This window comes from Zingiber officinale, chromosome 8A (assembly GCF_018446385.1).
Source record: "Zingiber officinale cultivar Zhangliang chromosome 8A, Zo_v1.1, whole genome shotgun sequence".
NCBI lineage: Eukaryota > Viridiplantae > Streptophyta > Magnoliopsida > Zingiberales > Zingiberaceae > Zingiber > Zingiber officinale.
Window position 1 is genome coordinate 28,117,953 of NC_056000.1, and position 144,179 is coordinate 28,262,131.

The 144,179-nt window shown below is 38.7% G+C and overlaps 8 protein-coding genes across 10 annotated transcripts; 2 read left to right on the forward strand and 6 right to left on the reverse strand.

Annotated features, from left to right (window-relative positions):
* The first annotated feature begins 33,174 nt into the window (after window positions 1-33,174).
* LOC122011435 (serine/threonine-protein kinase RIPK-like) lies at window positions 33,175-34,961 on the forward strand. Of its 2 annotated transcripts, none has more exons than XM_042567825.1 (5): window positions 33,175-33,593; window positions 33,702-33,837; window positions 33,923-34,059; window positions 34,161-34,284; window positions 34,369-34,961. In XM_042567825.1, the coding sequence occupies exons 1-5, from the start codon at window positions 33,228-33,230 to the stop codon at window positions 34,944-34,946; spliced, it is 1,341 nt and encodes a 446-aa protein (XP_042423759.1). In that variant the 5' UTR covers window positions 33,175-33,227; the 3' UTR covers window positions 34,947-34,961. The 2 variants fall into 2 exon arrangements, with proteins under 2 accessions (XP_042423759.1, XP_042423760.1); XM_042567826.1 differs by having other exon boundaries at window positions 34,176-34,284.
* A 7,276-nt stretch (window positions 34,962-42,237) lies between these two features.
* Window positions 42,238-46,913, forward strand: LOC122008189 (phosphatidylinositol 4-phosphate 5-kinase 2-like). Of its 2 annotated transcripts, none has more exons than XM_042563820.1 (8): window positions 42,238-43,757; window positions 43,851-44,018; window positions 44,130-44,295; window positions 44,558-44,668; window positions 44,799-44,992; window positions 45,075-45,184; window positions 45,269-45,368; window positions 46,171-46,394. In XM_042563820.1, the coding sequence occupies exons 1-8, from the start codon at window positions 42,619-42,621 to the stop codon at window positions 46,247-46,249; spliced, it is 2,067 nt and encodes a 688-aa protein (XP_042419754.1). In that variant the 5' UTR covers window positions 42,238-42,618; the 3' UTR covers window positions 46,250-46,394. The 2 variants fall into 2 exon arrangements, with proteins under 2 accessions (XP_042419754.1, XP_042419753.1); XM_042563819.1 differs by having other exon boundaries at window positions 42,239-43,757; window positions 46,167-46,913.
* Window positions 46,914-58,276: 11,363 nt separating this feature from the next.
* LOC122010641 lies at window positions 58,277-59,533 on the reverse strand. The gene has a single exon (XM_042567154.1). It carries the CDS (start codon window positions 59,531-59,533, stop codon window positions 58,277-58,279), a length of 1,257 nt encoding a protein of 418 aa, XP_042423088.1.
* A 69-nt stretch (window positions 59,534-59,602) lies between these two features.
* LOC122010642 (zinc finger MYM-type protein 1-like) lies at window positions 59,603-60,649 on the reverse strand. The gene has a single exon (XM_042567155.1). The coding sequence runs from the start codon at window positions 60,647-60,649 to the stop codon at window positions 59,603-59,605; it is 1,047 nt and encodes a 348-aa protein (XP_042423089.1).
* Window positions 60,650-69,951: 9,302 nt separating this feature from the next.
* On the reverse strand, window positions 69,952-75,203 carry LOC122008190 (uncharacterized membrane protein At4g09580-like). Its single transcript, XM_042563821.1, has 4 exons — window positions 74,743-75,203; window positions 70,831-71,101; window positions 70,547-70,717; window positions 69,952-70,364 (listed from the first exon to the last, which is right to left on the reverse strand). The coding sequence occupies exons 1-4, from the start codon at window positions 74,985-74,987 to the stop codon at window positions 70,233-70,235; spliced, it is 819 nt and encodes a 272-aa protein (XP_042419755.1). The 5' UTR covers window positions 74,988-75,203; the 3' UTR covers window positions 69,952-70,232.
* Window positions 75,204-78,334: 3,131 nt separating this feature from the next.
* LOC122008191 (F-box protein FBX14-like) lies at window positions 78,335-81,026 on the reverse strand. The gene is made up of 4 exons (XM_042563822.1): window positions 80,383-81,026; window positions 79,697-80,252; window positions 78,741-79,617; window positions 78,335-78,637 (listed from the first exon to the last, which is right to left on the reverse strand). The coding sequence occupies exons 1-3, from the start codon at window positions 80,925-80,927 to the stop codon at window positions 78,859-78,861; spliced, it is 1,860 nt and encodes a 619-aa protein (XP_042419756.1). The 5' UTR covers window positions 80,928-81,026; the 3' UTR covers window positions 78,335-78,637; window positions 78,741-78,858.
* Window positions 81,027-96,790: 15,764 nt separating this feature from the next.
* Window positions 96,791-99,769, reverse strand: LOC122011583 (adenine/guanine permease AZG1-like). Its single transcript, XM_042567966.1, has 2 exons — window positions 99,086-99,769; window positions 96,791-97,649 (listed from the first exon to the last, which is right to left on the reverse strand). The coding sequence occupies exons 1-2, from the start codon at window positions 99,315-99,317 to the stop codon at window positions 97,645-97,647; spliced, it is 237 nt and encodes a 78-aa protein (XP_042423900.1). The 5' UTR covers window positions 99,318-99,769; the 3' UTR covers window positions 96,791-97,644.
* A 26,832-nt stretch (window positions 99,770-126,601) lies between these two features.
* LOC122008193 (F-box protein FBX14-like) lies at window positions 126,602-129,531 on the reverse strand. Its single transcript, XM_042563823.1, has 3 exons — window positions 128,614-129,531; window positions 127,979-128,483; window positions 126,602-127,908 (listed from the first exon to the last, which is right to left on the reverse strand). The coding sequence occupies exons 1-3, from the start codon at window positions 129,240-129,242 to the stop codon at window positions 127,150-127,152; spliced, it is 1,893 nt and encodes a 630-aa protein (XP_042419757.1). The 5' UTR covers window positions 129,243-129,531; the 3' UTR covers window positions 126,602-127,149.
* Between the last annotated feature and the right edge of the window lie 14,648 nt (window positions 129,532-144,179).

Sequence of the window (144,179 nt, forward strand, 5' to 3'; positions counted from 1 at the left end):
GATTGGGAACATTCGAATCGATCGGGATCCGACCGTTGGCGTCGTTTATAACTGCAGGCGTTCGATGGCTGCGGAAAGAACTTCTTCGATTCACTCCAGAGCTCTCGCCGACTCCTCCACAGCGCTCTCAAAGATCAGATCGCCAGTTCTTGAAGGATCTTGGAAGCTTTCCAAGTCAAGAGGCGGATCAAAGGCAAGAAGAGAAGCTAGGGTTAGGGTTTTGTACTCATTGTAAGCTTGTAAGCTTGTATTTTGTTTCCCTTTCCTTTCTTCTTGTACTGAGAGTCTTGTAGGGCTTCTCCGCCCTCGGTAGTTACCGAAAAGGAGTGTTTTCATAGTGGAGGGTGCGTGCGTGGTGTGGATCCTTGGACTAGTCACCTCTTGTGAGGTGGATACCAAGTAAACCAACCGTGTTAGCGTTGTTGCATTTGTTTCTGTATTTTCCGCTGCATATTCTTGAAGAAACAAGCAACGCCAAGCAACGCCGAGCATCGAGAGAACGCGACGAGCTATTCCCCCCCCCCCCCCCCTCTAGCTACTTTTGGTCCTAACAAGTGGTATCAGAGCGAGGCCGCTCTTCACCGGAATCATCGCCGGAACGGTCAAGCATATCAAGAAAAGCTAGAGGGTGAAGAAGTTGGAGCAAATTCTTCAAGTTCAAGACTTTATCAAGCTCAACTTCAAGATGCAATTCCAAGATGGACTTGGATTTGATACAAGGGTGGCTCCACCATACACTTCTACGAGTTTCGATTCTTGGAAATCAAGAATCGAAAATTTTCTTATGATGGAGATAGAGCAATGGTTTGCTCTAATGGAAGGCTTCAAAGCTCCAACAAACTCCAAGGGCAAGCTTCTAAAGAAAAGCAGATGGAGCTCAGAGCAAATTCAAAGGGGCGAGGCAAATGACAAAGTGACCAAGCTTCTGGTCAACTTATTGCCTAGCCACATCTTGGCTCGAGTTGGAGAATTCGAAGATGCCAAGGAGCTTTGGAGCAAATTGGCCAAGCTTCATGAAGAGATCCCCTCCACTGTACAAGATCATGAAGAATCCAAAGAGGGTGACTCTTTGGAGCAAGACCAAGAGGAGGACCCCGAGGTTGAGAGATACTCAACCTCCGAAGAAGAGGAAATCCAAGAAGCTTCATCCTCAAGGGAATGCACCGAAGGGAACAAGGAGGGAGCATACTCCTTGTTTCACATTCAAGATGATGAAGCCTCCACCTCTAGGATTGAGGGGGAGCAATCCTTGGTGACGCCGGATCAAGAAGAAGGAGAAGCTTCTACATCCGGGTCAAGTGAAGAAGAAGAAGATGGTGCCACCTCCGAAATTCAAGAAATAGCAAATGGAGGAGCAAGTGTCATCCCTACACAAGAAGGTATAAATGTTTCAATTAAAAATAAAAATCATATAATATGTTTTGAGTGTAGGGAAAGTGGGCACTACAAGAGCAAGTGTCCTAACTTGGCCAAGAAGAAGGGTCAAGTGACGAAAAAGGGCAAGGAGAAGCCCAAGGAGACCACCCCCGGGACAAAGAAGAGCAAGGAGCACATTGTGTGCTTCTTGTGTCAACAAAAAGGGCATTACCGAAGTCAATGCCCCAAGGGAAAGAAGATGGTCAAGGCTCATGGAGGAAGCTCTAGTCAAGGGGGAGCCTCTAAGGTAAAGAAGAAGGTAACATTTATTGAGCCTACTCCTCTACATTATGGTAAAAAGCATGATAGTTCAAATTTATATCATTTTAATGCTATTTACCATGAAAATAGAAAGCATGATAGTGTTAAAGAAAAACACATAGCTTTTCATGCTAAAACTACTACACCTAAGGCTAGGATTGTAGGTAAAAATCTAGGCGTAAACTCTAAGGATTTTAGATACAAGCCTAGAAACAAAAATGCTCATGGGTCAAATACTAAGGACTTAGTGAGAGAAAATCAAGTCTTGAGGTCAAGACTTGATAAAATGGAAAAGACCCTAAAAAGGATGGAAAATATCCTATTAGGGCAAAATGAGCATAACCTAGGTCTAGGAGCACAAAGGTCATCTAATGGCCATAGAGGTTTGGGATACAAACCAAAGGTTAAGAAGGATGTGCCCTCTTACCATAGAGTTCCATATAGTTATGGAACAAACCCTAGGTCTAGTGGTCAAGCCAAAAATACTAGGGAAGTCATCCCTAAGAGTATTTTTGCAATAAATGTGACTAAAACTTCTAAGAAGTCTAAGAAAGTCACAAACAAGGTCACAAGGGAGGTTATCCCTAGAGTTGACCTAGAAAATGTGACCAAGGCTTCTAAGAAGCCCAACAAGGTCACTAGGAAGGTATCTAGGGAAGTTATCCCTAGTGAGTACCTAGAGCATCCAAGGAGCACCAATAGGTGTTGGGTTCCTAGGAGCATCTTCTCTACCCCATAGATGGGTTAGAGAGTGTCAACTCCGATTAGAAGGGTAGTTAACCCAACTTTGAGGAAATTGACACTCAAGGAGCATTTTCAAGGTTTAGTTAACCTTTGAAAATGAAATGGACCTATTATTTACTCCTTGAAAGAGTAAAATGTGCCTAATGGTGGAAGATTTGATTTTAATCTTAAATGGCACATATTGGAAAATTAATAAGAACTATCAAGTTGGGTTTTTTGGTATGTTCTTAGGCAATTTAAGGCAATCCGGGCCTTAAATTTAAAAGTGCTGCTCTTGAGGAAAAATGGAATATGCCAACATTTGAGGACATGTTCATTTTAATTGGCATAAATTAATCAAGGGAATAAGAAATGCAAACTTAGGCTTTGGCATTTTCTTGAAGCACTTTGGGCAAGCTAGGGTTTAAGTCTTAGGATTAGCTAAGATTAACGATACTTAGATAGGTAATCTAGGTATATTTTATTTATGTTAAACCTTGCCATGATTGTTTGCTCATAATATGCCATGACATCATATTTTATCTTATTTATATTTTGCATTCATGACTTATCATGAAAAATACCATGTCATGCCATACATACATCATGTAGTTATAGGAATCTTTCTTTTGAAAGCTATTTTATTTTGATGTATGCCATAACATTATCATGCATTATGTTTATTTCCTTAAAAAATTAAGGACATATGGCATTAGTTAAACAAGTGACATTTGTTTACAACAAGTGGAATAAACAAGTGACATTTGTTTAACAAGTAAATCAACAAGTAACATCCTTTGTGGATGTCTACCTCTCAAAATGCCTAGATAGATATGCATGATCCCTAGAATAGGGCAAAACCAAAATCTTACATCTCACAAAGACCTATAAGGTGACTTGTATGTGTTTTAGTGCATATTATATACAAGTGAGATGTTAGGATGATGAACAAAGCTCAAGATGTTGATTTAGTGCATTCCTTTGAGTTTTAAGTTCATCAAAACACATAATTATGTGTTTTCCCATCATTGGGAAAGCTAATGTACAAGTCATGTGCATTGAGCCCAAGGAATGTGATGGGATATTGGTTTTGAAAATGGTTTTAAAATGTTTTTGGAAAACCTTGGTGAAGGCTATCTTTTGATAGTAATCACCATTGAATAGTTAGACACAAACTTGAAGAAAAACACTAAAGTTTTTGCAGGTTTTCAAGTTTGTGCCAATCTTTGAAAATATGATGTATTTTCATAGAAAACTATTTTTTTCATGATTAAGTATGCCCTAAATAATGTCTACACGAAATTTCATGATTTTTGGATTTTTGTAGAATTTTCTAGGGGTTTCTGAAGTTGACTGAAATGGAATTTCAGCAACTATCAGAGCTCTGATCGATCCATGGATCGATTGAGTGCCGAATCGATCCATGGATCGATTCAAACGGCAATTCCCGCGCGAGGACTCGCTGGATCGATCAGCCGATCGATCCAGGGAGTCTGAATCGATCCGTGGATCGATTCAGAAAGGTTCAATCGATTGGAACCCAACTCCAATCGATCCAAGTTGCTGATTTTGGCTGGGAAGGCCTGATTTCAGCATCTTTGAACCTCCTTGAGTCTAGGTAACCATTCCAAACCCCTTAAATACATTTGTATACATACAAAGAGTGTTTTCATGTTGAAAACAAGGATGGATTGGTTAACGAAGACTAAGTAGAAGTTTAGGTTGAGGTTGTTTCAAATTTTGAATATTTGAACCTCAAAACTTCCAAATTTGGGTTTCCTAATGTTTTAGGGATTCCAAGTCATTGTTGGTGCAATGACAGAAGTTATCACCATGTCTTTAGGGGGAGGGACTCTTTAAAGACATGAAAATTATTTTTCATGAACCTTGGAAGGTGGTTAACCTTCTGTTGTGAACTTGCTCAAGGTTGAGCATTTAAACTTGAAATGGGGAGAAATGGGGAGTGGATATCCTCATTATTTCAAGTGGACACTCAAGTGGTAGATAATGCTCAAGGTTGGGTAGTTGTCTACATTGAGGGAGAAGTTAAGGATAAATGAAGGGTATGGGACCTTCATTATCGTGTTGATCACAACGAGTGATGTTGTGAACAACGATGAGCAACTCTTCAGGGGGAGAGTCTTCAACAAATGGATTTGTTGAAGTGTGCCCAGAATTGGAGCATAGGTTGATGTGTGTCCAACGATGGGTTGATGTGTGCCAATAGGGGGAGAATGTATGGTTAAGCTTAGTCCTTCATTACCTATGGGAAGGTCATAGGGGGAGAATGAAAGGACTCATGAAAGGGAGTAAGTTAGGCTTTCATTACCTAGAGGGAGTTTGCCCTCTTAGGGGGAGAATGAAGAGCTTAATTTATGCTTTCATTACCTAGTGGCATGAAGAAGGAGGCTATGGGATTAGCCTAACTTACATATGGGATTGTAAGTGTTATTGTGGTATTGTCAAACATCAAAAAGGGGGAGATTGTTGGTGCAATATCCCTCAGGTCAAGGTTGACCTGGGTAACCAAGCAGAGTCTTGGTTTGGGTTTCGATGTTTGACAATAAGATATTGATTGAAGAAGAGTCAAGTAGGTCAAGGTTGACTAGATACTTGACTGGGAAGTCCTAACTGGGATGTTAGGCAAAATGAAAGTCCTGGTGAGTGAAGCCAGGCAGAAGAAAAGTCCTGGTGAGTGAAGCCAGTAAGAGTCCAGTGAGTGAAGCCAGGCAGTGGAAGTCCTAGTGAGTGAAGCTAGGCGGATGGAAATCTGGTGAGTGAAGCCGGTGAAAGTCCTAGTGAGTGAAGCTAGGCGGATGGAAATCCTGGTGAGTGAAGCGGTGAAAGTCCTAGTGAGTGAAACTAGGCGGATGAAAACCCTAGTGAGTGAAGCTAGGTGAAAGTCCCGTGAGTGAAGCCGCAGGAAAATCCAGATGGATCAAGAATGATCGGACATCGGGTGCTGAGAAGTCCACGTAGGTCAAAGGATTGACTGGATACTTGGCATGAAAGAAAAGTCCAAGTAGGTCAAAGGGATTGACCGGATACTTGGCACAGAGAAAAGTCCAAGTGGGTCAAAGGGATTGACCGGACACTTGGTAAGGAGTCCTAGCAGGTCAAGGGAGTGACTAGATGCTAGGCATGACATACCAACAGTCAAGGTTGACCGAATGTTGGTTGGATGTTTGGGACTTGGTTTTGGACAAAACCAAGTGCTGGATCGATCCGTGGATCGATCCAGACTTTCGCCAGTGGATCGATCCAGACCTGTCCCAGCGAACAGAAAGCTTCTGGATCGATCCGTGGATCGATCCAGAGGTCCCAATCGATCAGTGGATCGATTGGGACGCGGCTGCTTCGCGCGATAAGCGCTGGATCGATCCGTGGATCGATCCAGGCGCGTTTCCAGAGCACAGAGGCGCTCTGGATCGATCCGTGGATCGATCCAAAGCCTCCCCGATCGATTGGGAACATTCGAATCGATCGGGATCCGACCGTTGGCGTCGTTTATAGCTGCAGGCGTTCGATGGCTGCGGAAAGAACTTCTTCGATTCACTCCAGAGCTCTCGCCAACTCCTCCACAGCGCTCTCAAAGATCAGATCGCCAGTTCTTGAAGGATCTTGGAAGCTTTCCAAGTCAAGAGGCGGATCAAAGGCAAGAAGAGAAGCTAGGGTTAGGGTTTTGTACTCATTGTAAGCTTGTAAGCTTGTTGATCCTGTCCGAACCAGAAGTCAACAGACGCTGGGCACGTGACGCTCCAAGGCTCGCTGATGTAGGTCTCCAACTAGTGTCGAGATGCTCCGGCTATCCTGCACAGAAGTCGAGCCGGGAAGGGGATTCCCAGCGACGACCCTCCGACGCTCAAGTCAGGTAAATCACGATGAACAAGGTGGCTCCAGAAGTCTCAGAGTACATACCAGAATCCCCTGTCGATGAAACCTGAGGTTCTTTATATAGAGCTGTGAAAGGTTTGGGCACGCGTACCAAGGTGCATAAGTGTCCCCTGTCCTATCCTAGGTATGCGGCTGTCAGAAAGCTTACCTGTCCTTTCCTAGTACCTGGTCCATATCGCTACAGTCAAAGCATGCCCTCGATGGGACAGCAGAATCCCCTGTCACAAGATTTGGAGCATGACACACACGTGAAACCTACAGGTTGTCAGAGAAAGAAATCCTCTGGCCCTTTCCTTTGCTCCAAACTTGTAGTCCGAGCGGAAAGATACCTAAACATCCGACCGGACATCCGCAGTGGTTTACTTGTGCTTTGTGGAGACTAACAAACAGGGGTGCTTTATGACTGTAATCGGCCAAAAGGTCAGCTCGGTCCATGACCTTTTTAACTGAGCGTCGGAACCCCGATTTGACAGGGTGCCTACCAACTATAAGTGCAAACCGGCCGGACCCTTCCGGGTACTCGATTCCATCGGCCGGCCGGCAGTCCAGTGGGACCGGCCATCTATGGCCGTCCGTCCGGTCGGACCACACTCTCCTCTGGGTGGGCGGCTGTTCCGGTGACTTCCACTTGGCGTTGACTTTGCAAGAGAAGGGGGGGCCCGCTCTTACTACCGGATCACTTGTATTTTGTTTCCCTTTCCTTTCTTCTTGTACTGAGAGTCTTGTAGGGCTTCTCCGCCCTCGGTAGTTACCGAAAAGGAGTGTTTTCATAGTGGAGGGTGCGTGCGTGGTGTGGATCCTTGGACTAGTCACCTCTTGTGAGGTGGATACCAAGTAAACCAACCGTGTTAGCGTTGTTGCATTTGTTTCTGTATTTTCCGCTGCATATTCTTGAAGAAACAAGCAACGCCAAGCAACGCCGAGCATCGAGAGAACGCGACGAGCTATTCACCCCCCCTCTAGCTACTTTTGGTCCTAACAGTTGACACTTGGATAAAAATTAGCCCCTGCTGACAGCCTGAGATCATCTGTTCGAGTTAACTGAACTATAAATTGAATTTAGTTCGAGTATTTAAATTCAACTAAGTCCTCTAAAAAATTATTGTATAATAAATTATTTGTGTCCAACTTTATTCTTGTTTTCGAAGAGAGAAGTGAAACTCAACTCACAAGTCCAAATATTATATCACCACACAAATACTCATATATATATATATATATAATGTTTATATATTATAATTAAGTAAAAAAAATCAAATTGAACAAAATTTAAGTGCTTACAGATTTTATCTTTTAAAATTTAGAGATTGAGTTATTGTAAAATAAATTTATGTGTTCATGATGGTTGAAGTATAATTGATAAGACTTATCAAATGTTAAGTAAAAAAAGTATCCATGAGTTAAAATTGATCAGATGCTAGATAAAAGAAGTCATGACAAGGCAAGGTCAACTAAATACTAGGCAAAATGAGATTTTAATTTTGATAAAGTTGACAGAGGTATTAAATAACAATCGATTGATAAACCCCTAAACTATGAATTCAAAGTTTAAAGGAGTTTACTATATATCAATTGACTATTGGGTATGAGTAATAGGTTAATGATAGTATTGCAATGAATAAAAAATTATTGGATTAATCCGATAGACAGCTCGTCATCCGTCAATTGATGGAGTCAATCAGTTGAATGATAAATATTGTCAGAGCCAGAGTTTACAAAATCGTGATCTGAATCCTAGGACGTACGATCCTACGATCCGGAAATCTAAAATCAATCCAGGATCGTGCAGAATCGTTTTTTGCAGTAGGATCGCAGCAGGATCGGTAGGATCGGAACAGGATCGGAGTATAATCGGAACAAGATCGGTGAAAGCTATGAGAGGTCATAACTTTTGCTCGGATTGAACCACGGGGCCTATAATATATCAAATAAAAGCTCGTTCAAAGATCTTTAATAAATTTCAAAGTTTATCCTTAACCACCCTATTTCAAACCCAAAAATATCATTTAAATCCTTTTCGAATGTCTAGAAGATTTTATCTTTTTTTTTTTCATCTTATTAGGGTTTTAAATTATTTAAACATATGCTTAATTATTTTTGAATTAGTTTTTTTATGAATAATATTTTGTCATTTCTTTTTCCCAAAATAATGAGTTTTTGGATGCCTATTGTCTAGTATTGTGTGGCATCAATCATTTTTTATAAGATTATTTTCGGCGTTCATATTTGGATCAAAGGATTCAATAGCTTTTGTTATATATGTTAGGTGCTTTGTTGACCTTTAAATTGAATTATCTTATAAACCAAGAAAATATTTTTGACATTGAATGTGTTACTATTATTTTGTTAATAGAAATTTTATATTATTTCGTTTTATAATATGAAAATATAAATATTATTACTATACGAGAATGATAGTTGAATTACAAGTTAATTTAAATTTGTACATGTAGTAATGTAATTTGTAGTATTGAGTGTAAATGATTGTATATATATATATGTATATATATAAAATTATTTATTTATTTATATGTAAATGAGTTTTTTATATATCTTTTCTAATTATTAATAATGTATGATAAAATTTTAAGAGTTTTTGATAAGATCGTACGATTCTACGATCTAATCTTGACTGATCCGATCCTGATCCTAAATCGATTCTATGTAAGATTACGATTTTACAAATTATGATCGAAGCAAACAAAATATCTAGAACTCAACTGTCGACTTAACTATTAGGTGTCTAGTAGTTGACTACTGTCTTGAATGCTGACCTGGAAGAAGTCGTTGAAAGGTTAAAGCTCGACAACATTTTATTCTAACAAGTAATTGACTGATAATGATAAGCAATGTTCTTGGTGGTTTTGAGAGGTAGTCTTGTTGTATTCCAAACTTTCAAGAGATAATTCAAGCCGAGAGTTTTTTATAAATAATTTATTTATATTGTATTTTATTTTGATCTTTATCTTTGTATTTAATTGTTGTTGTCCGTAAAAATGGAGATTGTAAGAGGTTTTTAACTTTTGGAAGGTATAAAGAGGAAAAAAGTATAGTGGTATTAAAGTCAGACTACTCGGCAGTGGAGTAAAAATTGAGAGTTTCGAATTATTGAAAAATTATTTATTGTGATGTGTGCTTTCAGCTATGCATTAATATTTTGTAGACGAGCACGACGAACAATAAATCGAAGAGAATAACTATTCATCTCCTCTAGTACGTCATCTATCTCAACAATTATAATGTTTTTAGTAAACATATCAGGGATAAATTGGGGTAGATTAGTCTTTATGGTGTCTATTGCCATTAAAAAATGACATACATTATAAATACACGAATACATCCTGTCAAGAGGCTATATAATTTTGAAATGCAAATAAATAAACTATTGCAGTCAAGTTGACTAGATTATGCTCATAGTTTAAAGATTTGTAAAGGTAGATTTAGTGGTAATTGATGAAAGATGGCATCAAGCATATGAGGAATTAGAATTTTCTTAGTGAGGTGGATTACAAGGCAATGAGCATGAAGTGGTAGTCGGCTCAATACCCTAGCGATAAACTTGTAATGAGGAGATTTTATAAGTGATAAGTGGATTATTAATGACTTGGAGAGAACTAAAAATTTCTAGCAAGATATATACTAGAATAGGTGGACTACATAGATGAACAATTAAAGATGTCACATTGTACAAGCTTGAAGGGGCCGGGCTGTGCCTCCAAGGCTATGATACATCAAAAGGTATTAAATTGTTATTTATATATTTACGGTTCAATCCCTAATTATAATGTAATTTTAGATATTTTTTTATCAAATGGGATGCGTAATTTTAGTTATTTATTGAGCTTTTGGGTTGCTCATCATGAGCACTTTCTGATTTATTATGATGATTAGTGGAAAATTTTTATAAGACTAGACTAATTGTTTCAAATTCATGGTTATCTAGTTCATCAAATTTTTTTTAAGGGCCAGGATTTATGCATCTGATTAAGGATCTAATCCGAAGGCATTAAAAATATTGATAACCTAAAAGCAACGTGACTAAAATGATGTATGTTCTCTAATGATGTATATAAAATGTCATAGATTAAATAAAGTGTTTAATTAACCAGTTAATGATTTGTATAACAAGATAGGCCCATAGATTAAAATGCTGATCTCGATCGATTAAAGTGTTCAGTTCATCCAGAGTATTTTATTAGTCAACTCGGGAATCAACTCAAAAGTCACTAAACACATTGGTTTGGGCTCGATACTTAAGCGCAATCGAATGGACATGAATAGAGTTGCATTATATTAAATTACTTGTAAGAAGTAAAACATATAGTAGCTTAATTAATTAATCCATCTTAAATAAATTTATAACCGACCGTTTGGAACAACAAACTCTTCCTTGACTAGTTCGATCGTCAGTCTAAGTTTGAAAAACGCAGTTCTTGACGAAGTTGCATCTGACTTGGTATTTCATAGAACTGTGACAGGTCGGTCCGGCAAGAACTCATTATCTCACGTGGCGGGACAGGCGTCGTGGGCGGCCGGAACATTCCAACGGACCAGAAAATCTCTAATTCAGCGCAGCCCAAAGTTGTTGGCAATGAGCCGATAAAAATTTATATATATATATATATATATATATATATATATATATATATATATATATAATATTAAAATTAAAATTTTATTTTTATTTTCCTAACTCGTTGGGAAATCGGAGTCTGCCACAAACCATAAGTCCATTCAGACTCATTTTTAGACCCCGTGGGTCATCCGAATCGGTATGGGACAGGAGTTGCTACAATAAGATCGCCGGGTCGAAACTCAGTGGCAGCGGGGGAATAAATCTCCTATCCCTGTATCCCACCCGGTCCGTCCCATACTAGCTCGGGTGCTGCGATTTACCTCTCTCACGATGGCCGTGGGTCCGGTCGGTGGGGGCTCGGGGGCGAGGACTTCATCTTTTGTTACAATTTAGACTCATTTTTAAATTGACTGCCCTAGTATTTCTATTTCATTGCCTTTGCAATACTTAATACACAACCAATTAGTAGATATAGAATTTAGCATCCGTGTTTGTTATATTTATATATATTTGAAAGTCTACTTTTTCAATTATATTAGGAAGAAATTGAGAAGAAAAATAAAATTCCAGACATGGAATCGAATTCTTCGACGTCCAAGTAAAACAAATTAAAATAAAGTACTAACGAAACAATCCATGCCGGTCTTCTAGCGCATCCACAAATTATTGTAATTGAAGTTCTAGAAGGCCAAATGTCTTTATTTTAAAATAAATAAAAGAATCTGACATGGAGTTCTAGAAGGCCAAATGTTTTTATTTTAAAATAAAATAATCTTCAACACAATTTTTGCATGAAAAATGAATGGACGAAAATCAAAAGAATGTATCTAATTATTAAAATCATTAAAAAAATATTATTTTTAAAAATTAAAACAGCATTTTATCATATTTTTCATCTTAAAAATATCTTTATTTGTTAAAACATCTATTTCTTAGTTGCTGCAGCATATTGAAATATTTAAATTAGTTAAAAAAATTTATACATAAAGTACTTTATATACTTTTTTTTATTAATTTAATAAAAGTGTTTAAATTATCAAAATCTCTTAAATATAATAAATAATTATTTAAAATTATTATAGCAGCAGTTATAATAGCGTAGAGGTTATTTATCGATACCTACTATAATAATTTTAAGTTATTTTTTTTATCATTTTAAAGTATTTTAATTAAATTTAATCAATTTTGACTAATAAGAATTTATTTTATAAAATGTTTTTATGTATAATATTTTTGATAAAATTAAATTTAAAAAATAATCTTCTTTAAAGCAGCTACTATATATATACCTGCTGCTACTGTTACAATAAAAATATTTTGTTGCATAAAAAATAACAGTTAAAAGGTAAATAAATAAAATATATTAAAAATTTTAAAAATTTTAAATTTAGACTATGAATTAGGTGGTTCAAGCTCACCAACTGATTGAACCATTTTAATTTTAAATTTTAAGAGAAAATTTTATTTTTCTTAACTATCAAGTCAATCCGAGTCCATCATGAGCCGATCCACATGAGTCACAAGCAAAAGTAAATTGATCCACTTACATCCAACTTAAAATAGATTGATAAAATTTTAATTTAGCTCACTTATTTTTTTTCATAAGATAAATATATTAATATGATCAATCAAGATTTTACATACAAACTGCTCGAGAATCAAAATAGATCTTTCTAAATAACTTTTAAATGTTTGGAACACCTTCATCATATTGGCACTCATTCTTGGTTTGCCAAATCAAGTAGAGCATATAAGAGATCCTCAAGTGACACGCTTTGTTAAGTCGTCAGTTATCATTACATTAATATTATCTAATGCGGTAATGATAAGAAGCCCCACCCTGCTAACACGATGAGGTTAAAGGAGGTCAAAGTCAAAGCGGTTAACATGTATAGGGCATCGACCGGTCGGGCGAAGCATTCCCCGACCGGGAGAAAGGATCCGATCCACCGTGGCCCTCGACACGGGGAGCAATCAAACATCCGATGCTCAAGGGAGAACGACGTGCAGAAGCTGAGCCGAGCGGCTACTCCGCTCGGTCGAGCAACAGACTCAACATCAGCCAAGCACGCAGATAGTGAGCTTCTGGCCGAGTGGCCATCCCGCTCAGCCCAACGACAGATCACGACAGAAGATTTCTGGCCGAGCGGCTATTCCACTCGACCCGACAATAGACAGTACACAAGCAGTGGACTTCCGGTTTAGCGGCTATCCCGCTCGGCCCGACAGCAGACATCACGTGGACAGTGGAGTTCCCGCCGAGCGACTATTCCGCTCGACCAAGCAACAGACACAACAAGATATCTTTCGACATCCTTTTGGGAGTTTGTGCCGTTGACAGGTGGCATGGTCAGACAGAGGATCATACGGCGAAAGCTTCTACTGTCACTTCAGAGATATGCTCTGTTGGGACCTTGACGTTCGCTAGAGGGGGAGGGGGGGGGGGTGAATAGCATCTCATCCAAATCGTCGCTTCCTACGCTTGTTAGTGCACAGCGGAAACAAAACTACTAACAAATAAAAGCGAAGCTAATCCTAGAAAACAATAAACAAGAAGCAAACCCAATGACACGTTGTTTAACGTGGTTCGGAGATGAAGCTCTTACTCCACGGCTGTCCGTAAGGTGGACGATCCCGATCCGTCGGTGGATGACTCCCCGGAAAACCTCTGGCTAACTCGTGTAGCTCCTTGTGGGTGGAGAAACCTCGCCACAAACTCTCACCAAGGACTCTTGAGAAACTAGGGCACTGGTAGACTACTAATAGGGGTTAACCACCTCTATTTCGTCAGGGATAACCAATCTTCCAAGCCTTGGTTATATAGGCCGCGGGTTGAAAACCCCGCCTACTAGTCGACTGCCAAAACATGCAGTCGACTGTCCTCTGTGGAAATTCGACCGTTACATCCCAACGACTCGATTCCACACTAACCGAGCAAACAGAGACATTCTGTTCGCTGCCAGTCGACTGCCCCAGTCGACTGCACCAGTCGACTGCACCAATCGACTGCTACAGTACTGCTACAGTAGCACTACAGTACTCCTACAGTAAAACCCTAAACTAGGATTTTACTCCGAGTACAATCTCTCGTGCACTCGTACCCTCACCCTTATGACTCACTTTGTAACGCCCGTCCTTTTGCTAACCTGCCTAGTGAGGACGGGGTTACTTACTTTCTACTTACATAGAGTACGTACAAATAGTTTTCTTTTTCATTTTTCTTTTTAAAACAGCGGAAGTAATTGATCATTTAAAACATAACTAATCATACCCATATGCTCAGCATAGTTATAACTTAAGGAATCATAATCATCCATTCCTAACATAAGCATAAGTAAAAATGGTCTTGCAAGTCATCAACATAATAAACATAAGCAGGTCATTTATTTTCTTTAGCCAAGCCACCACCACACACATCTTTTTGCCCCTCCTACTGCTCATTTAGTTTATCCATCCTTTACCTTTATCTGTGGTACAAGGAAAGTAAGCTATGAGCACACAAGGCTCAGTAAGATCCTTTCCTACTCACAAAAACCGTACATATCATATAAGAGCAATCATATCACATATCATAACATGAATGAAACTCATATCATGGCATAAATGGAAAATCATATCATGGCATAAATAAAAGTCATATAATAGCATCAAGTGAGCATCATATCTTGGCATGAACTTATCATATCATAGCATAAATAAACATCATATCATGACATAAACTTATCATGGCATAAATGACATTCACATCATAATGTAAAGTAAGCATCATAACATATCATGTCATATCGTAAAAACAAGTCTCATGACATTTCATATCATAGTATAAAGAACATTCTATCATAGCATGTGAGAAAACATCATATCATATCATTTCGTATCATAAACATATATGCAAGATGTCCTTTAAACCATGGATGATGTCATGTATAAGATGCTTTTCAAAACATGCTTCATGTCATGTGCCAATGTCTTAAAAATAATATCATATAATACTTAAAAATAATCTCAACATGAGGGGGTCCGGCTTAGTACCACATACATACATAAATGCGCGCATCCTAAGTAGACCCAAGGTAGCTAGTCTTGAACCTACTAGGAAACTAGGCCCGTAGCTCGACCTAGGGGTGCATAAGGAGCCCACCCTTTTGGTACAAGCCATATAAAGTAAAATATTATGTCATATACATATCATATCATAGCATATCATGTTCATGTCATTCATAGCATATCATATACATGTCATTCATAACATATCATATTCATGTCATTCATACATATCATGTACATGTCACTCATAGCATATCATATTCATGTTATTCATACATATCATGTACATGTCATTCATAACTTTTCATAACATGGAGAGTGCCCTTAGTCCCACTTGATAGGGAAGCAACTCTTAGGCCTTTCACTTAGTTTGTCATAAAGAGTGCTCTTAGTCCCAACAATAGGGAAGCATCTCTTAGGCCTTTTCTTTTCATTTCATAAAGCATACATACTTGAACATTTTTCATATCATAGAAGACATTTTTATGCATGATTCACAAGCATACATATAAATGAACATTTATCATAACATGGAACACATAAGAATGCATGGAACATAAGTTAGCATTTCTTAATTCATATCATGGCAAGGTGAAGCACCTAGAGAGTCATAATTGGTCTCAATATCAACCTACTAAGGGTGGCCGAAACATGTAAAGGTCCACCTAGGTTGCAAGCAATCATAATAGCATATACACCCTTAATAAATTTCATAACATTTATCCTAAGGAACATCATAAGCATATTAAATTCTTGGTTCCAAGCTTCCTAGGTCTAGCTTCATAATGGGGCCGAAACCTGAAAGGCCTAGATCTAGGTTACAATAGCATATAACATGTTAACCCTAAACAATTCTCATGACATTTATTCTAAGCAACAACAGGAGCATATTGAATTTAGGTTTCAAGCTTCCTAGGTTTACAAACCATAGGTGGCCGAATGTCCTAATTGTGAAGCTAGGTTCTCAACCAAATACAAACATAAGAATATCATGTTAATTCCATATTATATCATGGGGAAGAACATGAGCATGTTAGAATTGAGTTTAAGCTTGCCTAAGCCCTAAAATCTATCTTGGCCGAAAGTTCTCAAGGTGGAAACATAGTTCTAAACAACATGAAATCTTAAGTACATCAAGTTATCTTCATACCATATCATGAGGGAGATCATAAGCAAGTTAGATTTGTGTTTGAGCCTCATTAGGGTTTTTAATCCTTTCATGGCCGAAACCCTAGGGTAAGGTTCACTTAGTTCCAAACAACATACAAGTATGCAACATTAAGGAAACATTCATAACATATCATGAGAAGGATCATAAGCATGTTAGTTTGAGTTTTAAGCTTCTCTAGGGTTCTTATTCCTTTCATGGCCGAAACTCTTAAGGTAAGGTTCTCCTAGTTCCAAACAACATACAAGCATGCAACATCAAGGAAACATTCATGACATATATGAGAAAGATCATAAGCAAGTTAGTTTGAGTTTTAAGCTTCTCTAGGGTTCTTATTCCTTTCATGGCCGAAACTCTTAAGGTAAGGTTCTCCTAGTTCCAAACAACATACCAACATGAAACCTTAAGAAACATTCATAACATATCATGAGAAAGATCATAAGCAAGTTAGTTTTGAGGTTGAGCTTTCCTAGGGTTTTTTTTTTTAATCTCTTCATGGTCGAACCCTAAGGTGAGGATTCACTTAGTTCTAAGCAACAAACAATCATGAAATATCAAGGAATTATTCATACCATATCATGAGAGAAACCCTAAGCATGTTGGTTTTGGTTTTAAGCTTTCATAAGTCTTACAACTCATCATGACCGAAAGTTTCAAGGGAAATCCTAGGTTTTTAAGCCATCTATACTTGAAGAAAAACCCCATAACAACTTGTACCACAGGTGAGGGGATACTTACATCCTCTTGCTTGGTCTTTTCTTAAGATAAAGATACCCTTGAGAAGAAGAAGAAGAAGCTCCTCCTTCTAGTATTTCCTTCGCTTCTCTTGCTTATAAGAAGTAGGTCTTGAGGCTTTCTTCTTGAGGTTTAGTTTTCCTTAGGAAGAAAACTAAGATTGGGTTTCGGAAATTTGGGAGAGGGGAGGCTCTAGGTTCGGCAATGGTGAGGAAAGGAAGAAGAAAATAAATTCCTTTTCTTTTTTTTTCTCTCTTATGCTAAGGGGGAGGAAGAAGCAAAGATGAATTTTTGCCTTCCCTTTCTCATTAACTCCTTCCTAATTATCCTTAATGAGGCAAGGTGTCCCCATTCATCCCCTTAGTTCCTCTCCTCTCATTCCCTCATGTATCTCCACGAAAATGGAAGAGAAGGAGGAAGGAAAAGAAAACTTGTCTTTTGCTAGTTTTCTTCTTAATCATGAGAAGGAGGAAGAAAGCTACTTGATGTTTTCTTGCTTCCTTCTCTTAATCATACTTTTACCTTTATCTACAATTTCCCTTCTCTAGTTAACAATAACTTATGATGGTCTAGTGGTAATTCCATAATCCTTAAAGCTTACTATTAGATTAAAAAGGTTCAAGGTTCAATCCTTGACTAATTCCCTTTTTTTCATATATATATATATATATATTTGGTTCTATCTTATCTTTTTATTCTACAAGAGAATCTTCACATACTTAGCTTGATAAATTCGTGGGTGTTACACACTTGATGCTTCTTTGCAGCCTTGAGATCTTGCCTTCAAGCTTACTTATTTTGGCTCTCGTCCCTTGGATGCATTCAAGACCGCGGCTCGTCCCCAATGCCATCCTTCGCGTATGCCTCGAAGTCGCTTCCCTCGGCCCTTGTCCTCGCTGCCTTGTCCACAGTCCCTCGGATGCTCCATCCTTCACTAGACCCGAAGCCATCAACCTGAGTCACATGTGTATCCTGCATACCTGCACACTCACATACACATATCAAATAACAAGGGTGAACCTAACTTAAACCCTTTGCCCAAACACCAAAACACATGGTCCCGCGGACCATTGGGATTGCTCCAACAATCTCCCCCTTTTTGGTGTTTGGTAATACGTTCAAGTTAGGGAAAACATATAGCAAATAAACATGCTAAAACAAATGGACTTACGTTGTCAATGCTACACACTTGGACTTACACCGCCGAATGGACTTACGTTGCCAAGGTTACACACTTGGAAACCGCCGTAACAATGCATCATGCATTGGAACCTATCCTAAGGCTCCCCCTACACTTATGCTCCCCGTTGAGTTAGGATTTTACCACAGACTTTTTAAGGACCTATTCCAAGGCTCCCTCTTTACCTAAGCTCCCAATTGAGTTAGGATTTTACCATAGGGCTTTTTAAGAACCTACAAGGCTCCCCCTACGCAAAGGCATTAAGGTTTTCCCAACTTAACCTTACTTCTCCCCCTTTACCTAACATCCAAAAAGTTCTCCAACAATATCTCAATTGTTGAAAACTTGTCATCCAAATTTACCCTAAACTCATATATTAATCCCTCATGGGTTTCATACACCTGTATGAGTTGACTTGGTCAAAATCTAATGCTGAAAACAATTTCAGACTGGTATCAGTCGACTGCAAGAAGTACCAGTCAATTGCACTTATCGAAACAACACACAGAAACATTCTGTGCTCAATTTTCATTCCTGCCAGTCGACTGATAAAACATGCAGTCGACTACTAAAACATGCAGTCGACTGGTGTAGTTGACTGCTAAAACATGCAGTCGACTGGTGTAGTTGACTGCTAAAACATGCAGTCGACTGGTGCAGTCGACTGCTAAAATTAGCAGTCGACTGACACAGTTTTTCAGCCTTTTTCAACATTTCTGACTCAATTTCAAAAATGTACCAATAATTCCACAAACCTTCAAAAATCTCCAAATTTTGTGGAGAGATCTGTTTTACTTATGTTTACTTGGAAAAAATATATTCAAAAATGTATCTATCACCAATCCCAAGATTGATACAAAATCCAAAACTAGCTTAAATGGTTCAATAGAACCTTGACCTAAAGTCCTAGTTTTGGCTTCCTCTTAATGTATTTGCCCATACTAATCCATAATGCATCCCTAGCATTGGTTTATATGACATCTATACATCCAAAATCAATTATCATGCTATATGACCCCAATGTCATATTTTCAAGCATGAAATACAACCCAATTGTGCCAATTCCCTAGGTTGAGACTCAAATCCGTCTCCAAATCATTTGGCACATCCCATGACTTAACCTAGACTCCCAAGTAAAACCCACTTGAGATCCATTGTCCATGGGTCCCAATTTGACTCTTAGAGCTCCCCCTAGAGCTCTTAACCTTAGTCACCTCCCTAGGTGACTCATCCACAATGGCTAGGCCACATCGGTTCACCCCCGGTGCCACTTGGCCTACAAACCTAACTTTCTTCACCTTGGACACTTTGTCCTTGGTTAATTTTTCCTTACCTTTAAATGGCTTTCCCTTGCCATTTATTAGCTTCTCCTTGCTATAGTCATATGCAACCCTAGCATATGTTTTTTCCTTAGCCTTGGAGACACTAGATCGGTATCCCAAATCGGATCTATCATTGTTGGGTCTTTGACTACCCAACACCATACCTAAACTCTTAGATCCAATATTGAATCTTTCTAGGGTTTTCTCCAATTTATCAAGTTTTGCCTTCAAAACTTGATTTTCCTTTTCTAGGTTCCTAAACCTAGAGTCAACATGTCCATCATGGACATTCCTAGGCCTACCCATTTTTCTAGGCATATGTCTCCCTTTCTTGGGATTAATGTCCTGGGTCTCCTTAGGTCTACCATTTCTAATTTTATCATGAGTAGGTGCCTTGGGGTTTTGATCTACAATTACCCTACTCCTATCATGATATTTGAAACCAAAATTTTGCATGGGCATATAATGATTAACATTATTTTTCCTAGCATGCATGGAGGAATTTAAATTTGATTTCAAATTTAAACTAGGGTTTACCTTACCCTTTACCTTTGGAGCTCCCCCTTGACATGAGCCTCCATTCTTCCTCCACTTCTTCTCCCACTTCTTCAAATGCGCCAACTTCTTGATCTCTTTTTTCTTTGGGCATTTGGTGTGGTAATGACCCATTTCTCCACACGTGAAGCATCTAATGTGCTTCTTCTCCTTCTTCTTCTTGTCACCATCATTCCTACAACCCAAATTAGTATCTAAAATAATTTGAGTGGGTTTAGGAGTTACCTTCTTACCCATTGGGCATCTACTTTTGCAGTGTCCCCTTTTATTGTATCCGAAGCATACAATGTGATCTTTTGACTTTGCTTCGGTGGAGGTGCTCACTAGGTTGACCTCTTCCAAGATTTCTTCTTCACTTGTCTTGGATTTTTCTTCAACCTTTGAGGATGTAGATGCTATATCTTCCTCATCCTCCTCGGATGTTGACCTTATTTCAACATCGAATTGGTCCTTCTCTTCTTGGACCAATGAGTCCTCCTTGGACTCCTCTACTCCTTGGAATTGTGACAGGTCTTCATGATAGGCAATGATCTTTTTCCAAAGATCACATGCACTTGTGCATTCACCTACACTCACAATGATATTAGAAGGTAATAGATTTAACAAAATTTTTGTTACCTCCTTATCCGCCTCCGCTTGCTCCCTTTGTTCCTCGGTCCAATGTCGAGGTCGGAGGGGCTTCCTCTTTTTGTCAATAGGAAGTTCAAATGGGTCACTCAAGACAACCCATTGGTTCCAATCCATTTGGAACCATGTCTCCAACCGCTTCCTCCAATAATTGAAGTCTTCTTTGTCGTATGGAGGTGGAATTCGGATATCCCATCCGAGCGGTCCTTCGGACTCCATCTTCTTCTTCCTCTAGCTTCTTGCTCTCTTGGCGGTTAGTCCGTAGAAGAGCGCCCTCGCTCTGATACCACTTGTTGGGACCTTGACATTCGCTAGAGAGGGGGTGAATAGCGTCTCACCCAAATCGTCGCTTCCTACGCTTGTTAGTGCACAACGGAAACAAAAATACTAACAAACAAAAGCGAAGCTAACCCTAGAAAACAATAAACAAGAAGCAAACCCAATGACACGTTGTTTAACGTGGTTCGGAGATGAAGCTCCTACTCCACGACTGTCCGTAAGGTGGACGATCCCGATCCGTCGGTGGATGACTCCCCGGAAAACCTCCGGCTAACTCGTGTAGCTCCTTGTGGGTGGAGAAACCTCGCCACAAACTCTCACCAAGGACTCTTGAGAAACTAGGGCACTGGTAGACTACTAATAGGGGTTAACCACCTCTATTTCGTCAGGGATAATCAATCTTCCAAGCCTTGGTTATATAGGCCGCGGGTTGAAAACTGTTAGAGTGTATAATAAAAGTCTAGCTTTTGGTATAAACATTTATCTAGAAATAAGAATCACATTGGTCAAATGTCTACATTTGTGATAAATGTAGTTGTTCAATTAATTTATATTGTAGATAACATGGTGTGTGGTGTCACACACAGAGGATCATGTTATCAGTACCTTATAAATTATAAACAGTAGCTCACGACCAAAATGGAAAGGAACAAACCATTAGAAGGTCGTAGTGTAATTAGGTATCAGTTTATCTTGACTGTATAATTACACTAGTACACTTAGAGTGTATTGAGTAGGACCATTTGAGGTCGTTTCTTTTATACTGATTTTATAAAGAAACAAAGACCTCGGTTATTATGGAAGTGTGTGCTCTTAATCCTGATATAATAACAAGCACATATATTTGATATTTATTTCTTTAATTTATCAATGGGTGAGATTTAGTTCGATGAATCAATAAGCCCGATAAGTTGGGAAATGGTATCACTTATAGTGTGTGTTGTTGATTATAGAAGGAAACTGTGTCCTAGAGATACTAGGTTGAGAATGTCCCCAAGAGGAGCTCATAAGGATTGTCATGTTAAACCCTGCAGGTGGACTTAGTCCGACATGACGATGAAGTTGAGTGGTACTACTCTTGGAACTAGATATTAATTAAGTGAGTTGTCAGTAACTTACTTAATTAGTGGACATTTGTTATCTTAAACACAGGGAGACTAACACACTCATAATAAGAAGGAGCCCAAAAATGTAATTTGGGATTGGCGCGGTAGTTCAATAATAATTCTCTAGTGGAATGAATTATTATTGATAAAATCAAGTTGTGTGTTCGGGGCAAACACGGGATGCTTAATTTTATCGGGAGACCAAAACCAATTCCTCCTCTCGGTCCCTATTGTAGCCTCTTAATTATAGAGTACTATACCCACCTATACCCACCTTCTTACCCATCCTATAGGGGGCCGACCAAGCTAGCTTGGAGACCAAGCTAGGGCCGGCCATGTTTTGGTTCATGGGTAAATTCATGTGGCCGGCCCTAGCTTGAACTCAAGCTTAGGTGGCCGACCCTATTAAAATAAAAAAGAATTTTATTTTTTAAAATTTTCTTATGTGGATAACATGATTTAAAAGAGAGTTTAAAAATTTAAATCTTTCCTTTTATAAGATTCTACAAAAGATTAAGAGAAGAGTTAAATTTCTTTCCTTATTTGTAGATTAAAAGGTTGATTTTAATTTTGGTAAAAACTTTCCTTTTAATCATGTTCATGATTTAAAAAGAGAGTTTAAAAATTAAATATCTCTTTTATAAAGCTTCTACAATGATTAAGAAAAGATTAGATATCTTTCCTTATTTGTAGATTGGAAGAGATTTTAATTTTAACTTTCTTTTTATCCACATGTTTAAAAGAAAGATTTTAATTTATTAAATTTCCTTTTTATAAACCAATCATGAAGGGATAAAATTATTGGAGAAATTTTTATAAATTTTCGGAAACAAATTAGGAAGTTTTAATTCTTGTTTAATTAAAACTCTCCTTGATTTGAGGAAATAAGTGGCCGGCCATGTTTTAGTGAGAAGGAAAATTATTTTAATTAAAATAAAATTTTCCTTTTCATGGCAAAAGAATTAAGGAAGTTTTTATTAAAATTTCCTTATTTGCCAAGACCAAGGATTATAAAAGAGGAGGTAGAGGAGCCTTCAAGTAAGAACAACCTCTATTATTTTCTCCTTCTTTTCTTCCTTGGTGTGGCCGGCCTCCTTCCTTTCTCTTCTCTCCATCTTGTGGCCGGACCTCTCTTCCTCCTTGAAGATCAAGTGGTGGCCGGATTTTAGCTTGGAGAAGAAGGAGAGAAAGCTTACATCCCTAGGAGCTTGGTTGGTGGAAAAGATCTTCATCTCTTGGAAGCATAGTGCTTGGCCGAAACTTGAAGAAAGGAGAAGAAGGTGCTTTGGTGGTTTCTCATCTCGGAAGATCGTTGCCCACACAACGTCCGAGGTTAGAAGAGGAATACGGTAGAAGATCAAGAGGTTTTTCTAAAAGGTATAACTAGTAATTTTTCTTTCCGCATCATACTAGTTATTTTTGGAAATAATACTAAATACAAGAGGCATACGATTCTAGAGTTTCGAATTTGTTTTCGATATAGTGTTCTTTTGTTTTTCTTTTCCTTGTGATTTGATTGTTCTTTTCGGTTAACCTAAAGTTATTTTAGGAAATTAAATATTAGCTTTCTATAAAAGGTTTTGTCTAGTCGGTGGTGGTTGCTCCCATATCCAAGAAGGCCATGTGTCTCGCCACGTCAGTACTGGGAACCGATTATGGAAATTAATATTTAATGGAATTAATAACTTAAGGTGACTTGGGTCGAACGTGTTAAGTTCCGCAGGAGATCCAAGTCAAAACCTAAAAGAACAAATAGATTAAGTTTTGGATCAAACGTGTTAAGTTCAGTGAGCGATCCAAAATTTAATTTAAAAGAACACATGGTAGCTAGGAAAAGGTTCAGACCTTTGTACAAAATTTTTGCACAGTGGAACCTCTAGGTTTTCCGAGTAGCAACCAACAATTGGTATCAGAGCTAGGGTTTTGCCTCTGTGTATTTGGTATTAGTTTAATTATGCACATGTCATACATAATTTAGGCAGGATAATAGTAGGATGTGCTAACTTTGTGGATGCAGGATCCAACTATTATGGCTTATAGTTTTATGTGTGTGATTGGACCCTTGGACATGTCAAGGGCATTTATATGTGTGTGCATGATTGTATTATAAAATACAGCAGGAGCTGTATTTAGTTTTATTAGGATTTTATTTTTGATCTAGATACATGTACATTCCTTTTATGGAATATAGGATCAAAATTGTAAAATTCTATTTATGTCGCGGATCGAATCTTGCAAAGCGTGGAACCTTCTAAGGACCAGAGGCGCAGCGGAACAAGGAGCAAGATGGATGCGACAGCTAGACCCGGTGGCGATGGCCAAATATGGCAGCAGCTTGGGATGACAACACATAGAGGACAACTAGAGATAAAAGCCATAATAGTTGAAAATTAGATTTTCTATTTATTGCTTTTATATTGTGCTGTGTGTGCATGTTAGTTTACAAGTTTAGTAGGCTAGCATAGTTAAAATTCCTCATTAATAAATAACTAAGTGGGAGAGGGATTTTTAAGTAAATCCCATGGTCTCCATTACTGGTTTGTAAGTGATGCAAACAAGCTTGCGCGTTGGCTCTGAGTGTCTTCCTCCATAACGGATGAGCTAGTTTGCAGATCACTAGAACAGACTTCCATTTTTGGATGACTATAGGAAGTTAATTAAGAGCGTGTGATCTTCCCCAACGGAAGGGGCATAATCTTATTAATGGACTTAGTGTCAAGTAATGGTATACACTTAGACACATCTAATAGTATCCTCCCATCGAGTCACTGTTATTATTTGTGTGACCAAATGAAACCAACTATTAATTTGTCATAAAACTAGGTTGACAAGATAATAAAATTAAAGGGTTAAAACCCCTCTTACAAATGATTGATTTTGTATACGTCCACACTAACGTGGCATACAAAATTAACGGTGTTTGAGATAATTTTATTTGTCATAAAGTTACGTTGACAAGATAGTTAATGGGTAAGACCCTCCTCTTACAAATGTTGATTTTGTATACGTCCATACTAACGTGGCATGCAAAATTTACGGTGTTTTGAGGTGTTGGTAAATTTAAATAGTATTGTTAGAGGAATCAATATTATTTTAAATTTAGAAGTCTTGACCAAATATTTGATTAAAGATAGACCAACTATTAATTTTATTAGTCATAAAGTAAGGTTGACGAGATAATAAAATTAAATGATAAAATTTCCTCTTTGAATTTGTATACGTCCACACTAACGTGACATACAAAATTCATGGAGATTTTTAAGGAGTTGGTCTTAACCAAATATTTTTGTGATTCTTAGGATGATGGTCAATCCCTAGCTGATATACTTTAGGATAGACTTAGTGGTCCCAATTATAATTGATTGGAAATAGGATTTGGACATTAAGGTAGACTGTCCTCTTAGAACTAAGAACAATATAGGTGTATTTTATTCATTAGTTGAAACATGTTTAGTGGTGTTATCTACCAGAACCTGGAGTGTAGATACATATGCCATTAATCATGTCCGCAATTCATTGCAGGGTTCCAGAAACCCGACAACTAAATGAAAATAAAAACACCACACCTGTAAAAGTGGCAGCTGTTGCAGTGGGAGATGTTTATCTTTTGATAAAAATAAAACATGGATTTTAAAGTAATTGTCTTTACGCACCAAGTTTAGAAAGAACTAGTTTTCAGTTTCTAAACTATTCAAAGAACATGATATTCTGTCTCTTTTAATAACAAAGTTGTTATTAAGAAAAAGAGGGAAGTTATCTGGTACGTTGGTTGGCAATTTATAAATCCAATAACTCTCATGATGCAACAAATGGAAATTAGTAACACATCTTCTAACTTTAAGAGAAAGTAACCTTCGGAAATGAACCAATTATATCTTTGGCATCTAAGGCTAGGTTATATTAACTTGAGTATGATTCATTGGTAGCTGATGAACTTTTGGGTTCATTAGTAGTGGAAATCTTTCCAACCTGCGAGTCTTACTTGGAAGGAAAAATAACCAAGAAGCTTTCAAGTCTAAGGGGTATGGAGTCAAAGATATGTTGAAATTGGTTCATTCTGATTTGTGTGATCCTATGACTATCCAAGCAAGAGGTTGTTTCAAATATTTCATCTATTTTATAGACAACTATTTGATATATGGATACATTTACTTGATGTGCCACAAGTCTAAGTGTTTTGATTAGTTCAAAGAGTATGAGGCTGATGTGGAGAAATGTCAAGGTAAAAGTATCAAGACACTACGGTGAGATCGTAGTGGCAAGTACCTCTTGGGAGAATTTAGGAGTCACTTATCAGAAGTAGGGATTCAATCCCAACTAACTACACCTAGGTATATCCCAACAAAATGGTGTAGAAAAAGGAAGGTATAGGACTCTTATGGAAATAAGTAGATTGATGAAGAGTTATTTAGAAAATTACCAAATTCATTTTAAGGATATACTCTAGAAACGGAAGTGAACATAGTACCTTCCAAATTCATAACTCTCTACTCATATAGAATTGCTGAATAAGCGTAAGCCTATTTTGAAGCATATTCGGATTCAGGTAGTCCAGCACATATGCTGAAGAGAGACAATGATAAGTTGGACAGTAATTCACTTGTTTATGGGTTATCCTAGAGAAATGAAAGTAGGTTTATAGTCTTAAAAATCAGAAGGTCATTATTAGCATCAATGATCGATTTTTAGAAAAGAACTATGTAATAAACCTCATGCCCATAAGAAAATTTGTTCTTAAGGAAATAATAAAAGACATGTCTAATCTAGTACCAACTGTACAAGATGAGATACCACAAGGAAACTGTAACACGTATCACAAATGATACACAATTGAAAAAAGTGCCTCATCGTAGTGGGAGGGTTGTTAGGCAACCTAAAAAGATTTATGTTTTGGGAGAGTTTTTTGGACTCGATCCCTGGAGGACATGAATCTGATCTCCGGACATATGACGAAGCACTCCAAGATAAAGATGCAATATCTTGGCAAAGAGTAATGAATAACAGAATTAGAATATATGCATTCTAATAAAATCTGGAAGCTTATAGAACCACCAAATGGTATAAAAACCTTTGGGTGTAAAAATGTCTATATTAGGAAAAGAGGGATAGACAGGAAGGTAGAAACTCTCAAAGCAAGGCTAGATGAAAAAGGAAACTTTTTCATTGGTAGTCATGCTTAAGTCTATCCGGATTCTTTTATCTATTTGGCAAGTGGATGTCAAGACAGCATTCCTTAATGGAAGTCTTGAAGAAAACATCCATATAAAGCAACCAGAAGGGTTCATTGCAAAGGGCTAAGAGCATCTTGTGTGTAAGCTCAATCAGTCTATGGACTGAGGCAAAGCTTCAAGGTCTTGGAACATTCGGTTTATCAAAGTAATCCAGATCTATGGATTTAGTAACCGGATAAGTCTTGTGTATACAAAAGATGTGATGGAAACGTGGTGGTATTTCTTGTACTATACTTAGATAACATTTTTGGTAGTTGGAAACAATATCAAAATGTTGTCAGAAGTAAGGGTATGGTTGTCCAAACAATTCGATATAAAGGACTTGGGAGAATGTATATATTCTTGAGATCAAAGTAATAAGGGATCGCAAGAAAAGAATATTTTACTTATCCCAAGCTTCATACATCGGAAAACAAATACTCCGGCTGAAGTAAGGGTATGGTTGTCGCTATTCATATGTGGAGGATATAGATGAACAAATACTCCGGCTATATGAATAGCGACAAGCGGTACATCAAAGAGCTCAAAGTTCTTTTGGTAAAACATAGAGGAGAAGGTATTTGAATCGGGATCATGAAGTTGGGCATGCTCATCTTTTCAATGATTACTTCTCTGATGAGTCAGTATATCCTGATGATATATTTCGACGTCAATTCTGAATGCAAAGAGGGTTATTCCTTCGTATAGTCGATGCCTTAAAAAATCATTTAAAACATTTTTGATGGAAGGTCGATGCAATAGGGAAAAAAGGTTTGTACTTTGTTTCCACTTTAGAAATGCATGGCGTGTTATAGTTGAGAGGTATCCTAAGGCAATCGCCTTATGGTTTTACTATTTATTTCGATAAATATAGATTTACTATCTGAGTATACTTTACTTATGTGTTTGAATAGTCTTAAACTCATTTACTGAATGTCCATAATACGACTCATAGTATGAGAGGACTTATAATTGAATCACAACTAGTGAGAGTCTCTATATGTGTTATTATGAAAGCATTGAAATATTCCCTAGCAAATGAATTGATGCATTCAGACATCATCGATTCTGTGAGACTAGCATGGTTTATACTCCTTGGTCTACCCAAGCAACTGTTACTCACTAGCTGGAGACATTGAGATGTCAAGAGTTAAATGTGGATGTTGATTATGGTAACTAGTTCATTGGAGTGGCATGCTGTAAGACTTCATATGGTTATCTACATATATGCATATATCTGTGAAGCACTTATTATAGCTTGAATGCAAGTTTCCTTCGACTTGAGGTATTCATGTTACCTTGGTGATGGAGGCTTATATTTTGATATCTTAAGAAAATCATCTCCTTGGAGATGTGAACCCGAGATGATTACGTAAAAGTTAAAGTTTAGGAAGGTATTTGGATAGCCCATAGAGGATTTACCTCTCCTTACAAAGAGACGTATACCCTATGACCACTTATCAGAATTATTACTCAAAGTTTTTGCAAAGTATCACATGTTAAGAGTTTGAGACTCTTAGACACATATAAGAGTAATTTGAATCCACAGGACGAGGAAATATTACTTGAGTTAGATGTGACGTAATCAGTCTAGTGGGGATAGACACATAGACCATGTCTTGAACTAAGTGAGTATAAGATGAGTGAAAGGAATAAGGCACGACTCACTGAAGCTGCTGCAGGGTTCAAAACTAATTTTGAAATCAACTGTGATTTTCTGATTAATCGGGGATCATGATGTACTACTAGGTGTCACTCATGATCATGCTATAATTAAATAATTAATTATAGACGATCAAGATAAACCAAGAACTTATTGGATCACATGTACAAAGAGTATCTAAAAGATATAAAACAAGTTTGAGAATTCAATTTTCAAATCAAGAGATAAAATATTTGATTGGATCAATCAAAGGGAAAATATGAAAGATATTTATCAGAATGAAATAGCCGATGAGTTATATCTCTTATGGAAGAGTTAGACTCTATTTGGTTTAGCCATAAACTAAATTGGTTTGGTTGTGAACCAAACCAAAAGGTTAATAGGCCAAATTTTGGGCTGAATTTAGACTTTCTAATTTAACTCATCCAATATATATATATATATATATATATATACACACACACACTAGCCTCCCTCTCTCTCCTCTCCTCTCTCTTGCTGCCCACCTCAAGCCAAGATGAAGAAATTCTTCTTCCTCAAGCTTTCGTTTCTTCTTCCTTCTCTTAGATCGCATCGTCTTAATGCTTGGCTAATACCAATTGGAGGCGAACCTTGTTTCTCACCGAAGTTATCTTGAAGATCTCAGCATGGATACAAACAGAGGCGAGGTTCATGGACGTCGCTAAAATTGATGTCCTTTTCTCAACGCATCATCTGTAAGGTACGCTTAGAATAATTATTATGTTTAAATTTTTATTTTACGATTATGTCTGTGTGAGTTACATCTTGCATGCGTGTGGTGTGTGTTGTAATACAATAGTTTTATTATTATATTTTTTGCTTCCACTGCATGTTTTACGAAACGTGTTAAGCATACACTGCATCAAGCATATCGAAACACGATGCACTATCCATTAATTGGCGTATGGAGTTCCTGTTGATCATTACGATGAGTACCTATTAATTGTAGAAATAACTATTATCCAATGCTTATTCAACTTCTGTCTATGTGTATTTGAAGTGTTTGGGGCCCAATATTTGAGAAGACAAGATGTTGCTGATATCCAATACTTACTTGAAATGCATGAGCAGAGACACAACTTCCTTGGTATGTTGGGTATTCTTGATTGTATGCATTGATAATGGAAAAAATGCTTCATCTCTTAGAAAGACCAATTTACTCGGGGAGATCATAGCATCTCAATAATTGTACTTGAAGCAATGACTTATGGATATAACACGCCTTTTTTGGGATTGCAGGGTCGCATAATGATATTAACGTGTTTAATAAATCATCTTTATTTAACAACGTCTTATAAGGAAATACACCTGAGGTTAATTTTACGGTTAACAATACACAATATACAAAAAGATACTATTTGATCGATGGGATCTATTCAAAATAGACTACTTTCATCGAGAGCTTTCTATACCCCCAGGATCCCAAAAGAAAAATGTTTAAGGAATGATTAGAGGTCGTGAGAAAGGATGTCGAGCGGGCATTTGAGGTCCTCAAATCTTGATGGCCAATGATCAGAGATCCAAGATGATTTTGGTACAAGGATAATTTGAAGGACATCGTGTATACATATATTATTTTGCACAATATGATTATCTTACTATTTTATTAAGAATATAGACAATTTACTAACTAAATTTGGTGAAGCCTACAATGAAATTACGTTGATGTCTTTTTCTATTCATATCGAAAATAATTTTAAGATTTATTAGTAATTTCCATAAATGCATCTGGTCCTGTCTGAAATCTGCGATCAATCAGGGATTTAGAGTTCAAGACTCAAATGTGGTGTATTATTGAGAATTTTTTTCATTAATCAATCAGGAATCTAGAGTTCGAGACTCAGTTGTAGTGTAATATTGAGAATTTTTTTATTAATCAATTAGGAATTTAGAGTTCAATACTCAGTTGCAGTGTATTATTGAGAATATTTCTCATTAATCAATTAAAAATCTAGAGTTCGAGACTCAGCTGCGACGTCTTATTGGAAAATTTTCTCATTATCAATTAGAGATTTAGATTTTGAAACTCAGCTACGATGTATTATTGAAAAGAGCAATGATACACACAAGGAAAAATCTCAAAGAAATGCTTAAGGATAGGCACATAAAATCATGGTCTGCCATTTCACTTTTTGTGTGTCTCATTATTTTATGTGTTTATCCTTGGATATTTTCTTAAGATTATTTTCTTAAACATATCATTTTTCTATTAAAATTTTTTCTCATTAATCAATTAAGAAATTAGAATATCTTTAGTTCCACATCTTAGGATTGAACATGCTACGAGCAGATAACCTTTTATAAATATCTTGGGCTTATGATGTTAGAAAACATACCTTTTTTCTATTTTTGGCTAAGATACGTATGATATATCAAATTATTTTTTTATAAGGATGAGTCTAATTTAATTAACTGTATCATCAATTTCGAGCCGACTTGATTGAGCATATATGGACACGCTTCAATTATAATTTATTAATTATAATATATTTAATTTGTCTTATAACATATTATGTTATGTTATATTTAATTATTATACTTAATTAATTTATGAAAAAGTATGGTAATGCGGTGATAAGAAGGGTCATGTGACGCGGTGATAAGAAGGGGTCCATCTTGGAAAAGGTTTTCGCCATAATGAAGGTCAAAGTCAAGGCAGTCAATGCCCCACTATCACTGACCGGGTGGGTGTGTGGTTCGTCCGACCAAGACATGAAAGGTTCGATCCAACATCACTACTAGCTCGACCACCCACTGAGCTAAGATGCTCAAGACATGAATGAACACCAAGTGTCTGCAAAAGCGGGCCGAGCGGCTACCCCGCTTGGCCTTACATTAATGCCCATATCAGCGGAGTGGAGTCATGGTCGAGCGAACCACACGTGTTCAATGCTACTACAGCCGAGCGGCTATCCCGTTCGGTCTAGGTACAAGTGCAGCAACCAGACAGTGGAAGTATCGGCTGAGCGGCTACCCTGCTCGGCCAAGTAGTAGATTCATCAGCTAGACAATGGACTTTAGGCGAGCGACCACCCCGCTCGGCCCAGTAATGGACGACACTGGGACATGGGACTTTCAACCGAGCGGTCATTCCATTTGGCTGAGCAATAAATACAACAGGATATCCTTCGACATCCTTTTGGGAGTTAGTGTTGTCGACGGACGACATGGTCAAACAGAATATCGTACGACGGAATCTTCCACTGTCACTTCAGAGACATATTCGACCCATTAAGATACTGTGTCAGAGACACTTTGCTGACATGTCTTTTCAGAGAAAGTTTGAGATTGCGTGCCCATTTTGAGAAGCGTGTACACACGCTACAGGAGTCCTATATAAAAGAGGATCTAGACATCAACGGAGGTATGCTTTTCTCGCGACTTCTACTGTTACGTTACAGTTCTCTTTGCATCTTGCCTCGCGGGAGACTGACTTGAACGTCGGAGGGCCATTACCGTGGACTCCTTCCCTGGCTTGGCACTGACGTTACTTGTGTTGTAGGAGGGAGTGAAGTCCATCAGAGATCAATAAGAGCGTCACATCCTTAATATCCGTCTCCCTAATTTTCGGACAGGATCATATGAGATCCATCAAATGTGATTGAAAGATTTCTTTTATAATCAAAAGATCAATGGAGGCTCTAAGACCATCTCCAACCCGCATCATCAAATTTGGTGTAATTTTCACACTAAAATGGTGCAATTTCAACACCAAATACTATTTCAACTCCAACCCATCAACACCATATCACACCAAAAAGAAATATTCTTTAGAATATTCTATTATTCTTATTAATTTTTTATATGATAATTATTATATTTAAAATTAATACTTCTTAATATTTGATATTTAAATATATTTTAAAAATATTATAAAATCACACACAATTAGGATAAAATATTTTACTATTTTATATTTAAAACATTTAATTATACTATAAATAAAGATAAAGAAAATAATAATTATTAATTAATTATATTTGATTTTATAATAATATAATAGAATTAAAAAAAATTCTCTCCATCACCAAATATAGTGATGTGAATAGTGCAACATCAAATATGGTGTTGCACTATTCACATCATCATATTTGGTGATATTTAGGGTGGGATTTGATGTATAAGTTAGAATAATTTGATATTAAATTTACATCAAATTTGATATTTTGATGATGGATTGGAGATGCCTAAGTGCAACAGGGAGTTTTTTTTTTTTTTTTTCCAAATTTGGTGGACATAATTTATTAGTGGAAACATGTCAAAACTATCGTCACACAAAAGTCCAGGTCAACGATCACACTTTTTTTTGTTCATCACGAAGAAAATGAAGGGCTACAGCCCGCGAGATTTCGTAGAACACTTGGCGTCCTCTTTTAAGGCGTCCTCCGCCTTCATCTCGATCCCAACTTCTTCTTCACCTGCAATTTTGATCAAATCTTCGAAAATGGCGAAGCTTTCGTGGAGGTCTCTGCTCCCCAGCTGCTACCGCAATGGCGCGGAGGAGAAGCAGCAGAAGAATAACAGGTCCGCCCCCCAGCCGATATCCTTCCCGCGGCTGGCCTGGTCCGACCTCAGCAGCTCCGGCGGCGTCCTCTCGCCGGAGGACCTCTCTACGTCCCTCCCGGGGTCCAACCTGCACATCTTCACGCTGGGAGAGCTGCGCGCGGCCACGCAGGGGTTCTCCGCCGCCAACTTCCTCGGCGCAGGCGGCTTCGGGCCCGTGTTCAAGGGCTTCCTCGATGACCGGGCGCAGACAGTGGCCGTGAAGCTCCTCGACTTGGACGGTGCGCAGGGGCACAAGGAATGGCTGGTGAGCGAATCCAATTCTTATAATTAACCCAAAATTACTTTCTTTCTTTAACGATCGAGATTAATTATGTGCGTGTGTTTTTGTTCGATTCCAGGTGATCGATCGAAGGCTGAAGTGATCTTTCTCGGGCAGTTGAGGCACGAGCGTCTGGTGAAGCTGATCGGATACTGCTTCGAGGACGACCAGAGACTGCTGGTGTACGAGTTCATGGCCAAAGGCAGCTTGGAGAACCACCTGTTCCAGAGTATGCATGCTCTGTTTTTTCCCCTCTTTTAATTTCTCACTCAATTTTCTTACCTTAATTCCCTTGATAACGATATTTTTGGTAGGTTATAGCGCGGCCTTGCCATGGTCAACGAGGTTAAAGATCGCCATTGGAGCAGCTCAGGGTTTGACCTTTCTCCATGACATCGAGAAGCCAGTGATCTACAGGGACTTCAAAACCTCAAATATTCTATTGGACTCGGTAAGAATATATACACTTTCTCAGAATTGTCTGCTCTTTTTATCGATCACGAGGAAAGTTGTTACCTTAAGGAATTAGTCAACGTTTGCAACTTAATTAAGGATTACAACGCAAAGCTGTCAGACTTTGGACTGGCGAAGGATGGACCTGAAGGAGACGAGAGCCATGTCTCGACCAGAGTGATGGGCACTGAAGGATACGCTGCACCGGAATACATTATGACCGGTAACATAATTCTTTTAATTTGGGGCCGGGGATTAATTCGAGTTTCCTTTAATTAGCATCTAACGATACCATCGCCTTATTCAGGCCACCTTACGGCGATGAGCGACGTGTACTGCTTCGGGGTGGTGCTGCTGGAGCTGCTGGCAGGTCGGCGATCGATCGACAAGAGCCGGCCGCTGAAGGAGCGCAACCTGGTGGAGTGGGCGAGGCCTTACTTGAGCAACGCGAGTCGACTGCACCGGATCATGGACGCGAGACTCGACGGGCAGTACTCGCTGCGAGGTGCAGAAAAGGTGGCCTCGGTGGCGCACCAATGCCTGAGCCGGCGACCGAAGTCTAGGCCGGTCATGTCCGCCGTCGTCAAGATGCTGGAGCCTCTCTTGGACTTGGACAGCACGGCGGCAGTGGCGCCGTTTGTGTACGTCGTGCCGACGGATGGCACGACGGATGAGAAGGACGACGACTGCGAGAAGGAATTGGCAAAAAATGAAGCCGAAAAGGATGAGCCGCAACATCGCCACCGTCATCGTCACCAACACCATCCTCGCCGCCGCCGCCACCGCCACCGCCACCGCCACCACGACAACGATCAGGATGACGATCATATGCACGAGGTGAACTCCCCGAGAGCAGGGGATCTGCATGAACAAGGTGGTTCATGAATTGAGCATGCTAAATCCTTTGATGTCTACAATGTGTTTAGATCATTTGTTTTTTGATATATGGACACGACGCATACATTCATATTCTTGTGAATAAAAATGGATTATTCTTCCACAATTTGATACCTAAAATGCTCTTCTGACCAAAGAAGTTTCCTTTGAATAGTGATCCTGAAAGCTGAGAAGACGAATCTGTCGGAATGACGTATCTGAAGGGTTGACCGCATCCTCTTGATTCGGTGGTGATCTGTCCGCTGCGTTGACCAGATCGTCAGAAGTCCTCCTCCGGTCAACTGTACCTGTATCCAGCGATCGGGTTCCCGCGGTCTCTGGTACCTCGGTGCTCGAGGCGAATCCCACAGACGTATAAGTAACCGCATAATAGTATAGCAATAAAATGAACAGATACCGAGTACGAGAACTTACCCTGGCCCAGGGGGCGCCCTCGGATGGATGGATGAACTGATTGGGATACTGACCGAGTCGCCACGGCTCTGAATAGTAGATATATGTCCGCCCAGTGAGTAGTTGGCTCCAGTGGCTTGGAGCCTGACACGATATGGATCCGTAGGATGATGCACTGTCCGACTACAATCTCGGCTCGCAGGCCGGAATACAACAGCGGCACGAAGGCCGAATACACTCTCGGCTCGCAGGCCGGCATACAGACATAGTACGATACCTGAACGGCGGCTGCTCGGAGGGTGGCGGCGAACTACCGCACGGATGATGGCGGTGGACTGCTGCCAGGAGGCAGTACCCGCTGTAGTCGTCGGCAACGGCCACTAGAAGTGCCGGCAGCGGTGGAGGAGGTGTCTGGGACTACTGGAGACGCCGACGATGTCTATGATAGTCGCCGGAAGTAGTAGTGACGGCGGGGGAAGCCGGCTGCAACTGGAGGAGGCGGTGCTAGCTGGCAGCAGCGGCACCTGTCGCTGGGGGTGGAGGCATGGAGAACTCACTGTGATGCTTGTCGGTGGAACGCTGCTTGCGCGAAGAAAAGAAGAGGAGATGGCGGCCAGCGACCGGTTCCGGCGAAGAAGGAACAGACGATGTTGTCGGTTAGGGCGCGATGGCATGGAGCCACGGCTCGGTGGCGGCGGAAACGCGAGATGCGCCGGCAACAACGGCGAGAGGCCACGATGTCGAGAGAGAAGGGAGGAGGTGGCTCGAAGATGATCGTCGCCAGCGGCCTCCTCCGATGTCGTTGAAGATGGATCAAGAAGAAGCTCTTTTTTCTCCTTTATGTGGCGGCGGCAGAACCACCAAAAACCCCTTCTCCTCTGTCGCTGGCGACGGATCCCCCCCTCCTCTCTTTTTCTCCCCGTGCTTGCCTTAATCACCAAAAGAAAACCCTAAATGTCCAATTACAAAAATGCCCTTCTTCTTTCTCTTAATTGCCTTTGACCCTCTCACATATCCGGATCACAAGCCTCCCCTTCAAGTCTAGTCGAATGAGGTGCGAGTCCGACTGACTAGACAATACATCACAAAGGCTGACTCACTCTCGATAACCGTATCAAATCACCAAACCCCTAGCGTAATGTCATGCGCGTGTTCGCATGAGAAGACAACGATGCTAAGCGGACCAAGTCGAGCGTGCGACCTAGCTCAAGAGTGTGGCCGGACGGACGGTCAAGCGATACCGATCGGATAACTGCGAGAGTACTGACCGAGCAGCCCACATAATGCCGAACGAGCGATCGTGGAATGTCGGCCTGGCAATCGAGTAGTACTAAATGGAATGATGCTGAGTGGCCGCATCACTCGTGAGTCGATCGTAAGTGTAGCCCGTGAATCGAAGGCGCATGGAGGCGAAAGTCACGAGCCGAACGGGCGCATAGCCTATATTCTGGTTTGAAATCAGTAGAAATACTCTTTGTTCGCGACCATCGGAGATAGCTCGGCCCCGGTCGGGGGAGATAAGAGGTACGATATGCTGATAAGCTGGCTCGAGGCCAGTGATAATCGCTCGACCCCGAACGGGGGAGATAAAATATCTGAAGCTGGTCCGAGACCAGTGCCGACCGCTCGACCCCGAACGGGGGAGATAGAATATCTGAAGCTGGTCTTCGACCCCGAACGGGGGAGATGAAATAACTGATGCGCTCAACCCCGAACGGGGGAGATAGAATATCTGATAAACTAGTCCATGTAGCGGTCTTCAAGCCGGGGTTTTTATAGTCGTTGGTTCGACTCTACGGTTTAACGTCTGGGCTAGACGGTCTTCAAGCCGGGGTTTTTATAGTCGCCGATTCGACTCTACGGTTTAACGTCTGGGCTAGACGGTCTTCAAGCCGGGGTTTTTATAGTCGCCGGTTCGACTCTACAGTTTAACGTCTGGGCTAGACGGTTTTCAAGCCGGGGTTTTTATAGTCGCCGATTCGACTCTACGGTTTAACGTCTGGGCTAGACGGTCTTCAAGCCGGGGTTTTTATAGTCGCCGGTTCGACTCTACAGTTTAACGTCTGGGCTAGACGGCCCTGAGGGCTAATTCAAACCCGGCCGATCGGCTCGGGGGTCTTCACCATTGAGCCCGTGGCAGCCACGGGCTCGCATATAATCCTCCCGGCCGATCGGCTCGGGGGTCTTCACCATTGAGCCCGTGGCAGCCACGGGCTCGTATATAATCCTCCCGGCCGATCGGCTCGGGGGTCTTCTCCATCGAGCCTGTGGCTCGTATATAATCCTCCCGGCCGATCGGCTCGGGGGTCTTCTCCATCGAGCCTGTGGCTCGTATATAATCCTCCCGGCCGATCGGCTCGGGGGTCTTCGCCATCGAGCCTGTGGCTCGTATATAATCCTCCCGGCCGATCGGCTCGGGGGTCTTCGCCATCGAGCCTGTGGCTCGTATATAATCCGCCCGGCCGATCGGCTCGGGGGTCTTCTCCATCGAGCCCGTGGCAGCCACGGGCTCGTATATAATCCTCCCGGCCGATCGGCTCGGGGGTCTTCTCCATCGAGCCTGTGGCTCGTATATAATCCGCCCGGCCGATTGGCTCGGGGGTCTTCGCCATCGAGCGTGTGGCTCGTATATAATCCGCCCGACCGATCGGCTCGGGGGTCTTCGCCATCGAGCGTGTGGCTCGTATATAATCCGTCCGACCGATCGGCTCGGGGGGTCTTCTCTATCGAGCCCGTGGTAGCCACGGGCTCGTATATAATCCTCCCTGCCGATCGGCTCGGGGGTCTTCTCCATCGAGCCTGTGGCTCGTATATAATCCGCTCGGTCGATCGGCTCGGGGGTCTTCGTCCTCGTGGGACTAATACAGATCATATAACTAAGCGAGAACAGATAACGGAAAAACTGACCTAGGTCATGAGAATGGCAGAACTCTCCGGCGTCGTCCATCTTCACGTTCCAGATCAGGCGCGTTCCCACAGACGACGCCAATTTGATCCTGTCTGGAAGCTGAGAAGACGAACCTGCCGGTATGACGTGTCTGGAGGGTTGACCGCATCCTCTTGACCCGGTGGTGAGCTGTCCTCTACGTTGACCAGATCGTCAGAAGTCCTCCTCCGGTCAACTGTACCTGTATCCAGCGACCGGGTTTCCCCGGTCTCTGGTACCTCGGTGCTCGAGGCGAATCCCACAGACGTATAAGTAACCGCATAATAGTATAGCAATAAAATGAACAGATACCGAGTACGAGAACTTACCCTGGCCCAGGGGGGCGCCCTCGGATGGATGGATGAACTGATTGGGATACTGACCGAGTCGCCACGACTCTGAATAGTAGATATATGTCCGCCCAGTGAGTAGTTGGCTCCAGTGGCTTGGAGCCTGACGCGATATGGATCCGTAGGATGACGCACTGTCCGACTACAATCTCGGCTCGCAGGCCGGAATACAACAGCGGCACGAAGGCCGAATACACTCTCGGCTCGCAGGCCGGCATACATACATAGTACGATACCTGAACGGCGGCTGCTCGGAGGGTGGCGGCGAACTACCGCACGGATGATGGCGGTGGACTGCTGTTAGGAGGCAGTACCCGCTGTAGTCGTCGGCAACGGCCACTAGAAGTGCCGGCAGCGGTGGAGGAGGTGTCTGGGACTACTGGAGACGCCGACGGTGTCTATGATAGTCGCCGGAAGTAGTAGTGATGGTGGGGGAAGCCGGCTGCAACTGGAGGAGGCGGTGCTAGCCGGCAGCAGCGGCACCTGTCGCTGGGGGTGGAGGCATGGAGAACTCACTGTGATGCTTGTCGGCGGAACGCTGCTTGCGCGAGGAAAAGAAGAGGAGATGGCGGCCCGCGACCGGTTCCGGCGAAGAAGGAACAGACGATGCTGTCGGTTAGGGCGCGATGGCATGGAGCCACGGCTCGGTGGCGGCGGAAACGCGAGATGCGCCGGCAACAACGGCGAGAGGCCACGATGTCGAGAGAGAAGGGAGGAGGTGGCTCGAAGATGATCGTCGCCGGCGGCCTCCTCCGATGTCGTTGAAGATGGATCAAGAAGAAGCTCTTTTTTCTCCTTTATGTGGCGGCGGCAGAACCACCAAAAACCCCTTCTCCTCTGTCGCTGGCGGCGGATCCCCCCCTCCTCTCTTTTTCTCCCCGTGCTTGCCTTAATCACCAAAAGAAAACCCTAAATGCCCAATTACAAAAATACCCTTCTTCCTTCTCTTAATTGCCTTTGACCCTCTCACATATCCGGATCAAATAGTATAATCATCTTAATCAAAGGCGATTTCAAGTTCAAAATTGCTAGAAGGTGTAGCGTAGAAAATAGAAAAGTAATATCAAATTATGAATAACTTATTATTTTATTATTATTTTTTTAAAAAAAATGTTCTTTTAATAGTATGGATAATTAAGAGAGCTCTTCTAAATTTAGGTCATTCTTTTAATATCGACAAATGAACAAATATAAATTTATTATTATTATTTGGGAAATAAAGATTTTTACAAACTTGCAATTTTAAAATGTTTTATTATTTTAAAGCATAAACTAGTTTATATATCAGCTTTCTATCTTAAAAATTATAAATTGATATTCCTAGCTGTCAAAAATAATATTGATTAAAATATAGAGAAGTCCAATATTATTATATCAAACAATATATGTAGTTTGAGTGTTTTAGACTTAAAGCAAAATATTTCTCAATGATTTTTTTATTGTAGTTAATTTGAAAAAAAATGTCATTTGAAAAATGACATGGGTATTTTTTTTACACTTTACAAAAGCATCCTGCACCATTTTTTAATATAATAATAGTTAATTTAAGTTTCCTTAGTTTGTGTCAAAGTTAATTTTAGTTAATTTAAGTATTAATAATATATTTAGGAAGGGTATGAATATCTAATCCTTCGACAGATATAGAAAAGAAGATGAAAGTTGAATATCTCATAGAGATAGGGATGAAAAGGGATATAATAAATGGTGTTAAGAACGAAGGATATCATCATCCCTAGTGTTGCTCATTTTTATTCACACACTACTAGTTCCTCTTCATCCATTGCTCTTCTTCACTCATCTATTTCTTCTCTTTGTCTTCTTGTCTCTCCTCTTCTTAATTACCTAGTTAATCTGTCTTATATTGCAACTAATTACAAGAATGGAACTAAATATGTCACTTAGAATGCTTCCTTCATTAATTTGCATTCCTATTTTATTTTATTTCATTTCATTTAATAAGTACCAAATCCCGCCTAAGAGTAAATTTGAGATTTTATATTAATTGCGTGTTTTGATTATATTTAATTATAAGGTTGTGTTTTATTAATTTGCGCTAAAAAACCTTATCTTTGTTCTAACATGATCTACGTAAATTAGAATATTTATTGAGGATGTCATGCGTGTTTAATATTTTCAAAGGGTAAATATTATTATTTCTTGTAAAAAGAAATCTAACAAATAAAAATAAAAAGTCCTACCCAATTCCATTTTCAGTGCATACACATAAGAAAAATCAATTTAATTTTATATATGGAGATGCAGAATATGGAACCCATCCGGTGCAAGAGAGTGCTCTACCATTTGAGCTACATTCCCAACCTAAATATATTTTGCTGCTTATTTAATTTTATATTTAATTAATCTTTTACTATATATATAGCCAAAGAAATTATATTTGATAAAATTGTAGATTTTCTTAATCAATTTTATTTTTCGACAAACATGCGTTAAATAAGTAAGTGAACTAAGTCCAAATGAGTAAAAAATGAATCAATTGACTAGTGAGGTAAATTAAAATAATTAAATAGTGTAGGTGGATGAGATGAAATAGACAACTTGAGATTTAACTAAGTTAAATAGGACTACCACTCAAAAGTTTGTTGAGTAAATTAATCACTACAAACATTTATAAATAATTTTCTTATTAAATAGTAATTATTGTCATGGGAATTCATCACTATGGCTAAAATATTTTTTTTTTGCCTTTACTTTCATCCATGCAAATTTAACAAGGAGACTAAAGACATTCTTTTGTTAAATGACCACTCAAAGGTCATTAAACTTAGGAGTTGAATCCTACCTCAATTTAGGATGTCGAGTCTTTCATTTAGCCTTCAAATGTTGGAATACGACATTCCACTTTGACTAACATCCATTAGCCATCTCTTTTTTTTCCCCTTGCTCATTAGTGGATCAATTTAGTGGCCACTCCAATATGAATTTAGATTCCTTCTCTTAGTAAATGCGATAACATAGTAGTACTATATCGACTCACTCAAAAAGTCGTAATTATTAGTGGCGGAGATTGCAAAATTTAGTATTTTAATTTATCGAAGTGCTTGTAAAGATATTCAAACTCTAGCTCAAGAAGAGTCCATAAGAGTTAACTTGTCTCTCTAGCCCTCAATAGAAAAGTTCAATTTATTGATGCCTTTTTTATTTTTTATAAAATTAATTTAGAGTTTTTTAATTTATTTTTTTCACCTTATTGTCATGCTTACGTCATTTTAATTCACATAGCATTATAATTTAATTTCAACTAATCACATTATTAAAACCTCCTCCAATCATCTCCCTCGCTCGTCTTAAACGCACCAAAAAATGATGGATTTGATCTCACCTAATGACTTATTATCGTGTCACGTAATCCGCTTTAGTGATCTCACGCCCAAAACGAAGATACCGCGGTATATTTGATTATAACAGGACAACACCGTTACAAACTAAGCAGGATCTGCTGTCTAGGATTGGCACGCTTGGCTGACACGTGGATCGAAGAAAGTGGTTTTTTCATTTTTGCCGTGAAGAGTGTGGGTTTTGTCGGGATTGTGTTTTGTATGGAACAGGCGATGAGGCTGCAGTTATAAGTTGGAACAGATCGGGAGGATGCCGTTAAACAAGATATAAAATAAGAGGTTTATTTCAGCGTTAAATTAAATATATTAGATCGCTGCCTCGCTTTGTTCTCTGTACTCGTTGCAGCGGCGAGGTTGCCTATGCTACAGGAAAGCAGTAGCGGCGACTGACACATCTCCTCCGATTTCTTCTTGATTTCTTTGTCAATCCTTTTTGGTTTTTCTGATGAATTCTTGAAGTGGTTGTTGTTGTGGATTGTGATTTGTACTCGAGTTGCTTCCTTTTGGCGTGATTTTTTCGGGGGGATTTGACGCGGAGCTGGCGAACGAAAGCGTTGGATCGGCGTTTTCAGGGTAAGAAATGCTCGTCACAGCCGGCGGAGGCTCAGGCCTTGTGATCGTTGGTGCGGCATAGAATGCGGCGGTTCGCTGATGAGGACGGCGGTGGAGACGGCGGGGATGCGGTGGGTGAGGAGGCAGAGTGGCTACTGGCTCAGAGTGGGAGCAGATCTCATGGCGCAGGTGGCAGGATAGGGGTCCCAACTATCGGTCCTGATGACGGCGAGGCGGCGTTGGAGAAGGCGCTGGCCAATGGGGACCTTTATACTGGGGAGTTCTCCGGGAACGCCCCAAATGGTGTAGGGAAGTACCTGTGGTCAGATGGTTGTATGTATGAAGGGGAGTGGCGGAGGGGGAAAGCCTCTGGGAAGGGGAAGTTCTCTTGGCCGTCTGGTGCCACCTACGAGGGTGATTTCCGTTCCGGGCGGATGGAGGGCTTCGGTACCTTCATCGGTGCGGACGGACATACTTACCGTGGCCAGTGGGTCGCCGACCGCAAACACGGCTTCGGCAGGAAGGCCTACGCCAACGGCGACTACTACGAGGGCTTGTGGCGGCGAAACCTCCAGGAGGGCCACGGTCGGTACGTGTGGCGGAACGGCAACCAGTACGTCGGCGAGTGGAAGGCTGGCGTCATTAACGGCCGAGGTGCCCTCATCTGGGCTAACGGTAAGCGGTATGACGGCCACTTGGAGAACTGCGTCCCCAGCGGCAGCGGCGTCTTCACTTGGCCTAACGGCAGCTGCTATTTTGGTACCTGGAGCAGCAGCGAAGGCGTACCCCTCAACGGGACGTTCTATCCCGCGCCCAGGACAGCTCGGAAGGAGACTGCTAGAAAGACGAACTCCTTGTCTCAGTTGGACGATATGCCGGTCAAACCAATGTCCCCGGTAGCAAGGAAGAGATCATCCGTTGACAATGGGGGAGCCACGAGGAGAATCTCTGTGGCAGAAAAGAGCTTCCCCAGGATTTGCATCTGGGAGTCGGACGGTGACGCCGGGGATATCACTTGCGATATCATTGACACTTTTGAGGCATCAATGCTTTACCGAGAAGGGTCATTGTTGGACCAGACAGGTGGCGCCCTCATTGCTACTGTGCAGCGGCAACAAACTCCCTGCTGTTTGGTGTTTCCGGAGGCAAAGAAGCCAGGGCACACAATATCCAAGGGGCACAAGAACTATGATTTGATGCTAAACCTTCAATTGGGGATTAGGTAGATGGTGTAAGACTTTTGCAATATGTATATGCTGGTATTGTCCTCTCAATGCTTTTGCTGAATTACTTTGTTGATTGATTTTTTGACCAGTTATTCAATTGGAAAGCCGGATTCAGCTCATTTGAGGGAACTGAAGACATCAGACTTTGATCCAATGAAGAAGTTCTGGATAAGATTTCCTCAGGAGGGATCAAAGCATACTCCGCCACACCAGTCAGTTGAGTTCCGCTGGAAGGATTACTGCCCTATGGTCTTCAGGTTTATAATTCTAAATGATCAGATCAATCATCTTTCTATTTTCACTATTTCTAACCCAATGAATGGGCACTTTGAGGTAATGAAAATATTAATTTGTAATTTGAATTGTAGCCACCTGAGGAAATTGTTTTCAGTGGATCCAGCTGACTACATGTTAGCTATTTGTGGGAATGATGCTCTGAGGGAGTTCTCTTCTCCTGGGAAGAGTGGGAGTTTTTTTTTTCTGACACAGGACGATCGCTTTATGATTAAAACAGTAAAAAAATCTGAAGTGAAGGTTAGTTATTTATTACCCCTCCACTTGGAATTTAATTATGGAAATCATTGATTGTTTAGGAGTGCTACTTATGAATTATGATATTGATATACTACTAGTTTAAGACCTGTTCTGCTATTCATTCTGCAAGCACTTTCTTCTTTTATAATCTGTACATCAATTACTTGATTAGTTTGACAACTTAAGGCTGTAATTGATTGTTATTTCTAGAATAAATTACCTTGATGCTAATTGTTTAAGTTGCTCTGCAATACATGTTCAGGTACTGATTAAGATGTTGCCTAGTTATTACCGTCATGTATGTCAGTATTCAAACTCATTAGTGACCAGATTCTATGGTGTGCACTGCATTAAACCAAATGGTGGTCAGAAGGTATTAAAATATTAAGCATAAGCTTGTGTGATTTGCGTGGTATTTTTGAACAGATCGCTATATGTATTTTTGAACAGATTGCTATATGTATCACTTGCTATCTAATTTTATGCATGTATTCTGGGACCAGGTGCGATTCGTTGTCATGGGTAATTTGTTCTGCTCAGAATATCGCATACATAGAAGATTTGACTTAAAAGGTTCATCATATGGACGCACAACTGAGAAGGCCGAGGAACAAATTGATGAGACGATAACCCTCAAGGATCTTGATCTGAACTTTGTATTTTGCCTCCATACATCTTGGTACACAGAGCTCCTTAAGTAAGTTCACATTCTAATTCTTGGAAGTTTATTGGTTTTGTCAAGTTTGTTCTCCTTTGATCTGATAGAATTAATAACTTAGACAAATCAAACGAGACTGTGAGTTCTTAGAAGCTGAGGGAATTATGGATTACAGTCTCCTAGTGGGAGTTCATTTCTGTGATGATATCTCACCATGCTTTGGTTCTTCAAGTAAGTTAATAATTCAATTCAATCATGAAAAATTCATAGAGGTAGGTTGACAATGTTCTTATCATAACAAGGATGTTTTGTCAGAAATATTTGGCAAGAAAGCATCATTTAAGTGTGGGGACACCAGTTCTGACTCGGTTAGAGTGTCAACCTATCAAGATATGGATCAGATTCTTGACAGCCGGTATGTACTACTGGAGCTGAGTTTTATGTTTGTTTTCTGATTATGAAAATTTTAGCAGTAATTATTTGGAAATGCTATCTCCTCTTTGGAATTGAACAATTTCATAATGGTCATGTTTGCTATGTTTCATCCAATCTTATTCGATGAAGCATTTTTTGTTGTTGAGATTTGTTTGTGCCTCTTAATATGGCTTTGAGAATTGGATGCCTTTTTATTGTACTTGATGTTTGATGGATCCAGACACCTTTGTGAATGTGGCCTAGCTTTTCCTGGGGTAACTTGTGGAGTGATATAAACTGTCTGTATCATGAAAGATATGGTTTATTAGTTTTTACAAACATTATATTAAAGGCATTCTTTCTAAAAAGCTGTTTTTATTTACAATCTTTTGTGCTTCTAAACATTTCATTGGCAATTTGTTACCCACTAAAACTGCTGTTTTATTCAGCCACCAACTAGTATCACTTAAGAATCTGCTTTTCTTCCATGGCCATCCAACTAAATCTAGAGCTGCTTGGATTTAGTTTCTTCTCCAGACCCTACAAATATTAATTGTAATGATTTGGTTATCATCATGATGTAGCTCCACTGTCATCTACTTAGCCAACACTAGATGATAATTACTTCATTGGGTCCTAGTATTTGCTGCAAATGTAATGAAAAGAGAGCACAACATATCTTAAATATCATACCTTAAATAAATACTATTCCTTTTTGAAAATAGTGCTTTCTGTGACTTTTATATGTCAGAAATTTTAATCAGTATTTGTGATGTCTGAATATTTCTGTTATGATCAGAAAGCCACTCAGCCGTTTGGGGTCGAATATGCCAGCGATTGCCGAGCATATTACAAGAAGCGAGTCTGAGCTATTTCTGGTAGCTGGGGATGGTTTGCCCCCACTCTTTCGAAATGGCAAGCTCCATGACGTGTTTCTTTACTTTGGGATTATTGATATACTCCAGGACTATGATATCACCAAGAAGTTGGAGCATGCCTACAAATCATTGCAAGCGGACCCCAACTCCATCTCAGCAGTTGATCCAAAGCTCTACTCGAGACGATTCCAAGATTTCATAAGCAGAATCTTTGTGGAAGATGAGTGACACAGAGCATCATTCACAAAGCTTATGAGCTGCCTAATGGGAGGAAGGGCCATTGGCCTACCATGCACCTCAGCTAACAGTAATTATCAAGATGTTACATGTAGCTGCAGCTTGAAGAACACCTAAGCTGCAGTGTACTGCAAGAGGAAAACACCTTCTGATCATAGATGTGATGGAATCAATTTTAAGGCTGCCGCTACAAGGTGGTGGATCTCTTGATGAAGCTGAATTTTCTAGCTCAGCTCTGGAAAAATTCTATGTAAATGTTTATTGGAACGAGTGAGAGTTGTATTCCATTTTTTTTCTTTTATTTTCTTTTCTCTTTTCCTTCATATGAAAGAGAGATTTTTAAGCAAACTCTTGCTCGGGGCATTGAATAATAACATGTACAGTTGGTTGATGTTGAAAAATCAGATGTCATGTCTCCCATTTCTTGTTCATACGTAATCTTTGCTTTTCTTGTACTTAAAATTAAATGGTTGGAGGTGTAGCTTTTGCAGAGGATGTACAATAGCTTGCACTGAGGGCTAAATTCAGCGTTGGAGAAAGTGCAGGAGAACGACATCAAAAGGAGTGACAAAGGGAGACATGGAGTGCTGTTTCTTACCTCTTTTGCGTCTGCATTTCAATCTTATTCTAGTAATCTCTTTGTTAGATTCTTTTGAGTATGTTGATCTTTTCTGATTCTCTGCCCTTTTAATTTGTTTCAAGGTGTGACCGGACCAGCCTTTGGAATTCTTTGACTGGGGGTGAATGTTTTGCTTTCGCGGTGCAGATTCTTTTTAATCTCTCATTTTTGCTTTGTGGTCAGCAAACTTTCAGAATATGCGTATAGATGGGGTTTATTGTCAAGAATAGTTAAGAACTTCCAACGAATTCAAATTCGACTAGTTGGACTGTCAAAGAATGATAGGATGAAACAGTCAATTTGGTTTGCTTATTGAAAAATAAAAAGGTTCAAATTGAAAGCTTATACTATTTGCTAAGATTAATTTTATATAATATTTCTCAGAAAAATAATATAAGCAAACGGCAACCTCGATCTTTGCTACGGAACCACTTCAGCCATGGAGCAAAGCTGCAGAGCATATATAAGTTCGAGTAGAAGATTGACAGGCACATCGTAAGCAGTGCCTTCCTCTCTCGATCACTTTACCTTTCCCTCTGTGAGGTCAAACTCTGTGTCTGATCTATTGACGCCATACCATTACTACTTACTCCATCTTATTTATTTTATTTCCTTTTTATAATGAAACACAAGGTGATCATAGGTACAGTGAACTTACTTTTTTTTTCCCCCTTGAAACCAATTACCATAGGTACTATTACAAGACAGCTAAATATTATAATGTTCTTATTGTGTTTTATTCGTCCTGGCCCTGTAAATTAGGCTTTCCTCATTTTAGTCTTCTAAGTCCATCTTAATTTACTAAAATGCATCATTTGTTCTAAATAATAATTAATGTATAGGTACATATTCCTTATATCTAGAGGTCCAACTAGGTCAGTAAAGATCTTAGATGTTATGACCAAAGTCTTTAATTGAAAATCAGCCTTTATCCAGGTGTGAGTGATATGGATCTCATAATTATCACTCTCACTACAAGAAAATTGATAGACTTGGCTCTTGGAGCCCCGAAGATGATTATAACGAAGACTTAGAAGACTTGGATTTTACCCATAAACCAGATACTTACTATTAGGATTGCTTTAAACCCTCTTATTTAAATACTTTACTTAGTAAGAAAGACACATTAGATGCTATCATTTCTAGATTAAAAAAAATAGAAATTCTTGGTGAAAATCCCACTAAATATTGAGAAAAAGATAAAGTTTATTCTAAACTAAATATCATAAATTCAGACTTAACCATTAAATCTCAAGAATTAAAATACTCAAATTGGGAAATAGAAGAATGCAAAATACATATTACTCAACTTCTGACATTAAAAGCTACCCATAGATCAGATTCTCGACATAGAAGTCCTGCTTTTATAGTCAATAAAGGAGCTGAGCAGAAAAGAGCACAGTCTAGAATGATATTTAACTACAAAAGACTAAATGATAATTATCATGAAGACGGGTACAAAATACCAAATAAAGATCAATTAATCAATAAAATCCAAAAATTCAAATGGTACTTTAAATTTGATATGAAATCAGGATTTTGACAAGTCAAAATGCATCCAGATTCAATCCCTTGGATAACCTTTTCTTGCCCCGAAGGCCATTTTGAATGGTTAGTAATGTCTTTTGGGTTAAAAGTTGCCCCTCAAGTCTTTCAAAGAAAAATGGATGACATATTTAGACCTGTTACAAACTTCACCTGTGTATACATTGATGATATTCTAGTATTTTCTAAAACAAAAGAAGAACATTATGCACATTTACACATAATCTTCAACTTGTTCGAAAAACATGGTTTAGTTGTCTCTCGAAGCAAAATGAAATTAACAGTTCCTTACATTGAATTCTTAGGCAGTATTATCGGTCAAGGAAAGATAACACTTCAAGTTCATATCACCAGCAAAATCTTAGCATTTCCAGATAAAATGGAAGATATCAAAATACTTAGATCATTCTTAGGATTACTCAATTATGCAAGACCTTATTTAAAAGATATTGAAAAAATTAGTGGCTCATTGTATAATAAAACATCTCAAACATGACAAAGATATTTTAACCAACAAGATATTGACTTAGTAAAACAAATCAAAGTAATGGTCCACCAATTACTCCATTTAACTTTGCCCTTATACTCTGATTACTTAGTCATTGAAACAGATGGATGTGAAACAGAATGGGAAGGAGCTTTATTTAATAAAAGATCTAAGTATGACCCAAAAACTTCAGAACACTTGTGTAGATATACATCAGGAAAATATAAAGAAAAGGGGAGACTTACATCCTTAGATTTTGAATTATTAGCAGTAATTTACTATTTAGAAGCTTTCCTGTTGTTTATTTGTAATAAGCACGAAGTTACTATAAGAATTGATTATGAGGCTATAGTAAAATATAGTTAACAGACAAAAGAAGCGAGAAAAGGATTAGGCTCTAAACACTGGATAAAATTTACAGATGTCATTCTTAATAAAGGACTTAAAATTTAGTGGGAGCATATTAAAGGCAGTGCTAATTCTCTCGCAGATACTTTATCACAATTATTAACTTAGTAATTTTTGCAGCTATGGCTATACAAAAGAGAGTTCACACTTATGACTACCAAAAAGACAATGAAATTTGGCAATCAAGAACTTCCTCAATTCTCCTGTAAGGACGATACTTTTGACTTTCCTTTACGAGTTCAACTTGATAGCATACAATAGTGCTTAATTGACAATATTTGGAATATTCCTACTTCGCATGGGATAGCCAGCCAAAAGATATCTATTATCAATGCTCTTTCCAATTACTTCCTAACAACTATTCAAAAACCACTTAGGAAGAAATTCTCATGCTATGCTATTTTCTCTGGGCCTTATTTCGATCTTTATGATAATTGGGATGAAGTGAAAGTTTTACTTTCAAAAGAAGATAAACCGCCTTATAAGGGGTTTTATTCACTTAATGAAGACTATGACTTACTATGAGAAAAATTGGGCCTCAACTTTATAATAAGCCCATCACTTCACTTAGATAACAAAATACAAGAAGATAAAACTTATTTAATGGCAGCCACTTCTTCTACTACAAGCCCAACAAGGCAAGATACATATCTTCTTTCTGTACCACTTAGACCACTATTTATCAGTCATTAGAAATACTACAAGCCAGAAGAAGAAAGATAAGCTCTTCTCACTACATGTCCTTCTAGAAAATATCACTTTATATTTACGTACTTTAGGAGATAGTTCATTTTATAAAACTTTCTTAGAACTTGCAGATGCTTTAAACTAGTTTCGTCGAAACCCTACCCTAGGGATAATGATTACTTACACTGTGTACAAAACAGTTTTCGCAATGCTCTAAATTTACTGACTTAGGTTGTCGATGCCAACTTCTATATTCTATTAGACAAGCCAATATGCATCTGGAAAAGTTTCAGAGAAAAAATTATCGAGGAAGACTTACTACTCCAAACTCACTTATGACTTATGGGCTTTTACATCAATTATGGATACACGAATTAGGCTTAATTCTCTTATTGCCAAATACACTCGGAAGAATTATCCAACACTTACTTGAAGAAAAAGAAACTTCTATTTTAGCTACTTTGGACAGTACTCCTCTTGAATGGCTCGCTACTCAAATAGAACCAGCCAGACATGTAATTAACTTGATGTTTAAGGACTCAATGTCCAATTACTTACTTTCGAAGATTATATCTCTCATCCAGATAAAGAGTGACTTTCCCCAAGCCCTTATCAGAACAATTAAAACATTGGCGGGCTTCTCTCCAAGGAAGTTCTTGGTTATGAGATCCCTATTAAGATCCAAGTGAATATAGGCTGGCCGAAGAAACCTTCACAAAAAAAATATACAGGTTAAAAACATGTGGGACAATTCATTTCCCATTTTCTTATACAACACAACATCAAAACTTATGTCAATTTTATCAAAAGAAAAATTTGGCATGGTTAAATAAACAAAAAACTCTTTCAATAGCCTCTACTTCTACAATACCACCTTCCATTGGCTCAGTGGAAGAAGCAAACTTAATCAATATGATAGAAAGTTGACATCTGACGGAAGCACTGACGTCAGCAAACACTTATTGCCTTCATGACGAATGCAATGATGTCAGTGGACTTAATAACGTAATCCTTGAGCTCATACAACACTAGCCGTCTTAGAGCTTATCTGCCATGTCTCTCTTCTAGCCCCTTCTCTTCTCTCCTATAAAGATAGAGCCTCTCTGCAGACAAGAGGCATCAAAAACACTTGTAATCAATAAGTTACAAGAGCTTGTAATCTCCCTCTCATCTCCTCTTTCTGGCAGTTGTAATCCCTACTAATATCTTGTAAGTACCTTTTGTAATTATTGTAAGTTAAGTTTGCAATACCAGTTTAAGTGTGGTTGTTCAGAGTGTAAAAGATGACCAAGTTGTTTACTTCTTATGTAACAAGTGTGTTTATTATGATCTAGAGTTACTATATGTCTGGGTTGTAGGGCAAGATCTAAATACTCAAGATGTTTAACAGAGGTAGAAGTTGTACACATATATAGGTTTTCCAAGTTCACTGGCTCTGATACCAAAATTTGGATTCAATTTTGGCCCTTTTTTTTTAATTTTATTTTAGGCTTGTAGTTTTTTTTTATTCCTATTGTAGTTGTTCTGATTAAAGGAGTCTAAGCCTTTCAGTATTTGTGTAGTCTTCTAGATCGTACCAGTGAGCCTCACCTAGTAGAGAGCCTCTATAACCGTTGTATAGTTCTTGGTTTTTTACCACAGCTCTTCAGGGCTTACTATAGCCTTTAAGTTGTTTTACTTTACTTAGCCAGCACAGGTTTTATAGAACCACAGGACTAAAGTTCTGTCTTCTTTCTTAGCTAATTAGAGATGAAAGCATCTAATAAAGACTGAGGACTATTGATCTAAACTAAACAAAACAAAATCCAAATGCTTAGAAATGAAGAGTTACAAGCCTAAAAAAAAAGCCAAAATTGAACCCAAATTATGGCAATACCTCTATAGTTCAGTAGCTTTTTAGAACTACCCTACAATGTATACTTTTATTAGTATCAAGTGTCGGGACTTTCGAGCCGCAAAAATCACTTTTTGCGTTGTGGAAACCCCAAAGTCCCATGCCACCGGATCCGTGCGAAGATAAAAATTTCATAATTTCATGTACAAGTTTCTCTAATCCTAGATCTACCTTAGATCTACATGGAAGAAAGATATACCTTTGTAGCGAAGCCCTTCGCTTATCCCGCTCGTCCAAGAAGATACTGGATCTCAAGGGTGTCAAGTGAACACCCCTTTATGTATATCCACACGAACGATTAGGTGGAGAAAAACCTCTTAAGTGTGCTAGCACTCAAGGAGGTTTCGGCCAAGGTGGAGGAGAGGGAGAGAAGAAGAAAGCAAGGAGGAAAAAGATGGAGTTACAAAACAAAATGAAACTCTCACAATGAGTTAAAGTGGTCGGCCACTTCAAGGAGAGGTTTTAAACCTCCATGGGATATCAAGAGTCACAATTCTTGATCTCCCTCATGATGTGGTACACACATAAGCCAACCTTGATGATGTGGAACATCATTATTGGCCCACTTAATGCTAACTCACAAATGAGGTGGCAATGGTCAAGTCAAACTTGACCTTTCATCTTCCCTCTCAAGTCAAGTCAAACTTGATCACTTCTCTCCCATGGTTGATCAAATCTAACCATTTGATTCAAATCAATTTAATATAATGAATCTCTATTCATTGATTAAATTGATTCAATGAAACATAATCTAAATTAGATCCATTGAACACATGAATCAAATCGAGTCCAACTCAATTAGTTTAATTTGAATTACTCTTAATCTAATTTGGTTCATCACATGAACCTAATCCTCTTAGTTCATCAAATGAACCTAATCTCCATCTAATTGCCCTTTGTGTGTGACCCTATAGGTTCTTGTAACGTTGGCAATGCTCCTAAACCCTTTTAGAAGTATAAGTAATGAGCGGTATCTAGCAACACATCATTACTACCCAAGTTACAAGAATGTTGAGATCTAACATCACCTTTGTGACTACTAATTGTGACTCTTCACAATATATGACAAGTATCCTTCTATCCTTGACATCTAAATTGATCAATGTGAGGCATAGACCGTGTCATCCTCTAATCAATCTAAATCTTGAACTCCAAGTAGACTCACTCTAATCAAATGAGCTCAATATCTCATATTGACTCATTTGGGTATGACCATGCACTTAGTGGTCTCACTCTATCAAGTATAACGATGTCACTCCCGTTATATAGGAGGGATAGATCCCATCTACATCACTCACATCCCTCCGCATAATTTGTTACATACCCAATAATCGTTTTTATAGTCCACCCAGTTATGGGTGACGTTTGACGAAGCCAAAGTATGCAACTCCTTATGTAGGGAACCATGGTGACTTCAGGTCCAAGGACTAATAGTCATACTAATAGCCAAATGAGAAAGTATATGACACTCATATAACGATCCATGATACTTTCTCATGGCGGGTCATTCAGTATACATTCTCCAATGCATACCCATGTGTCAACTTGATATCTCTATATCCATGACTTGTGAGATCAAGTCATCGAGTTGACCTACATGCTAGTCTCCTCGCATTAACATTGTCCCTGAATATTAATACTTGACTAGGAATGATTAAGAGTAGTGTTCTCTATATCATCTCACTATCGATTCAACCAATCGATTGATATAGATAAGGACCTTCTACTCAAAGACATTATTATACTTAGTTATTAGGCACCAATACAAGTAAGTATAATAACCAAAAGAAATACCTTTATATACACAGGAATATGATACAATGAGTCCATACAACAATCATCATATGATTGATTCTAGGGTTCTAACTAACATCAAGATCTCTCCTAAATTTTTTATTTTGTTGTCAATGTATGCCCCACTATTCATGGTAAATTTAGTGATAATTTAGAAAAGTAAAATATATATTTTGGTCGGCATTTGCATTTGGACATTAACAAAATCTTAAGGGATGTTTAAAAATATATTAAATGTTGAGGACATTTTAAAAATGATCAGAATTCTAATATTAATATTGAGTCTTCCTTAATTTATTGCTGATATAGGTTTATGTTATTCAAGGTATTACCTGTAGCTACCAGAAAGTAGGCTAGCCAAGCATATAAAGGTGTGGTGACGAGGTTTCACCATATCTTTCCCTGTTATGTCAGTGTATCTATTTGATCACCTTAAGCATTGTCATTCAACTTTATGGTTTATGGGCTGCCAAGATTCCTCGAAGTGATCGAAAATTTGACTCCGAATTAGTAAACAATTACGAAAGCAAGATTGTTGACTGATGCACCTTTTTTATCTTCAGAGCTGTAGCATTTCGATCATACAACAAACTTGATAATCTTTTTCAAGTTTCTAAGGATCATTTAGTTGATACAGAAGTACTCATTATTTTTATTAATAAAGCCAAATAGCTGTGGTCTTAATATGTTGCATGTAAACATTACCATCCTTAATAAGTTTTAGTAGATAGGAACAGTGATGAAGGACAATAGAGAAGGAAATGAAACCACAAAATCCTTATTCTTTTCATAGAGTAGTACTGGAGAGCAAATCCATTGATAGTAACAGTGATGAAGGACAATAGAGAAGGAAATGAAACCACAAAATCGTTATTCTTTTCATAGAGTAGTACTGGATGGCTCTGCTGGTCTCAGAGCTGGGCAAACTGAGCCATCTCAATAAATTTTTTGTTGTTTGTTTGTTTGTTTCTGAGATTGGAAGCTTGCAACATGACCTTGTTTTGGCTTTTCAATTAGTTTCATGTCAATCTCAGCACTTACCCTTGAAGTCAATGTCATGCAGGTAAGGGGAGCTAATTGAGGGCAGACAACATATCCCCATCACTGACTTCTCAATCAATTAGGACTCATATTTGGCCAACTTACACAGTTTCTCTCCATGGTATTTTACATAGTCATCTAAGGAGGGAAGGATACAAGTGAGTTGGAGTTGGTGCACGAAATGGAGGAAAGGAACTAAGTGGAAGACAAGCTGAGTAATTAAGACGGGCACTTCACCTTATTGGAAAACCTTCTCACCAACTCATCGGCGAGTGTCGTTCTATGTTTTGTTAAGTGCTTGTGATTTCTTTTATGGGCAACATGATTTCTTTTAATGTTAGAGCACGACCATATCATGAAAGGGATATGCCATTGCAGAAACTGACTTCAGATGGTAACAGATCAGAATTTTTTTTTTCCGTTCAGTTCGGGATTTTGTCTCTTGATAGATCTTTTTGATAATCGACCTTAGCTTCTTTCTATTTCAGGGGAAGGAACCGAGCCAACTAATTGGAGGACAAGATGGCGTTGTGGAGTATTTGAAGGCATCGTTGGCGGTGCTTTTGGAGGAAATAAATTGGGAAAAAGTAAGTCATTGTCTTTCCTTGTCTTGTCCCTCCTTTTTAAAAAGATGCAGAACTGCCGACACTGGCCGGCGATCCAGTGGGGCTGGTCTTGCTTGGAGGGGCAGAGCAATTGGCTGCACTAACTGCTGCTGCTGGCGTCTTTGATTTTGATTAATGACAAGTAGGTCGGCAGGGGGTTAGTGCTGGTATCTAGAATTCAATTGAAAATGGAAGAGAGGGGCATTGAAAGCTCTTTCTCTTTTATTTCAATTGACTCCATTGGTTTGCCTATATGTGGCTATGTTTTTGTTTTTGGGCAAATATCAAATGTCGTTCCAAATTTATCGAATCTTCAGATGGAGATCTCTTTCGAAAAAAAAAATAAAAATAAATAAATAAATAAATAATGCTCTATGTAGAGGTATAAATGAGCCAAGTCACTCGTGAACTATTCGAAGTTCGATTCGATAAAAGTTCGTTTGAGCTCGTTTAATAAGGCTCGTTAAGATAAACAAATCAAGCTCAAGTTTCACAATATTCGGCTCGTTAGCTCGTGAACATGTTCGTTAAGCTCATGAATCAATTTTTAAATAAAAAAAATAATAGTTTTGATATTGAATTTATAGATTTTATACTCTACTTATGAAAAATATAGATAAATATATTAAATTTATTTATTAGAATAAAATTATAAATTTTAACAAGAATATTATAATTTTTTAAAAATATATAATTTAATTTTTAATGAATATTTAAATTTATAATTTATATTTATTAAGCTCGTTTAGACTCGATAAAAGTTCGAATAAACTCGTGAGTCATGAATATATTCGTTAAATAAAGCTCGAACTCGACTCGATTATAAACGAGTCAAATTCAAACATCCAAGAGTTCGACTTGATTACACCCCTAGCTCTATGTTTCAAAAATATCATCACTTTTTTAATTTTAATTTTGATAAAGTAGCTATGATTAATTATTACAATGTGCAGTAGTTAGTAGTTATTGAGTACCTGCTACAAGTATAGCAAATAACTATTATAATATAAAAAAAATAATTATTTTATTTTAATTAAAATTATTATACACATGCTATTATATTAAAATATTTTTTATCATGAAAAATAATTAAATATTATCGTACGATTAATTATTACATTGGGTAATGGTTACTGAGTATTTACTATAATGTAAAAAATTAATTATTTTATTTTAATCTAAATTACTATATACATACTATTATTATATTATTTTTTATCAACTTGATGAAAAAATGATTAAATTTTATCAAAATTATTTTGAAATAGTTGTAGAAACTATTGATAAATAAATTGTTGGAAACCAAACAATCTATAGCCGGAGATTTACAGAAAATTAGTTGAATCTAAATACTCGAATTAAATTTAACTCACAATTAAGATGACCTGAGCAGATAATCTCAGGCTGCCAACAGGGGCTGGTTTTTCTGACCTCAGAGTCTGAACAATCAGATCGTCCGAGCAGACTAAAGGATAGACAGGCAGAGCGGGAGACCAGTCGGGCAGATCAGAAGGGCGAGTGGCCGACCCAGCAAATGAAGAGTCCAACCGAGCGGACAAACAGAGCACCGGACCGAGGCCTGCGATCGACGCAGTTTCCTTGAAACAGATTCGTCCCACCTCCGGCTGTGCTTCGAGGTTTTCTCGGATCGTCTGTTTCTCAGGATACAACGGCAAGACCACGAACGCAACCAAGCACTGGTTGTTCATGGCGAACTAAGAATGCACCTGAGTGCTATCACAAATAGTTTAGCCGAGCGGATGCACGACTGAGAGAAAAGAATCAGGGAACGAAGGTGGAGGAATTCTCTTGCTTTCGCTTTGCTTTCGTTTTTTTTTTACCTTCCCTTTGCTTAAGATCCAGCCTCCTTATATAAGAGCTCTCATCTTGCCTGCAATAAATGATCAAATTATGATCATTTAATGCTGAGTTTAATTTCGTCATTAATGGGTTTAATGTCTTCATTAATGTCGAGACGTTACAGAATCATTATTAATGAGATTAATGTCGTCATTAATACTGAGACGTTACGAAATCACCATTAATGAGTTTAATGCCGCTATTAATGTCGAGACGTTACGGAATCAGTATTAATTTCACATTAATGCTTCCATTACATCCTTGAGCAAGATTCAAGTGGCTATATGTTGGTTCATTCTTTTGGGTAAATTTTATCTCAACCGGTCCGGCATTCGACATGCACAAGTCGTGCTCGCGCACGAGTCAACCTTGGTTTGGTACAATCCGGGCCCTGGATTTGCATCCACCCCTGCGCACTCACGCGTGAGAGAGTCTCTCCCCATGCATATGTTTACAACGTCAATGCATGTGTCATAATTTAAACCAACAATAAAGGCAAGAGACTTCTAATGTGGGACTAAACTCATGCACAATAGAGTCTCTTCGTCTCCATCTCTTTATTCCATTCACATTTCCAACAATCCCCCACATGAATGGAAAACAGGGAATGTGATAGCATTCAACAGTTGAGTCAAGTATAGGATAGGTAGGTTTACCCTTTGAACCCTCCCTTGTGAAGATCTGGTTGCTTACTGGCTGATAGTAGACATGATGTCATTGAACTATACTGTCGTCTGTGCAGTGACGTAGTTAGAATTTTCAATTAGGGGGGGGGGGCGAATTCAACAAATTAAAAAAAAATAATACAACACAGAAAATGTATAAAAAAGTTATATATGAACTTCATATATTTTTTACAATATCACTCTTCGAGATTTCATATTTTGAAAATGCTGAATAATAGCTTCATTATCAATGGTATCAAACACATCTCGCTCAATATATGGTATCAAACAATCATTTACCATATCATCTCCCAACCGATTTCGAAGTGAGGTTTTGATTATTTTCATTGCTGAAAACACTCTCTCTACAGTTGCAGTTGCAACAGGTAATAGCAATGCTAACTTCAAAAGTAAATACACCAAAGGATACAAACGATGTTTTTTCAATTGAACCATCCTTTTAGCAAGCTGGCTAATCCCCACAACCTCAGAGAATTGATTGCTACTCCGCATATCAAAAATAAAGTTATCAAGTTGGGGCTCAAGATGCATTAACTCCATTGGGGAAAAATCGGATGGATAAAACTGAGCAAACTGAAGTAATTTTCTCTTATCATAAGCAGAGAATGAATTTGATGGATCAAGACAACTCATACACAACAACAACTCCATGTTCACCTCGTTAAAGCGACTGTTCAACTCCTGAAGTTGCAAATGTATCACTTCATAAAATGTTTCAACACGATAATAGTGAAGATTTGTCCTTCCTTCAATATTTCGTCGTGATCTCCCATGAAAGACGAACAAGTCTTCCATGTGCGGGGTGACTACCTCATACTTAACACAAAATAAAGAAACTTCATTCAGTAACAAATCCCAACCATCATCTCTCATAGTTTGCAGTTGATGTTTGCTTGATCTTACAAGAATCATGGCATTTACAATGTCTTGATCTTTTCTTTGTAAAGCTTGCGGCAAATCATTCGTGACTCCCAAGATATTCTTCATTAAGTGCATCTGAAATATAAATTCATATTTTCCAATCAATTCCAACAGATTATTTGCTTGTGCCCTTTGCTTGTGATCTTTTCCCTCCTCTTCAACAAATAAAAGAACATCAATAATTGAAGGATACAAATGTATCAAACTTAACAATGTATTATAATGTGAACCCCAACGTGTGCTCCCAGCTCTTTTTAATGTCATCTCTTGATTCATACCTTGTCCAGTGAAGATATCACCATTGCAAATTCCTTTAATAACTTTTTCAAATTGTTTCTCACGAAGTATATCTCTTCGCTTGCATGACGCTCCAACAATATTGTTCAATTGTGCAACCACATCAAAAAATGTAGAAATTCTTATATGATTTTCAGCAACAGCTACAAATGCAAGTTGCAGTTGATGAGCAAAACAATCAACATAATAAGCAAATAGATTCTCCATCATAATTAAGCTTTTTAAGCCATTGAATTCTCCTCTCATATTGTTAGCCCCATCGTATCCTTGCCCCCGTTAATTAGATATAGATAATCCATGTTGGCACAACAAAGAATCAATAGCGGTTTTAAGTGATAAGGCAGTAGTGTTGCTTACATGTACAATGCCTAGAAAGCATTCAACAATATTTCCCCTTTCATCTACAAACCGTAAAGCAACTGCCATTTGTTCTTTAACAGATATATCACGAGCCTCATCAACTAATATAGTAAATAATTTATCACCGAGATCTCCAAGAATAGAATTAGTGGTTAAATAAGCAATGGATCTGATAATATCTTTCTGAATATCAGGCGATGTCAATTTGAGATTTGAGAGAGCATTGTCTAGTGCAACTCTATTGATATCCTCATTATGGTCAGCAAGAAATCTTAACAATTCAAGAAAATTACCATGATTGAGTGAGTTTGTTGATTCATCATGACCACGAAATGCTAATCCTTGACGCACAAGAAATCTTATGCAATCAATTGATGTTGTCAAACGAACACGATAATCGATAGCTACTTGACTAGACTGATTGACCAAACAAGTTTCAATATGTTGTTTTTGATTCATTAAATCATAAGCCGCCATCATGCACCTATTGTGAATGCTGCTCTGATTTCCAACATGTTCATTAAATTTTTCTTTCTTTCTCCAATTTTTAAATCCCTCAGTAACAAAAGAATCACCACCACTTTGACCGCCATGATCCGCTTTGAATAAATAGAAATAAAGACAAAAAGCCGCATCTTTTGCAATGCTGTATTCTAGCCAATTAGGATGAAGACTAAACCATATAGCTCGAAATCTTCGTTTCTCTTTGGGACAAGAACGCCAAGGAAATTCATGATTTTTAGGTTGAAAAGGACCTTTTTGCAAATAGTAACGTCGAACAATCTCCCTTTCATTAACATTATACTCAAGAATGTGCTTTCTTAGCCCAGGATCACTAGGATACTCATTTGAGTCAGCATCAAGAGGAGCTGGTAGAGGAGGCGGAGGAGGAGGAGGTGGTGGAGGGGGAGATGACTTGTTTGAAGTAGGTTCATCTCGTATTTTCTTAACATACCTCAACATTGTTATTTCACCTAATTTATCATCAACATAATATTTCAGAAACATAATCATCTAATTAATGACTATTTGTTTTCAACAATTTATATTCAAAAACAAATAATAAACGAAATTGATAGAGAGTTAATGATCCCTTGGTAGAGATATAAAGTCAAATGTTTACATTATAAAAACATATTTTTCTAATTATATGACTATCTAATTTTAATTCTTATCATAAAGATGATTCATTTTATATGCATATTATTATTATACAATATTGGTGTAAATTATATGATAAGTCTATTCATGGAATAAATGATATGATTCAATTGATCAAATTTTTGAATGATCATTAATGACATTCCTCACATTCATATAACAAATCAAACATCAAATGTACTTATCACCTCAATATGTGTAAACATTTAACATACTTGAATAACAAACAAAAATATGAATATATGCAAAATTAACACTACATATTTTTTTCAATACTTAAATTCGTAATCGAAAGAAATCAAGTAAGAAAATTTTACCTCAATCAAAAGAAATTTATTGTGGAGCGTCGATAGCGTTGTCAGCAAACGATAGTAGCGATAGTAGCGAAGCAATGATGGCAGCGTTGGCAGCAAACGATAACGGCGTTGGCAGCGGCGTGCGATGACAGGCCGACAATGATGTGGATGGCAACGACAATGTGCGACGGAGGATTTTGAGGGCAAAATTAAGATTAGAGAAAAATAAGATGAGAATTAGGGGAGGAAGAAGAACATGGGATAAAGGAAAAAGGAAAGAGTAATGGTGGAGGAAGAAGAAAATGGAAGAGGAAAAAAAATAATGTTGTGTGGGAAGAAGCTTCGCCGATAGGGAAAAAAATAGTGAAAAGGGAAAAATAAAAGCTTCGGCGGCAGAGAGAAAAATCAAGAGAAAAGATAGATAACTTTTTTGGACAAGAGAGAGAGCAATTAAAACACGCCGCAAGTTTTGACTTTTGATTGGAGTTTTACATAAAAGCCCACATACTTTTAGATTTATAAATAAATGTTTTTTATTTTATTTTTAATCATATTAATTTTTTTTTACTCTAAATCTGAGGGGGTGCGATCGCACCCTCCCGCCCCACAGTAACTACGCCCCTACGTCTATGTAAGCAGTGACAAATCTCACCCAAGACTCTCCCTGATACAACTTAGTTCTCATGAGTGTGTTCGTTCTTGGCCATGAACACGCCTGGTTCTGTGAGAAGCTCTAAGAATTATGCCTCCAATTCTCTTCGAAGCGGCCCCACTTCTTTCTCACATAGGTGATCCCTCAAGAGTTCCAACTACTCTTTTTTTATCATTAAAAACCCATTGGCTTACCCTCGTCTAGTCACTGTTTCATTGGGCTACCCCCACAGTGTGTCTTGTCAGCGCAGATTAGTTGTCCCTTTGAACATAGTTTTTGGGATCTCCAGTCAGCATAGGTTGGGTGTCCTCTGCACTGATCGCTGACAACGGCATCAAGCCCATTCCCTGTGATGAGCTTGCAACTAACTCTCGATTTAACCCTTTGGTTAGTGGATCCGCTAGGTTATCCTTTGACTTCACATAGTCAACAGTGATAACTCCAGTTGAGAGTAGTTGTCTAATGATATTGTGTCTACGACGTATATGTCTAGACTTACCATTATACAGATGGCTCTGTGCTCGACCGATTGCTGATTGACTATCGCAATGTATGCATATCGCCGGCACCGGTTTCGCCCATCGTGGAATATCTTCTATGAATTGCCGTAGCTACTCAGCCTCTTCACCGCACTTGTCAAGAGCTACAAACTCTGATTCCATCGTGGATCTGGTTATTACGGTTTGCTTAGAAGATTTCCAGGAAATGGCTGCACCTGCTAGAGTGAAGACATACCCACTCGTAGACTTAAAGTCTTTTATATCGGATATCCAACTTGCATCGCTGTATCCTTCGATTACAGCAGGATATCTCGTATAGTGCAGTCCATATTCACGAGTATACCTCAAGTACCTTAGTACTCTTGTTATCCCTTTCCAGTGCTCAACACCGGGATTACTCGTGTATCTACTCAATTTGCTTACTGCGTAGGCCAAGTCTGGTCGAGTATAACTCATCAAGTACATCAGACTTCCAATCACTCGAGAGTACTCTATCTGCGAGATACTTTCACCTCAATTTTTCGATAGATGTTGACTCGTATCTATCGGCGTTCGTGCCAAAGCAGTATCACCCTTGGTGAATTTTTCAAGAATTTTGTCCACGTAATGGGATTGACTAAGAACAAGTCCTTCTGTCGTTCTAAGAATTTTGATTCCCAGAATCACATCAGTTAGGCCCATGTCTTTCATGTCAAATCTTGAGTTCAACATATCTTTTGTGGATTTGATTCTCTTATCATTACTCCCAATGATAAGTATGTCATTTACATAGAGACACAAGATGACATAGTCACTCTCTGTGACTCTCATGTAGACACATTTATTACATTCATTGATCTTGAATCCACATTCCTTCATGGCATTATCGAATTTCTCATGCCACTGCTTTGGCGCTTGTTTTAAGCCATATAATGACTTCACCAATCTACATACCTTGTTTTTCTGTCCTGGCACAGAAAACCCCTCAGGTTGGTCCATGTAGATTTCCTCTTCTAAATCCCCGTTTAGAAAAGCTGTCTTTACATCCATTTGATGTATTTTGAGATTCCATAGAGCAGCAATAGCAACAATACTCTAATGAAAGTTATTCTCGATACCGGAGAGTATGTATCGAAGTAATCAAGGCCTTCTCGTTGTCGGTATCCTTTGATTACCAATCTGGCCTTGTATTTATCGATCGTGCCATCTGACTTCATTTTCTTATTGAAAATCCACTTGCAACCTAGTGGTTTACTTCCCGGAGGAAGATCCACAAGTTCCCAAGTGTGATTTTGCAAGATAGATTCTATCTCAGATGCAATTGCCTCTTTCCAGTGAGGTCCATCAGAAGAGCCTACAACTTCTGAGTAACTACGGGGCTCACTCTCCAACATGAAAGTGATAAAATCCGATCCATAGAATTTTTCTACCCTAGCTCTTTTGCTCCGTCTAGGCTCAACCTCCACTGGTTCCTCATTGTCATCATTTTCTTCTTCACCTTGTGTTTCATTCGCCCGTTTTGAGGAGCTAGCATCCTCACGGGTCTTATATGGAAACACATGTTCGAAGAAAGAGGCATTTCTCGATTCGATTATCGAGTTCTTATGTATCTCCGGTATGTGTGACTCATACACACAAAATCGATAAGCACTGCTGTTATGTGCATATCTAATAAATATGCAATCAACAGTCTTTGATCCTATCTTAATCCTTTTAGGATCAGGCACCAACACTTTGGCAAGACACCCCCACATTCGTAAATATTTGTAGGACGGTTGTCTTTCATTCCACAACTCATAAGGGCTCTTATCTATTTTCTTCTGAGGCACCTTATTTAAAAGGTAATTAGCTGTTAACACAGCTTCCCCCCACATAAACTCTGGCAATCCAGAGCTTCATAGAAGAGCATTCATCATCTCCTTAAGAGTTCGATTCTTTCGCTCAGCAACCCCGTTTTGCTGAGGAGTATAAGGAGCTGTTGTTTCATGTCTGATCCCATGTTCAGCACATAACTCAGCGAACGGTGACACATATTCACCGCCTCGGTCACTTCGAACCACCTTAATCTTTCTATTAAGCTGGTTTTCAACCTCGTTCTTATAGAGAGCAAATTTCTCTATAGCTTCATCCTTACTTTTGAGAAGATACACATAACAGTATTTTGTGTTATCATCTACAAAAGTGATGAAGTATTTATTTCCACCACGCATTGGCGTACCTTTTAGATCGCACACGTCAGTGTGGATTAGGTCAAGTGGTTCGTTACTTCTTTCAATATGTTGAAAGGATGACCTTGTCATTTTCGCTTCAACATAAATCTCACACTTGTGTTTTGGGTCAAGGTGGAATGTAGGTATGCTTTGCATGTTTATTAATCTACGTAATATATCGTAGTTAACATGTCCTAGTCTACTATGCCACAAACACGAAGACTCAAGCATATAAGTGGAAGAGCTTTCAGTTTTATTTATCTTGGGCCTAATGGCCATTACATTGAGCTTAAACAGCCCATCAGATACATAGCCTCTTCCTACAAACATCCCATTTTTGGACAATACAACTCTGTCCGACTCAAAAACAATGCGAAAGCCATGCTTGCTCAGAAGTGATCCGGACACTAAATTCTTCCGAATCTCCGGAACATACAGCACATTGTTCAGAGTGAGGTCCTTGCCCAAGGTCATCTTCAGCACCACCTTTCCTTGGCCCGTGATGTCCGAGGTTGCTGAGTTCCCCATGAACAGTTTGTCTCCAGTGACTTCTTCGAAGTTGTGGAGCAGCTCCTTGTTGCAGCAGACATGTCGAGTGGCTCCAGTATCGATCCACCATTGTCGCAGGTTTGAACCGATCAGGTTCAGCTCAGAGACCACAGCGCAGAGGTCGTCCATTTCTGGTCCCTCGTTCAGGTTGGCCTCATGCTTCTTCTTCGGCTTTCTGCAGTCCGAAGATTTGTGATCCACTTTGTCACAGTTGAAGCACTTCCCAGAGAATTTCTTCTTGTTGATGCCTCCTTTGGGTCCTATCTTGGAAGACTTGGGGTTCTTCCGTTTCGAGCTTTGTCCGTGCTCGACCACGTTGGCTTTGACAGTAACCGGAGAGAACAACTTTCTCTCTGAACTCTTGTTGTCTTCTTCGATGCGAAGTCGAACGATGAGTTCCTCCACATTCATCTCCTTCCGCTTGTGCTTCAGGTAGTTCTTGAAATCCTTCCAGCCGGGAGGCAGCTTCTCGATGATAGCAGCCACTTGGAAGGTTTCACTCAGAACCATCCCTTCTGAGTGGATCTCGTGCAAGATCACCTGAAGCTCCTGGACTTGACTGATCACTGTCTTGGAGTCAATCATCTTGTAGTCCAGGAATCTGCCCACGATGAACTTCTTTGCCCCTGCGTCCTCCGTCTTGTATTTCTTGTCTAGGGACTCCCACAGTTCCTTAGCCATACTCTTCATGCTATACACAGCATATAGCGAGTCGGCAAGGCAGTTGAGGATGTAGTTTCGGCAAAGGAACTCGGAATGAGTCCATGCCTCCACTGTACTGATGGGTTGCGCATCAGCATCCTCAGTGCGTTTGGGAGGGTCCTCGGTCAAGAACCGAGCCAGATTGAGTGTGGTCAGGTAGAAGAGCATCTTCTGCTGCCACCTCTTGAAGTTCAGTCCACTGAACTTCTCTGGCCTTTCCCCATGACTGATTGGCACAGTTCCAATCGGGGCGGAGGGGGCTTAAACATGTTGAGTCTGTTGCACCTCAACATTTCGTTCCGTGGCCATCTCAACAGAATCGAATCTGTTTCAAGACTGTTGGAAACCAAACAATCTGTAGCCGGAGATTTACAGGAAATTAGTTGAATCTAAATACTTGAATTAAATTCAACTCACAGTTAAGATGACCTGAGCAGATAATCTCAGGCTGCCAACAGGGGCTGGTTTTTCTGACCTAAGAGTCTGAGCAATCAGATCGTCCGAGCAGACTGAAGGATAGACAGGCAGAGCGGGATACCAGTCGGGCAGATCAGAAGGGCGAGTGGCCGACCCAGCAAATGAAGAGTCCAACCGAGTGGACAAACAGAGCACCGGACCGAGGCCTGCGATCGACGTAGTTTCCTTGAAACAGATTCGTCCCACCTCCGGCTGTGCTTCGAGGTTTTCTCGGATCGTCTGTTTCCCAGGATACAACGGCAAGACCACGAACGCAACCAAGCACTGGTTGTTCGTGGCGAACTGAGAATGCACCTGAGTGCTATCACAAATAGTTTAGCCGAGCGGATGCACGACTGCGAGAAAAGAATCAGGGAACGAAGGTGGAGGAATTCTCTTGCTTTCGCTTTGCTTTCGTTTTTTTTCCTTCCCTTTGCTTAAGATCTAGCCTCCTTATATAGGAGTTCTCATCTTGCCTGCAATAAATGATCAAATTATGATCATTTAATGCTGAGTTTAATTTCGTCATTAATGGGTTTAATGTCTTCATTAATGTCGAGACGTTACAGAATCATTATTAATGAGATTAATATCGTCATTAATACTGAGACGTTACGAAATCACCATTAATGAGTTTAATGCCGCCATTAATGTCGAGACGTTACGGAATCAGTATTAATTTCATATTAATGCTTCCATTACATCCTTGAGCAAGATTCAAGTGGCTATATATTGGTTCATTCTTTTGGGTAAATTTTACCTCAACCGGTCCAGCATTCGACATGCACAAGTCGTGCTCGCGCACGAGTCAACCTTAGTTTGGTACAATCCGGGCCCTGGATTTGCACTCACCCCTGCGCACTCACGCGTGAGAGAGTCTCTCCCCATGCATATGTTTACAACGTCAATGCATGTGTCATAATTTAAACCAACAATAAAGCCAAGAGACTTCTAATGTGGGACTAAACTCATGCACAATAGAGTCTCTTCGTCTCCATCTCTTTATTCCATTCACATTTCCAACATAAACCGAAAATCTTAAACTCTAAAATCTTGAATCCTATAAATTTTAAATCTTAAATTCTATTATATCAAAATATTCTTACCAATTTGATCAAAATTATTTAAACTTCACTAAAATTATTTTAAATTTATCAAAATTACTTTTGAATAGTTATAAAAATTACTAGGTAGGTACTAAAATATATACTACAACAAATATCAGTTATTACATAGTATAATAGCTACTCGGTAGTTATTATAAATTGTAATAGCTAGTTATAGCTATTATGATAATGTTAAAAGTAAGAATATTCTCAAAAAGTGAGATAATTTTTTAAAGGATTGTCCATTTGACAATTTGATAAATATAGAGTGCCCTTTTGATATTTGTCTCTTTTTTTAGGTATTTAAATTTTGCACGATTAATTTTAAAGATAAATGGTCTTTCTTTTATCTGACAATTAGGAACACAAACTATGCATATTTAAAACTTAATTTTTAAATATTTATTTTTGATATCAAAGGATTATACATTGACCGTGAACATTCCACACAATTGATTACACAATTATTTATTGAGAGATAAATTATAGATGACTTTTTTATCTTTAAATGGTGACCATGGGAGGACGGAAACATGGCAAGGTTCTTATTTAAAATATTTTTTTAAATATTTACTCTCTTTTATTTTATTGTAGGCAGCTCTGTCCTTATTTAGAATTGCAAGGGTAGCATTCTATATTATATTATTTGTATTTATTTGGAGGAGGATCCATTTGCATTTCCTCATTTATTAGGATGGCAGATGAACAATTTTCGTAAAGCCGAGATGGGCATTTTTTTTTTATTAATCGGATCCTAAAAATTAAACACCTAATTAAAAAAAAGTTCGTGATAAGAAAAGGCATCGAAAGTATATTCCAAGAGAGCCAACATGACACTGAAGTTTTACCAGTGCACACACGGATAAAGAGAGGAGTGTTGTGTTTACTTGGAGAAAAATAAAAGACAAGAGAAGAAAAATAAATGATCTATTTTTCTTTTTTAATTATATATATATATATATATATATATATATATATATATATATTCGTTAGCATTTAAAATTTTTTATCTTAAACATTATAATCGAAGAGAAAAACTTTAACCATACCAAATTTTTTTTTATTAGTTTAAATCTATTATAATACAACCCTTAAATCTTAAATTCTAAATACATATAATATATCCTATGTATTTAAAATTTTTAATCTTGGGTTATAAGAAGGAAGTTTGAACTCTAAAGAAAAATTTTATTGACTCAAATTAATTATAACTTAACTCCTAAATCTTAAAATCTTGAACCCTGATTATATATAATATACCCTAATATATATATATATATATATATATATATATATATATATATATATATATATATATAAAATCAGGGTTTAGGGTTATCTTGTTAAAATTATTTATATATATATTTTATTCGATGATATTATCTAAATTTTAATTTTGTTAGCTATGTTTTCTATTATTTGATATCAGCTGCACCTCCACTTATTTTGTAGATCTGAAGGTATCTTTTAAGTTAAAATGGCGACGAAAATGAATAATGAGATATATAAATATAATTTTTTTGGGGTATAAATAGATTGGCAAAAGTTAATACTCCATTTTATTTTTTTATCAATAAAAAAAATGATTAATCATGCTGGATAATGTTAAATCTAGGGTAACCGGTCCGATCCTATGAAAGTTTTCCACCGACCATCAAAATAAATCGGGAATCACATGTGACAATCAATCCAGAAGCCCAGCATTCTTTAATTATGTCTTCCGTTTGAAAGAAAACCACTTTATCCCTATGTAATTACCAACTATCCTCCAATATGATATTTGCTTCTGATACATCTCTACTGTCTAAATACTGAGTTTGTCGGTACATTTAACAAGTATAAAATTATAGAATTTTATAGTTACTTTAACATAAAAAAAATTAAAATTAAAATTAAAATTATTCGGGTCCTCCAAAAAAAAAAAAAAAATTTAAACTATATTTTTTAGCTTAAAATTGGATCATTATAATTTTCATCTCATAATCATTTGTACATCAATTTCAATTTGATATAATAAAATTAGATCGTTATAATTTTCATTTTATAATCATTTATAGATTTCTAAACAAATTTTAATTTGATATAATAAAATTGATTCATTATAATTTTCATTTTGCAGATCTCTAAAGAAATTTTAATTTGATATATTATATGTATTATTATTCAACTCAAAGTTATAATTTATGGTCTCTAACATTCAAGTTCAAAATAACGTTATTTAAATTATTTTTAAAGGCTCCAAATAATTTTAATCTTAAATCTTTTTTCATATTATACTCACTGTTACCGCAATAATAGTTGTATAATTATAGCTGGTAGAATATAAAAATTATAGCTGGTAGAATATAATCGTAGCAGCTAAGGAACATTGTAGCTGCTGCAATACAGCCCAGAATTAAAATTTAAGCGGAATATACATGTGTATAATAGCTACGGTGTCAGAAGCGAATGCAGAGGAGAATATTTGTGTCCTTTTATAAAAGGACGTGACACCTTTTGATAAAAAAAAATATTCGGTAAAAAAAAGGAGCGTCCCAACGAAGACACGACTTACCTTCAAAACCTTGTGCAACAACAGGGCACGCCTCTATAAAATGGAATCATTGATGAGAAACCAGAAGGTCCAGAACAAAATATTACAGTTAAGAAACTCATTTGTAAAATTCTCAACCCCAAGCAATCCTACAAACAAGGGGCTAAATCTTGATATTACTGCTTAACTATTACAAATTTTTGTTGGGTAACCTGATCAAACGTACATTTAAAAAAAACAAAAATCTACAAGCTATCCTGTTACCTGGCAAATAGTCAATGAAACAAATTCAAGGCATTTTGAGCCATGGCAGAGGATCAAAGGCCAGCAGCCCAACAAAAACTTCTGTAATTACATTGTGTTTTTTTTCAAGAAAAGAAAAGATCACTTACTTCAAAAGCCTCATCCATATGCTCGCTTTCTCTTTAGAATGGCTGGTGATATAGAGATAAATCCGATAAGGAACAGAACTGCAAAGGTTTTGAAGTCGTATAAATCCCTAACTGATTTCAATTCGCCCAGAGCCAGACCAGCCTGAAGAAGATAGTATGTAAATGAGCGCAAATATAACTTAACATTCATCTAAGTGTTTAGCTAAGCTGAATATGGAAATGGAGTGGCCACCCAGCCAAAAGTGGATCGCTTTAAAGGTCGGCAGATAAACAAATGGAATGACAATGCAAATGGCAATCTTGCTGTAGATGATGAATACTTACTCTAACAGTTATATAAGATGCTGGAAGAAGTCCAACCACTGTGGCAAGAAAAAAGATCCGAAAAGGAATGTCAACAATTGGAGATGCCAAATTTATGAATGTGTTGGGCAGAGATGGAGTTATCCTCAGAAAGAGCATGTAGTTAAGCAGCCTGTCTCTGCGTTTGGCTATCTGCAATGGGGAAAGAATTATAAATTCTAAGTTGAGCTGATCTTTTTCATCAATTAATCAAGATGTGTAACACAGGTCTTGGAAGCAGTTACAGTTGATAAACTCTACAATACCTCTGCCTGGAAGAATCTCAACTTCTCAGGCCACATCCAACTAATCAAAGGCCTTCCAATCAACTTGGAGAGAAAATAGCAGGACGAAGCGCCAGATGTTGCAGAGAAAACAACCAGAATGACACCCTTTATGACCCCAAAAAGAGCTCCAGCTAGTAGTGACAAAAATATGGTACCAGGTATCATGAACGTCTGCATAAAGATGTAGATGGAACAATATCCTAATATAAATTTGGCTTCGTAATCTCTAGCATACATGGCCAAGTTATCTCTGCAAAAGAGAATTGAAAAGAGAAAAAAATTAATACCTTCAAGGATGCAAAAGAGCAGAGAATTAACATTTTGACATGGAAAAGGGATCACTTCGCCAGGAAATCAAAGTCAGTCTCTCACCTTTAGAAATGCCAGAATTGAGGGGGCATGAGAGAGTTTAAATGTCACCTACTCCTCTAGTCCCATGTTAGTGCCTACATGCCATCACACTTCGGCTTAAATTGGACAGCCTTGGGTTCCACACAAGACTATGAGAAAGTATAAGGGGGCGTTTGGTTCTTTCCAAATAATAGGAATCAGAATGAGAATCATTATATTGTGGAATGAGAATGAGTATGAGCATGGATATCACTCTTAAAAGTAATGTTTGGCTAGTTGCATATTTTCTATCGGAATAAATCAAAATTTCCTTTTTTACCCTTAAAGGAAAATAAGAGAAAAAATTAGATGTGAGAGAAAAATATGATGAAAGAGAATGATGAGAGAGAAAGTATGATCAGAGAGAAAGTATGATGAAAAAGAATGAAGAGAGAGAAAGTGTGATGAGAGAAAATGAGAAAAGAGAGTGTGATAGAAGAGAGCATGATGAGAGGAGATGAGAGAGAAAATATGATGTGAGAGAAAGTATGATGGGAGAGGATGAAAAGAGAAAAAATATAATGAGAAAAAAATGAGAAGAGAGTGTGATGAGAGAGAAAGTATGGTGAGAGAGAGTATGATGAAAGAGAAAGTGTGATGGCGAGTGTGATGGGAGAGATTGAGGAGAGAGAAAGTATGATGAGAGAGAAAGTGTGTTGAGGTATAAAAAAAGGAGGGAGTGTATAAGTGAGATTGAGGAGAGAGAAAGTGTGATATGAGCGAAAGTGTGATGAGAAAAAAAAAAGAAAAGAGAGTGTGATGGGAGAGATTGAGGAGAGAGAAAGTATGATGAGAGAGAAAGTATGATGAGAGAGAAAGTGTGTTGAGGTAAAAAAAGGAGGGACTGTATAAGAGAGATTGAGGAGAGAAAAAGTGTGATAAGAACGAAAGTGAGATGAGAAAAAAAAAAGAGAAAAGAGAGTGTGATGGGAGATATTGAGGAGAGAGAAAGTATGATGAGAAAAAAAGAAGGAAGAGAGTATGATGGAAGAGATTGAAAAGAGAGAGTATAATGAGAAAAAAAGGAAAAAGAGTCAAGAGTGTGATAGGAGAGATTAAGGAGAGAGAAAGTGTGTGATAAAATGATGAGAGAGAAAATATGATGAGAGAGAACAAGGAGAGAGAAGTGATATGAAAGAAAAAATAAATAAATATATTTTGATATTTGATATTAAAGGAGAAAATTTTAATTTTAGGTCAAGGATATTTTTGGAATAAATGAATATTTTGATTGATGAAAATAGGGTAATGACTCATTGAAGGGGAGATACATGGGAATGAGTTATTACCCAATTTCAAGGATTCATTCCCTTATTTGTATTCCTATTCCTATAATCCAAACATTAACAATGACAATCAATGATTCTCATTCCCATTCCCCACTCCTATTCCCCTAAACCAAACACCCCCTAAAAGTCACTACTTCATTACTGAGACATAGTTAAGTGAGACCTCTTAGGAACTCTTAGTACTAACAAGGGCCTAACATTTTGAGTTGAATTAGGCTTCTTTGAGTTTGATATGGTAACAGAATCAAACTTATACCTCAAAGTCATAATAGCATGAGAGGGCATGGTAAACTAAGGATGCTCAATGCCCATTGTCTCACATGGACAATTATGGCAGTCCGTGACATCTATATATTAAAAAGGTCACCCCTCCTAAGTGACTAGTCATTTTAAGATGCAATATCCTTCCAACTTTTCAACTTAACAAATCAATCGACTAGAATTTGAGAAGATAAGGCAATGGGCATTGTAGTCGCTTTTGAAATCAAACTACCAAACATAACCACATAACTACAAGCATACATCTCCTTCGGTCTATTAGTTACACTTCATCCAATAATAAAATGCCTTAATGACTAGCATAGAGATGTGATATCAGACACCACCAAAACATCATTCATATGGGATCTCTAACATGCCCTGCATAGCCGAGTTTAATTGTGTTCCTAGAAAAACATCTATGACACCATCCTCAAACTGAAAAATTAGATCCATCCAGAAAAGATAGATTATAATGGTTAAAAAATCTCTATGAACTTGCCTAGAAAAATTTAACTTTAACTAATTACTCAAGCAATGGCCTTAGTTTGAATTTGTTATAGCATTTACAAAATGAAAAAGTGGACAAATTTTGGAAGTAACTAATTTGAGCCTTTAGAATTAAAGGTCCTTCCAAATTATAGAGAAGCACAATAAAATAATACATTGTTACGCAACATTTATGAACTCAACCAACAATTCACTTGTGGCAACCCTCTATCACCACAAGAGTTCTCAACTCGAGCTCATTTTCCAAAAAAGCAGATTACACAATTTGACCATTAAAGCTAGATTAAGACACTTAAATAAGACTGAGTGTTTAAATTAACAAAGAGATAAGGAGTGGACAGAAGGAAACTGTTAGGGTCTATATAGAGTTTGCAATATTTATCATAGCATCATGAGTAGGAGGAAAGCCAATTAGAAATAATAAAATCTAATCAAAAACCTTAACTGCCATATAAATCTAATATCAGAAGTCTAAGAGAATTTAGCACATGAAACTAAAAGAATTTATACGAAAGATGGTCAAGTGATGTATTTAGCTTAGTTTCTCAAACAATTAAATATAACTTGTGATATTTCAGATGTTACACAAAAAGAAAGTGACATGGAGAAAAGAAAGAAAGAAGAATTCAAAATTTAAGTGCCAAGGAAGATAAGAAAAGAATATTAAGGAAGGAACGCACGGGGAAAGACACTTGGTTTAATTTTTCAGAATATACAGAAAAAATACCTTATTCACAAAAACTTGGTTTTTGGTAAAAATTCAGAAAGGTTAGATTTTATCTATGCTTTTGGGAGAAGGTAGTGACCTCCTTTTAACTTCTGCAGAATGGGTTTGCCACAACATTTCTACTATTGTGATGTAAAAGGCGATAACGCTCACCGCACCCCTCCACGACACGCCCCAAGGCCTGTGGAAGGGTGGTAAATCACGGTACCGAGCGGCCTCTTAGGTGGGAGGAACTTATTCCCTAAGGGAATGAACCCTTGGGGATTCGAACCTTGCTCCTGTAATGCAATTCAATCACCCGAGTACCAACTCGGTTACGCCCGAGGGGGCACATTTCTACTATCGTGCAACTATGGCCAGTTTGCCACTGCCTCCCCCAACCATTATGCAGTCATCATTATCATAATATATATTTTCATCAATTCTAGCAGCAACCCCAGTCATCAATACAGCCATATATAGTATTCTTGTAGTCTATGAAACGATTATGCCCTCACAATTGTTAGGAATATGCATTTCTCATTCCCAACAAAAGCAAAATATCCATGTATGATTTTACATAGGTATGCATGTATCTCAAAATATGATCAGACGAATGCAAATACAGACAAACTTAATAGCATTACATTAGGAGGACAAAAAAAGAAGAAAAATATTTTTTAAAAAATGAGATTTTTTTTCGTTCTTTGCAGCAAGAAGCGAGAAAGGGGAACTTACTTGAGGACGCGGAGATCAGAGAGATTCCTAGGAATCCTGAGGATCTTATCATACTCGGCCTCCGGCATAGTGATGAAGATGCATACCAGGCCAACAGAGAAGATCAAGAAGACGGCTGCGGCCGCGGTCGCCTCCCATTTGGTGAGCGAAACTCTGGACTCAACCCTGATGGGCTTCTTGGGCGTGGGTGAGTCCTCCACTGCGCTCTCCTCGTCGCGTCCTATCACGATCCTCACCGGCGCCATTGGAGCGATTGCGGCCAGCACCGACGCGCTAGATCGATCGTAGAAGAAGCGGCCGCCGCTGCTTCATCAAAGGAGGCCAGATCGGGGCGTGATCCCACGGGTGGAGGGATTGGGGATCTGGAAGCCCTAAAATAGACGGATTTGATTCTGAAATAGGGAAGCAGAGATGCGACAGCGAAGGGCGGCCTGGGAGGAGAAAGAAAGGGGAGAAGAGAGGAGACGGTGAGTGCGTTTTATCTCTGAACACGTGCCGAAAATACATTTATTTATTTTGTTAATTTTCTTCGGTAATATATCAGTTTGTACTTTAGACTAAAATTTAAATACTATTTATTTTTAAAAATACATCTTATATATATTTTAATATTTAATTAAAGATATAATACACCATTCTTTTATTATCTAAATGGTCATATAAATTTATTTAAAAACATTTCAGCTTAATTAAAAAATTATATAATAGGTTTCAATAAAACTGAAATAAAAATATATTACATACTGTTTTAATTTTTTTTTAAGAAAAAGTTTTTTTTTTTAAAAAAAAATTCTGTCTATTAAAAAAATCTAAAAAAAACATGGATATAACGGTAGAGATGACAACGATTAGGATTTAAATTTTAGGTAAGATTTTATATCTTTTTTATCCATTCCATTTATTATATTTATCCTCGTATTCATCTCTATATCTACCATGTATTTAACTTTCATATCCATCTTTCATACCTGTCAAATATTTGGATATTCATATCCTATCGATTATCTTATTACGTCCTATTATTCTCATTTTTTTTTAAAAAAAAATTATTTACTTATCTGCTCATTCTCGTCCCGTATTCCTTGAAATAAAGACGTACACTAAGTTTTATTTTTTCCAAGGTGAAAAACAGGTTAAAAATTATTTTTTCCACAAAAAAAATGAGCCTTTTATATATATATATATATATATATATATATATATATATATATATATATATATATATATCCATTTATTATAATATTATATAAAATTCTCTTTATATCTTTCTCTATTTAAATAAGAAAATATCCTTTTTTATTTAGATGGATATCAAGTTACCATCAAATTCGGATGAAATTATCCACCTGCATATCGAATGAAATTATCATCCTATATGCAGGTTGAGCGTTCACGTTGCAATTACTGCCCGGAAGAGAAGGTGGAGTACTTAACATGGTATGTTCGATCCACGCATTGCTCGTCATGTCATGTGTATATTAATCATTAACTTTTTTAAAAAACAAGTCATATAAATTATTAAATGGTATACACATCCGTAAAGATAGGACCAAAACACCAAATTGATCAATAAACATAATTAAATGAAAATAAAACAAATGGAGGCTGGCAATTAGCTGAATGTTGGTTGAAGTCATTACGTATGCACAATGGGACGATACGCTAAGCAAGTATTAAAAGTCAACTACGTGCCGTGGATTAGTCCTGAGTCATAATAAAAGATATTAAAATAAAATATATAAGTCATAATTTCTAAATAAATATTTTATAGTTTATATGGAACTATGAAAAAAATTATTTTAAATGCATCGAGATTAAATAATTTATTGATAATCTTAAATAATATATGAAAAAACTCATGACCAACCAATGAATCCTAAGCGGAGTTATCAACTATCGATACTGGTAGATAACTAGATATTGAGCTTCTTCTTGGTAAATTAGCAAGGGAAGGCACAAATTGGGGTTAGGACCATGAATATCAACTTCGATTCATGTTTTGGTATCATAAATCCCCAACATTAAGGTAGAAACTTTCCTTTGCTTGAATGACTATTCCATTAGGATAGAGGGTTCACCAAGAGGGATAAACAATAGTTAAGGTTCTGCCATTTTCTTGCACACATGTATTTTCTGTTAAATTATTTAAAATTTTGGATATCAAAAAGTTTATACAGCTTGGCATATTCATGGAGCAACATTTAATAGTATATATGTATATTTTTGTCATGCTGTATCTATTTTGTTTGGGCATGTATTATTAATACTTTTTTGAATGTTCTTAATTATGAATTTACTTGTTAGAGATATAATGACACACATGTGTCAAAGAGATGTTAGAGATAGAATAGTGTTCTTATCAACATATTAAAAAAGGGAATATTAACCTTGTGTTTTTGAAGTTGATGGCTTCTGCTTCCATAGCTAGACAGTGTTATTACTCATTAGCAGATATCGATCTTGTCGCAATAATTCAAAACTTTTTCTAGAAATGTAAAATGGCTGCAGATCCATGTAGTCTTGGTGCATCAAGTAGTAGATTGTTAGAATGAATAGAAATTAGGAAGTGATTTCAAGATGTGTTCTTGTCCATATAACAATGCTAGCAAAACTTTAAAAGATGAATAAGGCACTTTAAAAGGAATAGGAATTAATGCAGAATAGGAATTCACAGTCATCGTCAAACTTTGAAAGGAAAAAAAAAAGCCACACAAGCTTTTCAGAGAATTTATGCTCGTGAACAAGAAAAAAAAGGTTTCTTCTTTCTTTGTGGTCAGTTCATCGACATAACATTTGTTTTATTAGCTAAGTAATAGGAAGTCATGAATGATGACAGAGAGTCTTGGGTAATTGGGTTGACGCAAAGGTACTAGTATTTGTCAATTCTGATGTAAAAATACATCCTTGGATATCTAACTTTCCCATGCAAAGTGCTGCTATGTTAGGACAAAATATTCTCCGTAACTTAACTGTTTGTATCTAGCCGTGGGACCGATGATACTAAGCCATTTGGGATAAATAGAGCGATATCATCTTTTTCTCAAATGATTGATGACAGACAAGTAAATACAAAATCAGATTAGTTGAACTTCCTTGACCAATGAATGGAAGAACTCTTTTTTTCTTTTTTCTTTTTCTTTGCACAAATGATAAACTTCTGCGTAATGCATCAAGTGGAAACATGGAAGGAAAAAAGAAACAAGCTAAGAATCATTTTTTATGGTTGAGAATATCACAATTTCTCCATCATTGAAATGTCAAACAGAAAAAAAAAATCTTTATGCAAAAAGTCACTGCCCAAGGAACAGTATTATGGAGTAGGCAGATAAGGAACTAGAGTTTACTTCAAGAAGAACAATCACACCACTATATCAATGCTAAAAGTGAGCTGGAATCAGATGCATTGAATAGACTGAGTGATTTGATCTTGGGCAAAACGCTGTTCATTTGTCTAGCATTCAACAATCAATAAGTCAACTAAATTTTGATTTTGGTTCAAATAAGTGATTCTTTATGCATTTGCCACCAACCAAATACTAAAATAATGGAGATGGAACTGGAATTCAATAGAAAAATGTGAAACTCTTCATTTAAAGTATGGAAATGCTCCCAAAAAACAGGAAAATGAAAAGTAAGTTCCATAATGTCACCTTGACAAGATCATGGAAGTAAAATGAAATCCAGTGATAACAAAGTAAAGTTTCAATTTCCAGAGTACAAGGAATAAGAACAACCTGGAGACTAAAGATTGCATTTATCCATCCGAAACTCCTTGACACCATTTTTTTTTTTTTCACTTACGATGATTGCTTGGTTGCAGAAAGTTGTCTTTGCAGTAACTCCAAATGGATCAGGTCATAGGCAATAATCCACAATTCAGGTGCCATTCCAATTGCTGAATTATACAAGAAAATAATAAATCAATAGGGCATCAATAAATTTATCCTCTTCGTGTTTGGTGAAAGAGTATAATCCAGTGAGTTATAGAAAATGCTCACCAAATTCACTTTGCTTTATCACATTTCTGGTCCTCTAACCATGATGAGCTCCTTGGTACAACCTAGAACCGAAAATGGCTAATTCTTCTCCCTTGCATCTCAATTGAAAGTGAGAAACCTACAAGATGTTGACGTATGGTGGCACATAATCCCTTGGACCTTCCAGGGACCGGTACAAATACAACTTCTTCACGGTATCGCTGTCGAGGTACTTGGTCCGATCCACAATCACTTCTACTACCAAGTTAGGCATCTTCTGAGCCACTTCCTTGCAACCACTTAAAGTTAGCTTGCAGTTAAACATCCACAAGAACCTCATATTGTAGTAATGGTGGATCCCTGAGAGTAGACCTACATCACCAAAAGGGCTGTCCCTAATATCCAGCTTTTGCAAACTGTGACAGCCTTCGAGCACATACTTCAAGCTCAAATCACTGCCTCCGGCGAATGCCACTGAGAGGGTCCTAATTGACTTCCCATGCGTTGCAATGTACTTAAACACTTTGTGAGTGAGCAGGCCAGAGACAGCGAGCCTAGTTAGCTTCTTGCAGTTCATGACTATGGCCCCAAAGCCTTCATCCATGGGCTTCCCGGTGATGTGATCAGGGCGGTGGTGACCCATGATGCAGAGGCGGAATACAACTAGATCCTGGCAGTTCTTGGACATGGCTACAACGGCAGCATTAGTCATTCTCCGGCAGCAGAACAGGATCGATTGGAGTTTGCGGCATCCGTTTGAGATTGCCAGAAGACTAGCATCAGAGACTAAGACCTCCATACCATCGATGACATTGGCAGCAATCACTCTGAGTTCACAAAGGTTCTTGCATGCCTTTGCCACCGCCTGTAGTCCCTCATCGCCAACTGTGTCAAGAACCTGAAGAATAAACAGAGTTCAAAAGGCTAAATTTGGATTGATAAATAGAGCTACTCGTGTGGAAGAATGGTGGAATTACCCAGAAGGTGCGGAGGTTGTTGCATTTGAGGATGACAGGCTTGAGCTGCTCAGCGGTGATGCGGGCATTGCTTAAATTGAGGGAGACAAGGTTGGCGCAGACGGGGAGGATAGCCGGGAGCAGCTCAGGAGCTGCCTCGAGGAACCCTGATAGGCAAATGAGCGACTTGGACGAGACAAAGGCTTGCTCGAGGTCAGCGACGTTGAAATCTTTGTCGACGTTAAAATCTTCGGCGACGTTGAAATCTTCGGCGATGTTGAAATCGTAGATGCCTGGCCAGAAGGAACCGGTGCCGAGGTGGGTGAGCTGCGGCGCCCGGGCCATGAGGCTGCGGAGCTGACTGAGGGATACGTTCCGGTTCACCCGCAGCCTCCGGAGGGAGGGCGATCGAGCGACTAGAGCCTCCAGGGCGGAGAAGTTCGCCCAATTCACGCGCTCGAACGACAGCGACTCTAAAGAGGTGGTTGTCTCCGGGAACATCGAGATCCAGTCAACGACATCCTCCTCCTCCTCGTCCTCCACTTTGTTCTCGATCAGATCCAAGATTCTCAGGTTCCTGCAAGAAAATCGGGACCATCATTCGAAGAAAAATTGATCTAAATCTTGGATTTCTTGGGGTGGATCATCGAAATTAGGTTTTAGTGTTTTGAATCAGCTCAAGGCGGGAATGGACCAGAGAGGATAACCTGCAGAGCTCAGCGATGACGGCGAGACCGCGGGTGCCGAACCCGCTGCAGCGGATGAGCGTGAGATCGCGAAAGGAGGGAAAGGAACGGGCGAGGATGGAAAGCTCAAAGTCGGAGACGGTCATCCGTTTAAGGCAGAGGCGCTCGAGCCAGGGATAGGCGGTCGCCATGGCGGCGAGCCAGGGGGAGAAGCGGGCGTCCAAGAAGAGGAAGCCACTAACGTCGGTGAAGTGGGGACGACCCTTGAGCACGAGCGCCCGGGCGCAGGGGAACCTCCGGACGGCGCGCGCCGGCGACACGGACGAGCAGTTGCCGACGTAGAGCTCGCGCCTGGTCTGCGCCTCGGCTTTTTTCCAAGATCGGCACACCAGCGACGCCGCGTTCCGATCTCGCCGGCAGACCAGGAACTGGAGCACGTTCTCCAGCACATGCTCCGGCAACTCGAGCTCGTGTGATTTGGTCCGGTGGCTTGGTCTCTTGCTCTGTTCCAGTGCTGCCTCCTGGCAGTGGCTTTGGCTCGTAGTCGTAGCATTGGGATCCTCCATGCCTCCTCACCACCCGAATAGCTACCGCCTGAGAGACACCCTAACCCTAATTGCCTTCTGTGGTTGCGGCCGAGGAAGAGGAAGGAAGCAGGCGGGATAGAGCGCAAGCGGAATCGAAACGACGAAACCTTTGGGTTTATCGGATCTTGAGTTGGATCGGATCCCAAAACTGGATCCGCCTACTTCACCCTTTTAAGTTTTGTGTTGTAACTTGTAAATGAGCGAACTCAAACCAAAACTTATATTGCCAAAATTTATTTGCTAAAAGCTATTAAAATGCGAGATTAACTTAATTTTAATTTTAATTTATTTTTTAAATAGTATTAAATTTTTAATTAGATTTCATTTTAATTGTTTAAAATTTCCATTTTTTTATTTTTATTTACTAACAAATACAATATTATTTTTATTATTTAGATTTATATTTTAATTAGAGTTTGATATAGAACTTCTTTATTTATTTATAAATTTGATAAAATTTTATTGAAAAAAAATATGATTTACAAATTTATTTATTTAATTTAATAAGTTATTTAATATTATTCATTTAATAGACCTTTTACATAATAACAAATATAAAATTTTAAACTTACAAATAAATATTTGATTTATTTTTAATTAAATAAAAATAAATTTATGATCCTTCAATAAATATATAAAATAATAGTTAAAAGTATAGTTTTATCAAATATAGTCATATAAATAAATTACTCTGTCACTTGATTGTCATATCCTAACTCTCCTTGTGAATGATATGTTAAATAAAATGAGTTTTGTCATATTGGGAGGGAGTTCAGGTTTCTCTGAGTTTCGCCATATTGGGAGGGAGCTCAGGTTTCTCTCGAGTTTCTTTGAAAAATGATAGTTAGAGGGAATGAGAAGTACAAATTTTTCATGGAACCAATCAGTATATCTTATGTGGAAACAAAAAAGAAAAAAAAAATATAAATTATTATCACCTGAATCTAATCTAAAGAGAATCGTTGTTTCCCTCAAACCTAACCTAAAGAGAATCACAGCTTCTCCCTTTTCCTCCACCCACGGTCGCGGGACCTCCTCTATGGGCGCATGAAGCAGAGAAGTGACGCCACGAAGCTCCTCCACCTCACCGCTTCTCCCTTCTCCTCCACGGGCGCACGAAGCAGAGAAGTGATGTCGCGAAGCTCCTCCACCTCGCCGCTTCTCCACTCTCCTCTACCTCGTCGCTTCTCCCTTCTCCTCCACCCACGCACGCGGGAACTCCACGAGCGCACGAAGCAGAGAAGTGATGCCGCGAAGCTCCTCCACGACCTAAGTCCTAAAACTCTTCTACCAACAAAACTCCTCCATGGTAATTCTGTTTGTATGATATTGAAATGGGAATATGAGATGATTGACTTATATATGAGATAATTGACTTGGGTTTTGAACTTAATACAACTCATATCACTAATGTTAAGCTTTTATGTGAAATGTGATGCACAATAAAGAGGAGGGATCTTCTGGACCCCTTATTCCTGGTCCCCACTGGACTATATATCTGGTATAAAATCCCTCTCGTGGGCAAAACGTGTGCATGTGCCAACGAGTAAAACCCTAACTTCTCGACCTCCAACGTCGCCTCCCTCCCATGGCCTCCAGCGACATCCTGTGCCCTCCCTCCAATGTCGTCTCCCTCCAGCGACATCCTGCAACCTCCCTCTAACATCGACTCCCTCCAACGGCCTCCAGCATTTGCGGCCCCCCCCCCCCTAACGACCTCCCTCCCCTGACCTCCGCAACCTCCCAACCGTGTGGAAGAAAGTGAGGATCTTTTCGGTTGTTGCTTCTACCATTTCACCAATGTAATTAGGTAATTGTTGTCGAAAAACTCCTTACTTATTCTTTTTTTGTGCTGCCGATCCTTCTCAGAAAGCAAATCCTTTGAACTATAGTCGATTTGGTTAGATGTATTATAGTTCATGTTAGATGCCCCTTTGAGTTGCTATTTTTTTAGAAGTTGGACATGCAGAAATTTGACATAAAATTATTATTTTTAGATGCTTCTTTTGTCGTTGCTTTTAGAGAAGTTAGACATGCAGAAATTTGACATAGAATTAATGTTTTTAGATGCTTCTTTTGTCATTATTTTTTTAGCCTTAACTTTGTTATTTTTCTTTGTCGGATTAAAGTAATTATCATGGAGGGTGAATATATGAGTTGTCTTTAGTTGAATTTTAAAGGAAATGAAGCTAGTTAGGAAGATAACTTTGATGTTATTGATGAATGTAATAAGATTCATATTGGGAATGTATTGAGCTTCAATATATCAAATTTCCATTTTTAGATATTTTGTTTTGTTTGTTTGATTTTATAGGCTTGAACATTGAAACAGATTTGGATATACCACAAATGGGGTTGGAATTTGAGACAGAAGAAGATGCATATCAATTTTATTTGTCATATGTTAAAAAGGTTGGATTTAGCGTAAGGAGATGTAAAATCCACAATGATAAATCAGGTAAATTACTTGATAGGATTTTTTTTATTGTTGTGCCTAAGGTAAAAGAGAACAAAAACAAACGAGATCTTTATGTCAAAACAAGTCGTGATGAAATAAGGTTTGGTTGTGAGGCTAAAATAAAGATTAGTGAAACTCTAGAAGAATCTTATGTGTATCAAAAGATTAGTGGGAGTATAATCATATTCCTAATATTATATGTTGATGACATATTATTTATAGGAAATGATGTGTCAGTTCTATAGTCAGTTAAAGTTTGGTTGTCCACGACATTCTTCATAAAAGATATGGGAGAAGCAACTTATATCTTAGGAATGAAGATCTATAAAGATAAACCGAAAAAGTTGTTTGATCTTTCATAGTCAACATATATAGACAGAGTGCTAAAACAGTTTAGCATGTCTGAATCCAAGAAAAATTTCATACCTATGAGGCATGAAATTCACCTTTCGAAGTCTATGTGCTCACACACAAAAGATGAGAGGATTTATATGGATAAGATACCTTATGCATCTGCAATATGATCTATCATATATGATATGTTATGTACAATGCCCAATGTATCGTATGCTCTGAGTGTTACGAACAGATACCAGTCAGATCCAGGAATGGATCAATGAGCATCTGTCAAGATAATCCTTAAGTACTTGAGAAGAACTAAGGATATATTCTTAGTAGTATAAAGATGGTGATATGATCATACGCGGGTATATGAATGTCAATTTCCAAATGAACAAGGATGACTCCAAGTCCCAGTCTAGATTTATATTCATATTAAATAGAGGCATAGTTAATTGGAAGAGTTCCAAACAAGATACTATTATAGATTCTACCTGTGAGGGAGAATACATTGCAATTTCGGAAGCAGTTTGAATCAAGAAGTTTGTTACCGAACTTGGTGTGGTTCCATCCACTGTTGAAGCATTACCTATTTACTGCAACAACACTGGAACCATTGCACAAGCAAAAAAACCTAGTTGTTGGAACCCTAAGGTTGTTTTGGTGTGATCAACAAGTTAAGTTAGGTTCTGTGTGTTTCTAACCTTGTGTCTAAGTGTGCAGGAGCTTAGGAGCACAGGTACTCGAGTGGAAGACGTAGCTTGCGAGAAGGACGACACGCGGTGCGTCCGAGGGACGAGGTGCTGCGGAAGAGTGTTGGTGCAACATCCCTCAGGTCAAAGTTGACCTGGGTGACCAAGCTGAGTCTTGGTTTGAGTTTAGATGTTTGACAATAAGAAATTGATTGAAGAAGAGTCAAGTAGGTCAAGGTTGACCGGATACTTGACAGGGAAGTCCTGGTGAGTGAAGCCAGGCAAAAGGAAAACCCTAGTGAGTGAAGCTAGGTGAAAGTCCTAGTGAGTGAAGCTAGGTGAAAGTCCTGGTGAGTGAAACCAGGTGAAAACCCTAGTGAGTGGAGCTAGGTGAAAGTCCTGGTGAGTGAAGCCAGGCAGAAGGAAAACCCTAGTGAGTGAAGCTAGGTGAAAGTCCTGGTGAGTAAAGCCAGGTGAAAGCCCTAGTGAGTGAAGCTAGGCAGATGGAAAACCCTAGTGAGTAAAGCTAGGTGAAAGGCCTGGTGAGTGAAGCCAGGCAAGGGAAAATCCAGATGGATCAAGGATGATCGGACATCTGGTGTTGGGAAGTCCAAGTAGGTCAAAGGATTGACTGGATACTTGGCACGAGGAAAGTCTAAGTGGGTCAAAGGGATTGACCAGACACTTGGTGGGAAGTCCTAGCAGGTCAAAGGAGTGACCAGATGCTAGGCATGATGTACCAACAGGTCAAGGTTGACCGGATGTTGGTTTGAGAGGCTTGGAACTTGGTTTTGGGCAAAAACCAAGTGTTGGATCGATCAGTGGATCGATCCAGGAGCTGGATCGATCAGTGGATCGATCCAGGAGCTGGATCGATCAGTGGATCGATCCAGGCTTCTCCTAAGCGAACAGAGAGCCTCTGGATCGATCCGTGGATCGATCCAGATGTTCCAATCGATCAGTGGATCGATTGGGACGCGGCTGCTTTGCGCGATAAGCGCTGGATCGATCCGTGGATCGATCCAGGCGTTTTTCCAGAGCACAGAGGCGCTCTGGATCGATCCGTGGATCGATCCAAAGCCTCCCCGATCGATTGGGAATATTCGAATCGATCGGGATCCGACCGTTGGCGTCGATAAAGGCCGCAGGCGTTCATTTCCTTCGGCATCTCTTCTCCGATTCACTCCAGATTTCTCGCCAGCTCCTCCACAGCACTCACAAAGCTCAGATCGCCAGTTCTTGAAGGATCTTGGAAGTTTTCCAAGTCAAGAGGCGGATCAAAGCCAAGAAGAGAAGCTAGGGTTAGGGTTTATACTCATTGTAAGCTTGTAAGCTTGTATTTCTTGTATCCTTTCCCTCTCTTCTTGTATTGAGTCTTGTAGGGCTTCTCCGCCCTTGGTAGTTACCATAAAGGAGAGTTTTATTTAGTGGAGGGTGTGTGTGTTGGTGTGGATCCTTGGATTAGTCACCTCTTGTGAGGTGGATACCAAGTAAACCAACCGTGTTAGCGTTGTGTGATTGTTTCTTTGTATTTCCGCTGCACATCTTTGAAGGAACAAGCAACGCCGAGCACCGAGCGAACGCGACGAGCTATTCACCCCCCTCTAGCTACTTTTGGTCCTAACAAGTGGTATCAGAGCGAGGCCGCTCTTCACCGGAATCATCACCGGAAGGGTCAAGCGTAACAAGAAAAGCTAGAGGGTGAAGAAGTTGGAGCAAATTCTTCAAGTTCAAGACTTTATCAAGCTCAACTTCAAGATGCAATTCCAAGATGGACTTGGATTTGACACAAGGGTGGCTCCACCATACACTTCTACGAGTTTCGATTCTTGGAAATCAAGAATCGAAAATTTTCTTATGATGGAGATAGAGCAATGGTTTGCTCTAATGGAAGGTTTCAAGACTCCAAGAAATTCAAAGGGTAAAGTTTTCAAGAGGAGCAAGTGGAACCAAAAGCAAGTCCAGAGGTGCGAGGCCAATGAAAAAGTGACCAAGCTTTTGGTCAATTTATTGCCAAGCACCATCCTTTGCAAAATTGGAGAATTTGAAGATGCAAAGGAACTATGGAGCAAATTGGCCAAGCTTCATGAAGAGATCCCCTCCACTGTACAAGATCATGAAGAATCCGGAGAGGGTGACTCTTTGGAGCAAGATCAAGAGGAGGACTCCAAGGTTGAGAGATGCTCAACCTCCGAAGAAGAAGAAATCCAAGAAGCTTCATCCTCAAGGGAATGCAACGAAGGGAACAAGGAGGGAGCATACTCCTTGTTTCATATTCAAGATGATGAAGCCTCCACCTCTAGGATTGAGGGGGAGCAATTCTTGGTGACACCGGATCAAGAAGAAGGAGAAGCTTCTACATCCGGGTCAAGAGAAGAAGGGGAGGAAGAAGCTTCTACCTCCACAAGTCAAGAAAAATCAAATGGAGGGGAATCAAGGTTCGATCAAGAGGAAGCTTCTACCTCCGGATCCAAAGGAAAAGATGTCACCCCTACAAGCAAAGGTATAAATATTTCAATTAAAAATAAAAATCATATAATATGTTTTGAGTGTAGGGAAAATGGACACTACAAGAGCAAGTGTCCTAAATTGGCCAAGAAGAAGGGCAAAGTGGCACAAAAGGGCAAGGCGAAGCCCAAGGAGATCATCCCCAACACAAAGAAGAGCAAGCAGCATATTATATTTTTCTCTTGCAATCAAAAAGGGCATTACCGAAGTCAATGCCCCAAGGGGAAGAAGATGGTCAAGGCTCAAGGAGGCATTCGTCAAGGGGGAGCCTCCAAGGTAAAGAAGAAGGTAACATTTATTGAGCCTACCCCTTTACATTATGGTAAAAAGCATGATAGTTCTAACTTATATCATTTTAATGCTATTTACCATGAAAATAGAAAGCATGATAGCGTTAAAGAAAAACATATAGCTTTTCATGCTAAAACTACTACACCTAAGGCTAGGAATGTAAGTAAAAGTCTAGGCAAGAACTCTAAGGATTGTATCTACAAGCCTAGGCACAAAAATGCTCATGAACTTAATGGAAAACAAAAAACTAAGGACTTAGTGATGGAAAATCAAGTCTTGAGGTCAAGACTTGATAAAATGGAAAAGACCCTAAAAAGGATGGAAAATATCCTATTAGGGCAAAATGAGCATAACCTAGGTTTAGGGGTACAAAAGTCATCCAATGGCCATAGAGGTTTGGGATACAAACCAAAGGCTAAGAAGGATGTGCCCTTTTACCATAGAGTTCCATATAGTTATGGAACAAACCCTAGGTCTAGTGGTCAAGCCAAAAATACTAGGGAAGTCATCCCTAAGAGTATTTTTGCAATAAATGTGACTAAGACTTCTAAGAAGTCTAAGAAAGTCACAAACAAGGTCACAAGGGAGGTTATCCCTAGAGTTGACCTAGAAAATGTGACCAAGGCTTCTAAGAAGCCCAACAAGGTCACTAGGAAGGTATCTAGGGAAGTTATCCCTAGTGAGTACCTAGAGCATCCAAGGAGCACCAATAGGTGTTGGGTTCCTAGGAGCATCTTCTCTACCCCATAGATGGGTTAGAGAGTGTCAACTCCGATTAGAAGGGTAGTTAACCCAACTTTGAGGAAATTGACACTCAAGGAGCATTTTCAAGGTTTTAGTTAACCTTTGAAAATGAAATGGACCTATTGATTACTTCTTGAAAGAGTAACATGTGTCTATTGGTGGAAAAATTGATTTTATCTTAAAAAGGCACAAATTAGAAAAATATAAGAAATACCAAGTTGGGACTTTGGTATTTTCTTAGTGCTACTCTTGTGGAAAAATGAAATATGCCAACATTTGAGGATATGTTTAATTATTAAGTGGCATAAACAAATCAAGAGAAATAAGAAATGTCAATTTAGGTTTTGGCATTTCTTTGAAGTAGTTAGGGCAATCTAGGTTTAATGTTTTAAATTAAAACAAGTGGTATCGTTTTAAGTTAAAACAAGTGGTATATTTTGAGTTTAGCTAAGTGATTAAGGATATTTAGATAGGTAATCTAGGTATATTTTATTTATGCTAAACATTGTCATGATTGCTTGCCCATCATATGCCATGACATCATGTCTATTTTTGAATTCATTGTTTTATTATGAAAACTCCAAAAATACCATGTCATGACATTCATACATCATGTAGTAATAGGATATTTTCTTTTGAAAATTATTTTCTTTTGATGTATGCCATAACATAATCATGCATTAAGTTTAATTCCTTGTAATTAAGGACGAATGACATTTAACAACAATTATTGACAAATGACATCCTAGGTGGATGTCTAATATTTCTAAAATGCCTAGATAGATATGCATGATCCCTAGATTAGGCAAAAACCAAAATCTACATCTCACAAAGACTATAAGGTGACTTGTATGTGATTAGTGCACATTAGATACAAGTGAGATGTTAGGATGATGAACAAAGCTCAAGATGTTGATTTAGTGCATTCTTTTGAGTTTTTAGGTTCATCAAAACACATAGTTATGTGTTTTCCCATCATTGAGAAAGCTAATGTACAAGTCATGTGCATTATGCCCAAGAAACATGATAGGATATTGGTTTTGAAAATGTTTTTAAAATGTTTTTGGAAAACCTTGGTGAAGGCTATCTTTTGATAGTAATCACCATTGAATAGTTAGACACAAACTTGAAGAAAAACACTAAAGTTTTTGCAAGTTTTCAAGTTTGTGTCAATCTTTGAAAATATGATGTATTTTCATAGAAAGCTATTTTTCCATGATTAAGTATGCCCTAAATAATGTCTACACGAAATTTCATGATTTTTGGATTTTTGTAGAATTTTCTAGGGGTTTTCTGAAGTTGACTGAAATGGAATTTCAGCAACTATCGAGTCTCGATCGATCCATGGATCGATTGAGTGCCCGAATCGATCCGTGGATCGATCTGAAAGTCTCCGCGAAGAGCTCACTGGATCGATCACCGATCAATCAGTAGTCCGAATCGATCGTGGATCGATTCGAAAGGTTCAATCGATTGAACCCAACTCAATCGATCCAAGTTGCTGATTTTGGCCGAAGGCTTGATTTCAGCATCTTTGAACCTCTTTGAGTCTAGGTAACCATTCCAAACCCCTAAAATACATTTGTATACATACAAAGGGTGTTTTCATGTGAAAACAAGGATGGATTGGTTAAGGAAGGCTTCATTGAAGTTTAGGTTGAGGTTTGTTTCAAATTTTGAGTATTTGAACCTCAAAACTTCTAAATTTGGGTTTCTAAAGGTTTAGGGATTCCAAGTCATTGTTGGTGCAATGACAGAAGTCACCACCATGTCTTTAGGGGGAGGGACTCTTTAAAGACATGAAAAATTACTTTTCATGAACCTTGGAAGGTGGTTAACCTTCTTTAAAGAAAATGCTCATGTATGAGCTTTTGAACTTGAAATGGGGAGTGGATATCCTCATTATTTCAAGTGGGAACTCAAGTGGTTAGATAATGCTCAAGGTTGGGTATTTGTCTACATTGAGGGAGAAGTTAAGAATAAATGAAGGGTATGGGACCTTCATTATCGTGTTGATCACAACGAGTGATGTTGTGAACAATGATGAGTAACTCTTCAGGGGGAGAGTCGTCAACAAATGGATTTGTTGATGTGTACCCAAAATTGGGGCATGGGTTGATGTGTGCCCAAAGATGGGTTGATGTGTGCCAATAGGGGGAGAATGAAAGGACCTATGAATGGATGTAAGTTAGACTTTCATTACCTAGAGGGAGTGTGCCCTCATAGGGGGAGAATGAATAGCTTAATTTATATGTTCATTACCTAGTGGCATGAAGATTGAGGCTATAGGATTAGCCTAACTTACATGTGGTATTGTAAGTGTTATTGTGGTATTGTCAAACATCAAAAAGGGGGAGATTGTTGGTGCAACATCCCTCAGGTCAAGGTTGACCTGGGTGACCAAGCTGAGTCTTGGTTTGAGTTTAGATGTTTGACAATAAGAAATTGATTGAAGAAGAGTCAAGTAGGTCAAGGTTGACCGGATACTTGACAGGGAAGTCCTGGTGAGTGAAGCCAGGCAAAAGGAAAACCCTAGTGAGTGAAACTAGGTGAAAGTCCTAGTGAGTGAAGCTAGGTGAAAGTCCTGGTGAGTGAAACCAGGTGAAAACCCTAGTGAGTGGAGCTAGGTGAAAGTCCTGGTGAGTGAAGCCAGGCAGAAGGAAAACCCTAGTGAGTGAAGCTAGGTGAAAGTCCTGGTGAGTAAAGCCAGGTGAAAGCCCTAGTGAGTGAAGCTAGGCAGATGGAAAACCCTAGTGAGTGAAGCTAGGTGAAAGTCCTGGTGAGTGAAGCCAGGCAAGGGAAAATCCAGATGGATCAAGGATGATCGGACATCTGGTGTTGGGAAGTCCAAGTAGGTCAAAGGATTGACTGGATACTTGGCACGAGGAAAGTCTAAGTGGGTCAAAGGGATTGACCAGACACTTGGTGGGAAGTCCTAGCAGGTCAAAGGAGTGACCAGATGCTAGGCATGATGTACCAACAGGTCAAGGTTGACCGGATGTTGGTTTGAGAGGCTTGGAACTTGGTTTTGGGCAAAAACCAAGTGTTGGATCGATCAGTGGATCGATCCAGGAGCTGGATCGATCGGTGGATCGATCCAGGCTTCTCCTAAGCGATCAGAGAGCCCCTGGATCGATCCGTGGATAATCGATCAGTGGATCGATTGGGACGCGGCTGCTTTGCGCGATAAGCGCTGGATCGATCCGTGGATCGATCCAGGCGTTTTTCAAGAGCACAGAGGCGCTCTGGATCGATCCGTGGATCGATCCAAAGCCTCCCCGATCGATTGGGAATATTCGAATCGATCGGGAATATTCGAATCGATCGGGATCCGACCGTTGGCGTCGATAAAGGCCGCAGGCGTTCATTTCCTTCGGTAACCTCTTCTCCGATTCACTCCAGATTTCTCGTCAGCTCCTCCACAGCACTCACAAAGCTCAGATCGCCAGTTCTTGAAGGATCTTGGAAGTTTTCCAAGTCAAGAGGCGGATCAAAGCCAAGAAGAGAAGCTAGGGTTAGGGTTTATACTCATTGTAAGCTTGTATGCTTGTATTTCTTGTATCCTTTCCCTCTCTTCTTGTATTGAGTCTTGTAGGGCTTCTCCGCCCTTGGTAGTTACCATAAAGGAGAGTTTTATTTAGTAGAGGGTGTGTGTGTTGGTGTGGATCCTTGGATTAGTCACCTCTTGTGAGGTGGATACCAAGTAAACCAACCGTGTTAGCGTTGTGTGATTGTTTCTTTGTATTTCCGCTGCATATTCTTGAAGAAACAAGCAACGCCAAGCACCGAGCGAACGCGACGAGCTATTCACCCCGCCCCTCTAGCTACTTTTGGTCCTAACAAAAAGTACACAGGTGGACGAGAAGGAAGCGTGCGGTGGTTCCGATGGACGAAAGCCGGAGCGGAAGATTTCTCGGGGAGCAAGAGACACAGCTAGCGAGAAGGTCGGCACGGGGTGCGACCGAGGGACGAAGACTGCGGATGAGTATGCTGGTGGACGAGATGGAAACACGCGGCGATTCCGAGGGACGAGAAGCCGAAGCGGAAGGATGCTCGAGAAGATCGGAAGTTGGGTTCGGGTGAGCCCTTTTCCGGATGACAGAGATCACCCAAGCGAGTGGATCCAGAGTTGAAGACCCGGACCGAGGCGAACTGAACCGGAGCAAAGGTCCAGACAGAGAAAAGTCAACTCCTATTGACTATAGTGTTCCGGGCGCCCAGACCTTGAATCTTGACCAGATTGCGTCAAACACGATCTGAACGCTGGAGATAAAGTTGTATCCCCCCTAGGGCGCCCGGAACCCTTCGGGGCACCCCGACCAAGGCTATAAATATAGCATTGGTCCAGAAGTTTTTCAACAAACTTACGAATTATAATTCCAACGCTTGTACGCTTTAGTTTAGAGTTAAGCTTCTGTTTCTGCGCTTCAACGTTGTAAGAGACTTCTCCGCCTGAAGGAGTATTCAGTACTACATTTGCCTTGGATTAACAACCTCCCCGGTTGTAACCAAGTAAATATCGTGTGCCTCGTTTTTATGATTTACTTTATGCTTACTTTATGTTATAAGTGTTAGCTTAAAGAGTTCGAGGAAGGGTTGTTTGTTTTTGCAGGCTATCCAACCCCCCTTCTAGCCAGCCGTAACGGTCCTACATATGTCTCATCAATGATCCAAACACGTGCTTCACCACTATCATCTGACTAGGGAAATCATTAGTAGGAAAGAAATATAACTCGAGAAAATTTCCACTGAATAGAACCTAACGGATCCACAAAGCAAGTTTAAGTCACGTCTAGGCTTACAATTTAGGACACCGTGGTGATTGACATTAGGTAAAGTGGGAGTGTTAGATTTTGAGGGATGTCCTAAGGTAATCACCTTATGATTTTTACTATTTATTTGATAAATATAGATTCACTATTTGGGTACATATTATAAGTTTGAATAGTCTTAAACTCATTTACTGAATATCCGCAATACAATTCATAGCATGAGAGAATTTGTGATTGAATCACAACTTATGATTATCTCTACATGTGCAATTATAAATATATTGGAATTTCCCTAGTTGTAGAATTGATGTATTCGGACATTATCAATTCTGTAAGACTAGCTCGGGTTATACTCTTTGGTTCTCCAAGCAACTGTTTCTCATTAGAATGTCAAGAGTTAAACATGGATACTAGTTATGGTAACTAGTTTATTGGAGTGATCTGTTGTAAGACTTTATATGGTTCTCTATATATATAGATATGTCTGTGAAGTCTATACTATACCTTGAGTGCAAGTTTCCTTAGACTTGAAGTACACAAGTCACCTTGGTCATGGAGGCTTATACTTTGACATCTTAAGCAAGCATCTTCTTGAAGGTGTGGACCCCAAATGATTAGATGTAAGTTGAAATGCTTGAAGGTGTTTGGATAACCCACAGAGGATTCTCCACTCCTTGCGAGGAGACGTATACCCTATGGTCACTTATTAAGATTATTACTCAATGTCTTTAGTCAAAGCATGGCATGTTAAGAGTATGAGACTCTTGTACATATGTATGAGTAATTTGAATCCACAGAATGAGGAAGTATTGCTTGGACTAGGTGTGACGTAATCAGACTAGTGGGGACAGATACATAGACCATGTCCTAAACCAAGTTGATATAAGACAAGTAAAAGAAACAAGGTACGATTCACTGTAACTATTGAAAAATTCATAATTAATTTTGAGATCAACTATGATTTTTTTTATTAATTGGGGATCATGACGTACTACTAGGTGTCACTTATGATTGTTCCATAATTAAGTAGTTAATTATGGACGACCAAGATAAAACAGGAACCTATTGGGTCACATTCACTATGATTCTCTAAAAGACGTAAAACAAGTTAGAGAATAAATTCTCAGATCAATAGATAAATGTGCGGTTAGACCATACATGAGATATATATGAAAATATTTGTCGGAACGGAAGCACGGATGAGTCACATCTCTTATGGAACAGTTGGACCCTATTTAGTTTAGCCATAAACTAACTTGATTTAGTTGTGAACCAAACCAAGGGTTAATGAGTTAATTTTTTATTAAGGCATAATAGATTGGATTTGGGCTTCCTAATTTAACTCATTAAAGAGAACTATATATTGATATGGTTAAAAGAGAATATGTATACAATTTATTATTAGCTTGATTAGGTTTTTTGAAAACCAAAGCCCAATACTCCTCTCCTCCTTTCCCTCTCTCTTACCGTCGACCACAACAAGAGGATCTCCTCTTATTGCCATGAGCCACCCAAAGGAACAAGGTCTTCCTTTTGTTTCTTCTTCCTCTTGGATCCTTCTCCTTCACTTGTGGCTAGTAAACTTCCAAAGGTGAAGCTTGTTCTCTTGGAGTTGTCTTAAAGAGCTTGACATAGATATTGATAGAGACGAGATTCGATAACGTCACAAAAGATTGATGTCCTTCTCGTTACAGGACATCTGGAAGGTATACCTAAAATAATTATTATTCAATTTTGTTTTATTTTATGATCTTGTATACACGATTGTATTTTACATGCATATGGTGTGTGTGATGTAATAAATTAGTTTATTTATCGTTAAGTCTTCCGCTATGCATGCTTACGAAACGTATTTTTTTGCACACACCGCATCTAGTATATCCCATCATACTGCTCCAAGGCCCACGATCCTTGGACTGTATCGATTGGGCAATTCATTAAAATCTCCTTCGAAAAGCCTTTGGATAGAGAAGTCGAAGTTGAAGGTATAAGAATAATTGAAAATAAACTTTTACTGGCACTTGTAGGAGTTAAAGATTGTAGAGCGAGGTTGGTGTCACTCTGACTGCAACAATTGGGCGTAGCAGGGTCGCAGCAAAGCGGTAGCAAAGAGATGACACAGCAGGATTGAGTTGGAATGAATAGGAGAAGTGAGTCCCAAATGCACTAGCCAAACACCCTTTTTATACATCAATGGGGGTGCCTAGGTTCATCCGGTGCGCCTCCATGAACTATGATTTGATCCCCAAAGTTTGGCGTTTATCCTCTTGGAGACGCCTCCAATCGTCTGAGGGTGCATCCAATTCTTCAACTCGAGGTGCCTCCAGTAACTCAAGGCACCTCCAACGCTAAACTTTTATCCTTGAAGTTTATCCGATCTAGGGTGTCTCTAGCCATCTAAAGCGCCTCCAATCCCTTACTCAGGGGTACTTTCAATCATCTGAGGCACCTCGAGCACTATTTTGAACTTCAATTTTGCTCTAAGATCCTGTAAAAACATGTTAGTCCAAACTAAAAGAAAATATATACAAAATAGAGTTAGCACAAATAATGAAATTATGACTTAGATCCTATTTCACACGACTAGAATCTAATTTTTGTCTCAACTTAGATTTCTAAAATGGGTCTAAGTTGGACCAACACCTACAGTCCCACTAGGATTCATCCTCACTAGATCTCTCTTCTCCAGTTTCTTACCCTACTTAGCAATTATAGAATCACTTGACTTGTTGTCTAACCCACTAAGTCTTCCTGCCAGATGCTCCATCCGAACATCAGCCAATTGTCAGGTACTGCAGATACAACTGTACTTCCTGCCATATATCAGGTCCTCTCTTGACTTATCTAGGCTTCCTGCCAGTTATCAGGTCCTCCTAACCTAATTGGACTTCAACCTCGTGTCAGGTCCTCTAGACTCATCAAGTTCTTTACTCTACACATTTGGTAAATACATTAGATCATACATAATCTTAACTTTAACAATTTGTCATGTATTAAAACCTGAGTTTGATTATTAATGTTGACTACACCAACAATTTTGGCATCCCTACGATCAGTTATGTATATGTGTCAATTGTCTATGTCATAAACTTTGAAACTTTCTGATTACTATTGTTAATTGTTGGGTTGTAAGGTTGTAAACAAAGTCTCACATTGAAAATACATTGAAAAAATCATGGGTTTATAAGAAAAAATATATCTCCAGTGGTATGAGGCTTTTTAGGCAAAGTTTAAAATTAAAATCATGAGGGCTTAGTTCCAAAGTAGATAATATCATACCATTATGAAGATATCTTAATTATTTTGGTCCTAAAAATTGATATCAAAGACCAGACTAGCAGAAGGTCTAACCGCCAACTGTGCATAAGAGTTATGGTCTAATTGAGCCATGTGAGTAGAATATTGACCTCAAACAAAGGAAGTGGGGGCACCCGTGTCCGGATCAAGAGTACCAGACACCAGACAGGAAGTCCAATTGCTGCTAGACAAGGAAATCCTAGTAGCTTAGGTAGACTGAGGGGTAGAAGACCTAGTGGGTAGAGGATCGGACGTGGAAAGCTTGTGATCCTTCGTTTGAGGGGGAATTGTTAAGTTGTAAGATTGCAAACAAAGTCTCACATTAAAAACGCATGAGAAAGATTATGAATTTATAAGGACACTACAAGAAAAAAGTTTAACAACAACAGTTTTTCACCATTGTCGTAGCCCTTTTAGAACTGTTGTTAAAGGTCATGTTGTTAAAGGGGGTACTCAATGACAACAATTTAAAGTCATTGTCTTTGAAGGCAAAGATAACAGTTTTACAACTTAAAAAATTGTTATCTTTTTTCAGATAAAAAATAAAAAAATAATAATATAAAATTTTCTAGTATTATAAATAATTTAAAATACAAAATTTGAAAATAAAATTTAATATATAATTTTTCAACATTCAAAAATAATATTTACAACATTCTGAAGAAATTTTATAAGCAACTAATATAATGACAAGTACCAACACTAATAAAACAAAGGTAGACCAATACAACAACATGAGATTTTCTACTTAGATGTCAATGAAGAGGCGGCACCATAGCTCCCATTACTCCTTAACCTGCTAAAGTTTCCATTTTTTCGGCTTTCCGACATTCTTCCCAGTACCATTGAGGACTCCTTCTCAAATAAATATATATATATTACAAATTAGAAACTATAATTGTATACCTAACAGATTGATATAAAGTCTTGCTGGTGTAACCTCTTAAGTTTTTGCAAATTTATTTCAACCCCTCTTTGGCTTCAACACATGGCATGAAAAGTGTAAAACCATGAATAAGATTCTAAATTTAATAACTACAAACATCAATCAAGGGCTACTAGTTTAGAAAATCTATAACTTATCATAGCTTGCTAGTCGTTCTGTGCCGATTCTTGCCAACTCTAATACCAATATGCCTGGAAAAATAGTCAAAGGACTACATAACATTATGATCAAAATACTCTAATATAAAGAGTATGAGAGAACATAACTATGTATTATCGAGGAAATGAAACAAAAAAAGAGAAACCTTCTCATGAATAGATAAACTAGTATGACCATGGCTCCATCTTATGTTGTGTACATTACCAACCCAAACATCAAAACCACTATCTGCAAGGATGAAATCTAGTGACTACTTAAATGAATTCATGAACTATATGTCTCCGCCCTTCTCACATGAGAAGACAAAAGAACAATAATTTGAAAATAACATGAACAAATGTTTAAATTTGGGAAACATCCACATCAAAAGGATTTGAGTTAATACCTAAAAAGACCATGTTGGACGAAAACCGAAGAGCCATGTCTTTCTCCCAAAGTATTTTTCCCATGATGAACATGTTGAATGGACAAAAGATAACTATCTTTAGTCTCAACCTACAATTTTCACTAGTTCATCAGCAGTTGGAGTTGTGTTTCGAGAAACCGAAGAAAAGCTTTGTATGCTAAACCATTAAGCTAGATAGTATCATCAAAAGAATCACTTAATTTTGCGCTAACTAATCATATTCATATAAGTATAATGGAAAAACTAATAACATAGCAATACTTTTCTCATCTTGATAAATCTTAAAAAAAGATCAACAAAGTAAATGAATGAGAGAGAGATAGCATCCTGATTCACCATCTCGCTAAGCTTGATATTAATATCTTGAGGTATCAATCAAAAGGGAATCATCTAGTAAAATTGAGTTACTTGTATTATGACCATGCAACCATTAAGAAAAATCAAGATAAGGGAGTAAAACAAGATAAGATAAAATACATGTAACACAGTGATTATCTAATGCACACAAAGAAGACAAGAATCACATTTTGTAATCAAAATATTGATAAACTGTATAAAAGCAATCATAGTCCTTAAACGGGAATTTGAGGCACAGGATTACTAGAAAGTCACTTTTTCTCAATCTTGACATTGTAAACAACCAAGGTACTATCAAGAACAGTAACTATGATTACTAGAGAATAAATTAAACCTTGTTTAAGACAGTCAATTTTTATGTACAAGTCCATAATCACAACAGATCTCAACATTTTTTGGTTAATCTGTAGCAAAAAAATAATAGGGGCTAAGTTACAACTTATGAAAATTATTTGACCTATAATAAATAATGAAGTTACTATCAGAAGAAAGGTTTATATGCCCTACAATTAGAATAATAAATAATAGTCTATAACAAGAAGCTATGTATAAGGTAACAAGCGGATTAAGTTGCAATAATAAACAACAAATTGTCATTATTTTCATATATTACTTTATTGAAGCGATTATTTCTTAATTGGATGCTGCATATTTTAATCTTGTTAGATGTGTTTCATGCATTATTTCTAACACATGCATAGTGCTAAGACCAATGGTCATGGCTAAAGAGTTTCTCATAAATTATATGTATATGTAATCATAAAAAATTAGAGCACATTATCATTATTGCTAAAAAAATAGAGAAAAGTATCATTATTATTTTTTTTCTTCTGTAAATGAATAGTGAAAGGAAGGCCTACCAGTCTAATAAACATCATCAAAGTGAAGTAATTAATTACATAGAGGAACTTTGCTAAAGGTTAAAGCTAGTGCCAATAATTTTCCCACACCAAAAACAAAATAATAGAACAAAGCAACTTAAAAGTGCAAGTATGTACAATAGAAGCAACATTCACTAGTTTCTACAATAACAATAAAGCAAACAAAATAGAGAAAAATCCAAACATTTGTAACTTCTGCTCTGCTCTGTTTTTGACATGTCTTTTGGACGTTAAAAGTTAATTGTGTTATACAGGTTCTTGATCATTAAGCTCAATCTACTGCTTACCATCCACATTGATCGAACAAGGTAATAAAGCAGAGCTATTGCGGAGAAGATGGAAGCTCTTGACGAGAACAGAGCAGATGTATTCGCAAAGGCGGAGGACGATGTAGGTGGCAATGCCACCGATGAGGTCGTACGTAATTGAGTAGGTGAGGGGCATCAAAATGATGGTGACGAAGGCGGGGATGGCTTCCCTCATGTTCTCCCATTCCACCTCCACTACCGTCTTCATCATCAGCACGCCCAAACCACCAGCGGCGGCCCCACTGCCCAAGTCGGAATCGATGCCAGAAGTGGCGTCAAGAAGAACAACAGCACGAAGTTCCCCGCCACCGTCAGGGCCGTCATCCCTGTCCTTCCCCCTTCCTTTATCCTCGTCGATGAGTGATTTCAGTGTTCCCAACTACGAGCCTGCAACAAACAACGACGGAAGGGCCCATGCTGGATCGGAAGGTCACTGTGGCCGGGATACGCTTCTCTTCCTCCCCTATTGCTACTCCAGGTTGAGCAGCGAACGACCACTGCAAAAGCCCGCCTCACGAGCAGCCCACCTCGCGAGCATTCTAGGCTCCCGTGAAGATGAAGGCAGTGAATGTTTTGGCGATGAAGAGAGCAAGAGGGGAAGAGGAAGAGGAATGGTTTGGCGATGGAGATGAAGGCGCTCGGTTAACTTTGGGCTTGAACGGGTTTTAGGTTTTAGGTCTAAGGAATAAAGCTTAAGAAAAATAAATATAGGAAAAGAAATAACATAAGTATAAAAATCTTTCACAAACAAAAGCCAAAATCATTGTCGTAAGTCATGACATAGTGTATGATTTAAAAATTCATAAATTTTTAATAATATTAAATTTATTAAGTAAAATAAATTAAATTTATTAAGTTTACATGTTGTTAAAAGAATATGTATAAGAAAAATAATAATAATTTTTTCAAGATGATGTCATTGGCTTCGATCTCAAAATATACATATAGATAACAGTTTAATAAAACTACTATTATTACTATGTCAATAATGTTAATAAACAACGGTTGACTAAAGTCATTGTCGTGGGCCCAAAAAATAAGTTCATAGACAACAATTTTAAAAAATTGTTGTCTTTGACATATATAAGACAACGATTTTTAAAAAACCGTTATCATTTAACAAAAAAACCGCCAACAACAATGATTTTCAATAAAACTGTTGTTAAATGGAAAATGACAACAATTTTTTAAAAAACCGTTGTTTATTGAGTGTTGTTGAATCACAAATTTCGTATAGTGGAAAAAAATATCTCCATTGATATGAAATCGTTTAGGTATAGCCCAAAAATAAAATCATGAGGTTTTAGCTCCAAAGTGAAAAATATCATACCATTATGAAGATATCTTAATTATAATAACTTCAAGTTGATATCTTTGGCAGAGCCGTAACTTCCATGAGGCCAGAGAGGCAACCGCCTCAGGGCCCAGCCCAATGAAGGACCCATTTTTTTTAATTATACCTAAAACAAAATGAGAGACATGGACCCTAAATGACCGCTAAACATATTCTCACGGCTTCAAGGCATGCACCGATGCACGACTCTTCTTTGAATGCAATTTCTTCTATGATGTTGTTCATCTTTGCATGTGATTTCTTCTCCAGCGTTCTTTTCTATCAATGCATGAATTCACTGAATAAGAGGTAATCCTAATCTTCTTCTTTGACCATCTTCTTTGTCTTACAACATGCGACACCAATTGTATCCTAATCGTGCAACAACGGTCGTTTGTGCGACCTAATCACATCGATTCTTGAAGTGGTTATCTCACGCAACATGGGCTGGTGGTTGGACTTTGCTCGTGTGACCTAATCGCATGGCGCGGTAGCTGTCACACGCTACCCTGGTCGCTTGTGCGAACAACAACCTAATTGCATGGTGGTTATTGCTTGTCGCCTTGCTACTACTTGCAGTCACCGCATTGGTCTCAGTGTTACAGGATACACAAAATGAGCTATCAATATTATAGATTGAGAAAGAAATAGTCTGATAATTGGATTATTCAGATTTTATAAATATTTTTACCTCTAAAATAGCTAGACAAGTAGTGTTTATAATAATATATTATTTTTGATTTATTTATGTATTTAGTATATATATTATTTGTAAATTGAACTTTATTATTATTTATTCTAGTAAAAGGATCACTTTTTAGTATGCTCTTCAGGCCCCGTCGAATACAGGTACGACTCTGATCTTTGGGCACATATAGACTCTCGGGCACTTTAGAAACATGCAACACTTAGAATGGGTCCAATTAGATCTCTCTAGGTCCATCAATAGATTTTGATCAAAATTCATTAATTGACCCGAAAAAGCTTTAAACAATATTTTTTGGGCTTAAAACTAGGCTGTTACGAGTTTCACTCAGTAACAAATGTAGATCTCTGAACGAGAATCGATTTGGCGCGTATATTGTCCCATTCTAATACCCGAGTCAAAAAATTTTACCTCCAAAAATAGACAATCGACACACATAAGTTATCATAGGGATGCTAGAACAAAGTATGGATACCATACATACCTTCATTGAATTACCTTCTTCCATTACATGTTAACTTTTAAAAATCTAAATTTCCCAAGTCCATCAATGAATTTCAGTGAAAATTCATTGATGGACTTAGAAAGCTCCAATCGAACTCATTCCAAATACTATAAGTTTCTGAAATACCCCAGAGTCTATATATATTCAAAGATATCAGTTTGAAGTCATTATCAGCGATGATTTGAATATTTTTAAAGTTAATGACTTTAATGAAATCGTAGGAATGCTAGAATCAAGCATCAACATCATAAATACTTTCGCTGCACTACTTTCTTTACATGTCGACTTTTCAAAAATCTAAATCCCCTAGATCCATCAATATATTTCGATTAAAATTTATTGATGGACCTAGAGAACTCTGATTGGACTTATTCCAACTCTTATAAATTTCTATAGTTCTCCGAAATTTAAATATATCCTTTTTATTTTTAAAAAATTAACACCACAATAATACTAATGTTTAAGTTGTAATGTTGATTTTTAAACATCAATATCATTATTATGCTAATTTTTAAAAATCAACACAAAATCAATTGTTTTTTAATTTTATTATTATAAAATCAATTCTCATTATTATTATTATTTATTTATTAACATTCTTTTATATTTTTATAATTTTTATTAAAGTTTTAAAAATAAAATATAAATTTAAAATAAAAAAATAGAGGAGGTTGAAATTAAAGTTTAATTTAATTTGAAAAGAAAGAAAAATTATTGCAAGGTGAGAGGAATGATAATAGATGAAAAAAAAAAGTAAGTAGTTGGTAGAGGGATAAAATTGAAACATGGTACGGCTCTTTGGAAGAATGAAAGTTGGATATGTTTTTTAGCCAATCTGAAATCTTAGGGGCGCCTTGAAAATTTATCAAATTTGATTCGCTAATATATGAACACAAACTCATGACCAAATGATCCCAACCTACCAATGAATCCCTTGTGGAGTCATTAACTACCGATTGCAACAGGTAGATATTGAGCTTCTTCTCGGTAAATTAGCAAGGGAAGGCGCAACTTGGAATTAGAACTATGAACATCAACTTCCAATCATGTTTTGGTATAATAAATCCCCAACATGAAGAATCTTTTCTTTGTTTGAATGAGTAATCCATTAGGTTATAGGGTTAACCAAGAGGGAGAAATATAAGTGATGTGGCATGTGATATAGGAGGGCCCAAATAATACAACAAAGTCAATAGTCAAGCGACATGGAGATCAAAAGTTAAGAAAAGATGGTAACTTAGACCAGAGAGTTCTTCAGGGGTCACGTCAATGATCCACAAAAGCAGTTCTCTAGGTCAACTCCTAGTTGATTTCTCTGCCAGTTAGGTCATCAAGGCTTAATTCCCTTATCCGCTCCTAGGCACCATCCCAGTCACAACTCCTGGTCGTATCGTCAGGGCTTAATCTCTTTATCTACTCCTAAGCACCATCCTAGTCATAGATCTTGGTCGGCTCACCCAATCGGCTTATTAGCCGACCAGGTCATCAGGGCTTAATCCCCTTATCCTCTCCTAGATACCATCCTAGTCACAACTCCTGGTCGACTCACCCGACCGGCTTATCAGTCGGTCGGGTCATCAAGGCTTAATCCCCTTATCCGCTCTTAGGTATCATCCTAGTCACAACTCTTGGCCAACTTATCAGCCGGTTGAGCCGTCAGGGCGTAATCCCCTCACCCGTTCCTAAGCACCATCCCAGTCACAACTCCCGGTCGACTTATCATTTGGTCAGGTTGTTAGGGTTTAATCCCGTTATGCGCTCCTAGACACCATCACAGTCACAATTCCTAGCTGGGTCATCAATGCTTAATCCCCTTATCCACTCTAGGCACTATTCCAGTCACAACTCCTGGCCAGCTTATCAGTCGGCCGAGCTGTCATGGCGTAATCCCCTCATCGCTCCTAGCACCATCCCAGTCACAACTCCTAGCCGCTCACCTTGCCGGCTTATCAGCCGGTCGGGTCATCAGGGCTTAATCCCCTTATCTGCTCTTAATCACCATCTCAGTCACAACTCCTGGCTGGCTTATCAGCCAGTCGGGCCATCAGGGCATAATCCCCTCATCCGCTCATAGGCACCATCCAGTCACAACTCCCGGTTGACTTATCATCCGATCGGGTCGCCAGGGCTTAATCCCCTTAATCCGCTCCTAGGCACCATCCCAGTCACAACTCCCGACTGACTGATACGACCGGCTTATCAGTCGACTGGGTCATCAGGGCTTAGTCCCCTTATCTGCTCCTGGGCACTAGCCCAAACAAACCCCCGGCCAACCTATTAGTCAGTCATGTCTCCAGGGCTACGATAATTCTGTCAGAGAATCATAGCCACTCGCCAGAGAATAACGGCTATACATCAGGGTGCCCTGCCACCTGCGCCACATGAAATCTTCCTCTACACAATGAGAGTTCTTTGTAACTCCTCCACCTCCTAGCATTCTTTGACACCTGATATTCTCTACTCCCTCATCATTATGGAGGTTACGAAAGACAGTATAAAAAGGGGGCCTTCCCTGGTGGCCAGGTACGCATGCACATATACACATCTACTTCATTCGTACAATTTATTGGGAGCTCTTGGTCTGACTTGAGTATCGGAGAGCCTTCGCTAGGGACCTTTTCCCTGGTTTTGGGTGCTAACGCTCCTGTGTGGTTGGTCGATAGTGTGCGTAGGTCCTCTCACTGTCAATGGTACCGCCTCGTCACCGGCACCCCCATTAGACTCAGCTTCCGGACAATATTAAATTTAGCGCCATCTGTGGAAATCTTATCTTAGCCTGTTATGGAACGTGAAAATGGAGGATACCGGTAAGATTAACATCACTATGACACCCGAAGAGTATGAACTTTTTAAGGCCGCTAAAGAGCGAGCCGCATCGGAGAGAAGAACAGGGGATTCCCACCCTTGCCGAGCTCCCGTGGCCTCAAAAGATGGGCCCCCCCGTCTCGGAGAGAGGATCCAAGAGGAAGCAGCCATACGAGTTTACCCGGGCACTTTACCGAACGCCGGGGGAAGATTGCACCAAGATCACGCAATCATAGGCTTCCTTGGCCCGATAACCCACCTTCAAGAGACCCCAAGAAGGGGAAGGCCCCAGTCATTCATGACATCATGAGCAAATCAGTGTGTCTTTCAGTAACGACCCGACCCTCTTGGCCCATTTGGCGGCCAATTTGGCGACCTCTCATGTCGTCGACCGTCGACCCTTATGTCATCGACCCATTTAGCGACCTCTAATGTCGTCGACCGACGACCCTTGGCCGTGTCGTTACTCACTAGGACTTTCCACCCCTGGCAGTGGATTTTTGCCTCCCACAGGATTCGAACTCTAAACCTCCAGGCTTAAGTATTAGAGTTTATGAATCCTGGTAACCAAGTGAGCTCAGCTCCAGGCTTATGAATCCATGCAACACGTGAGGTCGGCATGATTTTTGAAGGCCTTACCGACAGGGATTCCACCAAGGCTAAGAAATCCCACAAGTGATGACTGGAGATCCACGCAATCAGCTACACTCTGGACGAGAGGTAGGGCCCTAAATAAGCTTTGGGCCCCACAATTTGGAGAGAATGAAGCTCCCTCATGAATATGCTCTCGTCATCAAAATAATTATTGCCAATAGTCATGTGGCCAGGGTTTTCGTGGACACCGGAAGCTCTGTTAGCGTAATATTCAAAAGTGCCTTTAACTGGATGCAGCTCGACAGGAATGAGCTTCAACCTGTGGCTACCGCCTTATACGGGTTCACAAGAAATGAGGTGCAACCAATTGGCCAGATTGGGTTTGCCATCTCCTTGGGTACTGAACCTCTGATGAGGACTAGGAGGATGGTCTTCATAGTTTTGGATTCCCTCTCCTCCTACAATATCATACTAGGAAGACCCGCTCTGTATGAGTTTCAGGCGGTTATTTTCACTTTTCACCAAAAAATAAAATTCCCAATGGACGATCAAGTCGGTGAAGTAAGAGGAGAACAACTAACCACGCGATGATGTTATGTGGATGTGATGAAAATCGAGGCGCGGAAGGCTCCGAAGATCCAGGACGAAGGAGTGCACGCCATCTAGGAGGAGCCTTTGTACCGGACCGAGGAGCCAATCCAACAAGAGGAGGTACAGTTACACCCTGACCAACCCGAAAGCATCACGAGAGTGGTAGCCGACTTGCCACTCGAGATCAAGAAGGACCTGGTAGACTGCTTGTGTATGTAATCAGGACGTCTTCGCCTAGTCCCTAAAGGAGCTAACAGGAGTAGCCCCTGTGGTGGCAGAACACAAGCTCCACCTTCCGCCGGGTGTTAGGATAGTCAAGCAAAAGAAAAAAGATTTCTATAATAAGCAAAATAAAATCATTCGAACTGAGGTAGACCAACTACTAGAAGCAGGACATGTCCGGGAGGTACAATTCTTCTCTTGGCTTTCCAACATTGTCCTGGTATTCAAACCTAATAATAGGTGACAGGTCTGCATCAACTTTCACAACCTCAATAAGGCCAGCCTCAAAGATTGCCATTCACTCCCAAGGATCAACCAGATGGTGGATTTTACTTCAGGATGTGAACGGATATGTATGTTAGGCTCTTACCAGGGATACTATCAAATCCCTCTGGTCCAGGACAATCAGGAAAAGGTCAGTTTTATCACAGCCGACAACACTTTCTATTACACAGTCATCCCGTTTGGATTAAGGAACGTTGGTGTCACCTATCATAAGATGATGGGCAAGATCTTCCGAAAATAGATGGGGAGGAACGTCGAGGTCTATATAGATGACATCCTCATCAAGTCCGCCCTAGCCACAAATCTTATTACGAATGTGGAAGAAACTTATGGCACTCTGCTACAATACGGGTTAAAACTAAACCCCCTGAAGTGTTTGTTTGGAGCTATAGGAGGAAAGTTTTTGGGATACCTGATCAATGAGCAAGGGATTGAGGTCAACCCAGAAAAAGTACTAGCACTCTGAGATAAGCAAACACCACGAAATCTCAAGGAGACCCAAAATCTGGTAGGGTGAATCACGACACTCTCAAGATTTATATCCCGATTAGCAGATCGGGCCCTCCCATTCTTTAAGGTACTTCGCCGAGCGATTAAGTTACGGTGGGATGAGAAGTGCAACAAGGCCTTTGAGGAGCTAAAGCAATACTTGTAGGCCTTGCCTTCCCTCTTTAAACCTATAACAAGAGAGTCGCTCTGGCTATACTTGTCGGCCTCACAAGAAGTCATGGGAGCAGTTTTGGTCAAAGAACATGAGCATGTACAAAGGCTAGTATACTTTTTTAGTCATGTATCGAAAGGAGTTGAGTCCCGCTACACTGTGCTCGAAAAGTTAGCTTACGAGTTAGTCCTTACGACCCACCACTTGAGGACCTATTTCCTGGCACATCCGGTAACCGTGCTCACCAATAGTTCATTGGGAAGCGTTCTTACCAATCTTGAAGCGATCCGCCGGCTCATTAAATGGACTATGAAGTTTAAGGGAGTATGATATACAGTATCATCCCAGGTCAGCCATTAAGGCCCAAGCCTTGGCCGATTTCTTAACTGAAGTACATCAGCCCGAGTTTGAGGGGACATGGAAAATCTATATAGATGAGTTTGCTACACGACAAGTGGGGTGGGTGGTCTCCTCATATCCCCATAAGAAGACATCCTCCAGTTGACAGTCTACCTAAACTATTGAGCTTCTAATAATGAATCTGAATACAAAGCTTTGCTAGCAGGACTACAGGCAGCCAAACACACTACAAAAAAATACCCGTATAGGAGCAGTTTATTAGGAGCGATTTTAACACCGCTCTTGAAAACAAACAATAGAAACAATTTGAACTAAATTGTTTCTAATGCCTTACCATTTTTAAACAGTTTTGCAACCACTCTTGTTGAATGGTTCTAACACCGATTTGAATAAACCGCTGCTGAAACCACTCTTAATGATTCAACTATTAAAAGCAATCTTGAAACTACTGATATTGGGGACATTTAGCAGCGGTTCTATGTTAAACGCTGCTACTAACTGTTTCTATTGCTCTAATTTTTAATAACAGTTATCAAACAATATACTTTTAGCCGTCATTCCACTCTTATCGAAGTTAAAATTGATCAATATTTTTTTTAAAAAAATAACAATTAAAGTGTACAATTTACTTAATGTAATTTTATTTTGTACATCTCAAATTTAAATTTTTGTTTAATATAAATATTTAGTAGTCAAATAAATTATTTTTTAAATAACTTATAAAATCTTAATTTTATTTATATTGGTTTTCATTCTTTTCTTATTTTTATTTTTGTTAAAAGAAAATTCTTAATTTTATATATACCAATTTTCTTTCTTTTCTTATATGTATTTTCCTTAAATCTATTTCCTTAATATTTTTTTCCTAAACACATAACTTTCATTCCCGGCATCGCACACAACCTCCACACCTTCATCTTCCTCTATCTATCTCCGAAATTCTAAATCTCATATCAAGAATCTTTCCTTTTTTTCTGTTCATCTCCAAACCTAGATCCCACGCCAAAAACTTTTCTTCTTCCTCTATTCAACTCCAAAATCCTAAACCTCACTCTGAAAAACCTTTCTCTTTCTTTATTCGATTTTATCCATCTTCCAATTCACACTACTAGAATATAACTTTGATATTTTTTATAAATATTTTATAATGACATTTATTAAAAATTATTTATTTAAAAATTTAAAAATAATATTAGATTATTTATGATTAGAATATTATTAAATATTATTATTATTTATATAGAACCATTATTTTCAAAACATATTAACCTTATTATTTTTTTTCTCTTAAATTTTTGCTTTTATTAGCCTCTAATAGCAAATAAAGCTAACCTAAATTTTTTTCCTTTCCACTTTTCAACATCAACTAAAACGAAAGCTCTTTCCATAGATCATCTTAGTCTCATATTCTCATAGGTAATCAAAATCGTTTACTAAACCTGACATTGTTGGACTTATTAAGAATAAACATATAGTAAAAGAAAATTATTAATTAATTATTTAATAATTAACTAGCATATAAAATTATCTATCAGTAAGTGATTATAAATTAATAAATAAATGAATAAATATGTCTCTTAATCTTCTTCTAATTACTAAGAATAACAATATAACAAAAGAAATTATTGACTAGTTATTAAATAATTAACTAACACATAAAAACATTAATAGTTGTAGTCTAGTTGGTTAGGATATTAGGTTATAATTTAGGAGACCTAGGTTCGAATCCCAGTAACAACTAATTTCTTTTCCAACTTTAAAAAAAAAATAAAATTAAAAATACGGGCACTTGACCCATTGACCATTCTAACACTTAAAGAGTTTTAGAGCGGTTTGAACCGCTCCGAATATATAGCTATAGTAGTGGTCAAACCACTCCTGAATATATAGCTATAGGAGTGGTTTGAAATCGTTGTTATATGTATAACGTGTAAGATCGGTTTCAAACCATACCTATAAAGTATAATAGGAGCGATTTTTTAATTTTTACCAACGGTTACAAAAACTGCTTCGATAGGATATAGGGACGGCGACAAGAGTGGTTTTCAAACCGTTGGTAAAAGTGTAGGAGTGGTTGAAAGCCACTCTTAAAAGTAAAAAAAAAACGTCCTTATATGGATGTTTTTTTTGTAGTGACATTTGGGGACCACTAGGGTGGTCATTCATTCAAATTCTCAATTAGTAGCCCAAAAAGTGGTAGGCCACTTCGAAATTAACAACAAAAGATTGCAGATGTACAACGAAGACTACGAGAAGCTGATAGAGAGCTTTGTGCAAGTCACCCTGATCAAGATACCTCGGTCAGATAATTACAGAGCAGACGAATTGGCCAAAATGGCTAGTTCATTGTCCACCTGAGTCCTAGACTGCCCGATGGCACAAAGCTTGCTCATAGCTTAAATCGACCTACAAGCTCATGTGAAGGAGTCGATTGATTGGAGAACTACAATCACTTTATACTTGCAATAAGGAGTTTTGCCAACATATCTTGAGTCAGCCCAGTTAGTTAAAAGAAGAGTTGGCCGTTTCACGATGATCAAGGATCAGCTATATAAATGAGTATTTTAGGGGGCCGCTGTTCAAGTGTGTCGAGCCAGAACGAGTCGACTACATCTTGTAGAAATTCACCAGGGTTGTTGTGGTAATCATGCATGGGGGAGAACGCTAGCTCGCAAGGTAATATTAGCCGGTTATTTTTTGCCAACTCTACAAGCGAATGCTGGCCGATTAGTGGCTACCTACATATCTTGTCAAAAACATCAAAATATACCTCACCGACCGACTGAGTCCTTAAAGATGTTGATAGTTTCCTGCCCTTTCGATTAGTGGGGGTGAGCATTGTGCGGTCATTTTCTATTACCCTTGCCTAGAAAGGATTTCTCCTTATGGCAGTAGATTATTTTTCTAAGTAGTGGAAGCAAAAGCTCTGGCCAAAATCACTAAGCGGGTCGTGATCAAGTTCTTATGGGCCAACATCCTGTGTCAGTTTGGAATTCCCCACTAGTTAGTTTCAGATAACAGCTGACAATTCATAGGACACAAGATTTAGGAGTGGTGTCGAGAATTTGGCATCATCAGGATGAGTTATAAGCGTGCATGGCTCACGCGACTCCCAGACTCTCACCCTAGTGCGAGTTATAAGTGAGCAAGGCTCTCACGCCCAACGACCTCCCGGTCAGTCTCAGACTCTCATCTACACGATGAGTTATAAACGTGCATGGCTCACATGCCTCTCAGACTCTTGCCCAGTGCGAGTTATAAGTGAGCAAGACTATCGCGCCCAACGACCTCCCGGTCAGGTCCTAGACTCTCATCTCTATGATAAATTATAAGTGTGCACGACTCACACGCCTCCTAGACTCTCTCCCTAATGGAAGTTATAAGCGAGCAAGGCTCTCGCGCCCAACGACCTTCCATTCGAGTCCCAAACTCTCATCTCCACGATGAGTTATAAGCGTGCACAACTCATACACCTTCCAAACTCTCGCATCAGTGTGAGTTATAAGCGAGCAAGACTCTCGCGCCCAACAATCTCCCGATCGAATCCTAGACTCTCATCCCAGCGATGAGTTATAAGCATGCATGACTCATATGCCTTCCAAACTCTTATCCCAATGCGAGTTATAAGCGAGCAAGACTCTCATGCCCAACGATTCCCGGTCGGATCCTAGACTCTCATCCCAGCGATGAGTTATAAGCGTGCATGGTTCACGCGCCTCCCAGACTCTTTCCCGAGTACAGGTTATAAGTGAGCAAGGATTTCACACCCAACAACCTCCCGATCAGGTCATAGACTCTCATCTCCATGATGAGTTATAAGTGTGCACGACTCATGCATCTCCCAGACTCTCACCTAGTGCAAATTATAAGCGAGTAAGACTCTCACACCCAACGACCTCCCGGTCAGGTCCTAGACTCTCATCTCCACGATGAGTTATAAGCGTATACGATGCACGCACCTCCTAGACTCTTGCCCCAGTGCAAGTTATAAGCAAACAAGGCTCTCGCACCCAACAACCTCTCGGTCGAATCCCAAACTCTCATCTCCACGATGAGTTATAAGCATGCACGGCTCACGCACCTACCAGACTCTCGCCCCAGCGCAAGTAATAAGTGAGTAGGGCTCTCGCGTCCAATGATTTTCTGGCCCTATGAGTAAGTAAGACTCTCTACGCAAGAGGCGAATACTCACGATTGGTCGTGACTCAAAACAAGTAGATCCCGCGCTACTTTGCATAGCTCTGATAAAGAATTCGCCTGGCCCTTAGCTCATTGCATGCGTGACCCCATTGAACACACGTTAAGGGCCTACTCAATACCGCTCGTGCCCCACCACACTGCTCTAAAAATAAGATGAAAGCAGAGAAAAGTAGAGGAAAGTGGTAAGCACAATACAAGAAAAGGTTTGGTTTGCATAACCCAAAGGCATCAACAATGCTCGACAACAAAGGTAGATTACTTAAATTCAGAAAATACATTGTCTGACATTTCTTCTATTATTCTAGGATGATCCAAGAAGTCCTCAAGGGGTAGTTGTCAAGTAACCCTCCTCCCAGAGTTGGCGGACTGCCCCTTCGACCCCATAAGAAAGTGCTCGCATGATAGGAGCCTCAAGCTGGTGTCCGAAGTCATCCGAATGGAGATATTCTGCCCATCTAGAGTCAAAGCGCTCTTTATCCCCTTCCTTGTAAGCCTCCAGGTCAACATAGGAAGTGGCTAGCTCAGACTTGGTTCACGCCAGCTCGGTCTGTAGGGATTCTACCTCAGTAACACTAGAGTCGAAGTCCCGTTCCTGATCCATTATTGTCATATCTCGGGACTTGAGTTGGTTAGGCAAGCTATCTCAGACGCATGGAGCGTCTAGAGGTTTGTCAATGTAGTAGTCTACCGCACTAGGTCAGAGACAATATTCTCCTTCGAAGTGATCTCGACCTGGCATTTAGATTTGGTCGTTCGCAGAAGGCTTTCCAGCCTTTCTTTATTTAGCCGGTCTAGATCCGTAGCCCATAACATTTCTTCCAGGGCCTGATCCTTTACGTCAACCAGTCTTTTTAGGGTCTTGACCTCCTATTGTAGACATCGCACCTTTGGAATTGTATTAGAAGGTTGGGATTCCAGATTAGTTACATGATCTTTTAGAATTTTGTTCTGGCGATACATGTCCAGCGCCAGCTGGCTTAGGTATAGCCTGGAAGCAAAGAACTAATAATGGGGAACATTAGAAGCGTGCCAAAACAATCGGCTAAAACGAGAAAGCTGAGGGTTTACCATGAAGGCATCCTGGGCATGCACATCTACTCAGTCAGGAACAGACAATGCGTTGATTTGTTCCATTGAGTTCATCCAGGCGTCCGCTATTAGGACCTGCAACTCTATAAGCCCGGAGTGGGGTCGAGGGTTGATAAATGTACCTTATCGGGAAGGTACATCAATGGACGAGAAGAACTAACAATCAACAGCAGTACTAGAAGACGACATGCCAATAGTAGGTCGGGTAGGACTGGGTCGCATAGGAGGGGGAACGGAGGGGCCTGACGGTGGGGAGAAGGCCCCTCCGGAATGGGCCATGTTGCTTCCATCAAGGTTTTAGCCCGACTGGTGGAAGGCGGTACCGATGTCGCTCAATCCCCATTTGTCTAGCTGAGCGAACGACATTAGTAGGATCCATTAGGACCAGGGAGGCAGGTAGGGGCCCTTGTCCGGGCGAATTAGAATCAGGATTGACTTTAACAGGCAGGTGGGGTCTCTTGCATTGGAAGATTGGTGGTGCATCCGAATCAGGTGACTCGGAGTGGGCTAGAGGTGAACAACGACCAGACTGCGAAGCCAATGGAGCTCTTGGAACGAGAGGGCGGATGGGTGGATTCGGGGGATCCTCCGAGGCGGGGGTCGAGCTTCTCCACTCGGCCAAAATAACTCGCCCTCTCCGATTTATTTCATATTACTTAGCCAAAGAGGCCCAAATATTGAAGCCCTAGAGAGTGAATCCGCTGTAGGGAAAAAGGAGCAAAATGGGGGAGGTTAATGTGAGAAACAGAGGAGAAGGGAGATGACAAAAGCAGAGGCGCTTACCCAGGGAGAGTGCCATTTCCACGGGGAGGGAACTCAGACTGAACGTTACCAGGATTCCCTCTTGAAGTAGCTCGGAAATATTAAACTTCATGTCTCTTAATCAGGCCTCAGCCTTGGTAAACGCCAGCTCCGCCCGAAAGTCCCCCAACCTAGGCACAGACGGGAGGTGTGACAAACGTCTGATAGGCCAATCCACTAGGGAGGAAAAACAAGCAAAAAAAATACATATTCTTCCATTCCCTTGCTTACATAGGCATCCTATTAAAGAGGGTCACCTTAGGGCGGGCTTGGAAACGAAAAATACCATCAAAGTGACATTGAGGAACAAAGAAACAGTGGAATAAGCATAGGGTCAAGGGAATTTTGTACAAGCGGAAGAGAATGGCGACTCCACACAAGATACGAATGGAGTTATGGACAAATTGACAAAGTGAAATATAAATATATCGACTCATGTCAAAAAAGAAGCCAGGAATAGGGAAGCAAAGGTTTGCTTTGATCTACTCCTTAAAAAAGGCTACATAGTCCGTTGGAGGTTCATGGGGTTTGTGATTTTCAGAGGGGATGATTATGTGGATGGCGTGAGGAGCTTCATAGGTAAAACAAAAGTCGTCAAGGTCCACGCCGAAGAAATCAAAAAGCATATTAGAATACCACAAAGCAGAAGAGTCCATGACGAAGGTCGAAAGGAAAGTGGGATCAAAGTCACACAAAAGGGAGAGGTGTGGGAAATGTAAGGGAACTAAAAGTTTAATAAGAGTTGTCTAAGGAAGAAGAGAAACACGACAACAACAAAAGAGTGACACATGAACAAAGCCTCCAGATCTTTATAAGGAGGGATCGGGTGTAATAAAATCAAGCGCTCACTTGGGAAAATGAACCAATCGCCCATGGCATCAGATAAGCCACATAGAAATGCAGAAGGATAAATTGGGGTCGTCAAATCAGGGAGTTAGTATGTGGTCGTCTATATGGAATCTTGTGCAATAGTTGTCTTGTCAATAGGAAATCAGCTTTATAAACACATGGCGATGCAAGAAGGGGGGAGAATATTTATAGTATCGATAAAAAATGAATAATGGCAAGGCATGTCATCCCAAGATCTTGTCTCATATTTATGACCGCCATAGTTTAATCCACCCAACTAGGTCATGTATATTTTTTCCGGCCAAGGACACAAGCCTAATAATGTATGGATGAGGCGTGTAGATTATTGCCCTTGTAATGAAAGCCCTGGAAAGCTACACGAGCGGGGCATAACACACCTAGAGAACACCACCCTATAGGCGGATAGGGATCGACCCAGACTCCATTTGTTGGATCGTAAAGTTCGCTAAAGGGGGGGGGGGGTGAATAGTAATCGCTGAAACTTAATCAAGTAAGCAGTGAAAACAAAAAAAATAAGAACAATGCTAACACACCAAATTTTTACTTGGTTCGGAGCCTTCGTCGACTCCTACTCCAAGGCCCGCACTCGTCGAGTGCTTTCGTTGGGCAATCCACTAATAGTTCGTAAAAAGAGTTACAAGATTAGTACAGGAACTATAAAACTAAATTACCAACAAGAAAATTAAAACTGAGTCGCAGGTTGTCGAAGAAGCTTCACAGCGTCGCAGGAACAGTGCACAACAGAGCAATCATAGAAGGAAGTTGTTATCTCTGCTCCAGGTAGAAGACTTCTTTTATAGGAGTGCTCTGGGTGCCTGGATTGTGACATCGTCCAACCAATCGGTGCGCTCCTAGCTAGCGGAGATAAGATTTGCCTTCCGGGCACCTGGACTAGTTCTGGGCACCCGGACCACCATTTTCCAGCAACTCACTTTCCTGCAAGAAAATGTTAGTTCGAGGTAAATACAAATTATATTACCCTACAAAAGAAAGTGTTAGCACAATTATAGTCAAATAGAGTAGTAATTAGATTCTGTCTCCTCGAGACCAGAATCTAGTAACGATCTCAACTTAAATTTTCAAAATGGATCTAACTTAGATCGACATCAACAGTTCCCTAATTGGGAATGCGGCCTCACCAAGTCACTTCTCTCTAGTGACTTACCTTAACTTATCTGCCAAACATCCGGTTAGCCCGTCGACTTGTCTATGTTAGAGTATATACTAAAAGTCTAGTTTTTGTATAAACATTTATTTAGAAATAAGAATCACAATGGTCAAGTATCTACATTTATATATACTGAGTGTAGTTGTTCAATTAATTTATATTGTAGATAACACGGTGTGTGGTGTCACACACAGGAGATCATGTTATCGGTTCATTATAAATTATAAACAGTAGCTCACGACTAAAATGGAAAGGAACAAACCATTGGAATAGTCATAGTGTAATTAGGTATTAGTTTATCTTGACTAATAAATTACACTAGTATACTCTAAGTGTATTGAGCAGGACCATTTAAGGAAAGTTCTTTTTATACTGACTTAATAAAAGAACAAGTCCTTAATTATTATAGAAGTGTATGCTCTTAATCCTAATATAATAACAAACACATATATTTAATATTCATTTCTTTAACTTATCAAAGGGTGAGATTTAACTTGATAAATCAAAAGGCCCGATAAGTTGAGAAATGATATTACTTATAGTATGTATTGTTGATTATAGAAGGAAACTGTGTCCTAGTAATCTAGGTTGATAATGTCCCCAAAAGGAGCTCATAAGGATTGTCATGTTAAACATTGCAGGTGGACTTAGTACGACATGACGATAAAGTCGAGTGGTACTACTCTTGGACTAAGATATTAATTAAAGAGAGTTGTCGGTAACTCATTTAATTAGTGGACATTCGACTTCTTAAACACAGGGAGACTAACACACTCATAATAAGAAGGAGCCCAAAAATATAATTTGGGATTGGTGTGGTAGTTCAATAATAATTCTTTAGTGGTATGAATTATTATTGATGAAGTTAAGTTGTGTGTTCAGGGCGAACACGGGAAGCTTAATTTCATCGGGAGACCAAAATCAATTTCTCCTCTCGGTCCCTATCGTAGCCTCTTGTATATAGAAATTTATACTCACCGCTTACCAACTCCTTACCCAACCCAAAGGGGTCGGCCAAGCAAGTTTGGAGACCAAGCTTGGGTCAGCCAAGCAAAGGGTTGAGCAAAGATGGAGGGGCCGGCCAATGCTTGGAGCCCAAGCATGATGTGGCCGGCCCTAATAAAATTAAAATGATTTTATTTAAAATATTTCCTTATGTGGATAACATGGTTTTATAAAAGAGAGTTTAAATTTAAATCTTTCCTTTTATAGTGTCTACAAAAAATTAAGAAAAGATTTGAAATCTTTCCTTATTTGTAGATTGAAAGAAGATTTTAATTTTGATAAAACTTTCCTTTTTTGTAACCATGTTCATGATTTAAAAAAAGAGTTTTAAAATTAAAAATTTTCTTTTATAAGTATCTACAAAAGATTAAGAGAAGATTTGATATCTTTCCTTATTTGTAGATTGAAAGAAGATTTTAATTTTAGATAAAATTTTCTTTTTTGGAAATCATCCACATGTTTAAAAGAAAGATTTTAATTTATAAAATTTCCTTTTACAACCCACCATGAAGGAAAAAATTATTGGAGAAATTTTTTATAAATTTTTGGAAACAAATTAGGAAATTTTAATTCTTGTGTTAATTAAAACTCTCCTTGTTTGGAGTTTATAGGTGGCCGACCATTATAATTAAGAAGAAGAAATTATTTTTAATTAAAAAAAATTTTCCTTTTCATGCCAAAGAAATTAAGAAAGTTTTTATTTAAATTTCCTTATTTGCTAAGACCAAGGATTATAAAAGAGGGGGTAGAAGTGCCTTCATGGGTAACAACTCTATTCTATTTATTCCTCTCTTTTCCTCCTTGGTGTGGTCGACCCTAGAGGTTCTCCCTCTCCTCTTCTCTTCTTCTTTAGTGGTCGGTTTCATCTTTCTCTTGGAGCTTTTGATGGTGGCCGGTTCTAGCTAGGAGAAGAAGAAGAGAAATGAGGCTTTGTTTCTTGCATCCCTTGGAGCTTGGTGATGGTGGCCGAAATTCTACATCCTTGGAGGATTCTTGGTTTGGCCGAAACTTGCAAGGAAGAAGGAGAAGGGCTTGGGTGATTCTCATCTCGGTAGATCGTTGCCCACACAACATCCGGGATAAGAAGAGGAATACAGTAGAAGATCAAGAGGTCATTAGCATACAAAGAGAAAGTATAACTAATAATTTTCTTCCGCATCATGCTAGTTATTTTTCTTTGTATAAATTCCAAACACAAGAGACATTAGATTCTAGTTTTTTGAATTATAATTCGAGTTTGTGTTTTCTTTTTATTTTTCGAATTTGTGATTTGATTGTTCTTTTTGGTTAAACCTAGAATTATATAAGGAAATTAAATATTAGTTTTCCTTAAAAGGCTTTGTCTAGGCGGTGATGGATGCTCTCATACCCAAGAAGGTCATGTGCCTCGCCATGCAGTCCTGGAAGTCAATTTTGAAAATTAATATTTAATTGAATTTATAACATACGTTGATTTGGATCAATAGTGTTAAGTTCCACTTGCGATCCAAGTCTAAACCATTAAGAACAGATAAGTTAAATTTAGAATCAATAATGTTAAGTTCCGTTTGCAATTCCTAATTTAACTTCTAAAGAACACAATAGGTTGTTTAGGAAAAGGTTTGATACTTATACAAATTTTTGTACAGTGGAACCGGTACGATCCTCTTAGGACCAACCAACAATTGGTATTAGAGCTAGGGTTTGCCTCTGTGTGTTTTGGTTTTCAAATAGATTATGCACATGTCATATATAATTTAGGCAGGATAATAGTAGGATGTGCTAACTTTGTAGTTGCAAGCTCCAACTATTATGATATATAGATATTGTGTGTGATTGGACTCTTGGACATGTCAAGGGTATCTTATTGTGTGTGCATGATTATAAAATTAAATACAGCAGAAGTTGTATTAGTTATTAGAATTTTACATTTTTTTTCGATCTAGATTACATGTACATTCCTTTATGAAATATACAATCGATATATGTAAAAATTATATTTTTATCGCGGATCATATCCTTGTGAGGCGTGGTGCTATCGGAGGACCAGAGGCGCAGCGGAAAAAGGAAGCTCGATGGACCTGACGGCATGAACCTGAGGGCTAGCAGCACGCGATGGGCAGTGATGAAAGAAGTCATAATAGTTGGAAAATTAATTTCCATATTTATTGCTTTTATTTACTGTGATGTGTGTATGCATGTGATGTATGCTAGCATAGGTTAAAATTCCTCACCACAAATAACTAAATGGGAGAGGGATTAGTATATAAATCTCATGGTTTCCATTACTGGTTTGTAAGTGATACAACAAGCTTGCGCGTTGGCTCTGAGTGTCTTCCTCCATATCGGATGATTTTGTTTACGGATCACTAGATCAAACTTCCATACTGGATGGTTATATGAAATTATTTAGGAGCGTGTGATCTTCCCCATCGGAAGGGGCACAATCTTACTTAATGGACTAAGTATCAAGTAATGGTATACACTTATGCACACTTAATAATATACTCCCCATCGGAATCACTGCTATTATTTACGTGACCGAAGAAAACCAACTATTAATTAATTTGTCATAAAGATAAATTGACAAGATAATAAAATCAAAACCCCCTCTTACAAATGTTGAATTTGTATACGTCCACACTATCGTGGCATACAATATTCACGGTGTTTGAGGTAATTTTATTTGTCATAAAGATAGGTTGACAAGGTTATTAATGGGTATAACCCTCCTCTTGCAAATGCTCAATTTTGTATACGTCCACACTATCGTGGCATGCAAAATTCACGGTGTTTGAGGTGTTGGTGAATTTAAATGATATTATTTTAAGGAATCAATATTATTTTAAATTCAAAGTTTTGACCAAATATTTGAGCAGAGATAGACCAACTATTAATTTTATTTGTCAGGTTGACTAGATAATAAAATTAATGAATAAAATCTCCTCTTTGATTTTGTATACGTCCACACTATCGTGGCATACAAAATTCACGGGAATTTTAAGGTGTTAGTCTTGACCAAATATTTTGTGATTCTTAGGATTCCAAATGTTAGTCAATTCCCTAGCTGTTATACTATAAAATAAACTTAGTAGTCCCAGTTATGATTGAAAACAAAACTTGGACATTAAGATGGACTGTCCTCTCAGAACTAAGAACAATATAGGTGTATTTTATTCATTAGTTGTTGAAACATATTTAGTGGTGTTATCTACCGGTACCTGGTGTGTAGATACGGGAGTCACTAATCATGCCTGCAATTCATTGCAAAGTTCTAGGAAACTCGACAACTATATAAAAGGAAAAACACCGTCTACATGGGTACTGCTGCAAAAGTAGCAGCTGTTGCAGTGGGAGAAGTTTATCCTCTGATAGAAAGAAAACATGGATTTTGAGAAATTATCTTTACGTATCAAGTTTAGAAAGAACTAGATTTCAGTTTCTAAACTATTCAAAGAACTTGATATTCTGACTCTTTTAATAACAAAGTTGTTATCAAGAAAAAGAGGGAAGTTATCTGTTCTGATACATTGGTTGGCAATTTATAAATCCAAAAACTCCCACGATGCAACAAATGGAAATTAATAACATATCTTCTAACTCTAATAAGAGAAAGCAACTTTCGGAAATGAACCAATCATATCTTTGGCATCTAAGGCTAGGTTATATTAACTTGAGTAGGATTCAAAGGATAATAGCCGATGAACTTTTGGGTTCATTGATAGTGGAAATCTTTCCAACCTGCGAGTTTTATTTGGAAGGAAAAATAACCAAGAAGCTTTTTTAGTCTAAGGGGTATAGAGCCAAAGATGTGTTAGAATTGGTTCATTCTGGTTTGTGTGGATCTATGACTATCCAGACAAGAGGAGTTTTTGAATATTTTGTCTATTTTATAGACAACTATTCAAGATACGAATATATTTACTTGATGCGCCGCAAGTCTAAGTGCTTTGATGAGTTCAAAGAATACAAGGCTGATGTGAAGAAACGTCAAGGTAAAAGTATCAAAACACTACAGTGAAATCGTAGTGGCGAGTGCCTCTTAGGAGAGTTTAGGAGTTATTTATCAGAAGTCGGGATTCAATCCCAACTAATTGCACCTGGTACACCCCAACAGAATGGTGTAGTAGAAAGAAGGTATAGGACTCTTATGTAAATGATTAGATCAATGATAAATTATTCAGAAAATTACCAAATTCGTTTTGAGTATATACTCTGAAAACGAAAGTGAACATAGTACCTTCTAAGAACTCTCTACTCACGTAGAATTGCAGAATAGGCGTAAGCCTAATTTGAAGTATATTCAGATTCGAAGTAGTCCAGCACATGTGCTGAAGGGAGACACTGATAAGATGGACAGGAGTTCACTTGTTTATGGGTTATCCTAAAGAAACGAAAGAAGGTTTATAGTCCATAAAATCAGAAGGTCATGGTTAGCACCAATGCCCGATTTTTAGAAAAGGTATATTTGTTCTTAAGAAAATAATAAAGGACACGTCTAATCTAGTATCAACTGTACAAGATGAAATATCACAAGAAATTACAACACGTATCACAAATGATACACAATTACAGACAGTGTCTCGTCGTAGTGGGAGGGTTGTTAGGCAACCCTAAAGATTCATGTTTTGGAAGAATTTTTGGACTTGATCCCTAGTGAACATGAACCTGATTCTCGGACATATGATGAAGCACTCCAAGATAAAGATGCAGCATCTTGGTAAAGAGCAATAAATACAAAATTAGAATATATGTATTCTAATAAAATCTGGGAGCTTGTAGAACCACCAAATGATGTAAAAGTCATTGGGTGTAAATAGATCTGCAATAGGAAAAAAAAAGGATAGACAAGAAGGTGGAAATTTTCAAAGCAAGACTGATTGAAAAAGAAAACTTTTTCACTGGTAGTCATGCTTAAGTCTATCTGGATTCTTTTATCTATATGGACTATGAGATTTGGTAAGTAGATGTCAAGACAACTTTCCTTAATGGAAGTCTTAAATAAAATATCCATATCAAGTAACCAGAATGGTTCAACACAAAGGGCAAAGAGCATCTTGTATGCAAGCTCAATCAGTCTATGGACTGAAGAAAAGTTTCAAGTCTTGGTTCATCCGATTTAATGAAGTAATCCAGTCGTATGGATTTATTCAGTGCCCGGATGAATCTTGTGTATATAAGAAGTGTGATGGAAGTGTGGTCGTATTTCTTGTACTATACGTAGATAACATTTTGGATAGTTGGAAACAATATTAAAGTGTTGTCGGAAGTAAGGGTATGGTTGTCCAAGCAAATTCGATATGAAAGACTTGGGAGAATGCGCGCATATTCTCGGGATCAAAGTGATCACAAGAAAAGAATGTTGTGCTTATCCCGAGCTTCATACTATTCTAGTTCGTTTAGCATACAAAACTCCAAGAAAGGTTTCTTATCTTTTCGGCATGGAGTAGCTTTATCTAAAGAGATGTCTCCGAAGACATCAAAGGAGATAGAGGACATGAAGGCAGTTCCTTATGCTTCGACAGTTGAAAGCCTAATGTATGCTATGCTTTGTACGAGACCGGATATCTGTTTTGCCGAGGGCATGGTTAGCATATATCAAAGTAACCCTTGACAGGGACATTGGACTACGGTAAAACATATATTGAAGTACCTTTAAGGGACTAGAGATTATATGCTAGTTTACTAGGCAGATGATTTGATTCCTGTGGGTTACACGGATTTTGACTTCCCATCAGATAAGGGCAATAGTAAGACGACCTCAGAATTTTTGTTTTTACTTTAGGAAGTAAAGTCATAACTATGGAGGAGTATTAAGCATAGGTGTTTTTCCGGGCTCCCCCATAAAAGCTGAGTATGTGGCAGCCTCTGTGGCAACCATAGAAGTTATATGGCTCAGAAACTTCATGATGGACTTAGATGTGATTCATGATTTGTCCGAAATTATTACAATGAATTGTGATAATAAGTGGTGCAGTAACAAACTCGAAGGAACCACGAGTTCATAAGGCAAGTAAACACAATAGAACGCAAGTAACACCCAATACGAGACATCGTATAACGAGGAGAAGTTGTTGCCACCTAGATTGTATCAGGTGATAACCTGTAGATTTTTTCACTAAGGTCCTTAAGGCAAGAGCTTTTGATGGACATATTGAAGGGTTGGGAATCAAATGTATGACAGCATTTATGGCAGCATAGTCTTTTAGTATAAGTGGGAGATTGTTAGAGTGTATACTAAAAGTCTAGTTTTTGTATAAACATTTATTTAGAAATAAGAATCATATTGGTCAAGTATCTACATTTATATATACTGAGTGTAGTTGTTCAATTAATTTATATTGTAGATAACACGGTGTGTGGTGTCACACATAGGAGATCATGTTATCGGTTCTTTATAAATTATAAACAGTAGCTCACAACTAAGATGGAAAGGAACAAACCATTGGAATAGTGTAGTGTAATTAGGTATTAGTTTATCTTAACTAATAAATTACACTAGTACACTCTAAGTGTATTGAGCAGGATCATTTAAGGAAAGTTCTTTTTATACTGACTTAATAAAAGAACAAGTCCTTAGTTATTATAGAAGTGTGTGCTCTTAATCCTAATATAATAACAAACATATATATTTAGTATTCATTTCTTTAACTTATCAAATGGTGAGATTTAGCTTGATAAATCAAAAGGCCCAATAAGTTGGGAAATGATATTACTTATAATATGTGTTGTTGATTATAGAAGGAAACTGTGTCCTAGTAATCTAAGTTGATAATATCCCCAAGAGGAGCTCATAAGGATTGTCATGTTAAACCCTGCAGGTGGACTTAGTCCGACATGACGATAAGGTTGAGTGGTACTACTCTTGGACTAAGATATTAATTAAAGAGAGTTGTCAGTAACTCATTTAATTAGTGGACATTCGACATCTTAAACACAGGGAGATTAACACACTCATAATAAGAAGGAGTCCAAAAATGTAATTTGAGATTGGTGCGGTATTTCAATAATAATTCTTTAGTGGTATGAATTATTATTGATGAAGTTAAGTTGTGTGTTCAGTGCGAACACGGGAAGCTTAATTTCATCGAGAGACTAAAATCAATTCCTCCTCTCGGTCCCTATCATAGCCTCTTGTATATAGAGATTTATACCCACCGCATACCCACTCCTTACCCAATCCAAAGGGGCCGACCAAGCAAGCTTGGAGACCAAGCTTAGGCCGACCAAGCAAAGAGTTGAGCAAAGATGGAGGGGTCGGCCAATGCTTGGAGCCCAAGCATGATGTGACCGACTCTAATAAAATTAAAAGGATTTTATTTAAAATCTTTTCTTATGTGGATAACATGGTTTTATAAAAGAGAGTTTAAATTTAAATCTTTCCTTTTATAGTGTCTACAAAAGATTAAGAAAAGATTTGAAATCTTTCCTTATTTATAGATTGAAAGAAAATTTTAATTTTGATAAAACTTTCCTTTTTTGTAACCATGTTCATGATTTAAAAAAAAAAAGTTTTAAAATTAAAAATTTTCTTTTATAAGTATCTACAAAAGATTAAGAGAAGATTTGATATCTTTCCTTATTTGTAGATTGAAAGGAGATTTTAATTTTAGATAAAACTTTCTTTTTTGGAAATCATCCACATGTTTAAAATAAAGATTTTAATTTATAAAATTTCTTTTTACAACCCACCATGAAGGGAAAAATTATTGGAGAAATTTTTTATAAATTTTCGGAAACAAATTAGGAAGTTTTAATTCTTGTGTTAATTAAAACTCTCCTTGTTTGGAGTTTATAGGTGGCCGACCATTATAATTAAGAAGAAGAAATTATTTTTAATTAAAAAAAAATTTCCTTTTCATGCCAAAGAAATTAAGGAAGTTTTTATTTAAATTTCCTTATTTGCTAAGACCAAGGATTATAAAAGAGGGGGTAGAAGTGCCTTCATGGGTAACGACTCTATTCTATTTCTTCCTCTCTTTTCCTCCTTGGTGTGGTCGACCCTAGAGGTTCTCCCTCTCCTCTTCTCTTCTTCTTTAGTGGTCGGTTTCATCTTTCTCCTGGAGCTTTTAATAGTGGTCGGTTCTAGCTATGAGAAGGAGAGAAATGAGGCTTTGTTTCTTGCATCCCTTGGAGCTTGGTGGTGGTGGCCGAAATTCTACATCCTTGGAGGATTTTTGGTTTGGCCGAAACTTGCAAGGAGGAAGGAGAAGGGCTTAGGTGGTTCTCATCTCGGTAGATCGTTGCCCACACAACGTCCGGGATAAGAAGAGGAATACGATAGAAAATCAAGAGGTCATTAGTATACAAAGAGAAGGTATAACTAGTAATTTTCTTCCGCATTATGCTAGTTATTTTTCTTTGTATGAATTCCAAACCAAGAGACATTAGATTCTAGTTTTTCGAATTGTAATTCGAGTTTGTGTTCTCTTTTTGTTTTTCGAATTTGTGATTCGATTGTTTTTTTTTGTTAAACTTAGAATTATATAAGAAAATTAAATATTAGTTTTTCTTAAAAGATTTTGTCTAGGCGGTGATGGATGCTCTCATACCCAAGAAGGTCATGTGTCTCGTCATGCAGTCCTGGAAGCCTATTTTGGAAATTAATATTTAATTGAATTTATAACATAAGTTGATTTGGATCAATAGTATTAAGTTCTGCTTACGATCCAAGTCTAAACCATTAAGAATAGATAAGTTAAATTTGGAATCAATAATGTTAAGTTCCGTTTGCGATTCCTAATTTAACTTTTAAAGAACATAATAGATTGTTTAGGAAAAGGTTCAACACTTGCACAAAATTTTTATACAGTGGAATCAGTATATACAAGAAAAGGGATGTTATACATACAATAGTATTCTTATCAGCAAATTTAAAAAGGGAATGATCGAATCTTGTGTTTTTGAAGTTGAGTGTATGATAGTGGGATCTCCCAGATGTTTGAGTATATCTAATCGCTAATCGAGTATCACATGACAATTACATAGACTCATGACAATTACAGTTGAAACTTCAAAATGTTGACTTTAACGGAATGCGACCTTAGAGTCGAGAGATTTTAAAACCTTAGGGCCAAGTGATCCTCTTGGATTGAGAGAACGATATGAAACTTGTTTTCTATTTGTTAATTGCGTTAAGGTTTCCATCATGATTCATGTTAGAGACTGTAGCATTTGCATAACTTCTTGTTTACATCTTGTTTGACTTCCGGGAGGCTTCTATTATTAGTTTATATTGATAAATACTTAACTTGGAAATTGGAAATGCAATGAGCTAACCTTTCCCCTGAGCTGTGCTTTCTCCATCAGGCGATTGTGATATGAAGAACAGCACAATAAAATGATCACCTGAAGTAACATGCTGAACTGGAAGTTGATGGCCTCAGCTTCCATCACTAGACAGTGTTATTACTCATTAGCCGCGATATCCATCTTGTCGCAGTAATTGAATACTTTTCTGGAAATGTGAAATGGCTGCAGATCCATGTATTCTTGGTGCATCAAGTAGTAGATTGTTAGGATTAATAGGAATTAGGAAGTGATCTCAAGTTGTCTTCTTGTCCATATAACAATGGTAGCAAAACTTTAAAAGAACAAGACACCTTAAAAGGAATAAGAATTAATGCAGAATAGGAATTCCCAGTCATCTGCCTAACTTAGCTTTTCAGAGAATTTATGCTGATGAACATGAAAAAAAAAGCTGCTTCTTTCTTTGTGGTCAGTTCATCGATAGAGCATTTGTTTTATTAGCTACGTAATAGGAAGTCATGAATGATGACAGACAAGTAAATACAAGATCAGATTAGTTGAACTTCCTTGACCAATGAATGGAAGTTCCCTTTTTATTTTTCTTAAACTTCTTTTTTACACATCTGACTTCTGAGCAGTTCATACCAAAGATATTCTCATTACGTAATGCATCAAGTGGAAACATGGAAGGAAAAAAGAAAAGAAAGGTAAGAATCATTCTTTATGGTTGAGAATAGTGCACAAATTCTCCATCATTAAAATGTCAAACAGTAAACAAATCTTTATGCAAAAAGTTACTGTCCAAGGAACATTATTATGGAGTAGGCAGGTAAGGAGCTAGAGTTTACTTCAAGAAGAACAAGCACACCACTAAATCAATGCTCAAAGTGAGCTGGAATAAGATGCATTGAATAGACTGGGGAGTGATTTGATCTTAGGCAAAACACTATTACTTTATTTCTCTAGCATTCAACAGCCAATAAGTTAACTAAATATTGATTTTGGTTCAAATGAGTGATTCTTTATGCATTGCCACCAAACAAATACCAAAATAATGGAGATGGAACTGGAATTCAATAGAAAAATGTTAAACTCTTCATTTAAAGTCTGGAAATTCTCCCAAAAAAAGGAAAATGAAAAGCAAGTTCCATAATGTTACCTTGACAAGATCATGGAAGTAAAATGAAATCCAGTGATAACCTAGTAAAGTTTCAATTTACAGAGTACAAGGAATAAGAACAACCTGGAGACTTAAGATTGCATTTGCTATCCATCTGAAACTCCTTGAAGAAGCCATTTCTTTAACTTACCGATGACTGCTTGGTTGCAGAGAGTTGTCTTTGCAGTAACTCCAAATGAATCAGGTCATAGGCAAGAATCCACAATTCAGGTGCCATTCCAATTGCCCAATTATACGAGGAAAATAATAAATCAATAGAGAACCAAGAAATTTATCCTTTTCATGTTTGGTGAAGGAGTATAATCCAGTGAGTAATGCTGACCAAATTCACTTTGCTGTATCACATTTCTGGTCCTCTAACCATGATGAGCTCCTTGGTTAAACCTAGAACCAAAAATGGCTAATTCTTCTCCCTTGTATCTCAATTGAAAGTGAGAAGCCTACAAGATGTTGACGAACAGCGGCACATCATCCCTTGGACCTTCCAGGGACCGGTACAAGTACAACTTCTCCACGGTATCACTGTCGAGGTCCTTGGGCCGATCCCCAATCACTTCTACCACCAAGTTGGGCATCTTCTGGGCCACTTCCTTGCAACCACTTAAAGTTAGCATGCATGAAGACATCCACAAGAACCTCATATTGTAGTAATGATGGATCCCTGATAGTAGACCTACATCACCAAAAGGGCTGTCCCTAATCTCCAGTTTTTGCAAACTGTGACAGCCTTCAAGCACATACTTCAAGCTCAAATCACTGTCTCCGGCGAATGCCACTGAGAGGGTCCTAATTGACTTCCCATGCGTTGCAATGTACTTGAACACTTTGTCAGTAAGCAGGCCAGAGACGGCGAGCCTAGTTAGCTTTTTGCAGTTCATAACAATGGCCCCAAAGCCTTCATCCATAGGCTCCCTGGTAATGTGATCGGGGCGGTGGCGACCCATGATGCAGAGGCGGAATACAACTAGATCCTGGCAGTTCTTCGACATGGCTACAACGGCAGAATTAGTCATTCTCTGGCAGAAGAACAGGATCGATTGGAGCTTCCTGCATCCATTTGAGATTGCCACAAGGCCAACATCAGAGACTGAGCCCTCTGAATCCTCGGTGGCCTCGAAGGGGAACACTCTGAGTTCATGAAGGTTTTTGCATGCCTTGGCCACCGCCAGTAGTCCCTCATCACCAACAGTGTCAAGAACCTGAAGAATAAACAGAGTTCAAAAGGCTAAATTTGGATTGATAAATACAGTTGAAGAATGGTGGAATTACCCAGAAGGTGCGGAGGTTGTTGCATTTGAGGATGACAGGCTTGAGCTGCTCAGCGGTGATGACGGCATAGCTTAAATTGAGGGAGACAAGGTTGGCGCAGACGGGGAGGATGGCCGGGAGGTGCTCCGGCGCCACCTCGCGGAATCCAGATAGGCAAATGAGCGACTTGGACGAGACAAAGGCTTGCTCGAGATCAGCGACGTTGAGATCTTCGGCGATGCCTGGCCGGAAGGAACCGGTGCCAAGGTGGGTGAGATGCGGCGCCCGGGCCATGAGGCGGCGGAGCTGGCCGAGAGATACGTTCTGGTTCACCCGAAGCCTCCGGAGGGAGGGCGATCGAGCGACTAGAGCCTCCAGGGCGGAGAAGTTCACCGGGCAATTCACGCACTCGAACGACAGCGACTCCAAAGAGGTGGTTGTCTCCGGGAACCTCGAGATCCAGTCGATGACTTCCTCCTCCTCGTCCTCCACATCGTTCTCGATCAGATCCAAGATTCTCAGGTTCCTGGAAGTAAATCAGGACCATCATTCGAAGAAAAATTGATCCAAATCGGAGATTTCTAGGGGTGGGTGATCGAAATTAGGTTTTGGTGTTTCGAATCAACTCAAGGAGGGAATGAACCCGAGAGGATAACCTGCAGAGCACAGCGATTACGGCGAGGCCGGCGGTGCCGAACCCGTCGCAGCAGATGAGCGTGAGATCGCGAAAAGAGGGAAAGGAACGGGCGAGGAAGGCAAGGTCGGAGTCGGAGACGGTCATCCGCTTGAGGCAGACGCGCTCGAGCCAGGGATAGGCGGTCGCCATGGCGGCGAGCCAGGGGGAGAAGCGGGCACCCCAGCCGAGGGGGAAGAGGTTGAAGTCAGCGAAGCGGGGGCGGCCCTTGAGCACGAGCGCCCGGGCGCAGCGGAACCGCCGGACGACGCGCGCCGGGGACACAGCGTAGCAGTTGCCGACGGAGAGCTCCCGCCGGGTTTGCGCCTCGGCGCGATACCAGGACCGGCACACCAGCGACGCCGCGTTCCGGTCCCGCCGGCAGACCAGGAACTGGAGCACGTTCTCCAGGACGTTCTCCAGCACCTGGTCCGAGTAGGGCGGCGGCGGCGGCGTGTCGGGTCGCCCCCCATCACCGCCTCTGCCACCACGACTACCTCTGCTGGGCCCTTCTCCGACCCTCCCGCCCTCGACAGCTTCAGGGGACCACCAGCTCGTCTCCTCCTCCTTGTTCTCCTCCCTATCGCCGCCGGTTTCCTCCACTCTCGCCATCGATCTGTCCGATTTCAGCGACCAAAACTCCTACAAATAAAATCTCGCACTAGTAGCCGAGAAGCAACGGAATCGAGCGGAGGAAATCAGGGCGAATCGAAGAGGAATCAGAGGCGACGGTGAGCGGAGAGTGTTCGAGCGAAGGACATGTGCGAGTTGGTCCGGTGGCTTGGTCTCTTTCTCCGTGCCAGTGCTGCCTGGCAGTGGCTGTGGCTCGTAGTCGTAGCATTGGGATTCTCCATGCCTCCTCACCACACGAACAGTTACCGACTACTGCCTGCTATTTTATCCGTGCCTGGAGGTTGTTTCACGTAAGGTATTTTATTCCGCTATTTCACCTGCCTTCGATTCCACTGATTTCTCTTGCCTTTTTCCTGGGCATTTTCTTTTTAATTTTTTTATCAAAAATATATCTAATTTTCAAAATACTCTTTCCGTCTATTTCTTCTAATTTAAATCGAATCAAATCCAAACGGAATCAAGGAAAATAAAAGTAAAAAATTCATTATTCTATTCATTAATGACATTAAAAAATTTATTTTTAAAATTTACGATGATATCCTAAATTTTTTTATATTTTATATTTTTAATTTTAGAGTTTTATTTTTTTTAAAAAAAAAGAAGTTAATAAAAATTAAATATTATTAATAATAAAATTAACATTTTTTATTTTTTTTTTATGAACGCTTTTAGGATTAGATATGTCTTCCAATCAAAAAAATCCCAATTTGAGGTAAGCCCCTTCTAAAAGCATACAACTTTTTCTTTCATTCTTTCTATTTTATTATTTTTCTTTTCAAGTTTCTGTCTCCTCAGCCATCGTAACTTGGATTTATTCTCTTATCACAGATGACTTGTGTTTACTTGGATAGAAAAGAGTGGAAAAGGCTCCCGTATCATCTTATCTTATCTTTAAATATGATGAATAATTTCATATTCAATGTAATGCAGTGACCACCCAAGCATCAATAGAATCATTGATTCTCTAATAATGATGCCATGGTGCAAGCTCGACTTAAAGAAGGTGAGTAAGTTCTTGCCTCCTCCAACCACTTGCATCTCCTTCTCTCGTACTATCTCCACTATCAACTCCTCTTATAGCTTAGCTTCTTACGAACACTTTCACTTATCTCAAGAGAATCTAAGAACACCTTGGAGTCGTAACGACATAATTAAATCTACTTTAGAACTGATGCATAATATAAAGAAACACTTATTCATACGATCATGAGCTTCTCTCAACAGTCTGCTTGTTGGATTTATGTTCGTCAGTCCTTTCCTCCTTATCAGTGTTCTTCCACGCAAGGTTTGTTTGTCCTTGGACTCTCTCTATCTTATCCCTGTAGTGAGCCTTTTTTAGCCTCCATCAACATTGTTCTTTTTTTATACTTAACAGTGATCCACGCAAGACTTGTCTGTCCTTGCCTCTTTATCTCTGATTGTCCTCGCTCTGTAATCTTTACGCTTTAGCCACCACCCCACCTGCTCTGCTATGTTCTGTGTTATCCAGTCGTATTGTAAAGTCCGGGAGCTGTAGATTTGTGCTATCTTTCACCGTCCCTCTGCACTTTTTTCATAAAGTGGGCAAATGAGCAATAGAGTTGCATTGAATGTCCGTCCATCTAAAGGCATCTCCAATACAAAATTTCTAGAGAGGCTTGACACATAAATGCATCAGATTTATGATTTTTTAATTTAAAAATAATAATCATAATAATAATTTTAATTTAATTTTTTCTTTCGAAATAATAATGTAAATAGAGTCAATAATTAATTATCAATGGAGTTTAAAATTTTTAGGAAGATTTTTTTTATTATAGAAAGAGTAGTATATTTTTTATATTTATGATATGACATATTAAAAATTATAAAAATATTCACTCAAGATTCTGACCATTAAAAAAGCTAATGGACTAGATAAAATGTCGAATTTGGGACGACTAGGTCGATCTCACAAAAGATTTTTACCATCCGTCAAGATAAATTAGAAAACGCTCATGATAGACAATCTAGAAGCCTAACATCATATAGTTGTACGTCTTATTTGGAAAAAAAAAATTCATACAAATGTATTGGGATTGAACCGCGAGTATCTGAGTGATAACTTGATACTCTTCCGCTACACAATAGTCTCAGGAGCGAGCTCTAATCATTGAAGATGCCCTAAGAGATATCTCAATTTGTGATTTATTTCTATTCATTTCATTGTGACCCCAACATTGAGGGGCGTTTAGATGAGCAAAATATTTTTTTTTTAAATAACTCAGGAATCCAATTCTTATAACCCAACTAATCCTAGAGGCCACTAGTTCATGTTGAGTTTTAATTCACATTATTCCTTATGCTTTTAGTCTCACATTGCTAAGCCAAGAAGGTTGGAATACCTTATATATGGAGTCCTTCCATCCATGCTTAGCAATGTTAAGGAGACTTACACGCATGCGCGGGCTGAGCCCAAATCAGGTGGTTTCTGGGGGTTCGAGCCGGAAATCCATAAACCGGGCGCGACGCACGTGATCATCGCGCGCAGGGAGGGTGCAAATCCCCAGCTCGTGGGCCTCGCGCTTGCGGGCGACCTGGTCTATTTTTGCCAGTCCGGTTTAGTGGTTCTCCTGAAGCTAAGCACTGGAAAGAGGTCATTAAAAATGAAATGGACTCTTTTATCTCTAATGTCACTTGGGAGTTGGTAGATTTACCTCCTGAATGTAACACTATAGGATGTAAATGGGTGTTTAAAAGAAAACTAAAACCTGATGGGTCAGTAGATAAATTCAAAGCCCGCCTAGTTGCTAAGGGATTTAAACAGAAAGAATGGATTGACTATTTTGACACTTATTCTCCTGTTACTAGAATTACTACAATCCGAGTGTTGATAGCATTGACATCCATATATCATCTTGAGGTTCATCAAATGGATGTCAAAACGGCATTCCTTAATGGATCAGTCTGAGGGACATATAGTTTCTGGAAATGAGAATAAAGTCTGTAGGTTAGTTAAATCTCTTTATGATTTGAAGCAAGCCCCAAAGCAGTGGCACGAAAAATTTGATAGTGTTATGCTATCGTTTGACTTTGAAATGAATGACTCTGATAAATGTGTGTATGCTAAAATGAAAGGTGATAGTTGTATTATCTTATATTTATATGTAGATGATATTTTACTTTTTTGTTCTAACCTTTCTATTATTAATAAGACTAAGGCCCTCTTAAGTGGTAAGTTTGATATGAAGGATATGGGTTGTGCTGACATGATTTTAGGACTGAAGTTGACTCGATCAACTGATGGAATAGCAATTTCTCAGTCACTCTATATTGAGAGAGTATTAGAGAAATATGGCTATAGCCAAGTTAAATCTGTAGTCACACCGTATGATCCTTCAAAAAATCTCCACAAGAATAAGAGTGGTGTGGCAGTGTCTCAATTAAGATACTCACAAATAATAGGTAGTCTAATGTATTTAGCAAATTGTTCTAGACTTGATATTTCTTTTGCTATATCGAAATTGAGCAGGTTTACCAGCTGTCCGGACAGAACGCATTGGGATGCATTAGACAGAGTACTTAGATACCTAAAAGGCACTATATCCTTGGGCTTGTGGTATGGGAGATTCCCTGTAGTCCTGAAGGGATATAGTGATGCTAGTTGGATAGCGGACACTGCTGAGTGTAAAGACGTTACTGGTTATATCTTTACACTTGGAGGCGGTGCAATTGCTTGGAGGTATGTTAAACAGACGATTATAACCCGTTATACATCTGAGGCAGAATTGTGTGCTTTGAATACCACAGTAACTGAAGCTGATTGGCTGAAGGGTCTTCTTTCTGAAATTCCTTTGATGATGAAGTCAATACCTTCTATTTCAGTACACTGTGATAATCAAACAACAATAGCTCAGATTAGAAGCTCCAAGTATAACCAGAAACAGAAGAGATATGTACGAATACGATTAAAGTCTATTCGTGAGTTAGTGTCTCTTGGAGTGGTGTCATTGGACTTTGTAAGTTCAAAGGACAATATTACTGATCCACTCACTAAAGGGCTTGATTCTGAGAAAATCAAGAGATCCAGTAAGGGAATGGGACTGAGGCCTATCCTGGATTCATCTATAACAGCAACTCAACCTATCTGATTGGAGATCCCAAGAAGTAGGTTCAATGTGGTATAAACAAGCTATAAGGATGAATCGTAAGCATCAAATTGATTGAGATGTAATCTCATAGTTTCTTCCCTGGATAGATGCTTGACTGCTAGTAAGGATGAGCTTAGGAGCTCTTAATGAGTTCAAGGTCTTAATGACAAGATGCTTGCAATACATCCTTGGAGAACTCACCTATGTAAGTGTAACTGTGGGGCCGCAGTGTGGGGGGTCTAGGCAACTCTCCTTAGCACTTATGAAACAAGATTCGGTGGCATGGCCATAATACACCAACCCAGAAGAATTCAACCGTCGCCAGTGATGAGTTGTTACCAATTGATCTTCACATATAAAAGGTTTAAGATTAAGACTCAGTTCTCTTCAAACCTATGTGAATAAAATTGGTGTACTTAGGTGAAAATTCAAACCGGAAGGTATTTTCACTAAAAGCTCATTGCAACCAAGCCTCAGAACTTATCTTTGTTTTCGACTAAAATAATTTGAATTAGTGGGGGATTGTTGAGTTTTAATTCACATTATTCCTTATGCTTTTAGTCCCACATTGCTAAGCCAAGAAGGTTGGAAGGCCTTATATATGGAGTCCTTCCATCCATGCTTAGCAATGTTAAGGGGACTTACACGCATGCGCGGGCTGAGCCCAAATCAGGTGGTTTTGGGAGGTTCGAGCCGGAAATTCATAAATCGAGCGCGACGCACGTGATTATCCCGTGCAGGGGGTGTAAATCCCCAGCTCATGGGCCTCGCGCTTGCAGGCGACGTGGTCTGTTTTTGCCAGTTTTGTGACTTGGTTTATTTTTGTTGGTCCGGTTTAGTTCTGTCCCTCACACCTGGTGGTTCGGTTCTGTCCGCGCGAGGAAGCGAAGCAGCGCGACGACATCTGTTCGGTTCTGTCCGCATCGCGTGAGGATGCGAAGCAGCGCACCCGCGTGTGAGGTGAAGAAGCAGAAGCAAAGCGTGTGTCACTTCCTCTGCACTGCTTCAAGTGTATAAATACACTTCCTCTGCTCCTTCTCAACTCACTCCGGGAAAGCAAAGCATTCCTCTGCTCTCTGCTTTCTTCTTCTTCTTCTTCTTCTGCTTTCCAAGTTCTGAGGCTTGGTTCTGCGATCTGAGGTTGAGTCCGAGTGCGGCGTTCGTCTTGGAGTGCACCTACGAACGGCGCGAGCGGTTGTCGGATCTTGGGAGGATTTTGCCGGAGAGCCTCTACACCGTGGGCGGCAATAAATTCTCTAAAGACAGTCGGCAAGCCCGACGCTTCAACCGGAGATACACAAATTCTTAACCTTACTCTTATTATCGTTTATTGCATGCTTGTCATTTATTGGTGCAATTATAGATTCTGTGTTAGGGTAATCATATCACAACAGTTCAATCATATAGAAATTGTCTATCGGTCCCTAGGGTAAATCACGAAAGTGTTGTAGTACGTCGTCAACAGTGGACCCCCACACTCTTCATTGTCCTGTAAGATCATCCAACATCGAGTTGGTACTTCGCTTATGAAGCTAAACTCATAAGTTTTTCCTCCCCATGGGTGTTTCAGCCCATAACCATCCAACCTAAGTTTTTCTACTAAATTCAGCACCGGCACATGTCCTAGTAAAAGATTGAATTGTGACACTCCCTTTAGCTCCACTACGTCTTAACTGTTGCGTCATGCCCGTGGGGGAAAAAACCTTGTTTTTTGCTTCATAAAGTAGTGGGGAAAATGCCTGAGATTTGAATTTTAGTTGTGATATACTATAGATATTTTTCACCAGTGAGATGACAAACCTAAAAAGGTTGGCCACTTCAAAGGGCATCTACAAGCGCTTCCTGATTTATCCTGATAACTGATGAAAAATTTTCATAGAACTGGATTGGTCACCTCTAAGATTATCAGAAAAAGAGTAGTGGGCAAACACCCTCAAGGCATAGTGCGATGGTAAAAGATAGGATAGACTTTCATGCAACAAGAGTTTGAAATTACATAGGGCATCTTATACGCCTGTAGTGTTCGAACCACTCATGATACTGAGTCATTCTCCAAGACCATCTGTGCTTCTCAAATTTATCCTAATGGTCCATAAGAAACCTTTATGAGACCAAATTGGTCATTTCCATGGTCGATTTAAAGAGCTAGATGTCTTGATTATTAAAAAAATAAGAGTAGTGGGCAACTTGTGGTGTGGGAAGCATCAAATGATCAAACCCAAGTTTTGATAATACTAAATGGTTCAAAGTTAAGGGTTCTTATGGTTCTAATAAGTCTGTCTGATTGTGCAGGAAAGTCCTAAGTGAGTTTAGGAAAGGTAAAAGTCCTAGTGAATACTAGGCAGATAGAAATCCCTAGTTTTTTGATGAAAAGGTAAATATATATCATCAAAATGCACAATCATACAAAAGTGATCTTGAAACCATATCATGTCTGACGAAGTGTCATATTTGGAAGGGGAATCATGATCGCATACATGTGCTCACTCATGTACCATCTATTGTTGTCTTCTCTACACATGTTGGCTGCAAGCTCCTCCTCAGTATTGGATACTGAAGCTGGGGTATCATCCAGCACTACCTGCAATCTCTGTCCATGGTGCTCATGTGTCTATATCATCAGTGTCTACACTCTATCATGTGTCTCTTGTAAGCAAGTGCCCCACACCTCGTCCATGCCTCTCGCATCTCCCATGTGTCCGTGAGTCTCTAGTGACTCCATATCGTCTCGATCCATCTCGTCCTGTGTCATGGGGGGCCTTTGAGCAAATGACCAGCTATCAACAGATTTGGCTCACCTTTACCGCAAGTCGTTTGCTGTAGACTAGATAGGTCATTATAGTGGACTTATGCACCCTCTTGGACTTTTTAGCAAAGTCCCAGCCATAAACGAATTTAATATTATCCTTACCGCGAGCTATTTTATTGCGGACTAGGTGAAAAGCCCTAGTTGCTACTAGGAAAGGAAGTCCTGATCTGAGAGACTGGGCAGAAGTCTAAGTAGGTTAAGAACATTAGGTGGAAAATCCTATGGGTCGAGGATAGTAAGTGAAAGTCCTGGAGGTCATGAGCACCAAGCGGAAGTTTGGACAGGTCGAGGATCTGACATCCAACAGAAAGTCCTAAAGTCTCGGATGCTGAGAAAAAGTCCAAATGATCTGTAGGACCAGTTTGACATCAGGTAAGCTCTCTTGAGAGAAGTAGGTGAGGATGCATTTCCTATAAAGGAAATAGTAGGTGTAGGTTCGATCTAGGGTTTCATAGAAATCTAAAAGTCAGAACCAGACAATCTAAAGACTATCAAATATTTTATTTTTATATTATTACTTGTTGTGTTAATCTTGTGATGCAGGAAATCATGTGACTAAAAAGGGGTTCTAAGCGCTCGGACACAGTCCATGCGCCTGAAGGTCCGAGTGCCCCGAGTTAGTCTAGGTACCTGGGAAAGTACCGAACGAGTGATTAACTAGAGCTGAGGTGGCACACACTGATTAGCTAGCATACATCATAGTCTAGGCACCCGGACGAGTCCGGGCGCCCAGAAATGGATAAAATTGTTTGAATAGAGCTTCGTTGAGGTCACGCCATATCAGTGTTATGGGGGCGCCCAGGACTGATCTAGGTGCTTGGATAGGGCTATAAAAGGAGGGTTCAACCAAGACCTCAAGAAGAACAATTCCAACGATTCACTCTCTTGTGCGCCGCCCCAAAGATAACTCGACGATGCTGTAACATTGCTTTGATTACCGAAAGCATGAATCTCCAAATCTTTAGTTGTCAGTAAATTTTTATATTCACATTTACATTGTAATCAAGATCTCTTTTGTAATTCTTCTCATTATTAGTGGATTTCCCAACAAAGGCAATCAACGATCTTAGGCTTTGGATTATGAGTCGTCACAGGCTCCAAACCAAGTAAAAATAACGTGTTAGTATTGTCTTATTTGTTCTTTGCTTAACTCTTTTATTTCCACTGTGATTCCTTGATAGTTTTAACGAAAAATGTGAAAAAAAAAAACCATAAGCACTATTTACCCCCCCTAATACTTTCGATCCTACAATTGGTACCAAAGCAGAGGTGCTCTAAATTGGTGCAACCACCATAAGAGCATTAAATCGCTTTTTATTTTTTTAAAAAAATATATATGTATATTAAGACAAAAATTATTCTCATTTTTTTTTCCAATTTTTCATTTTTAAATTTTCATCATAAGTAAAATTGGGCATAATAATCTCTTTAGACAAAATTCTCATTTCTTCGAATTTTTTCAAAATTGGTGCAATACCACTCGAGCTGTTTTTCACCTTTTCTTCTCCCACACTACTAATCCAAGACCAAATCTTGGTATATCTTTCTTGTCATTTTTTGACAAGGATAACTTTTTCAAAATTGCCCATCAAGAGGGTTATAGTACCACCCACCCACCTCTTTTCTCCAGCGATGATTTCGGCTACTGGAAGAGCAAAATGGAATACCACTTAAAGACACAAGTGGAAATGTGGATTATCATCTAGACGAGGTTTGCATTGCCACTCGACATCATTGGAGCACCGATTAAATGTGAGAACTAGGACCCACACATGTTGAAAAAGATCGAGGTAAATGCCAAGGCAACTTAGACCCTCCAGTATGGCTAACCAAAGAAGAGTTGAATTGGGCCAGTCCTTTTAACAGTGCCAAGGAACTGTGGGAAAAATTGATTGAGCTGTACAAAGGAACTTCCGGCACTAAGGTATCAAAAATATATTTAATTTTAAATAAATTATATAACATAAAAAATGCAAGAAGGAGAATCAGCAAGCCAACTTCATGCCAGAATCCAAGATCTCCTCAACGGACTACACGCGATCAGTCAGAAAGTGGAGAATCAAGACATAATAAGGTATACTTTAAACTCTTTTCTGAGGAATATTTTGTGGGCATTCATGGTAAATGCTTATAAATTTTCTAAAGATCTTTTATTAATTAAATTAGATAAGTTATTTTCTGAGTTTGAATTGCATGAACAAACTAATGTTACTTCGGTCGATATAGGTATTGTGTTACTTGCATAAAAGCTCACAAATAAAAGGTGAAGCGCAAGTACCAACCTGAACCATAATCCGAAGATGAATCGGATTCCAAAAACCAGGATGAGATCACCGCCGAACTAGTCAACCTAGTTCGAAAAATGCTTAAGAAGAAAAAGATAATCCAATCCAAGAGCAAGTAGCTAGGTCTTAATCAAACTACGAAGCCCAAATCACAAGTGACCTGCTACGGGTGTAACCAGAAGGGGTACTACAAGCTTGAATGTCAAAACAAAAAAGCAAAGAAGAAGGAAAGCTCTGAAAGTAGCATGGTCTGAGTCACCAGAAGACTCTGAAAAAGAAGAACAAGCTCAAGCGAGCTTTCTTGCTTTACCGGTATAAGCTTGCATTTCCAAGACCGAATCTGAGTCAGATTCTAAGATCAAATTAGAGGTCGACTCCGAAAGAAACCATGAATCTGTATCCATTTTTGAATGGGTAAATAATACTGTAAGTTCTCCTTTAGTAGATAAGTTGTATGATTTAATAAATTATTTGATACGCAAATTAGCTAAGTCTAATGTCCAAATAAAGTCACTCCAAAAGGAGGTAACAACACTTAAGGAAGTGACAAACCTAAGTTCCTTGACTGATCAAGTTTAAAGTGGAACTTCAACTCAAGTCCAGCAACTTAAGGAAGAAAATGTCAATTTAAAAACTGAAGTCAAAGAAGTTAAGGACATATTCGAATGGTTCACTTTGAGTTCCAAGAACTTTGATCTGATTCTTGAAAAACCAAGGGTTGTATACAATCAATCCGGACTCGGATACAAGGCTAAATATTGATTCAGATCTTACTTGTCTTTAGTGAATCGAACAAATAGAAATCTAATTCAAGCATGAGTTTCTAAGTCTAACTTGACTAATCAAGTTAGACTTAATCAATATTGGATCCCCAAAGATCAAATCCATACCTTGATAGACCTTATCGAGGCTATGATCCAGGGGAAGTCAACAGAAAGACATTTTTATTGTTAGATAAATTTGCTTGATTATTTGATATACTGCTTTCCTTATTTCTGCCTAGATTAGGATGGTTAGATAAAGACTTAGGCTTGATTGACACTTGACTAGTTAGACTAAAGATTTTCAGAAAGAAAGCTAAATATTTAGTTTCTTTAAAAGGCTTTATCTAGAAGTGGTCGTTGCTCCGATATCCAAGAAGGCCCTTGTGCATCACCATAGCTTGGAAACTGATTATCGAAATGAATATTTAACCAACTAACTGTTAAACCTAAATCTAACTCAAATATAAATTAATCATTAAATTTCAATTTAAATCTAAGATAAAAAATCAAATATCTCACAAAAATCTATAAGGTTCCCTGATTGAAAACCTATAAATGGGTGGTATGTTAGGATTAATTATTTAACTTACTTAACCTAACTCTAATTAATTAATTAATTTACTTAACCGAACTCAAACTAATCAATTACTTAACCTAACTCAAACTAATAAATTTAATTAATCAATTTTCTCAATCTAACCTAAAACCTGATTAATTCAATTAATCAAATTCAAGCTTAAATATTTTTTAAATTCAAACTTAAATATTTTTTAAAATTTAAATTTAAATATTTTTCAAAATTTAAATTTAATTATATTTTTGAAATTCAACTTTAAATTAATTTTTAAAACTTTAATTAATTTTCAAAAATCTAATTAAATTTTTAAAACTTAAATTATTTTTTAAAAAATATATTAATTTTCATAAAATAAATTAATTTTCAAAAAATAAATTCATTTTTAAAAAATAAATTAATTTTCAAAAAAATAATTTTTAAAATTTTATTAATTTTTTATTATTAAATTTTAAATTAATTTTCAAAACTTTAATTAAAATTTCAAAACTTAAATTAATTTTTAAAACTTTAATTAAAATTTTAAAACTTTAATTAAATTTTTAAAATTTTTAATTAATTTTAAAAACTTTAAATTAATTAATTCTTAACCAATTAATTTTTCAAAACCATATTAAGTTTTCAAAACATAATTAATTTTTTAAATTGCATTTATATTTTGACTCTAGGATTATACTCATTTTATTATCTTTACCTAAGTTTTTTAGTTTTGCAATTTTTTCCGTTAAACAAAACAATTATTTAAACACTTGTATCTTCAAAATTTTCAATTTTTCAGATCTCTTTTCAACTAAGGCATTAATTGAGAGGGAGCTTCATACATTTCTTTTACAAATTATTTTTTTATTATTTTTGATATATCAACAGGGGAGAACAAGATTAAAAGTAAGTCAAGATTAAAAGTTAAGTTTTTTTATTATTTTTCTAAACCTAAGTACTTTCTCAAATTAAAGTTTTCTTTCAAAAGCTAAGTTCTTTTCAAAAAAAAAAAAAAAAATCAAAGCTAAGTATTTTTTTAAAAGAAGATTTTAAAAGTTAGATATTTTTCAAAGTTAAATGCTATTTTTCAGAGGAGCTTCAAGTTAAAATATTTATTTGGGAAAACCTTAAAGAGCGCTATGTTTCTATACTTAGAAATTTTAACTTTAAAAAACAATTAAAAATTCTTATTGTTGGAACCCCAAGATTGTTTTGGTGTGATCAACAAGTTAAGTTAGGTTCTGTATTATTTTAACCTTGTGTCTAAGTGTGCAGGAGCTTAGGAGCACAGGTAGTCGAGCGGAAGACGTAGCTAGTGGGAAGGATGACACGCGGTGCGTCCGAAGGACGAGGCGCTGCCGAAGAGTACGCCGACGGACGAGAAAGAAGTGTGCGGTGGTTCCGAGGGACGAGAAGCCGAAGCGGAAGACTACTCGATGAGCAAGAGACATAGCTAGCGAGAAGGTCGGCACGGGGTGAGACCGAGGGACCAAGACTGCGGATGAGTACGCTAGCGGACGAAAAGGAAGCACGCGGCGATTCCGAGGCATGAGAAGCCGAAGCGGAAGCCTGCTCGAGAAGATCGGAAGTTGGGTTCGGGTGAGCCCTATTCCAGATGACAGAGATCACCCAAGCGAGCGGAAGACTCGGTCTAAGGCGAACGGAGCCGGAGCAGAAGACCCGGGCTGGAAAAAGTCAACAGAGTTGACTTTTCCCTCTGGGCGCCCGGATCTGTCCGAGGCGCCCGGAACCCTTCCGAGCGCCCGGAGTTGACTTTTTGACCGGATCGAGTTTTGACTCGATCTGACATTGGGGGATAAAGTCCCCCCCCCAGGGCACCCGAAACCCTCAGGGCACCCCGACCAAGGCTATAAATATAGCCTTGGTCCATAAGCTTTTTCAATAACTCAAGAATTATAATTTCAACGCTTGTGTGCTTTAAGTTTAGAATTGAGCTTCTGTTTCTGTGCTTAAACGTTGTAAGAGGCTTCTCCGCCTGAAGGAGATATTCTAGTGCACTTCATCTTCCTTGGATTAACAACCTCCCCAGTTGTAACCAAGTAAATATCTTTTGTCTCTTACTTTTAGTTTATTTGTTTAATTTATTTATGCAAGTGTTCTATTGAGAGTTCGAGAATGGTTGATTTTTGTTTTTGTATTTTCAGGCTATTCAACCCCCCTTCTAGCCGGCCACTGCGATCCAACACTTACTTGTATAGGTCTTTAGTTATTCTTAACTAGTTATTCTTTACTTAATTTTGAACTATGTTATCATAATAAAAAAATGAGAGATTGTTGGTGTAGAAAACACAAGATAATCGAACTCAAGTTTTGATAATGACAAAGAGTTCAAAGTTAAGGGTTATTGTGATTTTAATAAGTTTGACTGAGAATGCAGAAAAGTCCTAAGCGACTTTAGACAAGGTAAAAGTGCTAGTGAATATTAAGTAGTTGGAAAATCCTAGTTGTTGATAGGAAAGGAAGTCTTGATCCAAGGGACTGGGTAGAAGTCTTAACAGGTCAAGAACATCGGGCAAAAAATCCTATGGGTCGAGGACAGTAGGTGAAAGTCCTAGAGATCGTGGACACTAAGCGGAAGTCTAGACGGGTCGGGGATTGAACGTACAGTGGAAAGTTCTGAAGTCTTGGATGCTGAGCAAAAATCTAAACGACCTGTAGGGGTTTTACATCAGGTAAACTGTCCTGAGAGGAGTATGTGAGGATGCATTTCCTGTAGAAGGAACAGTAGATGTCGATTCGACCTAGATTTTCATGAAAATCTGAAAGTTAGAACCAGACAATTCAAAGATTGTCAAATATTTTATTTCTATATTATTGCTTGTCGTGCTAAGGTCCTAGCGCTCGGAGTTGATCCAGGTGTCCAGGAAGGTACTGGCCTGGCGACTAGCAGAAGCTGAGGTGGTGCATGCTGATTGGCCAGCATATATCACAGTTCAGGCCTAGACAGATCCGGGCGCTTGGAGATGGATAAAATTCGCTGGATAGAGCTTCACTAAGGTCACGCCACGTCAGCCTTGTGGGGGCACCTGAGACTGGTCCAGACACCCAAACAGGTCTATAAAAGGAGGGTTCGACCATCATCTCAAGAAGAACAATTCCAATGATTCACTCTCTTGTGTGTTGCTCCAAAGATGACTCGACGATGCTAAACACTACTCCGACAATCGAAAACACGAATCTCTGAGTCTTTAGTTGTCAGTAAATTTTATATTCACATTTACAATGTAATCGAGATCTCTTTTGTAATTCTTCGAATTATTATTAGATTTCCCAATGAAAGTGATCGATGATCGCGTGCCTTAGAGTAAGAGTCGTCACAAACTCCGAACTAAGTAAAAACAACGTGTTATTATTATCTTCTTTGTTCTTCACTTAACTCTTTATTCCATTGCAATTCCTTGATAGTTTTAACGAAAAACATGAAAAAGCCACGAGCGTTATTCACCCCCCCTAGCACTTTCGATCCTAAATAATCAACCCCCCAATGATTTGATTCTTACACTATGTTTTCTACATTTTGTTAAGAGATTGTTGGTGCAATCGTCCTTGGGTCAAGGTTGATCAGTTTGACTAAGCTCGAGTGAATTTGAGTTTGAGTTTCAATATTTGGATAATATATGAGATTATATGTGAGAAGAGGTAAAATAGGTCAAAACTGATCAAATATTTGACAATATGTCAGACGGGAGTCAAGTAGGTCATGGAGGACTGAATACTTGACTGGAAAGCCTAATTAGAGGTTAGTCAAGATAAAGTTCTAACTCGAGAGTTAAACAAGGGTAAAGTCCTAACTAGAGGTTAGGCAAGATAAAATCCTATCTCGATGGGTAGGCAAAGGAAAGTTCTAACTGCGGTTAAGTAAAGAAAGTTTAAGTAGGTCAAGGAGGACTGCACGTTGGCAAAGAAAGCCCTAACTCAAGAGTTAGGCAAAGGAAAGTCCAAGTGGGTCAAGTAGGACCACATGTTGGCAAAGGAAAGTCCTAACTACAGATAGGCAAAGGAAAGTCCAAATGGGTCAAGGGGAACCACATATTGGCAAAGGAAAGTCCTAACTATGGTTAGGTAAAGGAAAATCCAAGTGGGTCAAGGAGGACTGCATGTTGGCAAGGGAGAGTCCTAACTGAGGTTAGGGAAGAGATAAATCTAGGTGGGTGAAGGAAGACCACACTTGGTGATCAAAAGTCCAACGGGAAGTTGGCACGAGAGGAAGTCCTAACAAGTCATAGTTGACTGGATGTTGGACAAGGGAACCCTAAACTTGGATTAAACAAGTTAGGGTTAGACAATCAATTAGGGCAAGGGATTGGGATGAGCCTAATCAATTGGGATAGTCGATTAAGTCTACTCCAATCGATTAGGATAGATTCCTAATCGA

Excerpts from the sequence above, each read along its gene's own strand:
- LOC122008193 (XM_042563823.1), bottom strand. The coding sequence starts at position 129,242 with ATGGCGAGAGTGGAGGAAACCGGCGGCGATAGGGAGGAGAACAAGGAG. Across the intron at positions 128,484-128,613 it reads GTAATCGCTGTGCTCTGCAG|GAACCTGAGAATCTTGGATC; the intron begins GTTATCCTCTCG and ends ATTTACTTCCAG. Across the intron at positions 127,909-127,978 it reads ACAACCTCCGCACCTTCTGG|GTTCTTGACACTGTTGGTGA; the intron begins GTAATTCCACCA and ends TTTATTCTTCAG.
- LOC122010641 (XM_042567154.1), bottom strand. The coding sequence starts at position 59,533 with ATGGAGAATCTATTTGCTTATTATGTTGATTGTTTTGCTCATCAACTG.
- LOC122011583 (XM_042567966.1), bottom strand. The coding sequence starts at position 99,317 with ATGATGAAGACGGTAGTGGAGGTGGAATGGGAGAACATGAGGGAAGCC.
- LOC122010642 (XM_042567155.1), bottom strand. The coding sequence starts at position 60,649 with ATGTTGAGGTATGTTAAGAAAATACGAGATGAACCTACTTCAAACAAG.
- LOC122008189 (XM_042563819.1), top strand. The coding sequence starts at position 42,619 with ATGCGGCGGTTCGCTGATGAGGACGGCGGTGGAGACGGCGGGGATGCG. Across the intron at positions 43,758-43,850 it reads AACCTTCAATTGGGGATTAG|TTATTCAATTGGAAAGCCGG; the intron begins GTAGATGGTGTA and ends TTTTTTGACCAG. Across the intron at positions 44,669-44,798 it reads AACCAAATGGTGGTCAGAAG|GTGCGATTCGTTGTCATGGG; the intron begins GTATTAAAATAT and ends TTCTGGGACCAG.
- LOC122008191 (XM_042563822.1), bottom strand. The coding sequence starts at position 80,927 with ATGGAGGATCCCAATGCTACGACTACGAGCCAAAGCCACTGCCAGGAG. Across the intron at positions 80,253-80,382 it reads GTCATCGCTGAGCTCTGCAG|GAACCTGAGAATCTTGGATC; the intron begins GTTATCCTCTCT and ends ATTTTCTTGCAG. Across the intron at positions 79,618-79,696 it reads ACAACCTCCGCACCTTCTGG|GTTCTTGACACAGTTGGCGA; the intron begins GTAATTCCACCA and ends TTTATTCTTCAG.
- LOC122011435 (XM_042567825.1), top strand. The coding sequence starts at position 33,228 with ATGGCGAAGCTTTCGTGGAGGTCTCTGCTCCCCAGCTGCTACCGCAAT. Across the intron at positions 33,838-33,922 it reads GGAGAACCACCTGTTCCAGA|GTTATAGCGCGGCCTTGCCA; the intron begins GTATGCATGCTC and ends TATTTTTGGTAG. Across the intron at positions 34,060-34,160 it reads CAAATATTCTATTGGACTCG|GATTACAACGCAAAGCTGTC; the intron begins GTAAGAATATAT and ends AACTTAATTAAG.
- LOC122008190 (XM_042563821.1), bottom strand. The coding sequence starts at position 74,987 with ATGGCGCCGGTGAGGATCGTGATAGGACGCGACGAGGAGAGCGCAGTG. Across the intron at positions 70,718-70,830 it reads TGAGATTCTTCCAGGCAGAG|ATAGCCAAACGCAGAGACAG; the intron begins GTATTGTAGAGT and ends TCCCCATTGCAG. Across the intron at positions 70,365-70,546 it reads CATCTTATATAACTGTTAGA|GCTGGTCTGGCTCTGGGCGA; the intron begins GTAAGTATTCAT and ends TATCTTCTTCAG.